The sequence below is a fragment of the Chironomus tepperi genome, unplaced genomic scaffold (assembly GCF_022539635.2).
Source record: "Chironomus tepperi strain 1889 unplaced genomic scaffold, CSIRO-AGI_Ctep_v1 contig_456, whole genome shotgun sequence".
NCBI lineage: Eukaryota > Metazoa > Arthropoda > Insecta > Diptera > Chironomidae > Chironomus > Chironomus tepperi.
The window spans coordinates 538,276-682,055 of NW_027226578.1; the positions used below are offsets into that span (position 1 = coordinate 538,276).

At 33.3% G+C, this 143,780-nt stretch overlaps 12 protein-coding genes and 7 non-coding genes across 24 annotated transcripts; 8 read left to right on the plus strand and 11 right to left on the minus strand.

Moving 5' to 3' along the window:
- Window positions 1-2,826: 2,826 nt before the first annotated feature.
- Window positions 2,827-39,293, minus strand: LOC139098995 (rootletin-like). 2 transcript variants are annotated; one of them, XM_070651388.1, is made up of 11 exons: window positions 39,126-39,293; window positions 17,804-18,390; window positions 17,582-17,747; window positions 16,372-16,581; window positions 15,632-16,309; window positions 14,903-15,054; window positions 7,668-9,899; window positions 6,589-6,889; window positions 5,016-6,520; window positions 4,560-4,637; window positions 2,827-4,144 (listed from the first exon to the last, which is right to left on the minus strand). In XM_070651388.1, the coding sequence occupies exons 2-11, from the start codon at window positions 18,256-18,258 to the stop codon at window positions 4,081-4,083; spliced, it is 5,841 nt and encodes a 1,946-aa protein (XP_070507489.1). In that variant the 5' UTR covers window positions 18,259-18,390; window positions 39,126-39,293; the 3' UTR covers window positions 2,827-4,080. The 2 variants fall into 2 exon arrangements, with proteins under 2 accessions (XP_070507489.1, XP_070507488.1); XM_070651387.1 differs by lacking the exon at window positions 39,126-39,293 and adding an exon at window positions 32,807-33,114.
- TRNAH-GUG (transfer RNA histidin (anticodon GUG)) lies at window positions 9,962-10,033 on the minus strand. Its single transcript has one exon. It is a non-coding gene; the product is annotated as a tRNA-His (tRNA).
- Window positions 10,643-10,761, plus strand: LOC139099006 (5S ribosomal RNA). Its single transcript, XR_011545262.1, has one exon. It is a non-coding gene; the product is annotated as a 5S ribosomal RNA (ribosomal RNA).
- Window positions 13,022-13,094, plus strand: TRNAR-UCG (transfer RNA arginine (anticodon UCG)). The gene has a single exon. It is a non-coding gene; the product is annotated as a tRNA-Arg (tRNA).
- On the plus strand, window positions 14,618-14,690 carry TRNAR-UCG (transfer RNA arginine (anticodon UCG)). Its single transcript has one exon. It is a non-coding gene; the product is annotated as a tRNA-Arg (tRNA).
- Window positions 17,084-17,202, plus strand: LOC139099008 (5S ribosomal RNA). The gene has a single exon (XR_011545264.1). It is a non-coding gene; the product is annotated as a 5S ribosomal RNA (ribosomal RNA).
- LOC139099007 (5S ribosomal RNA) lies at window positions 18,899-19,017 on the plus strand. Its single transcript, XR_011545263.1, has one exon. It is a non-coding gene; the product is annotated as a 5S ribosomal RNA (ribosomal RNA).
- Window positions 39,294-40,256: 963 nt separating the features above from the next.
- Window positions 40,257-43,376, minus strand: LOC139098993 (uncharacterized). Its single transcript, XM_070651385.1, has one exon. The coding sequence runs from the start codon at window positions 43,163-43,165 to the stop codon at window positions 41,405-41,407; it is 1,761 nt and encodes a 586-aa protein (XP_070507486.1). The 5' UTR covers window positions 43,166-43,376; the 3' UTR covers window positions 40,257-41,404.
- Window positions 43,377-43,942: 566 nt separating this feature from the next.
- LOC139098974 (tudor domain-containing protein 7-like) lies at window positions 43,943-49,986 on the minus strand. The gene is made up of 7 exons (XM_070651363.1): window positions 49,848-49,986; window positions 48,014-49,424; window positions 46,742-47,641; window positions 46,522-46,661; window positions 46,200-46,454; window positions 45,975-46,126; window positions 43,943-45,786 (listed from the first exon to the last, which is right to left on the minus strand). The coding sequence occupies exons 2-7, from the start codon at window positions 49,205-49,207 to the stop codon at window positions 45,578-45,580; spliced, it is 2,850 nt and encodes a 949-aa protein (XP_070507464.1). The 5' UTR covers window positions 49,208-49,424; window positions 49,848-49,986; the 3' UTR covers window positions 43,943-45,577.
- A 282-nt stretch (window positions 49,987-50,268) lies between these two features.
- On the plus strand, window positions 50,269-52,498 carry LOC139098956 (nucleolar GTP-binding protein 2-like). The gene is made up of 2 exons (XM_070651342.1): window positions 50,269-50,304; window positions 50,365-52,498. Exon 2 carries the CDS (start codon window positions 50,375-50,377, stop codon window positions 52,382-52,384), a length of 2,010 nt encoding a protein of 669 aa, XP_070507443.1. The 5' UTR covers window positions 50,269-50,304; window positions 50,365-50,374; the 3' UTR covers window positions 52,385-52,498.
- Window positions 52,487-55,403, minus strand: LOC139098957 (phosphatidylserine synthase-like). Its single transcript, XM_070651343.1, has 3 exons — window positions 54,892-55,403; window positions 53,491-54,538; window positions 52,487-53,385 (listed from the first exon to the last, which is right to left on the minus strand). Exons 1-3 carry the CDS (start codon window positions 55,089-55,091, stop codon window positions 53,338-53,340), a joined length of 1,296 nt encoding a protein of 431 aa, XP_070507444.1. The 5' UTR covers window positions 55,092-55,403; the 3' UTR covers window positions 52,487-53,337.
- A 358-nt stretch (window positions 55,404-55,761) lies between these two features.
- LOC139098981 (ras-related protein Rap-2a-like) lies at window positions 55,762-59,819 on the plus strand. The gene is made up of 5 exons (XM_070651369.1): window positions 55,762-55,911; window positions 56,379-56,652; window positions 56,745-56,836; window positions 56,925-57,180; window positions 57,253-59,819. Exons 2-5 carry the CDS (start codon window positions 56,610-56,612, stop codon window positions 57,408-57,410), a joined length of 549 nt encoding a protein of 182 aa, XP_070507470.1. The 5' UTR covers window positions 55,762-55,911; window positions 56,379-56,609; the 3' UTR covers window positions 57,411-59,819.
- A 910-nt stretch (window positions 59,820-60,729) lies between these two features.
- Window positions 60,730-76,194, plus strand: LOC139098982 (ras-related protein Rap-2a-like). 3 transcript variants are annotated; one of them, XM_070651370.1, is made up of 5 exons: window positions 60,730-60,948; window positions 72,586-72,933; window positions 73,033-73,124; window positions 74,399-74,654; window positions 74,723-76,194. In XM_070651370.1, exons 2-5 carry the CDS (start codon window positions 72,891-72,893, stop codon window positions 74,872-74,874), a joined length of 543 nt encoding a protein of 180 aa, XP_070507471.1. In that variant the 5' UTR covers window positions 60,730-60,948; window positions 72,586-72,890; the 3' UTR covers window positions 74,875-76,194. The 3 variants fall into 3 exon arrangements, with proteins under 3 accessions (XP_070507471.1, XP_070507473.1, XP_070507472.1); XM_070651372.1 differs by lacking the exon at window positions 60,730-60,948 and adding an exon at window positions 61,062-61,080; XM_070651371.1 differs by lacking the exon at window positions 60,730-60,948 and adding an exon at window positions 61,192-61,335.
- A 4,773-nt stretch (window positions 76,195-80,967) lies between these two features.
- LOC139098983 (replication factor C subunit 3-like) lies at window positions 80,968-82,333 on the minus strand. The gene is made up of 3 exons (XM_070651374.1): window positions 81,908-82,333; window positions 81,543-81,850; window positions 80,968-81,475 (listed from the first exon to the last, which is right to left on the minus strand). Exons 1-3 carry the CDS (start codon window positions 82,188-82,190, stop codon window positions 80,987-80,989), a joined length of 1,080 nt encoding a protein of 359 aa, XP_070507475.1. The 5' UTR covers window positions 82,191-82,333; the 3' UTR covers window positions 80,968-80,986.
- A 116-nt stretch (window positions 82,334-82,449) lies between these two features.
- LOC139098967 (uncharacterized) lies at window positions 82,450-85,022 on the minus strand. The gene is made up of 10 exons (XM_070651357.1): window positions 84,915-85,022; window positions 84,707-84,858; window positions 84,451-84,648; window positions 84,214-84,393; window positions 83,922-84,158; window positions 83,514-83,652; window positions 83,307-83,458; window positions 83,037-83,246; window positions 82,802-82,981; window positions 82,450-82,747 (listed from the first exon to the last, which is right to left on the minus strand). Exons 1-10 carry the CDS (start codon window positions 84,973-84,975, stop codon window positions 82,508-82,510), a joined length of 1,749 nt encoding a protein of 582 aa, XP_070507458.1. The 5' UTR covers window positions 84,976-85,022; the 3' UTR covers window positions 82,450-82,507.
- A 344-nt stretch (window positions 85,023-85,366) lies between these two features.
- LOC139098985 (putative phosphatidate phosphatase) lies at window positions 85,367-86,729 on the minus strand. The gene is made up of 5 exons (XM_070651376.1): window positions 86,518-86,729; window positions 86,303-86,460; window positions 86,039-86,248; window positions 85,800-85,979; window positions 85,367-85,743 (listed from the first exon to the last, which is right to left on the minus strand). Exons 1-5 carry the CDS (start codon window positions 86,573-86,575, stop codon window positions 85,528-85,530), a joined length of 822 nt encoding a protein of 273 aa, XP_070507477.1. The 5' UTR covers window positions 86,576-86,729; the 3' UTR covers window positions 85,367-85,527.
- Window positions 86,730-86,977: 248 nt separating this feature from the next.
- Window positions 86,978-88,691, minus strand: LOC139098984 (putative phosphatidate phosphatase). Its single transcript, XM_070651375.1, has 5 exons — window positions 88,572-88,691; window positions 88,361-88,512; window positions 87,984-88,196; window positions 87,478-87,666; window positions 86,978-87,410 (listed from the first exon to the last, which is right to left on the minus strand). Exons 1-5 carry the CDS (start codon window positions 88,618-88,620, stop codon window positions 87,171-87,173), a joined length of 843 nt encoding a protein of 280 aa, XP_070507476.1. The 5' UTR covers window positions 88,621-88,691; the 3' UTR covers window positions 86,978-87,170.
- A 2,168-nt stretch (window positions 88,692-90,859) lies between these two features.
- LOC139098991 (hexokinase type 2-like) lies at window positions 90,860-113,905 on the minus strand. Of its 3 annotated transcripts, none has more exons than XM_070651382.1 (8): window positions 113,511-113,905; window positions 95,632-95,794; window positions 95,382-95,566; window positions 95,143-95,316; window positions 93,807-93,906; window positions 93,459-93,651; window positions 92,987-93,326; window positions 90,860-92,921 (listed from the first exon to the last, which is right to left on the minus strand). In XM_070651382.1, exons 1-8 carry the CDS (start codon window positions 113,535-113,537, stop codon window positions 92,748-92,750), a joined length of 1,356 nt encoding a protein of 451 aa, XP_070507483.1. In that variant the 5' UTR covers window positions 113,538-113,905; the 3' UTR covers window positions 90,860-92,747. The 3 variants fall into 3 exon arrangements, with proteins under 3 accessions (XP_070507483.1, XP_070507481.1, XP_070507482.1); XM_070651380.1 differs by lacking the exon at window positions 113,511-113,905 and adding an exon at window positions 101,783-102,244; XM_070651381.1 differs by lacking the exon at window positions 113,511-113,905 and adding an exon at window positions 96,083-96,239.
- A 4,037-nt stretch (window positions 113,906-117,942) lies between these two features.
- On the minus strand, window positions 117,943-118,014 carry TRNAH-GUG (transfer RNA histidin (anticodon GUG)). Its single transcript has one exon. It is a non-coding gene; the product is annotated as a tRNA-His (tRNA).
- Window positions 118,015-143,780: the final 25,766 nt, after the last annotated feature.

A 143,780-nucleotide genomic window follows, 5' to 3' on the forward strand; every position in this document is an offset into this window, starting at 1 on the left:
TAAAAAAATTTATTTGTATATCCACGATAATTAATAAATTTTTTTTTCATACAAGCGAGGAAATATCCACGGTTTTTTATTGTCATATCGTGAGTATTACAAGTTTTTAATTATGACATAGTGCGTTGGATATGAATTGTTTTATGTATATATATATAGCCCCTATATAGCTATTATAGTTTACAGCAAACAATTAATTCCAATGAGAGCTTTTTATCGCGATGTACACTCGCAGAAAAAATAAACCAATTTGGTGCCTGCCTTCCTTCTCTTTTTCCCATACATACAATGTGAATATTTGATGTGTGGCCGGCTGTTGCAAACATATTATTTTATATAATGCGTATGAATATTGGGTACAGCCTAGTGACATTGTTGTTTAAAATGATGTGAAATTAATTTTTCGGAGTAATTTTGCATTTTATCAGATGTGTGTATGACATTGTTAGATTATTGAATATTGAATGCTTTTAAATTAGAGGTGTGGTGGATGAGAAGGTGATTTTATGGATAGAATATTTAACAAATGAATGAATTTTTGATGGGGATGCACAAAATGGTATTTAATGTTAGAGTTTTTTTTGGGTATTTTTGTCATATAGGGAATAGTAAGCTACGGGGAATGGAGCTTTTTGGAATTAACAGGGAATGGAGCTTTATGGAATCAATAGTCATTGATAGAGAGCATTATCTGGCTGATGTGTGTAAGGATAAGACTTCTTAGGTCGGAATAATTAAGCAACAGGTTCGAGATCTGCTCTCGGGGGTCGTTCACTCTACTCAAACTTAGTAATGCTCAGTAATGCTCAGGGATACTCAGGAATGATCAAAGGTATTGAAGAAGATTGATTTCGTCGATCTAGCATTAAATACAGTGTCGTTGAAATTGGCAATTCCTGGCTATATAGACCATATTCTGTGTAAAATTAGGATATCAGTCTCTGGTGGGATTCGAACACTGGAAGTTCTCGGAAATCAGATAATCTGATCTGTTGCCAAACCACTCGGCCATTGACAGTTGGCTTGTCATATTGGCAATACTCTATACAAAATTAGAAAATTGGTCTTTGATGGGATTCGAACCCACGTTTTCACAGCTCATATGCTTACAGATATCTAATCTGTTGCCAATTCACTAGACCACAGATACTTTACTCTCAAACTGACAATTTTTCCCTATATATGACTCAATACCCCAAATTACACTCTACTTCAACATCCAAGCAATCATGATAATACAGCATGTAATCTATGAACTTTTCAAAATTCAAATTCATCAAAGCTTATCATCCCGAATAAATCAACCAATTCACCCAAATCTATACTAATTATCAAAATGCATTCACAGGTCATCAACCTAATCAAATATCATACTAACCCATTACATGTCATAAATATAGACATGTCCTGATGTTGATTTATTTTTTTTTTTGACAATTTTAAAATCTGATAATCCTATTTACACAGTTTCGTAAATTATGCAGGATAACAACATCAAATATTGATAGACTATAGTGTGAGTATTAATATTGCATCAAAACATATCACGCTGATGCTAATAATCATAAAATATTTAGTAGCAATTTCAATTACAATCAAAATATCCTCAAGTATGAAATGGACAAAACATTAAAACATTGTAAAAACATTCGATGAATGTTGCACTGGAATTTTAACGAAAGTCAACGTTGTGGAAAACATTGAAACATTGAATCTTACCTGAAACATTAAAACGATTCTCATTTGTTTTCAAACTGTAATGTGAGAGAGCTAATTATTAGCATAGAATGATTCAATCTATCACGAAAATGCACGATAACTTTAAACTTTTTAATGAATATTTGTTTTTGTTGCTAAAACTTTTTTCATTTCAATTTTTTTTATTCCTTTATTTCTTGCACATTTTTCTTCAATAATTTTTTTTGCATATCCTCTACCACAATAAATTTTTATCATATTTTGTTCTGTGAGATTAAAAATTTTTTTTTTTCATTCATGTTCAATTTTAATATTTTTTTTTTTCATTTTCAAATAGATTAATTTTTTTTTATTCTGAATTTTACTTGCGGCAGTTTAAAGAATTTTTACTTACTGTTCATTTTTTTTATTGGATGCAATTTTTGAGTCAGGGGTTTGATTTTGATTCGAGTGAGGGAAACACTTGATGGTAGATTTTGTGGGGTTGATAATCCTCCGATTTTAATCCTCTCTGCTGAAGTAAGGTGATTTTGAGTTTTAATGGATTTTAGAGTATCTGACTATAATCTTGATCTTGAGTTTGGGACAGTGTTGCAATCTGCCAGTTTTTCTGCAGAAGACAATTTCTTTATAAAGATTTTATCTGCGGAAGAAAGTTGTCTTCTTGCAGATAAATAAAATTGTCTTTCAGAAGATTGCGTCTTCCGGTAGATTCAATCTTCCGCAGACAACTGTCTTTCAGTAGAAAAAAAATGTCTACAGGAAGACAGAATCTGCATGTAGATTTAATCTGCCGCAGAAAAATCTACCAAAAATTTTATTTTTTTTGCAAAATCCCTAATTTAACAATATATTACCTATTAATTATGTGCTATTTATGTTCGAAAACATCAATATTAATGTTTCAAAGCTTTTAATATCAACTTACATGGAATTTTCATGCAAAATTGTGCGAAAACAAATGTAAACAAAGAAAAACGGCATTTTGAAAATCAAAAGTTGTTTTTCTTGATTTAAATGTGTTTTAAATGATCTACAATATTATAAAAGCATTGAAACATTAATATTTATGTTTTCGAACATAAATATCACATAATTAATAGGTAATATATTGCTAAATTAGGGATTTTGCAAAAAAATGAAATTTTTGGTAGATTTTTCTGCGGCAGAATAAATCTACATGCAGATTCTGTCTTCCTGTAGACATTTTTTTTGGTCTACTGGAAGACAGTTGTCTGCGGAAGATTTAATCTACCGGAAGACGCAATCTTCCGAAAGACAATTTTATTTATCTGCAAGAAGACAACTTTCTTCCGCAGATAAAATCTTTTGAAAGACAAATTCTGTGGAAGAATCTGCTGTCTTTGTCTTCGGCAGACATCTTCCATTGCAACACTGGTTTGGGATTATCATTTGTGACCTGCAAGCTTCATTTATTGTGGATATTCATACCCTTCAATTGAGCCAGGGGCGCATTCAGAGGTGGGATACGGTTGAGATTCAATCTTCCTCCCTCAATTTTTGGAAAATTCTCCCAATTTTCTAGGATTTTTCTTGAAATAGCTCCAAAAATACCCGCTAAATATTTTCAATAAATCCTCCTTCCCTCACTCAAAATGTCTAGCTACGTCTCTACTATGGCACTGCACTGTTAAGTCACCGTGTTAGTCACAAGACTCGAAGTTGCCCTGAAGGCATCATAAAGGCAGTTTTTGATTCATTTTTACGGTGACAAGTGCGGTTTATTGTGCTGCTCGGGCTTTAGGATTCGTTTGGTGACCGGTTTCATGGACTTGCCCGATCCTAACAGACATATAAAGTGCTTTAAGAAACTTTAGTTAATCGATGAAAACTCCGATTCAAAACTAAAATAACTATAACTTGATGCTGGATTCAGAATAAATTCGGCATGATGCCAGAGTTACACCATCCTGGTTCCGGATTTTAGATTGATTACCCACTTTCGCATTCCGCATCATTCTGAATTCAAAGTCTCTTTTCCAATCCTCTGACATTATGTGAAGTTGTCGACTTGACAATGTCAGTTCAAATTCCCATTTGCAAACCCCTGACTGCCATACTAATCCCTCAAATCTACATATATTATTATTATTACTTGCAATTCCAATTCCAAAAACCTCAAAGAGAAATTTTTTCAATGTAACTAATTGAATTAAAAAGAATAAAACCCTAATGAGTGGATGGGAGCAAAGTAAGTAATCAAATAAATTAATATCATATCCTATAACTTTAAATAACTAATTTGGATGAGCCAAAAAACACAGCATTTCATCATTCCATCCTTGTTCATTCCTCAATCCAATGACTAGAAAAGTTTCCTTTTTTTTATCTCTTATGCTCTATATCATCGACTATTAATCTCTAACGATATGTTGGACTAGTATCATAACATGGTGGTAAACTCATTGAGGCAGCTGTATCGAGTCTGTTGAGTAATTAAAGCGTTGCAGGAAAGGAATAAGGAGAAGAAACAACAACAAAAAAAATTAATGAGATTGGTAAAGGAAGAATAATTTCAAATTGAGAAAGTTTTGTGCATGCTATGGGCAAATAAATGATGAATTAGCAGAAATTTTTGTGGATGTACAAATGCAGCAAGACAATTTGTAGATAAAAAATGACAAGTTGGTCATTAAAAGTTGGTGCTTTGAAGGTTTCAGGGCAGAGTTGCAAAGCAGGCATATGAAAGATACAAAAACCGTACAATTTCTTACAAAACCATACAAATTATTAAGAAATTGTAAGGCTTTTACCTGTGACGGATGCCTGTTTTAGTCTGTTCTGTTTCAGGGGCTTAGTCTTGGGCATGCACAGCTTTTAGAGTAGATCTTCATAATTACCTTCTAGTTTCATTTTCCAATAAAACTGGATCGATAGGTTCTTGTGCCACATTTCTTAACGAATCGGCCATGGTTTGTCTGGAAGTACAATATGTTAGTACAGTGGTTGGGTATGTAGGGTGTGCAGTGTGTAGGCAACCTATTACGTGCCATGGTACTCATGGTAGTAAGCCACAATCAAAATTACACATGGCATGCGGTTAATGGCATTTCCATCAATGTGCCGCAGCACACAGGTTGCCCACCACTGGGGTTTTCAATCTCAGAATTGTTTGTAATCCCGGAATTGAATACATTCTAATACCAGGATTGAAAACTGCAGTGAAGACCAACCTGTGTGCCGCGGCACATCAATGGAAAAACCATTCACTACATGACGCTCATGGCTTACTACCAAGCTGCCCTGACCCAAAAAGGTTGCCGCTCACTCAATTAGTCACTTAACAGCAATCTTACCTCAATTGTTCGGCTTCGCGTCCAGCCCGAGAGCCACGAAGCAACAAGAGTTGTCTCCTCTTAGCTTCTTGTGCCAATTGTTCACGTAACATTGAAATTTGATTCTCTAATCTCATAATTTGCTGTCGATGAGAATTTTCGCGAGCATCCAACAACCGTTCAGCTTGAATTTGTGCCTGACGATAACGTTCGGCATCATTTGATGCACATTTCGGTGGATTTTCAGCAAACTTTGCCTTTGCACGGGCCAATTCAGCCTCCTTTTCAGCAAGTTGTGTCTCAAGGCGACGAACCTTAATGCGTAAATCACGACATTCATTCTCAATTTGAACATGATCCAAGCCACATGAAAAACGACTTTCAGTTTCAAGACGATTTGAATCATATTCACCATGACCATCATATTTCTCTGAACGGTCAAATTGTACGTGACCGGAAAATTTGCTACTTGTTGCGCCACTTCCGATACCGCCACCGTAGCGCTTTTCTTGCTCTAATATCCGAACTTTCTCATTTAATGTATCAATTTTTCTCTTCATGTCTGCCTTCTCACGATCCTTATAGTCACTTGAATCACCTGCATTACCACCAACACCGCTGGTGCCAAAATTGTCAGGATTATCTTGATTCCACTTGGTAATACGCAATTGAGATTCAAGTGATGAGTTTTTGACTTCCATTTCAGCTAATTGCTCTTGCATGCGTTGCATATTATCTTGATTGGATTGCTGTGTACGACGTAGTTCATTAACAGAGTTCTGTGCCTGCTCTAAACGTTCAGCTAACACGCGACGTTCATTCTCACTATTTGTCAATGATTTTTGAATGTGCTTGATTTTATCTTGCTCAATAATCAAGTGCTGTCCTTGATCAGCACGTTCCTTATTCAATCCATTAATTTCAGCTTTGAGTTCCGTCTCGGCAATAGCTGCTGCTTGTAAACGATCCTTTAATTGATCAATTGTTGTCTTTAATGCGACACATCTATCCTCAAGCTGAGTTGACGATTTATTTGCCTGCTCCCATCGCTCTTGAACATTTCTCAATGCACACTCCTTCTCCTGTAGTGCCATTTGAAGACGCTGTATATCACCTTCTAATGCGACACGTTGAAGATCTAATTTCGATGCTCTGCCTTCAGCACGTGACAATTCATCCTGCAAATGTCTCTTTTCCGATTCAAGACGTGCGACACTTTGACGACATTTTTCGAGACGCTCTTCGCACTGTGCCTTCTCCTCATTCGTTGAGCCCAATGATAACTCTAATGCTGCATTTTTCTCACGTAACATATTCAATTCATCCGTTTTACTCTTCAGTGCTTCCTCGACTGATGTCAATGCATTTGTTTTTTGTGTTAATTTTGATTCAACATTCGCTTTCTCCTCCTGTACAGCACGTAAGGTTTGTTGCAATTTGCATATCTTATTCTCATTACGGCAATTTAATTCACCTGATTCGTGAATTTGCTTCTTTGCTGAACACAATTGAGCTTTAAAGTCATCCTGGATATTAAACAAAAATAAAGGCAAATTAATGGACTATAAAGGTAATTGTTGAGGCTTTTCCTTACCCTTTCACGCTCAATTTGTGCCACTTGATGCATTAATGTACGTACACCTTTTCGCACAAGCTCTGGATCCACATCAATAATCATATTATCACATGACAAACTTCTTGTATCATGAGAATCATTTGGACATGGACGATGTGGACTATATCGTCTCGATGGACTCATTAGACGATATGGCATCGTTACTGAACCATCAAGTTGAACGCCAGCAATGCGACGTAATGTATGTCCAATAGAACTCAATTTGATTTCGGTATCCTTTTTACAGGCCTCTGAGTGCATCAATTGTTCGTCTAATGCTCTAAATATGTGGAAAAAGGAAGGAGAAAATATATTTTTGGATGTTAAGAAAACTGTCACGAATGAATGGCTATGACGCATTTCAAGAAAATAAAGGGGTAATTTTATGGAAAATGTTTAGGTGTGGGTGGGTGGAATTCTTACTTCCGAGAAATGGTATTTTATTTGTGAATACCATTAAGGAATTTCTTCTAAAGGCTTTAACTTGAATTGGAAATTATTTTTCAATACAAAGTATAGAAATGGAAATGAAGGAACTGGTTTGGAGATGGAGTCATGCCTGGATGATGAAAGCGCATTTTTAGACTCTATGGCAGTGATGGACAACCTGTGAGACGCGGGACACTAGTGTGCTCTGAAGGATAATTACATAAAATATTGATGATGAAAGCCAAAAACAGGATAACCCAGTGCTGTCTAAACTGTGAGCCGCGACACTCTAATGGGAAAATGTCATGAACCATGTACCAATTGCGATTTTGGTCAAGATCTAACATCAAGTTGTGCCGCGGCACAAAGGTTCAACTATTGTCCAAGCTGAGCAGCTGGACAGACAGACAAACAAAACACAAACCCCATTCAATTAAGAAAAATGCTTTAAAAAATTGGACAATACTCAAAATACAGCATAACAGACAATAAAATTCCTCTTTTGAATAAAACATCTTGACATTATGGAGAAGCTTTAAGAACAAGCTAGGAAATGGCATTCTCAGATAATGACTTTTTAATGTACAAAAAAAAAAAACAGAAAGAAAGACAAAATAAATTTTACTAACCGAACTTTGCCTTCTGCTCCGCCAAGACGAGCTTTTAATTCTTGAATCTGCTGTGTCGCATCTGCTAGACAAACTTCCAAGTTATGCTTTTGATCCTCGAGACGTTTCTCACGTCCGCGACCTTCCTCAATGCGAGTCAATAATTCAGCCTCACGACAATGGAATCGGTTATCGTCTTGATTACATTTGGATCTGGCGCGACATAATTCTTGTCGTGTCGCATGCAAATTTGAATCCAAGTCACAGACTTGCTTTTTAAGCTGATGTAATTCCTGCAATATACGTTCCTTCTCTTCCATTTCATTATTCAAACGAGCTTGTAATTCCTTCTCAAGGTTATCCTTTTGTGACGCATTTGCCTGCAGCTTCTGAACATTATTTTGGGCGGTACCCAAATCTTGTGTCAATTTTGTAACATTATTTTCAGTTTCCTTGAGTAGAGTCGAGAGACGAACTTTATCATTCTCGAGTGTATTTCGTGTCTCTTCCAATGTCGTGATTTTCTGTAAAGCATCTTCTAATCCTCTCGATTGTTCGCGTTTCTGTCCCTCGACGCGCTTTATGTGATCCCTCAATTCTTTATTTGACGTGATATATTTATCCTTTTCAATGTTACTGTCTGCCAAATTACGTCGTGTGTCTGTTAATTCCTTACGTAACATTTCTCCACTGGTTTCAGTTTCACGTAACTTTCGTGTGGTATCGCCAAGCTGATTATTGAGTGTATCGGCTTTATCCTCTGTCAAACGAAGTTGAACTTTAAGCTCCTCAATCTCACGATAAGCATTTTCACGTTCCTCCTTGATTGATGCTATTTGTAAGTCACTTCGATTTGCTTCCTCCTCCGCACGAATTCGATTCTCATCCATTTTACTCTTTAGCTTTGTCATTTCTTCACGTAATCCGCCAATTATGTTTCGATCCTTTTCCGTTCGACTTGCCATCTCCCGTCTCAATCGCTCAACATTCTCAAGTTCTGCTTTCAAGTCACGTGTTGTTGCATCTAACTTCTCCATGACGGCTTGTTTATCGCGATGTGCTAACATTAATGCCTGTTGCTTATCATTTTCAGCACGAATGAGCACTTCCTCATGCTGCTGTATTGTTGCATCAAGATGCATTTGAAGGTTCTCTAATTGCTCCTTTAGCATTTGAATCTCAGCATCTTTTCCACCCTCGAGTGCCTGCAATGCTTGATTCATTCTCTTCTCAAGTGCTATACGTATCTGTTCCTTTTCCTCATTCAATTTCTTGACATTTTCATCATTTAATGCTTTTAAATTTGCAATACGTTGTAAATAGTCAGCTTCTTGTGTGGCAGCAGCATTTGTCATTTGAACTTTCATTTCCTGTGCACGACGTTGACAATTGTCAAGATCTTTATTCATTCGTGCGACTTGATTCCTTAATGACTCCTGACTAACGAGCAATTCTTGTAATTCACGTTCCAATGTTTCCTTCTTAATTTCTATCGCTTCCAAGGTCGTATTTGTATCGAACAAAACAGCTTCAAGTGATTCCTTTTCAGTACGGAGTGCGGCAAGCTGTTCTTGGAGGCGTTGAAGCTCTTTATCTTGAGCATCAATTACAACCTGTCGCTCATCATTTTCCTTAACAAGCTCCTCAAGATTACGATTTAATCTGTTGTTCATCTCATTAGACTGCTCGAGACGTTGACGTGTTCTGAGAATTTCCTCACCCATTGCCTCTTTCTTCCTCGTTAAGCATGTCAATTGATTTGTTAAATCTCCACGTTCACGTGTCAATGTGCCAAGATCTTGTTCAACTTTCTCCTTCTCAAGTTCAACCATTTTTAATTTCTCACTCAACGATAACTTCTCAGAGTCTAAATCCAATCGCATTTGTTCCGCATTAAGGAGCTCTTTCTTTAATGACGCAATATCATTATTTTGTTCAGCGGAAAGATTTTGAAGCTTTCCTTTTTCCTCCTCAAGTTGTAAAATTGATGTTCGCAATTCTTTAATTTCATGCTCAAGATTCTCACCGGAACTGCATTTCTTTTCAAGATTATTATTGAGTTCCGTTTTCTCATTGCTGAGTTTCTCAACTTCAAATTCCAAATCCATACGTTGTTTATCCATCATTGTTAATAAACCATCTGTTTCAATTCTCTGCTGTTCCAATAAGTCACGTGACAAATACAATTTATTCAATTCCTCCCGTAACGTGATAGTTTCTTCCCTCATTCTACTTGAACGTTCCTCCTCGGCCCTGAAAAAAGAAAATTTTGTAAAAAAATTAAAAAATTATCAAAAAAGGAACAAAAAAAAAGTTGCCGTGACCAGGATTCGAACCTGGGTTACTACGGCCACAACGTAGGGTCCTAACCACTAGACGATCACGGCTGTTATTGCATTGAGCTACTGAGCTCGTTGAATGTTGCTTGCAAAAACACCTTTATAAGGCAATCAACATTGAGAAATTTCTTTTAATTACATTAACCGGTTATATGCATGAAAGATTCAATTGAAATGGTGTATTAAGGCACTTAAGATGTTACATAAAGTGAAAGAGAAAATTGGTAAATTAAGATTTAATCCCACCATGCGGTTTAAATAAATGCAAATGTTTTTTTGATTGTTTTGCTCTAATGTTTTTGCAGCGCATTCATTGTTGCATTTTCTAAAACATCATGTAAAGTGACACATGTTAGATATGCTTGTGTGATAATCTTTAAATTGCATATTTTATGGATTTCATTAGATGCTGCATTGTATCCATTCCTAAATTGTTAGGAATTGGATAAAACTGGATAAAACTAGATAAAACGCAAAACGCAATTTTAGACACAAAACTAACGAAAAATTCGTCACTGCCTCCATCTCATAAATTAACGAAGATTCCCCATTGGTCATAATTTAATTGATGAAAATTAATTTATCTAAAATGCTCAGCCAATCGTAAACTTGATGCCTAATAGATCTTTAACTATAAAATTAGCTACAACTTCTTTCGTCAACGACCATATCACGTTGAAAACACCGGTTCTCGTCCGATCACCGAAGTTAAGCAACGTCGAGCGTAGTTAGTACTTAGATGGGTGACCGCTTGGGAACGCTACGTGCTGTTGACTTTTTTGCTCAATTTTTAATTCTTTTTTTGGAAATTTACACGAAAATTTAAATTTTAAAAAGCCGTTATTTTGGAATAAAAATTCAAATTTTAAATTTCCGTTATTTTTCAAATTTTGTATTAAGCATCTATAAGAGATGTCTAGGAGGTCACACATATTTCGGTAGACCCAATTTTTGAAAAAAATTAAATTTCAACATAATCAAAATTCTGGGAAAAATTGAAATTACAATAAATTCAGATTAAGTCTATGAGATTAAGATTACTCTTAGAATTAAATGCCGATTTCACCATAATAGTCAATATAATAGACTCACAAAGATTAAATTAAGTCAGTTGGGTTTAAGTGCCATTTCAAATCGTTTGCCTTTGTGTTAATAATTAAAACTATAATAATTAATTTATCCTTACTAAAAATGAATTTCGGCAATAATCATAGTTTTTATACAAGACGACAAGATAGTAGTAATCAAAAAGTGGAAGTAAATAGTCAAAAGTAATTGAATCCTTTTAATTAATAATTTAAAATTTTTGGGGTGAGATGACATTAGGGGAAGGGGAGTAGATAGAAATGGACTAAGTGAAGTAGGGGATGTTAAGTTTATTTGAATTTTTTAATTTAAACACTGGATTTTAAGACTCTCAAAAATCCTTGCAAATTGCAGAATTCCTTCCAAAAAAGGGGTTGGGTTGGAGGGTTGTTCCTCTAAATTCCCTCTAAATTCCCCAATTTCTGTCTTATTTCCTATCATAACCTGATAATTTGCTCAGAATTTTTGGATATTAGATCATCAGTTTTGATGTCCCAGCTGTTTATCAAGTAATATCAACCAAAACAACAAAATTATCATAATTTTTGATTGACTCAATTTTGAATATTATCACTAGCTTGATTGAGATGATTTAAGCTGTAAAAGATTTTATCGTCCATAAAAGTATTAAAGATGATAAACAAAAACATAACACAATTGTGGCTTATATAGTGAGCATACTAAGCTACTGCTTAGTTTGAGTCAAAAATTTGGAAGTGAAGCTGCTGATATTTTTTTAAGGCTGTAATATTTTATTAAACGTAGATAAAATCTAGGGTAAAATATGAACTGCTTTTTTAGAAAACTCAAAATTTCTTCACAAGACGAAATAAAAATCAGAAAAAAGTTAAATCAGAATTCAAAAATTCTATAAATTTATATCCTCATGTGCTTAAAAGAAGAAATGGATCGAAGGGTCCATCACTAAATTATCTAGTCGTCACCAAAAAATATTCAAAATTCAATAAATTTCATAGCCAGCGGTATTTTAACTTATTTAATCTATAAAGCTTTTTTCCATCAACCACCTCCCCACCCCTACACCCATCCCCTTCCGACTTCTGAAAATTCCTGACGCCCCTAACCTGATACCAAATTTGGTTTTTAATTTTATTTTTTTACCTTATGCCAATCTCACGCCGACCTAGGGCAACATCATTTGCCTTTTCTACGTCGTATGCATTCCGGGTCATCTACTCGTTTTTCGGCTTAATTTATGCTTTATATGCGGCTTAATTAATTTATTTAACTCAAACACTTTATTAATTCCAGAAAAATGGATAATCGCAACCAAATGTACAATAATGATAAGCAATGGAAACAAAGACAGCCTCAAGAATCAAAAAATTCAAACACATTCCAAAAATCCTCTTGGATAATGTACGAAAGACGAAATGGAACAAAGTATACAGAAGGAAACTATCCTATATATGAGAGATTTAATAGAACAAAATGACTTTTTTTTTTTCAAGATGCTGTGAATCAAGAAAGTACAACTATTTATTTAAATTAATGGACCTAAATAAAAATTTGTATCAAATGACTTGAAATCTACCAAATTGTAAACTTCTTATTAATTGTAATATGAAGCTTGTAGCTAGCATTAAGGGGCTTTGAATTTCAAAAGGACAACATCTGAAAACATTGATCATACTCAAAAAACAATGAGTTATCAACGTTACTGAATTGTGCGTGAGCATTAAAATGTCACTTGAATAGTGTCCAACCCAAGAAACAATTTTTCCAGACCTAGCTCAATCAAGTGCTTCACTTAAAATTTATCTTTTCATTCAAAATTCACATTTCAGTTCTTTTCAGAAAATCAGTCATTTCTACAGCACAAAAATTTTTTTAAAAAATTTTCAACTTTTTTTCGCAGTGTTCTTACCTTGACTTTTCTCCATTACGATATTAATGCTTTTTTGCAAAACTTTATCATCCCTAAAAAGAGATCCCGTGGCGAAATGGCTACCGCGTCGGACTTCGAATCCGAAGATTGGGGGTTCGAGTCCCTCCGGGATCGTCTTCTTTTTTGGATAAATTTTTACTATTTTTGCTTAATTTTATTTAATTTGTTAAGTCACTGAATTAAATATTTTGTTAATTTTTTTGGAGATTGCTAAAAGCAACAATGCTGTATCGCAGTAAACAGAATACTGACTTATGCTTTCAAATATTGTATTGTTCTATGTAGCACATATTCAACTGTATGATGTAAATCATAACTATGATTCAAATGCAGATTATGTATGGAAGTAGTGATTCAGATGTAGTTACACCATTGACAATATGAATCGGAAATCTAATTGATTAAGGCAGTGGTGGGCAACCTTTTATTTTTGTGGCACACTTTGGGGTAAGCCTTGGACATAATTGCAAACGACATAGGATTCATGATATTTTGCAAAAAATTGGACATGTCGCAACACACAGGTTGCCCATCACTGGATTAAGGACTTTTGTATTTCAAAATTGTTGTAAAATATATATCAAAATTGGCGGGGATGCCCGCATATTAGATTCAATTTTTATGTCAAATTTCGTCATTTACATTAACATAAAATGGCATCATGTTACCCAAATGAACGATAGTAAATTTCGAGCATTAGATCTGATAAGATCAAGAATACTGAGCCTGCATTAAGTTATAGTTTGGATCATACATCAAAATAATAATCATGCCTTCCAACGATGAACAATCTCCCTTTTACAACAGAAGGACCCAAGATGAGCTTAAAAATAAAACAACGTATCCTGGAAAAATATTTAATTCCATTGGTGAACGTAAGAATGGCTAGAAAATCAACTCACTTCCCTATCAACAGCATAAGAAGGAGAATCCAAAAAAGGAAGGCTAGAAGCACTGCTAAATTTAATTTAAACAATCCATGGTTGTGCTGTTAAAGTTTACTTATATTTAGTGAGTTGTAATTTATTTGAACTTAACGGATGTTCCTTAAATAAAATAAAGTATACGCCATAATAAGATAAACTCAAATTTAGTTTTAAACTTAACTTGCGGACTTACAGCTTCCTTTTGATCATTAAATACTGATTTTTGATTTTATTCAATTGGAACCAGACCCCAACTCCCACCATTAACATTGAGTGTTAGGCTTTTCAGTCACTGAATTCTAAAATATAACAATGATCACATAAGTGGTTTATGCTCTAAAAGCTTCAATAGTAACAATAAGTAACAATAAGTTGAGCATAAACATTATCCATTCTCTCATTACAATCATCCACTAAAACTTTAAAATAATTGTTCCTAAACTTATGCAAACCCCCATCTTACAAGCCTTAATTAACAAAACTTAACAGCCTACAAGCGAACGCTTGAAATATGAAACTTTAAAACCCACTAAAATTTAGATTAACTCCAATTGCCTTAAATTAAATTATAAAATACTAATTTTCACTGATTCATCTCATTCATGAAAGGATGTTGGATGCTATGAAGAAGGATATATGTGATATCGATCGAATTTGTTTGGAATATCTCTTAAATTGAGCATTTGGCCAGCACTGAATATGGTTTTTTTCGGCTCCTTGGCGTAATGGCTAACGCGTCGGACTTCGAATCCGAAGATTGGGGGTTCGAATCCCTCAGGAGTCGAATATCTTTTTTGCAAAATTACTTCATTTTTTTGCAACTTTTTTGTTGGATTTACTTAATTAAGGATGTAATTAGCATAATTTTTGTATCCTTATATCCAAAAATGTTTCATTTTCTAACATGTTTCAGATTCAAACTCATTCCGTTTATCTAGTCTAGTTTCTATTTCGTTCCGTTTTCAAATATTTGTAATACATTATGGAAGCACTTACCTCAAATTCAACTCAATGATTTCCTTGTCCTTCGACGTTCGCTTCAAATCAATAAGAAGAGACTTTTTCTCCTCTTCTAATGAATCGACAGCTTTTTGCAATTTTGCGTTGATGTGCTGCAACTTCTCATAGTCCATATTTAAACTATCGACCTAAAAAATAGAGGATGATTAGTATGTAGCCATGCAGGTGCTTGCCGGGAGAAGGGAGCGTGAAGAAGGTCGGGGTCAAATCCTCTCTCTAAGGAGGACACACCTCCACTAAATTGTTGCATACCCCTTCCCCTTCTTGTAAAGTCTTGACACCCTGAATAGCACAATTCTAGCAACCGGTTCCAAACCTGTGTGACTAGTCACCATGGCAGAGTCACGTCTGCCTGTTCTAGATTTAGGATAGATTACCCCGACTTATGCTATTCGGCTATACTCCTGGATCTAAAGTTATCCAGGCTATGTCAAGAATCCATACAAATAGGAATTGAACATCAGCATTCTAATTGAAGCTCTATGGATGACCCTTCAACGTTCTCAATGGAATCGATCCTTATGCATTCCTTATTCAATTTAATTACATACTTCATGTAACATGAGAAGCTCTCAATAGAAAATTAATCAACATATACCTAGCTTATTGTACTCAATTCCAATTAACGATACATACATCCATAAAGCTTCAACCTAGATATTCAGCACATACAAATAAAATTAATTAATTTCTCGCAAAACTCACAATGGAATTTAATTCAGCTTTGCCGCGTTCAACGCAATGTTTATCACTTCTCATATCATCTAACGTCTTTTGTAAGCTATCACGTTCCTTAACCAATTCCGATAACTGATAATTTGTGTTATCTAACTTCTCCGTGAGTTCATTCAACTTTCCTTCGAAATTCTCACGTGCGCATTCTGTTGAGTCCAGTTGCTTCTTTGTTTGCTGTAAGTTCTCACTATTTGCTTGTAGTTTAACCTGAAGGTCATGAATAGCAAGTTGATATTTGTGGAGTGCAGCTTGAACAGCTGAAATTGTTCCTTCAGCAAATGCTTGCGATGTCCTCATTCCGCCACGTTTTGGTGATCGCGATGCTGATATTCCACTCGGCTGTGACAAGTGCATATGCAAGGTATTCTCACCATCACCCGAATCAGCATCCTGTACGACAGCATGAGCAATTTCACGCAATGCGGAATTTAATCTCTCAATTTCCTCATTAAGTCGCTGATTCTGTGTACATTGATTCTCAGCTTGCATGCAACGGTCTTCGAGGATTTTCAAGTCATTCAACAATTGCTGTAAGCGTTGATCACGTTGAAGAATTTCATTGCGTGCGCCTTCATGTTGAATTTTCATTGTCGACAACTGTGACTTTAAATCCGCAATTTCACGTTCTAATTGAACATGTTGCGCTTCCTTTAAATATAAAATAGTCATGCATTTAATAAATAATTTATGGCATATTAATTTCAACTTACATCCATCTTATTAGCATTGCGCATGTTGACAGACACACCGCTACATGCTCCACTCACTTCACGCGTTGTTCCGGATATTTCGCATCGTAACTTTCCTAAATCAATTTTTGTGGTTTGTGCCATTTCCTTAAACATTCTCTTGACAGAAACGACATCTTTCCACATTTTCAGCAAGCGGTTGTGCTCACTATTGTAGTAGTCATTGAATGCCTGTTGTGATAAAAAAGTGAAAGGTTCTCAATTTTGTTCTAAATTACATACTTCACAAGAGACGGAAAATATTATGTCTATAAATAAATCACATCTGCATTTTTACAATTTGGTTCAATATCAGGAAGTGATGATTGGGAATGTCTTGCTTTTTTGTGCTTGACAATTGCGCACCCAACAATGAACTTGTTACGACAATTGTGGCAATCTATCCCTCTGATCCTGATACAAATTAAGTACACAAAGAAATTATTTATGCCTTAATATGGGGATGTACAATGTAAGTACAAATGTTCTTCAAGACAACCTTCGGCTGCGTGATTTTGCTCTCATTTACCAGAAATTAGTAAATCCATGAACTTGCGATAAGATAACCTTAAATTCTACTTTTGTAAACAACATTTATCTCTAAATTATTTTAGGTACAATACCTAAATATCTTAAGTAATTAAGTCCACAATAAGTAAATATTAAGTAGCTAGAACTAGCCGCAATTTCCGATGTCAACGACCATATCACGTTGAAAACACCGGTTCTCGTCCGATCACCGAAGTTAAGCAACGTCGAGCGTAGTTAGTACTTAGATGGGTGACCGCTTGGGAACGCTACGTGCTGTTGACATTTTTTTTACGACTTTTTTGTTCACATATGCTTGTTTATGTTTGCGGAACATATGAGAGGAAATATACACGAATAAATTTATTTTGTAGACGCGGTGTCGACTGAATGACATTGTTGGATGTATCATACTGTCTAATTTGTGTCTTAACATATACATGTATGATATTTATGAATTATGGTTTAAGTGATAGCCGTATACATTGGACTGTAAAATACCTCATTGACTGCCAGGCAGTGGAAGGCATACTTTTTGTTACACGGCACACCTTGGTAAGCCTCAACTTAAACATCACACGGCATACTTTTCAAGGCATTCCCAAACTAATGTCCCACAACACACAGATTGACCGCCACTGCCCTAAAAACTCCCAATGCTTACCTCTTCCTCCATCTTCCATTCATCCTCCTTTGACATCATCTCATCCCTCAAACTCTCCCAATCGTTTGTCAACTTCTGCAAATCATTCGTTAAGCTTTCATTCGTGCGATGTGACTCCTCTAGTTGATGCCTCAACTGTGAGTTCTGTGCAATCAATTGATCACAACTGGAAGTGACAATAAAATAATTAATCAAATCAAGCATAAATAAATGTGTACTTACAACTTGCGTTCCTCTTCGACGCGTTTACGTTCAAAACTGTCGTCTGACTCATCACTACAATAAATTGGACCAGGTTTGTTAATTGGCGGTGAATCAAGCACTGAACACATATTTGGTGGTAAACTCATTGGAGCTGCTGATGGTGATGATAAAAGTGCCGACTTTGTGCATAATTGAGGTGGCAATGGTGTGGATGTAGCTGCTAACTTTGAACTATCAATTTGTGGACATATAGCTGTGGTCTCGTTCATCTGATTTTCCAGTTCCGAACATCTTTGCTTATATTGCATAACTTTAGCCTGCAAGCGTCCAACCAGTGCTGACTGATTTGACTGTGCCTGCTTATAAGTGTCCAAACGACGACGATAATTGCTACTTTCATCTTGTAATCGTTGTCGTAGTTCCTGATTCTGTCTTAACAAAACATTCGATTCACTTGTAACTGGACTGTGCATTCTCACATTTGCACCGTTCGTATCTAATCGTGATTTTGAGAACGGACGTGAAAATGGCTTTTTCTTGTCGAGACTCGAATTTCCACTGTCACCGATACGGGATGTTAAGCTCGTTGGCTCTTTAGTCGGCAACTGAAAAAATTATTAAAAATCAGTTCTATGCAAGTCCAAAATACAATAAAAATAATCAGCGATGTTTCTGCAACCTTGAATGTGACTCTACGCATCACAACTCGTGGTCGAGTACTAAATGTTTCCCTCAAAAAGCCTTCCTTGTTTTCAATTTTTAAAAAAATAAAATAAATTGATTGTCTTGCTTGCTATTTGTTGTGGTCAAGTTACCAACGATTTTGTAGGGTTTTCACTTTTTTCTATTTCGAAGGAGTCAACTGGTGGTCGTCGAAAAGCACGCGTGAAAAAATACACAACAAACCCTTACATTGGATATTTTTGACACTTAATTCTGATTTCCCCTATTTTTATTTGTTCTACTTTCGTAAATGTACATGTACGTACAATATGAGATTTGTGGATATTATGAGAATGGTGTGCATTGAATTTTGCATAACATCCCTTCAGGCAGTAAAACATTTGATACTGTATTAATCATTTAAGTACCAAAACTGCAACAACAATTTTTGTCAACGACCATATCACGTTGAAAACACCGGTTCTCGTCCGATCACCGAAGTTAAGCAACGTCGAGCGTAGTTAGTACTTAGATGGGTGACCGCTTGGGAACGCTACGTGCTGTTGACTTTTTTGCTCAATTTTTAATTCTTTTTTTGGAAATTTCATTTTTATGCAGATTTTCAGATTGAAAAATTCAAAATTTAAATTTCCGTTAAAATTAAACTTCAATTTTTCTTGATTTAAACTTCGCAGTTCCATTTTCCATTTCATTTCAATTCTAGACAGTATTACTGTATGTAATACTTTCACACACATGACAATTTTCATGAAATTTACACATATGACAATTTTCATGAAATTTACACACATGACAATTTTCATGAAATTCACAACATAATACCTTAATTTGTACAATAATAAGCACCTCAATTTGTGCTTGAAATTTAAATCCCTTGTTCACACAGACCTTTAAATGCCGTTCATAACTATCATGCATCTATACATACATATCTACTTATACCCAAAATTAAATTGCAAGCAGTGATTATTGTGGTTTCTTTTATGCATTTTTAATGAGAATTCACGTCATGCATCGCTGCACTTTTCCCCGTGACGTCATGAAACATATTTAAGGGTGATTTTTTTATTGTATATGCTTCACATATGAGGAAATTACCACCGCGTGTGGTGTCTTTTAATTTATTTCGGTATTGTCCTTTTAAATTTAATATGTTATGGCTTATTGTGTTGGCTTAGAGATTGAGGTTGAATGAGATTTGAATGGAAATTTTTTAGATTATTTGAATTGTTATGGGTTCTAAGGTTGCTTTGTATTCAAGCATTATTGATTCTTTTTATTCGGTAATCTGCTAATAGTCATGAAGACCTGTGCCAGAAATTAGAAGAAATATTAGTCTCAGATTTCGATTTTTGTGAATTAAAGAATAGGAATGAGTGAGGATTAACATGGAAATTTCGCAATTATTAACCCGAACAGTACAGCGTGTTCCTTAAGAAACAGCTACGTCGTCACATCAACGGTAAGAAGTAAAGTTTCCTGATCGGCTGTTATCGACCCGTTTTTATGCAGAGCTTGAAATCGACTCAAAATTTATATGGAAAAGTCGAATGAACTCGAAAAGTGCAGCTAGTCGCCTTCACCCACTCGGATAGAATTTCCAACACTAAACCCAAACAGCATTTACAATAATCCAACAATTCAATCATCAATCTCATTTATTTTGACTTATTTCACTTTCATCTGTCATCATTATGATGATAAGGCGCCACAACAATCATTTTTATTCATGAAAGAGTTAAACATTATCAAATTTCATCTCCAATTCCCTGATTTATTTATATAAAATAGAATGAATTGTTTGACATTTTAAATTGAACTGTGAAGAATTTTTTATAGAAAATTTTCAAATGCTTACTGTGAGTTTTTGGTAATTTAGTTTGGGATTTTTCATAGAGATTTGATGTTACATCAATATTGAGTAGTTCGAAGAGCATAACCTTAAATAGTCAAAGAGACCGCTTTTAGGTACCGTTTTGTGAAAAAGTGCGACAATGAGCATAGTCATTTTTTTAGGCATACTCAAGAACTTGCTCCTTGTCCGATCAGAATATTCGAAGCAGAACAATTTATTGACACCTAAAGAGTGACATCCAGTTCCTTTATTGCTCCAAATAAGCTTTGGGAGCGGCAAATCTCAATTTTCACGAATCAATGCCATTAAGATGCCATTCTCTGAACTCAGTCTGTTTGTATCTTATTGACAGAAACTACCAGACTCAAAACACAAATTGTAATCAGCCAAAGGTCCACTTTCTCATGATTAAAATATAATTTTATTGCCTGCCTCTTTTAATTAATATTTTCAATCGACGACCGCTGTTAATTAAAGTTGCAAAACAAACATCTTCAAGGCATGTGGACAGTCTTGATACTTTTCCAATGAACCAAATTTTATTAAGTCTGTATTTTTATTTCCAAGCTTATTTTTTAACCCAAAACAACCTGCATATTAATTACAATGTTGCAGCTACTGTCAAGGAGCCAATTTTAATCTCATAAATTAAACTGAAGCAAGGGATCATTAGACAGGCAACTAAGTAAGAAGTGGAGCAAAAAAATCATCCATTCGGTGTATGCATTGGATTGTGAAGTTTTGCTCTTTAGACCGTGATTATTCTATGTGGTACGTGTCTCCATCCACAATATGCAGCAGTGGAAAATTGATAATGATTCATGAATTGTAGAGCAAATGCTTAATCCATTATCTCATAAGTATTATGTCTACGAAATATTTTTTATTTTATGAAATGTTGAGTATGAACTTTTGATGACATTTTAAGTCTTTATTATGTTTTAGACTTTGGATTATTCGGGGTTTAATGGGGGTAGACTTGATGATTTTTATTTTTCTATTAATCAATGATTATTAAGTTTTTTTGGATTGTACTTTGGAATCAGTTAAGCATCTAATCATGTGATGTATAGGAAATATAAGTTTCATTGGATTTGATTAACAAAGGAAAGTACCGAGCAGCCGTTAGATCAGCTTTGCATATTATCGTTAGTATTGCGACGTAGTGGTACTCTAGCAAACATTGTGTACTGTTCGAGGTATTCATGATTCTTGACAAACTTGATTCTTTGTTTTAAGTGTCATCAACTGTTGAGTTTTCTTTTTTAAACGGTAGCTTCCTAAAGATGGTTTAAGCTTAACTCAACTTTGTACCGACTTCACCTTATTACAGCCACATACAAAGTAGGGCGTAGTCGAAAGAGGCTCTTATTACTACATGCTGCGTTGGCCTAACATGCATCCATCTTTACATTCAAGCTAAGAGAACTAAACCATGGATCACAATTGATCTGTTAGCCAATGAACAACAACAACATCTCCGTCGTGTACTTTCCGAATGTTGTCTTTGAATTCTTGATTTTGCGATTAGGTTCTCAAGAATAAAGAAATCGTACCCGAACAATTCATGATTGATCTCGAATATCACAAATTGATTAATCAATCGAAATCCGACCCAGGATTGTTGAAGTTGGATTAAACTTGTGCTATTTCTGGATGCTCAAAACTGATAATAATGGCCATTTTCGCCACAGCCAAATTAATGCAAGATAAGCTCTTTCAGCTGGTTTAATCAAGTTCAACCTTTAAACCAGTTAATTCATCCACGTGCAGTTCTTCTGATTACTCATTTTGCACAATGTATGTGCTAATAAAATACCCAGACAAGACATAAAGTCACCCAGAATAATTAAGATTATTTATAATTTTTTAAAAATAAGAATCCTCAATACAAAGTATAAAGTATGAAGAAACGAACAGCATGCCGTAACTATAATAAGAAATCTGTTGTTTTCGATCATGTCCACTCGCTGTTTCCATTTGGTTTCTAAAATTTATTTGCAATAATTTTTATGCTGTCATAAATTTACTGATAACTGATAATAGATGAATGTTATTTTGCTTAGATGAATCTCTAAGATTCCAGATTCCAAAGTACAACATGTCATGATGAAAAAGCAGTTGGGAGGCTGTTCAAAAACAACATCTACGAGTTTGAGGACTTTGAGACTCGAGTTTGGATGATGAAAATATTTTGTAAAATTGTCAAGTTACTAAGACACACCCATTCACGTGCTTGTTTTTGTACTGCAAATTTCATCGGTCGATTCTGATTTTAATTGCTTTAAATGTGGAATATTGGACTTTTCAGTTCCTTTATGGACTTTGAGTCTTATTTTTCGAATGATGTTATTTTGATTAAAGTATTTTTGATATTAAATAAATATGAAATTCATGAAGCAGATGATGAAATAGGTTTAATGGGGATTTACTGTCGTTGTGCATTAAAAGTAAATGAATAGTTGAAAAACCTAAAGGAATTGATTTATTTTCTACTACATTTTCAAAACCAAAGGGTGAAATAAAGAGCATTTGAGGCTCCAGACCTCTTTCCCGCCTCAGTTAGAAATATTAGGAAGTCCAAAATAAGCCTTAAATGCTCCATGGCAGGGCCTTTTTCATTTATGTCGCTCGGAATGTAATATTGTTTAATTTAAGTAATTTTGTTATATTACATTTAATAATACAATTTTTGGAAGTATTTCATCATTTTTAAGAACATAGACAACAGTCATCCAGAATATCACAAGTCGGTTACTCGATCCGAAATCCAGAAGGACCAGATCAACGTGACTTAACCAATATGTCAAATTTAAATCGAATTCGAAACTAAGTCGGAATCATGTCGGCCAGAAGACGGATTTTCGATGGATTGATCGTTTTGTGCTATTCAGGCATTATACAAAATCATATTTTTGTCTTTTTGAAGGCAAATCTGATAATAAACGACTGAAGTTGGGGGACGTTGAGAAGACAAAAGAAATCGACACAAGGTCGGCTATAGTCAAGATTTAACTGAATCTGGCCCTCAAGCCTAAAGTCACTTCTAGCACTGAATTTGACGAGATTAGAAAAGCCAGCAGTGTTTGGGATGAAGTACAGTAAGTCAGTAGTTCTATCTTTCTAGATTCCAAAAGATCGCGGCAAAGGCTAAAGGAATGAGCACATGGACAGATAGAGACAGTAGTGCATTTGGTATTGCAAATTGGCAATCGATGGTCAGCTATAGAGTCAGTTTCAATCGGAATATGAAGACATTCATCTGTATGGCCAACAAAGTAGCTAAGACGATAATTTTGAATTATTTTGAAAAAATCCATAATTTTGAGAATTTTTAATCTTAAAGAAAGTCTTTCTAGCAAAATAAAATAGAAACTTCCACAGCAGTTCCTCATACACACAATTACTATCCGCAATTTCCATCAAAAACCCCAATCAATCTAGAAAAAAAAGTTCTCTCAATTATTAAAACTTCTTCCTCTTCTACAAGTTGAACTTTGCAACTAAAATCCAGTTACGACTAATTCAGTAATCCAGTTTGTGAAAAAAGACATATTCAATTCACATTCTGAATTTTTTTTTTAATCTAGCGACATGAAATTATTGTGTCAAGATGAGTGACTTTTATGATTAATTACGAATAGTAACCGTGTTTTATTATTTTGTCTGTTTTTTGTTGTGAAAATCTAGCTGCAGGGGTTGGAAAATTGTGGAAAATGGTGAAAATTTTGATGATTTTCCTGAGTCAAAAAATTCAAAAAGTCATCCAAAAATTTGAGAAAAAATTGCAAAATTTCACAATTTATAATTGGATTTCCTGGATATTTCGCCTAGTCCAGTGGTGGACAACCTGCGTGCCACGACACATATTGCCTACAATTTTTGGAAACGCAAAACAGGCTTTCACAATACAGAAAGACCACTTCGGTACCTAAAAGAGGTCTCTTTGCCTGTTCGGGGTGCAGCTTGAGTCAATGCTTACCACAAAGATGTGCCGCACCATACAGGTTGCTCACCCCTTCCCCCTAGTCAATCACACCAGGAATTCATTTCTAACAATAATATTTTTTTCCAGAATGTCTAAATATAAATACAATTGATACTTTACGGTTCACACGTTTCTGAGTATCCAATGTACATCGACAATAAATATAGCTAGCTAACGTCATTATAACGAAATAATTTCAAGATTATCAAACTATAGCAATTTATTCCATAAACAAAAATATTGTTTTTTTCAAGCTTGCCCGTCGGTTCAACCTCTCTCTTTAATATTTTCTTCAAAATCGATGCCAAACAATTATAAAAGTAGAAAACTTTTAGACACAATAGCCTTGATATAATTCTCTATTTGTATTCTTTAGGCTTTAAAATTCAGCCATTGAAATGAAAGAAGCATTTCTTATCACGCCACGATCTCCCAATATAGAAATAAAGCAGTCGGTTGAGGGAATGAAATTATAAAATAATAATCATAGGCAATGAGGCTTGCAGGTGTATTGTTTTCATGGAAATTGAGTATTTTTATCTGTAACTAAGTCAAAGTGTGACTTGGGAATTTGTTTTGTCTGAATAGTCAATTATGTTGGATAGAGATGTCAAAGTTTAGTTTCTAGAAAGGTTCACTTTGGCTGTCATTCATTTCATTCAAGATTGCAGACATGCCTTTTTGGACGAGCCATACTTCAACTTAGTCTCGAGAGACTAGACTTCAAATCGGTTAATCGACTCAAAATCCGACACCAGGACAGTGTGTCTTTGGTATGGCACCGGATATAAAGCAAATCAGACACCAAGTCATTGTCGGATTCGGTTTAAATCCAAGCAGGAAAGTCATAAACTTTGTGCCAGATTCTTCTCAGAGCCACCCCAACCTGGGACTATATTTTGGACCAATTAACCAACTTGCGCTATTCAACTTCTGATCAAAGCTTCTTGTTGAATCAGATTCAGTTCAATTTAGTATCGAAAACTCACTTTTTGCATTTGTTTTGCTACTAAGCATGATCAAGACAATGTTTTCAAATAAACAGGAATAAACAATTACAAGATATTGTTCCGCAATTAAAAATTCTATTGATATAAAATGTGTTTACTTGAAATTTGCTGTTTAAAGCTATAAAATCTATTAATAACTGTAGTAATCTCGTGAGCATTGTGGGAATCCTTGTAATATCGACTGAATTTTATAATAATGCTAGAAAGATCGATCGGTCTCTTGTGGGAATCGAACCCTTACTAATTTACTTCGCTGAATGTACAGATCATCTGATGATCCATATCCTAGGGAATCGAACCCAGTACTCACAAGATAGTGATATGGATTTCCGACTGTTAACCACTCGACCACAAAATATTCTTACTTTTGCACTGACGGATATGCCTATACATATATATGGTTTGATACCCAAGATTTAACTCTGCAACGAATCGTCAGGGCAACTTCGCATCGTTCCGTTAATACGCCAAAGACCAATGCCCTAACGAACACGTTAAACTGTTCGGATATTATTCATAATCAATTATTATATGTTATTCTAACAACTTCCTTCCTGTGACTATTCATAGTAAAAACTTTCCCAAGACACCCTCTTATGTATCTTTAATTATTACACAATAATCCATTTTGTAACTTTATTCTTCCTCAACTTTTTTCTTCTTTCCTTTATTCACAACTATCTTAGGCACAATCAAAAGTAGCACTAAAAGTAAGCCATAGTTTTTTATCATAAAGCTTACATGTACATTTGTGGTTTTTGCATTTCAAATATTAAATCAATAATCCATAAAATAAATTTCCATTTACCAAAATAAAGCAGCAAGAAAGTAATAGCAGCAGCAGCAGTAAGAAAATTGACAAAAGTTAAGGAATCCAAAATGCACGATCAAAAGGAAAAATTCTTTTTCAATTCCACAGCAGTAAATAAAGTTGAAATATGGAAATATTCAGCTTGTGCCTTAAAAAAGATTTGTAATCGGGTGTCATATCAGTGCCGATTTTCATCAACCGTAAGGAACGTCCTTGAAAAAAGTCCAACCCTGCTGACTATACAGTAAGGCATAGTTAATAGTAAAAACTATTATTATTTCTTGCACGCATGATACCAACTGTCACAACGGGTCACGAGGAGGAATTGGAAAGACAGAAAAAAAAGTTGTAAATATGTTCCCGAAAAATATGAGCGGGTGGAATAAGAAGAACATAAAAGTAAAGAAAAACATACAAACATGCCGCCAAAAATACTAAGGTATTAAATGAGTTTGAAAAGATTGAAAGTAAAAAGTTCTACCCTACTATCAATATCAAATTGAATTATGGTAAATAATTTTATAGTAAGTAACAGTTTATCATTTTCCTCAATGTTTTGCTTTTTATGCGGCAGTTTATGGTTTGGTAAATAACTCAACAGAAGGGAAATTGAATTAATTGATTAGGTCTTGTCATAAATTTTTGGGGAATTATAATTATATGTTTTAAAATAAGGAAGGTAATGAACGTCATTTTAAAGGAAATGAAGGAATGGGAGGATTTATGTGCAAAAAGTTTGAGATATTAGCCAAATTCATAGAATTTTATGAGAATGATCCTTATTCTTAACAAGGTAAGACACTCCAGAGTGATAAACTGTTGTTTTGGAATGTCTGACCTTGGATCCATACTAGCTTTAAGCTCTGAATCCAATTTCGAGTCATAAAACCAATAAGTAAAATTAATTCATTTTATAATTGAAAGGAGATAGTCAGCAACAAAGTCAACATCAGACAGCTATCTAAGAAAGGCCATGGATCAAAGTTAATCTACATGACTAACAAAGTAAGAAAGTAAGAATACCTAGCAGCAGATTTCTCACATAAATTTCATAATTTGCTTATCAAATCTCACAAATAAAGTAGCTTCAATTTGCACTTGAATCATCTTGTTACGTAAAGTATTATAATTTCAAAATTTCGACACATCCGTTAATAAAATTATATTTGAAACAAAATACTTCCGAAATGATGCAATTTTATGATAGCACAGATGAGATAATAATTTAAATATGTAATAAAATTCAGAAAGTGAGACACTTAGGAAGTTTTTGATTAGTTGCATGCACAACAATAATATTATTCAATTAGTTTTACTCTTAGAATAATTTAGTCACTTAAATGATGAGATAAGACATGATGACGACATGGCTTTTGGTCAAATTTTTAAGTCATAAGAATTAGAACATATGAATCAGATACATGATGTTTTATCGTGAGTAAGATCATGCACATCAACAGTCAATTATCCACTAAAATATTCTAAATATAGTCAAAATTTTATGAATGACTTGAATCAGCTCTACTCAACCTCATACACATCATCTGAATTATGTCATATTTTATCTTATGATTTATACACATTCTAGCTTGTTACTCCACAATCTGATTGCGAAAAACTCGCTATATAGTAAAATATCATATTCCACTTCCTTTATTCATTTTATTGAATAAGACTTTTTATATATTTATGATATTTATTTTCTTATTTATTATCGTATATTTTTCTGTAGGACAATTTGTATAACGAAATTATTATATTGTGCTTTGAAAGCTTTGCATAGTGAACTTTAAAGGAATACTAAGTTTACCTTCAATTCTAGCTCTAGTTGAAAGTGCGCAAAGTGTCTCTAGACTCCTTTCAATTGTAGATTAGAGTTGTCAGAGTCAATTTTTGAGGTAGCCTCACTGGAGTTTGGATTCCCAGAGTCATGTCAACTCTGTTGTAGGATCTACTCTACTTGCAGTCAAAGGTTTTCGAGACTGGATCGAGATCGTTATATCCTAAATTGTCTTAAACTCAAGACTTCTCCAAAAATTCATGTTTGACTTTAGCAGGCGATAAGTCGATCTTATGTCTAGTCATACACTTGACATTGACGTAACCTGCCATGAAATGACGTGTTTATAACTTGACATACGGTTGACTAGTCACAGCTTGTTTCATTAAGTATATTTACAGTATTTTGTTGAGAAAGACTAGAATCTGTCATTGCTAAGGACCTGATATACACGCTAAGAATCAAACCCAGGAATACATGTTCAAATAATTGACATGAATTGTAGTCACTAAATTCCCAAGCTTACAATCAACTACGCTGTCAACATACAAATTTATTGAAAAATTATTAAAAATCAATTCCAATATAAACACAAACTCATTCAATTTCCCCACAAAAAATGCTCCTATAAAGCTCATACAATACAACAAAACTTTGTTTGCTGAATTCGGCACATCTACAAAAATTGAATGAGAATTCAACTTAAGACGATGACAGGTTTATGAAATGCTTTCTTTCTTCTTAAATAAGAGAAAATATATTTATGAATTAAACTACGTCCTTTACTTTTCTCGTACGGCATTAGAAGACAGGCAAAAATGCACAGAGGCAGAGAAGAAAAATAAAGAAGTTTTTCAGCAAACAGAACAAAATTTATGCTGTCAGTTGAGAGAAATTTATTGCATTCATAATTTATTTTAATTTTTCTATCTATTGTTGAATATGCAGGAAGTTCCGTCTAGCAACTCCGACAAGGGAGACAACTCAAGAGAGAGTGGGGGAGGAGGGAATTGAATTTCAATAATCATAATTTTAATTTCACATAAAAATAGACACTATATAAATATGTATAATGCACATTGTGTGACGTCTATAGCATAATGGATTGAGACAATATTCATCATTGATATCGATAGATATTTTAAGAATTTAAGTGTGTACCGAAATGCAACTGAATAAAATCGTCGTCTCACAGACTTCATGTGACGAGATCTAGTCACAGAACATGAGAATATTTTGCAATGCAAATTGTCGAAAAACAAAAAAAATTCTTTTATTCTTTTAATTTAATTAAAAATGCTTAGTCATCTAATGGGATAGTTTTGATGTTCGAAAGCAGATTTTCACAATATTGATGACATAAGCTGTTTTATTGGAGCTTCATTGTCATGAGTATGAATTTAAATTGTGTTTGAAATACTGTAATAATGTTTACTTTTTGTTGGTAAATTAATATTAATGTATAATATTAATTGGGTTGAGCACATGAAGTATGGGAATTTTAATTGGAATTGGTCTGAAATTGATCTTCGAGGGCCGTATACATCTACCCCTACACTAAAGAGACACACCTTAAGGGGAAGGGTAGGTGTAAGTATTTACGATGTCTAGAGGTAAGTGCTAGAGGTGTATACAGAGAAATTGTACCCAAGGTTTAGTGGTTGATCAACTTCTACTCAAACTGAATCTAACCCTGTCCAGAGTCAACGAAATTCAGCTTCAGATCAGAGCCAAGTCAACCCAAAGTGGATTTTCAGTCATCTCTACCCCATATGCTTTCTGAGTCACTTCACCTTTAGATACACCATCATTCGACCCCTAATGTCCATCATCTAACTACATCACGATCTCACATCTAAAAGTTCATTTTCATACTCAAACAACCCAACATGTAGAACCACTTAAAATTCATATTTTGATACAATTTGAATAAAATCAATGGAAATATTTTGTAATTACTTAATGCTTTCATGGTCAGAGATAGAAAAGTTATTCAATTAAGTAAGCTACTGTTTGCAATTGAAATTCATTTGATTTTTTGGCATAATTGAGGACATCTGCTGCTTATTTGTTTGAAATTCAAATGATATTGTAGACAGAATATGAAAATTTCTCTTTATTTTAATTCGGAAAATGGAGGAAGCAATTGAAAATTCTTTTCATATAAAAGTTTTCTTTAAGCCTATTGAGAGAAGAAGTCAGAACAACTTTCTTTGAAATGAATTTACTTCAAATGTAGAAATTATGCATAATTGAATAGGCATCACAGCATGAGAATATTAGTAATCAAAAAAATGTTCTATTCAGTTTGAGTTTTTAAAATTTTCTGTATCGGAAAAGGAAGGAAAGTAAGTCTCCGTGAAATCTTATTATAAATACTGAAAATTAATTTTGGAAACCTTATTTATTCATGCTTTTCAATCAATTTTCTTATTGCAGCTAGTGAATCAATTTCTATTGACTGAATATCAAATGTCTGAAAAACAGAATTAATTCTTATTTGGAAGTCGAACTTTTTTGTTCGATGCTATTCTATTTAACAGAATGGCTTAAATTAAAGAATTTTAATAGAACAATGATTGATGGAATCAATTCTGTAACTTGTAAATGAAGGAACTTATAAGTCTCTATCGAGACGAATTTGAAGTCTTTATTGTTTGAAAATTGTAAACAAACAAAAGCTTGCTATTGAGGGGACTAACAACTATAACTTGAGGGTAATCAACTAATTGTAGTTTCATTTGTAATTTGAATTTGAAATAACCGATGACATATTCTCAACTAGAGTTTTCAGATTGATGTTGTCTCATGCCTTAGCCTAGGAAACATCTTCGAATAGACATGCCTAGACGAATAGACAAAAGCAATGATTAGACAAATCAGCAATGGGAAAATTGATAGACAATTAATACAGTCCATGTGAATTATAGGAATGATCTGTAAATATAAGAATTGTTGAATATTGAAACTCAATGTACAAACGATGCCACCGCTTGATTAATCCTACAAATCATCAATTGTTGATTTTTGTGCATTTTAATTACTTCCTATTATCAAAATTCCTTTTCAACAAATTCCATTGAATCATTCGCAACTAATTAAATTAATTCAACAATACATTACATCACTATTGTGTATAATTGCTCAATTAGTTCCTTATTCAACCATCTCAATCCATCAACGTCTATTTCAATAAACTATAAAGCGTTTATTGTAATTCTTTAACTTCTTTATTAAATAAAATGTAATCAAATGCAATTAAATTTGAGCGAATATGCTGAACAATATAGACCGAAATTATTGCACATATGCATATCGTGCAACACATTCTCATGTAATTTTATACAAGAACATGAAAACAAAAAAGAAAAATTATTGCTGACGAGACAAAAAGTCTCAACAACAAACATTTTAGTGTCTGTATTTCAGTGCAATTCACAATTTAAAGCTGGTGATTTTTAAAAAAAATCCGAAATGGAAGAAAACAAATTTTCTATTTAGTAAATATAGAGCATAAATCAATTCGTGCTCTAATATCGTAGATAGCACAACATTACCTGGATATATATATATTTATGGAAATACTAAAAAATATTGTATCAAAGAATCCCCGGTAACAAATTGTTATATTTCCCAATTCGATTGTTTTAAGCTTATTGAAGGGGAGGGTTGTTGCATAGGAAGAAGATATATAGGTAACGAATAAAAATACTATAAACTTTTAGTTCTTTTTTTTTCGGAAACAAATAGAGAATTTATGATACGGTTAGCATAGTTTTTGAGTCGTGGAATCGCAAACTATTTTTAGATGCTCCCATTTTTTTTGGCAAGTGCAATGAATTTTCTATGATATTCCATTTGACTGATTGACTGGATGGATTTTTGGTATTAACTTTTGAATAAGTTAATAACTCTATAAGCTAGGCTTTGGAAGCTAGAAATAGAATTTATTAAAACGTATATGTTTTCATACATGGAAGTGATATCAAAAATAGAAATGAGGTTATCTAGATTTGGAGAATTTTGATAAGCTTTCAGCATGAGTCAGACGTATATCTAGAATGAGTGACGATGACTGCCTCTCCATCGCTTCAAATGTCACAAATTTTGCATGAAAGTATTTCATTGTTTAAATAGTCACAGAAACTCAGACTGCATCCCTCAAAACGTATAGTAATAAGTGAATGGCCTTTATTAAAGTTCATTCTAATACCACAAGTCGGTTAATCAATCCAGAATCCGGCATCAGGTTTGCGTGACTACAACATGGATTAAAATCGAATCAGGCATCGAGTCAAAGTCACTCCGGCCTGGCGCTGTATTTTTGATCAACTTGTCTAAGCGGTACAATGATGCGAAGTCAGTCATCATGTTTTCGCAATGACAACTTCACGTTTTACCATTAATATTCGTTCATTAGGGTGACCTAGGGTACCCTAATGAAACACTTTGACAAATTTTCAATCAGTCAACAGAAATCAAATGACACAGTCTCGATTGAAACTGTCATCTATACAATCACTAGGTTCGAATCCTATCTAATCCAAATTGTAAAAGATTCTGGAAAAAATGGTACTTTATCAGTTTTTTGCTATATTTTAATTATAAAACTGCGTTCACAGCACTTCTAATTCTCATAACTCATTTTACTCGATTCCCATTCATTGATAATCCTAATTCACCGTATTCTCTTTTTTCCTGTTAAACGGCGAAAAAAAGTTGAATAAACTTTTTGCTCAAAATTGCAGCAAAAAAACAAACATTTCATTGCATTTATTTGTAGTAATTGGAACATCGCGATAGCTTCAGCTATATAAATGTTTTATGTTTGCAGACACAAAAGTCCCAATAGAAAAAAAAAAACAAGAATAGACAATTGTATATGAAACTTACTCGTGACATGCTTGATGGTCTTGTATTATAATATCGCACAAGGCACTTAACACAAAGTGGCGTTACTTTCTCACTTAATCTTAAATCGTCAAGGTCTTTAAAGTCTTCAAAACGCTCACAACAATCTTGTACTTCACAAACTTGATCCAATAATTCACTTGTACTTCCACTATCTCTTCTGTTACATCCGTTTATCCAATAGTCATCCAATCCGGACGATGACTGAAGAGGAACTGCTTGTGCTGCTGAATTATGTTTGTTTTTAAGCAACTTTTTCGTGGAATTTAAGTTGGCGGTTTCCATGGACTTGTTTATGTCTTCGCACGATCCTCGAATGTCTGACATGCGTTCACGGCGCTGTGAATCATTCTGATTACTATAATAATCAGTGAGCTGACGTTTTATGCTCTCCCAGTATGCCTTGTTTTGTAGTTCCTTCAATCGCTTCTGATATTCTTCTTGAAATTCCATCGGTATAGGCGGAATCGGTGGCGATGGAATTGGCGGTGGGGGTCTTGTTATGAATCCATAATCGTCGTCATCGTCACCTAATAATGCTCTTGAACTTGTCGTTGTCGTGAGGTTCGGTGAACTACGAAAGAGAGGGTTACGACGCGTTGCTGTTCGTAAATTGTACATTAGTGATCCTCCCCAATTTTGCTTTCTACGTTCCATTAATAAATGAATGAAGTAATTCTCGTCTTTAACTTTAAAGTTCTCGCACGCAAAGTTAATTTGACGTTCTTTTTAAAGGAAATTAGTTTTTATGGTTTGGTGGATTTTTTTGGCAATTTTTCAAAGTCTTTGATTCGGAAAGTCTCAAGGTTCAGTTATCGATTTAAAAATTAATGTCATTGGATAACTTTTGTTTTATAGGTTAAATTAGGTGACATTGTAGTTCAGCTATGTAATTTATATAATATCATGTATTTATGAATTTACTGATGATGTCATCTCAAATTTCCTTTGCATATATAAAATTGATAATATGAAATTTCAGCTATTAGTTGATGCTTTTTAGCATAATTAATCCTTCTGAGTTCACTTAAAATCAATTTGTATAAATTCTATGCCTTATCAAATCACTTTGCATCCATTAACATTATGTAGACTATAATCTATAATGGAACTTAATCTATATTCGAGCATATTCAAGATTCAATATTGAAAATTAGAGATTAGCATCTTCTAATTCCAATTTTAATGTTCACAAGCTTTAAAGCTTTTCTATCCTCAAATGCAAGCTATATAAGCTACACTACTCCCAAATGCACATCCTTTTAATCCACAAAAGTATCCAAAATTGACTTTCACTCTTATCAAAAATTCACAGCTCAAAACTCTCACTTTCACTGCCGTTAACGATTAAAAAGGAACTAAAATACCTTCGTACGATCAAAAATATATTTTTTCATAGACTGCAAAATAGTTCAATGAAAAAGTATTGAATAATGCTTAAAAATAAAACATTTTACCATAATTATTTTTTTTTTTTCATTCAAAACACCTTCAATAGACGATTATTTAATTCCATAGCAGCTAGAACTCCCCAGCAAGTAGAAGTATTTAAATGACAAGGCGAAAAAATCAGTGTATATGTAGCTATGATACTGTCAGCTGTGGTTCTCAAACTGTGAGCTGTGATGCAAACTTGTTAATTGATCAAAAATTTGGCTTCAAACCGACGTGATCCTGACTTTAATGTCATATTTGTTTTTAATCCGACACCATGTCAAGTCACACCGTTCTGGTGTCGAATTTTGGTTCGATTAATCGACTTGTCCTATTTTGAACGAGTTAGAGTATTTGAATACTAAAGCCTCGAAATTAGATTGCGATGTAATGGATGTAAATTCCAAGAATGGCAATTTTTACACCGTATACTCTTCGAACGCTCTATCCTCCTAACTAGAAACGTCCCAAGAATTAAGAAGGTGCAGAATACTGATTTTAATTTATTTGAAAAAATATTTCAAAGTCATGAAATTTGTTGAATGTCGATAACGAGGAACAAAATGCTTTGTGACTTTCTAGGGATGGGAATTTAACTAGAGTATTAAAATCTAAGATGCATTTTTAATCGGATTTAAATTTTCTGCTTTTAAAATTTTATAACTTTTCAATATTTCTTCAAATGCTTCAAAAGCAGATTATAAGTCATGCACATATGAAAAATCAAAATGATTAAACAAGAAACTTCCTCAATTTCAACCCTTGAATATCTTAAAATGTTAAAGTCAAAATATTTAATGTGAGGGAATTGATTGGAGTTTCCGATGGAATTTTCATGGAATAAACAGCAAGAACAAAATAAATGAAATAAATTTATAGCCCCCATTCAGCCATAGTCATTCATGATTCAATTCTGAAATAATATTTTATCCAAAATTGATTACCAGACATAAAATACCTAAAAAAAACTCACAATCATCATCATCATCAACAGCTGTCATCAACCCCTTCTCACCGCGTAGCAAATACAAAATAAATGATTATGCAAATTTTCCACCCTCTGCACTTTCACGATTGATATTATTTCAATTTATAGACGATTTATTATCAAAAAAAAAATTTCATTTTCGAGTCATAAGCTCAGAGCTTTAAACTGTCTTAATCCAGTTTCAGAATTGAATGTAAAATGTGTGAACGTGGATCGAGAAGAGTAGAGTTCCGTGTGATACAAAGTTTAAGTGATGAGTATGAAAGGCATACGATGTGAATTTAGCTTAGCAATCTAAGCGCATTTAGTTATAGAGTGAAGTTTTGTGATTTTATTAATGAGATTATTTGAAATTGCAGGTATGTAGCCCAAGACCAACAGTAAAATACAGCCAAAAACCGCAGGTATGTACATCTAAAACGAATAAAATACAGGCCTTCGGTGCTCGATAGAGCCCTCCTTAAATTGTGCTGAATGAGAATTTTGAGTGTAAACAGTCATAGAAACTAACGTTACGATACAGCTAGATCCAAATCGATTCGGCAGCTTGAAGTCGACTCGAATTGTGTATGGAGTTTAGTCGACTTTTCCATATAAAATACGAGTCGACTACGAGCTCTGGTTTAAACCGAATTCGGCACCAACTCAGAGTCACACCTGGTCTAAGATGTGCTATTTGAGTAGTTTTGTCTAAAAATTGCAAAAAAATTCCCATACAAATGATTTTATGGATTAGTGATCATACCCATAGTGACCCTCAATATAAAGCACTAACACTTGACAACAGTGCTAGAAAAAAATTAAATGAGAGCAATCTTGCACTGCCTTGAATACTTAGTATTGAAATAAAAAATCACATGAAGTCCCAGATACATTTTTATTCTATTTCAAACTATCTCATTGATACTTAAGACTCAATTTTTATTAAGAGAACGAACGTCGTGTACCGGAGCATGATTTTTTTAGGAGTTTCATGTCGAAAAACTGAACATCGAACCCGGGAAAGTTCATATGGTCATTATTTACTGGAAATTTTATTGACGGATGTGTGAGTTAATGCGTGATAAATAAACATTCTGAATCGTCTAGACCAGATTTTACATAATGAGGAATATACATAAGTGCTCCGCAAACAATCAACAAAAATATTTACTATTTACAAGATTTACTCAATGATGACTGAAAGAATAGTAAGCGTGACTTATCGGCCATATCGCATTCTTTGACATTTCTTAATTGTTTACATTTTTGTACTTAATCTTATCGAATTGTTGCACAAGTAAACAGGATTGCACGTGCATTTTGAGTGAATCTTAAAATTCGATAAGTTTAAATTAAAGGTATTTAAGGCTTAGTTCTGTTTTTTTGGTTGAAACTTTTATTCTTGCACATACAATGTCTTTTAATTCCTGTCGTAAACAAGGCTTAAGTCTGAACCAGTTTAAATCAAAAGTCAGTTTGGTGATTCACGATTGGTATCTAAGCTTAGACTTAGTTGCCGCTGAATCTGTCCTTATATGCCAAAATTATCCAGACAATGATGTTGCAAATTCCAAATAAGCTCAATATTACCATGTTTTTGGAAGTTACCCCTTCCACCCCTTCCAAATTGTGCGTCCTGGGCTACTCCCCTCGTGATCAACCATCCTAATCAAATCCAAAATCCAAAATATATCAGCACGTGACTATAGTGTGCACATAAATAGACACAAAACTTTTGCACGATGATTCAATGCGAAAAGATAACAAAACATTCAGCCAAAGAGTGCTTCCGGATCTTCAATAGACTTTAGAATCATTTCAACAACTATGTATTGAGGAAGTTCACTTAAACTGCAACGCATTAAATGTGAAGTTTGAACCACCTTGAGATAACAAGAGCATGCATGATGGATGGATGAACAGACTAACTTCTTGAACTATTGTTCGCATTATTACAATACTTTTGTAAGAGCTTAAAGTTCCATTCTTAACCACATGGTTAATGCATGATTTCGCAAAGGACATGTCTACATTGTTTCATGTCATGAATGTCAGACGACATAGACGGTTAGTTACAATTATTATATGGCTATAAATTATTATTATCAAAATTATTATTTCCATCTTAATAAATAAAATTATAATTTTTTTACTGTATATGGAAAAAATGCTGCCAAGATTGCCCGCACGTATGCATTCACTTATATATTTATATGGGAAAAGACCGTGATCGCGACTTTATTGCGTCTTGTTTACATAATATTGTCGGTTAGCTTGGGAAAAGAATTCGATTCACGTGATTCGATGCTGCATGGGTTAAGAGAGGATTCTCGTCGAGAACAAATTCGAAATCACGTAATTATCACGACTGAAGTTTGTACTTGAAGGTAATAAGGTTAGTGAGTTACTGATAACTCGGAAATGCTCTTTTTTTGGAAAGTTTTTGTATGCGATGTGACTTACTTTGTATAAGCAGAATGATTACGTGGATTTTCTATCAAAACCGGCTATAGATTGATAATTCAATGTCTGGAGATAAACGTAATTACTGACAAGTTTCAAGAATCGAAGATAAAGTTGATTATGACTGTAAACATTACCTAATTTTTTAAAGGTTAATATTAAGCCGTACTGCTGATAAAGAAACTAGAAAAAGGATTTTTCAAATCTGATTTGCAGTATTGTTTATAAACATTTCGTAAATCTACAAGCTAGTGAAATTTATAGTTTAATAAACTATATACTGATTAAAATCGATTTGTGTATATTAAATACCGTTATCTCGTGCATTTAATTAACTGTTAAATTAAGTATAGCTTTTGATGTTTAGGATTAAATAACTCATGTGCCCAGACACGTTGATTTTGCAAGTTCTAATGCATCTACTTCCGTTGTTAGAAAATAAAATTAAGAATGAATAATAATAATAATAATCTAGTATATACCATTGTTGTCCAAACGGTGTGTCGAGGCACACCTTGGTGTTAAGAAACGACCAGAATCACAAACGGCATATGGTTCGTGGCATTTTTGGCGGCTCATTAGTGTACCGCGGCACAAAGTTTGAACAGCACTGATATATACTGATCTATAGAAGTGCAAGCTTCAGTTTCTTCAATTTTGCTAGTATACCAAAGTCATCTTACTAGAATTAGATATGATCCTGCCAGTACTACCAATTTTATTTGTAATCAATTTGAAGCAACAAGTGCCAATCAAAAGAAATTGAAAGAGTAATTGTACTTTGAGCTCTTATTTAACTCATTCTGTACTATCTATATAATTTCACGGAACAATGCTTGAACTTGTTGATAACAAGAAATCAATTGAATTAAACTTTCCATAAAATGCATTCGTAATAGTTTTAGGAAATGATACTTTCAATACAACTAACTCTATAACTCTACGATTAAAAGCCTGTGCCTTTATCAAGTATTTACAAAGAGAAAGTCAAAATACAATGTGATTCACGGTTTATGAAAAGTAAATTTCATGGGGATTGTTGATAATCTTCACGGTTTATTTTCCTGTGTGTCATTTGAAAGTCGAAAAATAGAGTTACAGCCACTTAAAAATATAAAATTGCTTTTTGCAAAATTGAGGACCTTAAAACCTTTACTGAGGTGTCAGAGCTGATAAAATGTTTGTTTGATTTATTATGTAATTTCTTCTTGATCTAGAACTAGATTATTGATTGATTTGAAGAATCTGTGCTTTTTGTTCATGGACAAATTATTTCTGTTTGTATTTTGTTGCAGAAATAGTAAGCAAAGATTATGTTCATTTAATGATACGCGTTGGACATCACGTGCTTACTTTCAATGTGGTATACTCCATGTTCTTAGGAATTGCCAAATGGAAATAGCAAAAACCCTTGCCGCTCAGGAAGTTACATACCTGATAGATAATATTCCTACTTTGGTTTTCAACCCCTAATCTTCCTTAACTCATTGTTTGATATAATTTGATAAGCTGTCATCAAAAGTGTCAATTCATTCCTTGAAGAATTCCACCTGAACATTCCGTGATTTGAAAATTCACCTTGAAACTTTGAAGAAAATGATTCACAAAGCATTGAATATTACATCAGATTAAAAGCTTTGCCTCTAAGACTTGTTTACTATTTATAAACCGCAGAGCCTTTAGCAACAGTAACGAAAAAATAATTAATGATTAGTGCACGAATTTTGTACGAAATATTTTTTCCTTCTAACCTTGAACCAGTTCATTCTTCCGATGTGTCAACAAGAAATCTCCCTCTATACACACACGTATTTTCCTTCCCAGTCGATCAAAGTTCAGTTTTGAATCTTGAAGGCGGAGCGAAAATAACTCCACAAACATAAAATTAAAAGAATTGAGAATGATTAACTCCCTTGTTTATAAAAAAAAAGTTGTTAAATTTGCTGACAACGAGCAAAACAAGCCGAGTGATTAGAGTTCAATCACACATCAGACTCATGATACTTCGCTTTGCAATCTTCTTCTTTTATTCCTTACATTTTTTCATGAAAAAAGAATTCTTTATTTTCGGACTTGCTTCGTCCTGATAAGAAGAGAAATTTTTAAGCGGTTTTACGAAGTGTTGATAAGAATGACCCGAAAACATCGACGAACGAAGAAATTTAATTGCAATTATTAACGTCAGTGCAAAGTGAATTCAATTATTTTGCATACATATTTAACAACGATGATGAGACGTAAACATGAAATAATTGCAATAATGAAGCATCTTTATGTACACGCAAAAAAAGAATACACGAGTCGAGCCCACTTCGACTGGTTGCTAGCTTCTCATTTCTTAATTTAATATAATTTGTTATTGGAACGTGAACAAACAACTGATTATTGTTTAAAAAAGAAGCCTGACTGTCATAATTTAACTCACGAGTTGACTCTCAATTTAGATAACAAGAGTGAATGGTTAGAGGACGAAAGGAAAGTTATAAATAAAATATTATCGATGAAATTGTTTTGTTTTGCTGTATACCTCGATAAGACACCGAATTAATTTATATACTTTGCTGGTTCTATTAAATTCCTTGTTTTTTTATTGAATTTTATTCATTTATTTACAACTAATTTCTATGTAACATGTGTATAAAAGGTTATTGATCATAAAGAGATGTCTGTGTATGTTTTATTTACAACTCCTAACCGTCAATTTTCTCTCAATGTCAGTAGGCTATCGGAAAGAATCTGTCCACGCTTTCATATTTCTTCATTAAATGCAATAAGTATTAAGAAATTAAAATCTTTAACAAAAATTGATTCTTATTATTTAGCTGGTAATGATTATTAATATTTCGAGTTTTATATTTATAGCACAGAATTTTTTTAGTCTTAACCTTTCTACTTTTCATATTGATAGCCTTAGTAGTCTTTGTACATTATTTTTATTTTTGAACATATTTTTAGATCTGGATACTCCAAATATTAAAGGTCTTCTATACAAATCCTTGACAGAACCTCTAAAATCCATATCCGTATTAACTAACATGTCTAATCCTTGACATTAAATTGTAATTGCTTTTTACTCAATATATTTACATAAGAGTACCCAGATCTGTTTTATACAATATAAATTAATTAATAATGAAGCATCGTCGGTGTAAATTAGTCTGAATTTCTCTCTCCTTCTTTTTTGGTGACCTGCATGAATTTTTGACTTTATTGGACTTTGCAGTAAGCAGTAATCTTATTTTTCTTCTTACTGATCGTAAGAAGAAATAAGAGCAGTTGCTTATTTTATTGTATTGCACATATTGACCCTTTGTAATGTCACATATATTTCTGGTCTCGATTAAAAGTGATTTATTTGATTATTGGCGTAAATCATAATGAGACAGTATAAAGCATTTTTCCATGTATATTGACATAAAGGCAAAATCCAAAGTTCAATTCAATTCTCATTACTCATGTTTAATAGAATGAAAACTACAATTATATATTGTGAATGTGTTACTGCTCATCTTTTCATATTTCATTGATATAGAAAAGATCATCTTCGCAATTTAAATCACATAGATTTCCTTCTAGAATGGTCCAAAGGTTTTTCCATATTTGCATCATCAGTCTTCTTTAAATTCACAGCGTTTTTGACTGAGCAATTGCTTATCTCTATGTAATTGTTAAGTCAGTAATAATTTTATTGATATGCAGGTAGCAAATTTTGTTCAAAGTCCTGATGAATGTCGATTGCTTCGGTTACTATGTCGTTTAAGGAACTTTGAAACTTTTCGGAGAGGTAATTGGAAGTGATAGAATGCTATGTAAGGTAGAGGATCCCAATACAGGAACAATGCTTCTCGTTTGTCCAACACTGATCCAATCAGTTTTTCCAATGACTGTGCTGATGGATTCTTAATTGTATTTGCGACTGTGTCAGGAAGGAAGTGTCTAGATTGTGTCATTGAGCCTGAATTTTTGCGTTCAAAATGAGGACATGGTTTTTGCACGACACGTGACTGTAAGCCAGTATAGCATAAATATGATAATGTCACTCCTACTCGCGTTCCTAATGTTAGCAAATTTCCGCTAGCATCACTTTTTACAAATCTAAAGCTAACGTGTCCGTTGATTTTACGCATGAAACGAACCTTCTCGAAAAAGTCATTAAGCCATTTTTCGATCTCAGGATTTGTTTCAGGTACTAAATTGCGAGTTTCTGGATGAATCGCACAAGTAACATTTGCAATAACTTTTGAATCTTTAATCGTGCTGCATGTCACATAATGTTTACCGGGCACATCACGTAGGACAATCCATGGCTTATCTTCACTTATTTCTACTGATAAATTTAAATCACGCTTATTTTCAGGCAAAATATATTTTTGTCTCTCAATAATTCCATGTGCACCTGTTGCTATGAGAACATTACGGAAGTTGTTCATAAAACCTGAGTCATACAATTTAATCAGATCTTCCTTGCTGTTTAATACACGATAAGGTGGAACTGGAATATTACGGTTCTCGCATTTCTTCAAGACACTTCCAATATCATCGAGGACAGACACTTCTTGTGCACCAGGACAGAATATTCTCTGAACTCCTTCTAATTCCATATGAGGCTTAGCAAGTGCATCGTAATAAGCTGGTGATGTAGCACATACAGGAATGTAAAGTGATGGTTTTTCCATCTCAACGATTCTCATAACAGCATTAACGTAATCATTTGCATTTTCCTTTGCTGATGCTGGAATTGTGTAGAATTTATCGACAGCAACAGAGAATCTTGCGAGTGCAAAAAGTCCTTCAAAGTCGAATGCAATAACTCGGGCACCAGCAGAATGGAAATTTCTAGCTAAATGAAGTGCTTGAATTGTACTTCCACCAGAAATAAGAACTGTTCGCTTCTTTCTGCTTCTCTCATGTGCCGGTGTGTGTAAGAAGATGAGGACATTCTTCAGCAATGACAGTGGATATGAAACAAGTTTCCAGAAGAGCCACAAAAGTGCTGACAGCCAAAATGATGGAGTTGAATGGAAATTCCAGACATTCTTCATCATAACATTTATGAATTTTTGACATAACGAGATGATCAGCAATGGCCACCATAAAATAAGTCTCACAATAATGTGCAAACTGCTAACTTGACGATTCTCTTTCTCATCATCTGAATGTACATGAGTTCCGTTACTGATTGATTTAGAATCAACAATTTTATTTAATTCCTGATCTTCTGGAATAAGCATAAATGTACTTGAAAAATGTCTTCTTAAAGCTGATGGCTGTGGATGTGAGGAACTTAAGCCATTTGGTGGCGAACCCGATCTTGGTGGTGAATTCAATGGCGATTTGCTGACTGGAGAATTAGGTGCAGTTTTTGCATATATTTTTGGATTTGAATTAATGATTGTGTTCGTCATCTCAATTGAATGTACCGAGTCACTTCTTGTCCAAGGACCAAAGAAATTTGTTCTTTTTGCTGACGGCATTTTAATATAGTTTTTTAAGTTCAGTTCTATTTGATTAAATGCACTTGAAATAACTTTATTTAACTGTCTATAAATCTGCTGTATCAGTTTGTTTTTACTTCACTTTTGACATCGATTTTTTTTATTTCGATAATGTTTAATAAACTTTTCATCTATTTTTTTCACATTAAAATCACTTTCTTTTTATTCTTTTCCATGTGTTTAACGTTCAATCGATCACGATAGACTGAAATTAATGAACAGGCTAAACGCTCTTTAAAATTAAATGGAAAATGAGAGACGAGTGATTTTTTTTAAAAAGAAAATAAATTTACTCAAAATTTTACTGAGTAAAGTTTGTCACAAAAATGTACTTTAACCTTCGCGGCGATAAAAAGAACTTCAATGAATGGCAAGGGCTCGAGATCACTTTTTTTAATTTGGTGTTTATGTCGTTTAATGAGGATTCTTATGACGTTATTTCGAGTTTATTGACATATTAAACGATTATGTGTTCTAATTTAGTCAATATACTGATTAAAGAAAGTTGTGAGTTACCCAAGTACATGATCTAGCACTTTCTTATGTCAATTCTCTGCAGGTGAACCAACTCAATTGTTATGTTACATGCAGAGCGTGTGAAATTAAGATACTGAAATATCATTTTAATTAATAGTAAATAAAAGCAATTTTTTTTGTTTCTTTTCTTCTTTTTCGGTTTTTTTGCTTTACTTTTTTTCAATTTTTTCACATTTTTTTTATTTTAAAAATTTTTCGTTTTTTTTTGCTGATTTACTCGTATTGTTAACAACTTTGTTTATGATTATTGTAATAAATAATTTTATAACTTTTTTTGTATCATTTTATGTTTCATTTATCTTAAACTTCTAATAGTACATTTTTTTTCGCAAATATTTCGATTAATTAATTTAAATGTTATCACAATTATTATGTTTCGCGGGTATGTAAGGTGTGTAATGTAAAAATTTCTTTTAAAGATTCTAGTTAATCTTATTGATGCAATATATATATATTTTTTTACTTACGTTTTACATTAAAATTTCCAATTCTTCTTTAACTTCCAATATTAATTTCTTTTATTTTGTCGCTTATCAATTAGATAAAAAAATTATAATTAAAATAAAAAGTGTAAGAAATTTAATTTTCTCGTTATCACTTTGTTACACAATTATTTAAAAGGTACTTCGTCGTTCAATTAATAAAATATAACTCATTTGTTTGGCTATAAAAGAAGGACTAAAATTGAGGACAACAGATATAAACAGGAAGTAGTAACCGACAGGACGGTAATAAGGTATAAAAAAAATATATTAAAAAAATGTTAAAATAAAATTTTCGTCCGAATGAATAAATAATTTAAAACATCTGTTACACGAGTACAGACCTTCGAAACTCCCTCACACTTACACATTTAAAATAATAGTTGCTACCCGTTTCCAATAGTTTCACAAGAACTAAGAATTGGAAAAATTTAACAAAAGTCGAGAGACACAAACATTTTTTTTATAAGGCCAGTCACCTAGTGATGACTCACGAGACATTTAAATTTTTCAAGGTTGCTTGATAATAAAAATTTATGTGTCACTTTAAACACCCCATTTGTGTCTCTCAATTCAATAAATTTCCACTTCCCTTCAAGCCAATATAAAAAATAAAAGATTTTCTCGAATAATTTCATTTGTCTAAAAACTGGCACAGTCTTTTACGTCATAAATTTTGTCTAACATATATCCAAAGAATTTTCATCTTTGTACGATTCCCGTCACACAAATTAATTTTCTAGCAAGATTCATTAATAAATAATAGTATTCATATTGTTTAATAAATTATCTCTATGCTTAATACATTTTTAATCAATCAAAAATTGGAAGTTCTTGATCATATTGACTAACTTTTATGTGATGTCAATCTCATTTCAGATCTTTCCAGTTACAACTTTAATTTCTAGCACCAAATATTATTTATCATTTGAATCAGCAAATGATCAAGTAACTTCCAACCCTCGACGCTTTTTCTGGTAAATTTTTTATTTATAAAGTTAACCAAAATGTTAAAAAAAAAATAAATATAACATTAATTAATTAAAAATCTTTGTAAATAACATGAGCAAAATAATTGTATCCAAAAACACATGCACATAACGTGTATCTTAAATTGTAATGGATTAAAATTGATTTTTTTTTCTTGAATTGATATTTTTTGCTGATAATATTAATTATTTTTGAATGATCCACAAAATGTATATGAGCATAAATAAATGAATAAAAATTGAGATAAATATTTTCTTGCTATTCTTGCTATTAATGTCTTGAGTGACATATTACATATCAAAATGATCTGGAATTATGATTTTTAGATATATTGTTAAATTACATTGTGTAACAAATTATTTTTTGTTTACTATTTTTAAATTTAATTAGGCAGAGCACGTCCTTCTTTAATAAGTAAGTCATGAACTTTTTCATTCTTACCGAATAGGACAATTTCGTAGACTTCCTGCTTCTCATACGGATCACTTGAGTGAACATTCTTGATGACAGCTGGGAAGCTTTTATTTTCAGTCATTTTCTTGAAGTAAATAGCATCATCTGGTGTAAAATCTTTGTTTGCTGGTTTTACGCCTGTAGAGTTAAGAAAATAAACAGTCAGAATGTGAGAAATTAATCAATGCACGCGTTGTGAGATTGTTTGAATGATTTCAAAACAATTTAAATGTGAATTCCATTTTCTTAAACATTTTTGAGTGATTGAATGCACAATTCAATTTTAAAATTATTATATTAATTTTAATCCTGATCCACAAACTTACCATAGAGCCGAGCCTTCAATGCAAGCTTTGGTAAGGTTCTAAATTTGTTTGGCAACGTTCTCATCTTGTCTAAAGATAAAGTCTTAAAGTTTCCTGAATCAACAAAAAGGCAGTTGATGAAGTTCTTGTCAATTAAACTTTCCACAGATGCTCTACATTAATTAACAAAAAAGAACATGTAAACAAAAAAATGTACAACAAAATAACTTTCGAAAAAATACATACCTAACCCACTTCTTTGATTCATCATCAAAAACTGCATAGCATTCACCTTTCTGTATGTCTGTTAATGATGTAAACTTTCCGATGGTGTTACAGTGCGATTTCAAGTCACTCAAAAGATCATTAAGATTCTTCAAGTCATCTTGAAGTTGTATTATGAAGCTAAATGGACTTGATACAAGTGATACAAAAACATTTATGAATTCTCCATTGTTCTTCAATTGGCGTCGTTCCAACTTAATCAATGGTGCATTTGGGCTATACAAAAACAGATTAAATTATCATCATTATTACATGTTTTTATGAGAAATATGAACTAAGTTACCTAATGCTTTGTAAATCCGTTCCTAAAACTTTTGCGAATTGATCATTTATGTTAATAATTATACTCTCGCTGTTATGAGTGCTGTACATAAAGAGATTTACTTGTGGGAAATTGCCACTTGCAATGCTTACGACTTTTGCCTAATAAAAAAATATATTTTAAAATGCGAAAAGTTTCACTTTAATTAAGTAATAAACAAATTTTGCAATGTTTAACTTACGAATGCAGTCCGTCCAGACGGTAAAATTCCAAGTAATCTCTTTCTAACATCGTCAGTGAAAGTGACTTTAAATAAACCCATCCTAATGACTTGTGCTGGATATAAAGACAGAACATAAGAGACTTTATCGAGACGATAAATGTCTTGATTCTTAACGATTGTCTTGTAACCGTGATCAATCATAAACATCAACATTGAATCATTATCCATTAACTTTTCAACACGAGCACGGAACCAATTCTTTAATTTATCGTTGTAAACAAGATAAACTTTCTTCTTGTCCGACTTGTCAGCATAAGGTCCACGAAATTGTTTAATTTCATCTTTCGAAACATTGTTAATCAATTGCTGGATGTACGCATATGACTTTGAAAGTTGGCAATAAATGGCATCATCTCCAATATGAGTTATAACAATTTGGTTACTGTCTTTTTGATTCAATGTAGGCGGTTGCACCGATTTTAAAATTGAGTTCATTAAAGTCTCATTCAAGTTCACGTCATCGTCAGTAGATGTATCATACAGAATCATCTTAATTGGTTTCGTTTTATTAGCTTCATAATACTCTTGATTCATCATGATTTCAGCAACAAGAGACTTGTAAACGAATGGCTCAAAAAGAGATTGTTGAGTAATGTTTGGATTATTTTCAAATTCCTCTAATCCAAAAAGTGATAATTTGAATGCCTGTGCTGCTATTGTTAAAAACTCTGGTTTGCAAACGAAAATATCAATAAACGGAATCCATTCAATATCGCCATTATCAATGCAAATACAATTTGCTTCTTTATCTCCCATTTCAATAACTTTAATACGATGCCAGCAAGATTCAATTGATGTAAGATAAATGTGATTGGCTTTTATTTCTGTGGGACGCTCCTTGTTCGACAACATAAATATCTATAATTGTGCAGTAGACATACAGAAATAATAATTAAAATTCGTGCATTACGAAATTACGGAAGAAAATGTGTCATTGTATGCCAAACAATAAAATTTGGAAAGACGTGGTGATTCGTGACTGACGAAAACGCATTTAAAGACAGAAAATTTAATTTGAAATTTTAACGTTCAGAAATTATTTGAAAAATAACGAACAAATTTTTCAAATATTTTATGAAGGTTATTGTCAAAATTTCAATTTTGAGCCAAATTTTCTAATCAATTCCTGGCAAAATGCATTAAAAATTAGCACACGAATATAAATCGGTCATAAAATGACTTTCTGCATAGCGAATAACTAATTCACACATCTATTTTAATTCAACTCACCTCAATATCATTCAATAATTTATCCAAAGCATCGCTATATTCTGCACCAATTAAACGACCACAGATTTCGCTTGGACTAAAGGCACTTGTAACGAAGATATTCCACAATTTATTCTTCCACGGATAAAGTAATTCAGGAATGTTTTGAGTTGCATCGCATGGAGTCAATGGACGATCAATTGAACCATCGCCAATTGCGAAAAGTATTTCCTCATTAAATGGACTCATTTCGAAGTTGAATAATTGTCCGGCAAAGAATTTGACAATATGATTCCAATTTTCAGGCAATGACAGCTTGTAAGTCTCAATATAGAGATTTGAAATGTGCTTAAAGAAGACACCGCCAATCGAGTTACGAATCATAATCCATATCTTTTGAGCAATATCGAAATCATTTGATAAATCCAAAGGATTACGTGCCAATTCCTCTTCACGCTTCAATTCATTGACAGCAACTTTACAGCATGCTTCTTGAGCCTCATTCTTTGATGAAAAGAAGTCATTGTATGACATGTAAGTCTTTCCATTGATTGTAACTTGGCAAGTAATGCTGCCCTTTGTTAAAGGATTATTGAGAAACTTGAGTTCTGGTGCATCAATATTCTTCATTTGGCAGTATTTGACAAGCTTATCATAATTACTTCCTTGCGATATAAACCATGAATCTGGAATGTGGACACTATTGGCTGCTTTAATATCTTCCGGGCTTAATTCGCCTTTGCGTTTTAATCGCTCTGATAATGGCATCGTTAGTTTAGGCAACGGCTTAACAGCAGCATGTCCATTTCCAATTTGTGCATTGTAATTTTTCTGGAAAACATTGTTATTGTTGTTGTTATTGTTATTCGTGCTGTTGTTTGAAAGTCGATTACGTGGAACGATTGGTGCTTTAAAAGTACGTACTATCATTGGCTGATTATCATTATTATTGCCATTCTTTTGTTGCGGCTTTGGACGACTCAGACGTGCAGCATATCGAACATCATAACGTTCCTCAACACCATTTGCAGGCTTTAGATAATGGAAAGTCTTGTTAAACTTCATGATCGACTGAAGTTTAAGTTCAGGAATTTTACGTCCTTCCAATTCTTCATAATCTCGCTGTAATTGTGTAACTGTAACAGGTCCTTTACGTGATATGATAAGGGATTTGAGGGTTTCGGTGAGAGCTTCATCTGACGGTACACGATCCATGTTTTTCACGATTCGCGTTGACCAATGGAGCTTCTGATTATTGCTTTTAGAATTCGTGTTTGGAGAAATTTCGTAGACTATTGCGATTGAAAAGTTTTTAAGTTGATTTGTTGTTGTTGTGTAAAGGATAGATGAGTTGTAGCTTGAAAATTGACTGTTTATTGTATTTGTTGAGAATTTTAGCAGCTCATTTTATTGATTAATGAAAAACAGGAACCTAAAAAGCACCACCAAAAAAGAGAAAAAAAAAATATAATTAAAGATATTAATTCATGAATGCACGAAGTTGCAAAATTATTGTGCAAACAAACAACGACCATGAAAAGAACGCAAAGCAACCTGTGACTTGAATAAATAATAATGGTTTAAAAAGACTAAATGATCGTAAAATAGAAGAAAATGGAATGAGAGAAAGTAGGCGACGAGTAAAAGGAATTTTTTTTTTTTGACTTTATTTTTTTCAAGAATTTAATCAATCTGTCTAGCGATTATCGTCTTTTTTCAATTATTGTGACTACCTTTCTTATTATACTAATGGCTTTCTTATCACTAACTCGTATCATCACTTTGGAATTTTAATTAGAGCAAATGAAAATTTTTCAGTGATGGAATTTTCATGATTTTTCCATTTATCACTTACTTTTTTGATAAATTCCACTTTCTATGGATAGAATACTGTTCCTTTAACACAATTATACATTTGATATTTATATAACACCAACGGTTCACAAGAAATAAAAATTAATTAACTCAGCAGTGAAAAAAATTGTCCAACGAAGTAAATTTTTGAACTGAAATGAAACGAAATCAAAATTTCAGTGAATGGTTGATCGTGCAAGAGTTGCTATTCTGTAACCACTCCTAATATGATTTCTGTCTCCTATTACTAATTATTGGAAACGACTAAACTTGTCAATTCCATTCCAATTCTCATAAAAAATCATTAATTTTTCCTAAATAACTTCAATTTTAACGTATATTTAAGATTTAAAATTCCAAACACCACTGCGTTTTCCAACCCTGAAAAATCTAAATTCCATGAGAAAATTACAAAATTTTTGAATAATTCGTGTAACTAGCTGAGCATTAAAACCCATGTGAATATTTCAAAACATCAAATTAATCAAGAATTAAGCATTAATTAAAGCTATTTTTAGTTAGTTCAAGATGCCGAAGACTAGTTCACGTCCAGGTCCTCCGAGGAAGGAAGGAAAAATGAATAAAAGTGGCCATTCGTTGAATCCAGACAGAAGTTCTGGGGATCTTAAGGGTGTTCAGCGGCCAAGATCCAAAGGAACCATCAAGAGATTGCAGATGTACAGAAACTTCAAAGCCAAGCGAGATAGACGAGGAAAAATCATTAAAGCAGCACCATTTCAAGAATGGGTATCATCAGGAACAGTATCAAGAGTTGAACCATCACCAAAATGGTTTAGTAACTCAAGAGTAATTTCACAATCAGCCTTACAAAAGTTCCAGGATGAAATGGGAAAAGTTATGAAGGATCCATATCAAGTTGTCATGAAGCCTACAAATCTCCCAATTACTTTATTAAATGAACATGCAAAATATCAAAGAGTTCATTTGTTAGATACACAGTCATTTGAGACCACATTCGGAAGTAAAAGTCTACGTAAGCGACCAAGTTTAAAGGCTAAGGATTTAGAGGATTTATCAAAGGCAGCAGAGGAAGCAGTAGATAAATACAGTGATGACAAGGATCATGATTTAATAAGAGATGACGGAGGAATTAGACAAATGCCCCGCGATTGGGTCTTTGCTGCTGGACAGAGTAAAAGAATCTGGAATGAATTGCACAAAGTTGTAGATTCAGCTGATGTCTTACTGCAAGTACTTGATGCAAGAGATCCAATGGGCACACGAAGTAAATACATTGAAGAATTCTTAAGGAAAGAAAAGAAACACAAACATTTGTTCTTCATCCTTAATAAGGTTGATTTAGTTCCAATTTGGGTAACACAAAGATGGGTCGCAATATTGTCACAAGAATATCCAACAATTGCTTTCCATGCCTCAATGACACATCCATTTGGTAAAGGTGCTTTAATTAATTTACTCCGTCAAATTGGTAAACTTCATACTGACAAGAAACAGATCAGCGTTGGATTCATTGGATATCCAAATGTCGGAAAGAGTTCAGTTATTAATGCATTAAGAAGTAAGAAAGTTTGTAATGTCGCTCCAATTGCTGGTGAAACAAAAGTCTGGCAATACATCACTTTAATGAAGAAGATCTTCCTTATTGATTGTCCCGGCGTGGTCTATCCATCTGCTGAAACAGATTCCGAGAAAGTGCTTAAAGGAGTTGTCAGAGTTGAGTTAGTAACAAATCCAGAAGATTATGTTGAAGAAGTTATTAAGCGTGTAAGAAAGGAATACATAATTAAGACTTATGGAGTAAAGGAATTTGATAATCACATTGACTTTTTGGAACAACTGGCTAAAAAATCAGGAAAACTCGTTAAAGGAGGTGAACCAGATGTCAATGCAATCGCTAAGATGGTCTTAAATGACTGGCAACGTGGTAAACTTCCATTCTATGTCGCACCAGAAGGCTTTGAAATTCCAAAATCAAGAACAGAAGCAAAGAAGGAAGAAGGCAAAGAGAATGAAGTTAAAGTCGCTGAAGATGATGAGACAAAGAGCGTAGCCACAGCAGTTTCTCAGTCAGTTATCAAAGGACGTGAATTGAGACAGTTACAAGATTATCGAAAGATTAGAGTTAATTTAGAATTCGATCCAGAAGACATAAAAGAACTTGACATAGATGAAATTAAAGAATATGAAGAAGCGAAGAAGCAACAAGGAGAAAGAAAGAAGAGGAAGTACGATGATGAGGAAGAAGAATCGTCAGGAATTAGTGATTTCTATTCAGAAGATGAATTTGACGAAGAACAGAATAAAGTTGTACATAGAATGGCTGGAACTAAAATCAAAACAACACCGAAAGGCAAGAAACAAAAGACCACAACTGGATTCTTCAAAGTTGAGGACGTTGCTGAGACACCCAAGAAGGAGAAAGTCGTCAAGAAAGTTACAGCGAAACAAAGGCGAGCAATTGAGAGGAAAGAGAAGCCCAAGAAAGTCGGCAGTAATTTCTATGATGTCGTTAATGTTAAGAACAAAACAAAGAGCAGGAAGTTTGCTGGAAAATGAACGAGAAATTATAAGAATTATGAATTATATTTTTAAATCGTTTATTGTTTCGCTTTTTAAGAATTAAAAATTTTACTTTGCTAAAGAGAGAAAATGGCATCCTTTATCAAAGAACTTTGGCTTTTTATTCAGTTTAATGACCTTTTTTATAAAATGTCACCCATTTGTATCCTTTTTATTTATTTCAGTTCAGCGAGTACGAGAAAGGTTGGAATAGTTTGAATGAAGCGTATTTGAAGAGAATTTGTAGTAACAAACAATAAACAGCCTTAATTCTATACGACTAAATTTTATGTGCATTTTTCAGGATGAGTTAAAAATGTCTCAGAACTGTACAAATGTTAACTTTGTAAAACCGTACAAATGTTTTAAATTTGAAAATTCCGTTAACTTTCAAATTTCAAAACCATTCAATTGTTTTTCGTCAAAACGGTATAAATGTTTTGTTAATCGATCCTTACAACTGTTATTCAAAACCGTACAATTCCATCAAAAATTGATCATTCCTGAATGATTTAAAATGTCAAGCAATTCAATATCAAAAAATTTCTTTTAAACAATTCACATTATCAATTTTTGCACTTATCAAAATTATTAACTTCAGATCCTGATTTCCAAAAGTCAGATTTTCAATAATTTTTTTATGTCACACTTAATATCATAAAAATTAACAGTAGAATTTTTTTGGTGACATTACAATTACTCCAATCAAAACCAATTAGATGTAATGGTGATGATAATTTAGTTATCACATAAAATTTCGTCGTATTTATTTTGTGTTGTTGCAAGCAATTGGAAATTCATGTTTCTCCGTGGTTAATAGGAAACTACAAGCATAACTATGTTTTTCGAAGAAGAAATTTGTCTTTACGTGGTTGATTTTTTTATATACGACAAAAAAATTTAATTAAAAATTACTTAAAATTTGGTATTTAATTCTACAATTTGTTGATTCAGCTAGATTTCTGTTTACGTGGTGTTGACTCTGATTCATCAGATTTCTAAAATAAAGACATAATAAATTATTAATGATTAATTCATTATGAATGATATACATAAATACGTTAGAACTGGTTATAACGTATTTATATTCACACGGGAATTACCTGGAAATGCTTATGGTAAAACATACAGCCCAAAACTAATATAATTGATAATACAGCTTGAATGAGGAGCCACCAAATGACCTTTGTTGCTTGTGTCTGACTAAACAATTCTTTTCCGTTTTTAATGCACAATATAGCTTCAGCAAACATGACTGCACAGTATACCCAACATTGTGTGCCCATACGTTTACATGTCGTATCAGTTGAATAAATATAGTATTGCCTCACAGACGGTGCCGTGAAAAGTCCAATTAAAATCAGTCTTACAATCACAATTGGATGTGATGGTGGCATCTCAAAGATGTGCTTTAAAAAGAACGTATTAAGTTCTGTGACTTGCCAAAATATGACTAATTGGCAAACTGATAAGAATCTCATGTATGTGCATTTTGGATCCATCCAACGAACAGCTGTCCAGCTTTCTGGTGTAAATTGTAATGCAGCACGCTTCAATTTACCGGATGTTGATGAAATGTCACGTAAACCGACCCATTTGTATTCACGCATTTCCAATATCTTGCAGAGTTTAATTCCACACCAAATTCCAAATCCATTACATAGAAGAATGTCAAGAATGATTGCATCCCACCAGCATTCAACAAAGTTTGGTAACAAATGGGCAAATTGAATTTCTGTAATTTCCCACATAACTGATATACACCATAAGATGCCCGTATGACGAATTAAAATGCCTTTAAACATCCATCCAAGATAATGAGCAAGTGCAAAGCAATCTATATGCTCATAAATCTTCTGAACAGTCACAATTGAACAATTAACTCCATATTCCTTGTCCATGTTGATTTTGAAATCTTCTAATTCAGGATCGAACCAATAGAATATCCCCATAATAGCCTTATAATTTTGGAACATCAGAAATACCAGGAACATCAAATACAGCACCGACAGACCAAATATCATTCTCCATATCGCTGGATGTGGACGAGTAAACGGTCCATTTGGAAACGCCAAAACTGATATGACACAGAAGAATATAATGACACAAACTATTCCTGCCCATATGTTATCTTCCGTGTTCAAGTCGTTCCTAAAAAAAATGACGAATAAACAAATATGAAACAAACCTAATTGATAATGAAAAATGTCGTATGATCATAATGATTAACATGAGATTCTGTCTAGCGTTGACATGAATGTGAGAAAATGAATAAGAAGAAGACATAGATAGGAGAGAGAAAAATTGAAATCACGCACAATGTGACACAAATAATTGAGGAAAGAATTATGCAATGGCTGTGAAAAAATAAAGTTCGAGTGTAGAATGGAATGAATGTGCAAAAAAATCTATAAATATGATGAAATGGATATGAAATCGATATAAACATGTGCCTATAAAGTTGAACATTGATCGATATTTACAGGAACATAAAAATAATTTACCTAGTGAATGCAAAGTACATTGCAGCTATTACGGTGCAAAGTAGCAATGTAATTGTGTGAGGTTTGTAGAAAAAATTCAATGTCATATCCTCTACAGCTCGTTCGTTCATCTTTTGGAAACTTTCCGTGAATTCTTTGACTTTTGAAGGCGGCATAATTGGATCTTCGGATTTTGATCTAATTGTTCGAGGCTCCCCCATCTTTGATATGTTCCTTTTATACTTAGTACGGGTTTTTCGTATTACTTGCTAATAGCACTTAATTTAATTATTAAACAACTAAGTTTAAATTACAATTTTTTTAATAATATCAAAATCCCGGATTAATTCATAGTTTTTATGAATAATCACGCGTAATTTATAGAGACTTGAGCCGGATGTCTATCACTTATCAACAAATCAAACTTCTCTTCTGTTTTCTCACTGAATTAATAAGAAAATCGTCAATTTTAGAAGAAACTTTTTTTGATAACACAATATTAAGTGTGCAGACTGAGCTCTGGTGGCTAATTCGAGAACTAACAAGTTTCACTATTTTCTGATAATCTTGTCTACTTGTCAATCGCGCATTTATTGTAATCTACTTGTTTTGAAACTTCAAAACACTAAATGAGTAGATAAATTAACAAAAATTTATAAATTTTCAAAAAACTGTCAATTTTGAAAAATTTAACGAACTTTTGAAATTTAAAAACCCCTTCACTATTCTTCAAAAAACGTAGTGTCCCTGCAGAATTTTTTTACATTTTCTGACAATTTTAAAATTCAGAAACTTTTATTAATTTAACTATGAAAACAACACATAACAAGCCAGTCAACAGGACAAAGTGAACAAACAGATAAAGAAGTCTACAAATAAGTGAGAAAAGTAGGTCTACAAGCGAGTTCTACATATATCTTGTAAAGTTTTTTATTTGCAATAATTTATCGTCAAATATTTTTTAGGAAAAATGGCATTAATTAACAATTTCTGTGATGAGTGATAAGTTTCTAGCCATCTAGACCTTAAGAATAAATCGAAGTAAGTGAAATTGTCAAGTCATATTTCCCGGAAATGTCGATGAATCATCATAAAGAAATTTTACATAAAAAACTTTGATTTCTCGCGAAAAAAATGTTATCATAAAAGAAATAGATTAAATATAATTATATATTCGCAAAGATAGGCAGTGTTTGGAGTGCATTGTGATGGAATAAATTACATCTTTGTCAAGATTAGAAGGCGAAAATTGAGTAGAAAAGTGATTATTTTATAAAATTTCCCTTTTTTGTTGTTCAAACACACATCCAGCACTCACATACGAAACATCAATTTTTCTTCTCCATATCGCTCTTCTTTCTCAATATATATAACTAACTATAGCTTTAAAATAAGTTGTTGATAATTCGCAAAGTGTGGTGAAGGCAAAAAAGCCACTAATTATTTCAATTATGATTCGCTTCATCTCGTTTTATATATTAATTATTTATTTTATTCTTTATTTCCAGCAACATCATCCATTTCAACTTTGCGACTTATTTTGTTTCCCTTTAAACATACAGCATTAATTATTTTAAAAGCTTCTCGAGAGAAAGGACTAAAATTTGCTCAAAAATAAAAAAACTCAAGATACATAATTGCAATTTACTGATACATAAAGAAGCACCATACAGCATAAACTAGTAGCAGTAGAAAAAAAAAAAGAAAAACCATTTCCACACAAAGAAAATTACAAAAAAATGCGCGAATTTAAAGTTGTTGTGCTTGGTTCTGGTGGAGTGGGTGAGTATTGAATGAATGAAGAAAGAAATTGAAAAGTTTTGCTTTCTTTATTGCTACAATAACATATAATGACTGCTTCTGTTCGTCTACAGGAAAATCGGCCTTAACTGTACAGTTCGTCTCAGGATGTTTTATTGAGAAATATGATCCAACAGTAGAAGATTTTTATAGGAAAGAAATTGAAGTGAGTAGATAACAAATTCTAATCTTATCTCGTACACTTGCTTACTGCTGGAATTTTTTCCTCATTTTTTTTTTTGTCTTGTTCACAGGTCGATAGTTCACCATGCGTGTTGGAGATTTTGGATACAGCTGGTACTGAGCAATTTGCCTCCATGCGCGATCTCTATATTAAAAATGGACATGGTTTTATTGTTATGTATTCACTCACAAATCATCAGACGTTTCAAGACATAACGACAATGAGGAATGTAATACATCGAGTAAAGGGAGGACAACCGACTCCCATCTTACTAGTCGCCAATAAACTCGATCTAGAATACCAAAGAGAAGTGTCAACAGAAGAAGGTGAGCCTTTGTTATCTAGTTATTTAGTTATGTATGTCATATGACTAAGTTGTTCTAATGATATTCCATTAGGTCACGCACTCGCCGAAATGTGGGGCTGTCCATTTATCGAAGCTTCCGCCAAAAGTCGAATCAATGTGAATGAAGTCTTTGCTACAGTTGTCCGTGAAATGAATATGTCCAACGAAAAACGAAAGAAAAAAAGTTATTGTTGTTGCACGATATTATAGGGCACACGTGTTTTGTAATTCAAATGAAATTAGTTAATTAAGGCCGATTTAAAAACAGAAACTGATGATGTGAAAGCAATGATCAAATTTTTAAGGATCATTGTTATGTAGACTTTATATCTTTACATGTTTTTTACGTAAGTGTATTTCCCTTTTTACTGCTAATCAAAACTCTATCCATCCTTCCTTTTTCGTTTCCAATGCAACTCAATCCACACAATCTCTTTCACTTCTCCTACAGTACGCATTGAGTGAGATTCACAGATATATATATTTTTTTTGACATAACAACATCCACCCATTTCCTTTTTATAATCCATTATCATCACAATAGTTCCAAAACTTTGATTATTGGGCTGATTTTAAATCACACATAGACATGCTTAATAGTTTACCATTCTAAATTTATCATTCACGACCATGATCATAAAGAATCGTATCAAATTTCATTGTTTTGTTCAACCTGATCAATAGACAGGCGATAATCGCTGACAGATTGTAGACATCAGAAGTTGTGATTATTTTTTTGAAATTTGAAATCAGGATTGGTTATGAATCTGGTTTAAATTAGTAGGTTTAAAATTAAATCCAGTCGGATTAAAAATAAATCCGACGACGGTTAAATTCAAAGTGTCAAAAGTCAGCCAATATAATCATCTACAGAGCTCGAAGTCGAGCTCTGATCCTTCATGTTCAACCTTCCTTTACGCATGCAATATTGTGGCATTTTTCCATGTTTTTTAAGAATAGATCGTAAAGAATAGTGAAGCAACAGATGACTTCACATCAATTTGCTATGGACCCAAAAGAATGTAAAATCCATTTTTAATCATATCTTGAAATCCCATCATCATCTTTAGACTGTAATTTATATCCTTTAGGACTATCATAATCTTCTAAAAAAAAAAAATGAGAAAATATTTTTTAAAATGAAAGGCTCATAAGACATTTCTTTCTAACTTCCTTTAACTTCTTTTTTTCGTTTCCTAATTTTATTAAATTAATCACGTATGATTTCCTGCTTTTTAATAACTTAGAAGAAAATTAAATTAAATTAAATGAATGATAAAAAACTGAATTTTCTACTGAAAATTTGATAAGAAAGAAATGAAAAATTTAGCTTTATAAATTTACCAAAAAAAAGAAAAAATGAAGTGTATAAGAAGAAAGAGCTCATCGGATTACAAGAATGTGGGAAAAAAATATTAAGTAGATAAGTAATATATAAATTTTTTTTGATGTAGAATCAAATTTATCAATATGTGTAGTGTTTTAACACCTTTATTTTAATAACAAAGGAAGGCGTCTCGGCTGGTGATTGTAGACATACTAATTAAGGTCGAGTCAGCTAAGGTGGATGACTGATGGAAGTGGATGAATCAAGATTTGATAAAAATTCGAAATTTCTAGAAATCCATGAATTTTTGTTCAAATTTGAGAGATTTAAAAGGTTGAAGCCATCAAAGTCGGCAGCTAAATGCTCGCTTATCAAGTCCGCCGACTAAATTGTCAGTGGCTTCGATCTCTAGGATTTGTCAAAATCGACACAAATTTTATATGGAGTCAATTCAGCTTGACTCGACTTCCACACAAAATAGGAGTAGACTTCGAGTTCTGAGATTTAAACTTTAATCTAACATACTCAAAGATTCATCCACAAGTATCCCCGATCGACATATTTCGAAATGTTGCCAATACGTCGACGAGGCGGCAGTATACTTCGACTTCCAAGCTCTAGAATATAAACCCGAATCCTAGGGTTGAAGCTTGAATCTGATAAACTCAGACATCCACAACTATCCCTGGCAGTATGCTTGGAGCCAGAGCTCGAAGTCGATTGGGATTTTGTATGGATGAGTCGACTCGACGTCATACAATATTTAAGCTGACTTCGAACTCTGCTTTGAGCAACTAAATTAGCGTAAACAACCTAATTTGCTACAACTTGGTACTGAACAAAGCTCGAAGTCGATTCTAATTTTATGTTGGTTTTGACTCTCAGCATACTGCCAATTCGTCGCCGTAGTAGCAAAATTTCCATACTTATCTGCCGATAGGAATATCAAGTCATTCACAACAATTTAGATAATATAATTTACAATAAATATTCAAAGAGGTGCTAATCTTTGCCTGCAAAAATTAATCAATATCGCCGCCTTGAAAGCCTTCCTCTGAAAGCAATGTCTTTTTTTTCTTATAATTTAAAGACGATAAAAGTGAAAAAAATTGATATTTTTATTCCTTCTTTCTCATTATATTAATTATAACATTGACTAAAAAAAAGGATGTAAATTTTTTTATTTGATATATCAAGCGTAACCATATTAAAGAAGAAGAAACAATGAGATATATATGTTTATTATTTTAAAAATCTTTATTTCTAATAAAAACGATAGATTCTACAAAAGATTCATTCTGTGCTTGTTATTTTTATCAGCTTTTCTCATTTCGGAAGAATGCTCTTTAGAATATATGTAGATGACTTAATTTTTTTCTTCTAGGAATGTGTTAGACTGTGTGATGGAATTAGTCGAAAGACAATTGAGAATTATCATGAATTTATGTGATGTTTTGGGATGTTCTTGTCGTGGAATATTGTCAGGTTTGGGGATTATCCATAAATGATGTTCATTTCAGAGTTTACATAGATCATCAACTGTTGCTGATTGTAGAAAATTGAGAATTTGAGGGTCCTAGAGCTCGGTCTCTAAAATATTTGCCCCAAGCAGTGGTGGGCAACCTTTGTGCCACGGTACACTTTGGAAATATCATGAAACGTAAGCAGTGTTCGGTTTCGGTCGAGGCTTACCGCCAAAGTAGGTCATGAAAAATTAAAGGTTGTCCATCACTAGTCTAAACGATTCAAAGTGGCCCCAAAAGCCACTCCTGATTGCTTCTTTACCTACTGGAATCATACTTTGACTTGAGTCTAGGTCATTATTATAGGCGTTTCATCTAACTCTATTGCTGGTCACATCACAAAGCACCCTTAATTGTTGTTTCAAAAATCATCTAGTATTCCGGTTATTTGTGGACATTTAAAACAGTATTTCCCAACAACAGGTAATTTCAAAATTTTATTTGACATCACATGGTTTTTACACCTGCCTAGTTATCACTTAAGTCAATCAAATTAAATCCTTTAGATTATTATCCATTAGGGATATACCCAAAAAAAAAAATTATTTTGGGAATTCTCAGACTGCAAAATAGAATCAAAAATTCCAATTCATGCATCTACAACAACTTGACAGAGCAATTCCTTTCGCCATGCAAGTTAATAAAATTAACGGAAAAAATCAGTTTAAAATCAGCAGCGGGCCGTCAGACTCGACACAAAAAGATGAATTTTATTTTTCTTTAATTTTTTTCCTCAATTCGTCTATTTGAGATTGAATGTAACGTAGTGCAGTGCTGAATTACATAGTGTGGTGTAAGATATCAATGAATCATATGAAGTAAGCAGCAAAAAGGACTGTGATAAGGCAATAAAATAGCCAAAATCTAAAACACGGAAAAAAATATGAAAAAAAATTGAGTAAGTTTCAGTCAAAAAGAAACAGCCTACATATGAAGGCAGGCAGCAATATTTTATTATTGTAACAAGAAATATATTTCCTTAGTTGACTCAAAAGCAATGACACTAGACTCGATTGTGCATTAAGTAAATGTGTGTATATAAATACAATTTTTTATTATTATTTTCTTGTTATTTTTTTTGTTTCGACGATGATGATAAGAAAGACATTTAACTATAAAGATATTGCCTTTATTTTATTACACGGGAATATGATCTAATAGAGTCAAGTTGTAACAAGTTTAAAAATAATAATTTATGTGCAAAAAGAAGGCGTCAAATGAAATTGCAAAAAAAAAGAAACAGGAGATTTGTCATTTTAAAGCAGATAGTGAACCTGAAAGTTATGTATGTGATACAGAATGAAAAAAAAGAGTTTTAATAATCATAATAAATTAACTTACATGTGAGATTTTATGTAAAGTGAATCATTGTGTAAAATATATTCCAAGAAGATGTTCACTTAAGTGCTGTTATATATTATACATACATCCATTTAATACATAATGAAATCAAAGTTCACAATAATATCGGAATGGATATAATAAAGTGAGAGAGACCCTCTCAAAAATTAATATATATGTAGACCCAGTATATAATTACGGAATCGAATGAAGAAGAACTTCTTGCTCGTATGAATTCAATTCATATGTATGAAAAAAAAAAGTTTAATTTTTTTTATTCATTCATTCATTCACCAATAATGTTCATACAATAAGGCAGGCAATGAGAGACAACAAAAGTGGTATCGAATATTTCATTTGTGTGATTTGAACGCATTTTTGTTTAATGTTTTAATTAAAGAAAATGTTTATAGTTCAATTGCTGATTCAAAACGAGATATGCCAGCTATTTCAAGTTTACTGTCTCGTCTCCAAATGTCTCGAATGTCGTCATAAATTGTTCGAATTAAACATGCTAACTTGATTCATATTGGGATCTTTGGTTTGAATAAATTCAATTTTAATCAAAGGAATCTTTGACATGCAAAGTCTACTATAGAACAAAGAAATTCTCCAAACTATGGACCCATTTCAAAATATAATTATGTCCATGACTGTTGCCAAAAAAAAAATCATCAATTCATCAAATTTAATGTTTAACATAATTTTATATACAGCCATAAAAATGTTTCTCATTTCATAGCAAGTTCAAAAATAATCATAGACTAGTGCTGGTGCGTGTGTATCGATTTGACATGAAACAGAAGCAAGTTTCTCGTTCATTGATAGACTCCTCTAAAAATACATTTAATTAAAGTTTACAGTTTGTTCTGCTACCAGTAACTATCGGTCATATGATTTTTGACAATGTAAAACCATCTGTCGACTTGACTATCATGTGCTGTCTTCATCATATCTGATTTGTCTGTCTCATAAAAGACATGTCTATTATCAATTGATGCTTAATTTATGACATATTTGTATCATAACTGGAAATCAATTCGAATGTTGGTCCATTCATAATTCAATCAATTTTAATTTTATCGGATTTCTATTTAATCAAATCTCAATTATTATATAAAGTATATCCATGTCTTGTGCAAATATTACTGGCTTGCAGAGTTGTTGGGCAAGGTATTGAACTGATCGATGCAAAATTTGCGATTAGAGTAATGTAGGCAACAAACTACATAAGTCTGGATCAGTGTTATTCAAACTTTGCAGCAAATGACCGTGTGCTGCACACGGCATGCTGTTCATGTCACTGATGGGCCGTGAAACGCAGTTTGGGCAGTACTGATGTAGATACTAAGAAATATTCAAGATCCAGTACTAAAATATCCAAATTTGTTTAGACTAGACAATGCAGGAGCTTTTGAATGAGCAAACGTCTGATACCAGCTCTGATGCAATCTATGAATGCATTAGTGCCTCATAAATCTCATCCAACAACTCTGAGTCAAGTCATAAAATAAGAAAATTCAATCAAATTAAGTAAAGACTTCTCACCATTTATGCCTAATCGGAGTAGTCAAAGTGTAAATAATAAAAGTCTATTGTTGATTCTGAAAAGTGCTAAAAAATTATGTGTATATACAATGTGCTTAACATTCCTCACACCATCATAGCTATACACAAAAAAAAAATCATATTGAGACATTCTATATGTTGCTTTTGCTGAATGACTCAACAGATAATACGAATCAATTTCTCGTATAAATTTCCATTCTGTGTAGTGTTATCGTAATTCTGCGACATCAAATTATATCGTCTTTGTGGTATATGCTGACTAGAAATTTATTCACTTCCAACAAACATTCTGACTAACTTATTATGAGCATTTAATAATGTATGAAAATTTCTACAACTTCTTGTTGCTACCTATTTCTCTTTTTTTGCATAAGAGCGGAATTCAACATGTTTTGTATGAAACCGCACATGGCACGAGCCGAATCAAGCAGCCAAGTCTATTTCTTTATTTATTATTTTTGCTGTTTGGGCTTCACATTAATCCACCACACAATCATTCATTGAAATTTTTATTTTTCTTCTTCTTTTATACTTTTTTTTTATTTCATATATACACATTTATTTATTGTATTCATGGAAGTTCGTCCGTAAAGCCGTAATGCCGATTCCACTTCAAAATATACACAATATTCTTTTTATTTATATATTTATGTGTAGATTGCATAAAGGGTTCGTCGTAAGTGATGGGTGTCAAAAATAAGTTACTTCTTGAACTGTCTTAACTCTTTAATCATTGCTGCATATTGCTTCAAAGCTAGTAGCTCTGAAAAATTTTCGAGTACGTCACAATAAACTACGACCTTTGAACGGACCATCTAAAGCAGTGGTGGACAACATTTTATTTTTCATGTTATTTCTTACCTGATCGGCACATATTGAAATGGGCCACGGCGACATGACGGCAGTATACTTAGAACCAAGTAGTACTTGGCCACTTGGCGAAAACAACCTGATTAGTGATGAGCCTCGACCGAAACCCTACATGGCGTACGGTTCGTAGGGGATTTTCAAAATATTTGGTATCACACAGGTTACCCACCACAGATCTAAAGTGACAAACTAGTGTGAGAACGGGAGAAGCAGCTGAGACGTAGTAATGATCAGATTGTGTTCCCAAAAATAGTGCATTTAGTCAGAATATTCATTATGTAATTCATCACATGAAATGTAGATAAACCTAGGTCATGCACTGTGTTCTGAGCGACACAATGCGATGAATCGCATAAATGGGTCGTAATCATCCGTCGCGGTGTCGTCAGGGCAGCTTCGCGTCTAACCGTTAACACAGCGACATAACGGTGCCCTACCAAACACATGCTCTTCCGATACCTAGCTTCTAGCTTGGAATACTTGGAAAAGATACAATCTTCAGACCCACATCATTCATCGATCAACCCATCAACAATATCAGTAAATGTTAAGCCTTTGAATTTTCCTTCTTTTCAAATGTAAATTACTCATCCATTTATTTCTGTACACATTACTTTATCGTATCGTATCGCTGCTGCCTTCTTACTTCTTTTCTTTACACACATAATAAATGTTGCGATCTTTTTTATCGATCATGACGTCATTTTTCTTCTCTTTTCTCCACTTTACAATACTTGCTCACTTACTTACTTACTGACTTGCTTGTTGGCCTGCTGAGCTTCTTACAACTTTACGTTAGATGAAATAATAATGATGGGTTTTTTTTTCTTGTCTGCCTTGAAATCGCATTGATCTCGCTTGAGGCGCGCACATGATGCAAAATTTGTTGTTTATTGTGCGAAAAATTTGAGTGTGAACTGTAATTTTTAAGTCTTTACGAAATAATTACAGCACTTGCCCTAGTAGTTTTCTATTTTTGTGAAATATCTTTCAGTCTACTAAATATCTTCTATGCTGCTTTTTTTTCTTCCGCTGCGTATAATTTTTTCTCTCTCATAAATATTCCTCTTTATTGTTGTTGTGCTGTTTGTAGACATCTATTGCAGTCAATGTTACGCATCATTTGTCATATATATTCATAGATACAGAGATATATTGCAATAGCTTTTAGAGGTTTTCAAGTATCGTTGAGTTTTTGTTGTTGATGTACGATACTCGAATGTGATTGAATGTTCTATACCGTTCTATGTAGTATGATCCAGAGCTGGAAGTCGAAATTAGTTGCATATGAGTCGTATTGACTTTTCCATACAAAATATGAGTCGACTTCGAGGTCAAGTCTTTACCTAAACAGTTCAAATCGATTAATCGATCAGACATCCGACCCAAGGCTGAAATGACTCTGACTTAGTTCCCGATACAGTCTGAATTCAGAACCCAGGCCAACATGACTCTTGATACCAGATACGATCCCAAATTTGACCTCAAGTCGGCATGACACTGACTTGCCGCCAGATACGATCAATAATCTGATTCCAGCTCGGCATGGATCTAACTTGGTGCCAGTTTTTCAATAAAAATCTGAATTCAGGTAAGCATGACTTCTATGTGATGCCAGATACGATCAAAAGTCTGACTACAGTTCAGCTTGGCTCTGACTTAGTGCCAGATTCGATCCAAAATCTGACCTCAGGTCGACATGAATCCTACGTATTGCCAGATATAATCAAAAATCTGATTTCCAGCATGATTGAGCCTGCCATGACAACGTCTTGGCACCGGATTTTGGTTTGATCATCCGACTTGCGCTATGCCTGTTTGAATGCCATACCTGGATCATCAAATTAACTACCATATTCATGTGAACTCCTAGAACAATCCTAAAGCTGCACTTTTATAGCAACTTGAAAAAAATGTTAAAGCGAATATTCAGAATTAGATTAAAAACATTTAATCCTACATGGGGATTGAAAAATATTGTCTATTGAATTATAGTAATGATATTAAGCGGATAGCACGTCGTCGATAAATTTTATTACATTGCATATGGATGTTAATTGAGTTTTGAGGATGGAATTAGAATAATTTTGTACATTGACTGAATTTATATTACAAAGTTGGCAATGAAATTTGCGTCAGGACATGTCCAGCACTGCCGCCAATAGAAAGCTGTCAGGAAAAATCATCAAAAATTCAGCAGTTTCAATACCACCACAGAAGTACACGACTTTAATCTTAATGCATTATCCCAACCTTAGTGTGGGATTAAGTGCAATACATAGACTTTATATACCTTACACAATGCTTAATTCTGACAAAAAAAAGTCTTGTTATCATGTTATTATATCATAATTTACACGTTGTCTGGGATTATTTAACTTCTTCTACTACATTTGTGTTTATAAAAAAGTCGTGTCCAACATACAGTTCTTGACGAAAAAAGAGTCTTTTTCTCAAAAAACATTGCATGTAGTGGATGAAGTTAATTTGCTTTCAAAACATGCATGCACATGCCTTTCAATCATATTGTGAAATTCTATAGACTGCCAATTCCTGCCACTGAAGTTTCCAATCGTTTATACTCAAGTTTAGTCCAATCTGTGTGTAGTACGAATTCTACCACAAAGTGGCTACATAAACCTATTAATTTTATCGCTTTTGTGGGCTCCACGGCTTTTTCAAGCTTATCGTAATAGTCATGTGTAACATACGACTACTACATTTCATTTCATTTCAGTTCTTTTTTTTGTTGAGATAGCACAGAGTGCTTTAAATGATTTATTTTTACAAAACCGCATGTAGAGCATGCATATATAGGTGAAATTGTCGATTCCTTTATCCCTATTGTAGTTGACATGAATTTTACATGATAATCATGCTCGTGCTCTGTTGTCATAGTTGTGAATAGCTTGATAAAATATTTAAAGGAGCTTTAAATTGATTCAATTGCTTATTCTTATGCTGTGGAATGTCCTGAGGACATGAAATCGATAAGCTCGTCTTCATTTCTAAGGGGATTTTGGGGTTAATTAGCATTTTTTGTCGGTAGAATATTTGGAATCTATAGCTATATATAGAATATGATGGCGAATGTTGGACATACATGGTTACTTCTATGTAGTGATTGAGAGATCGGTCTCTGGTGGGAATCGAACCCACGTACTCACAAAAGAGTGAGTGATGCATATTTCCGGTTTGTTGACTAACCATTCAGCAGCTTCAGCCCTAATCTCGCATTGGCATACTTGCTTATGTATAACTCGATATCCTAGATCATATATGGCTCGATACCCTAGTCTATATATGACTAGATGCCCTAGCCAATGTATGACTCGAAACCCTATTCAACATATGACTCGATACCCAGTTTCCCCCTTCCTCAGACACCACAATGCTTAGGAACTAGACTTTGGACGAAGCGTAGTAAGAAGCTGCTTCAACCAATAATTTCAAGATAGTCTTCACATGCGTCACTATCCCCTTTATTATTCAAAGAATTCCATGTCTGCAAATATTCATCGATTACCTGTGAATAAACATGCAATAGCTTCAATTTGACTCATTATTCCAAGAATTATTTTCAATGGCAAATAGATTTGCATGACAAGTCGTCAAATTGGAACCTCTACAGACATAGACACAGTCAGAGTAATGAGAATACGTTTGATGAGTCTGTTTCAAGGATATCAGCGATTTTGACTCGCTTGATTGAACTTGTGCGCCTCCACAAACATATTGAAAATATTTATGACATAGTCAGTGACACAACATCATCGTAATCATACCAAAATAGAAATAAGAAGAAGGAAACAAACACACAAAAAAGTTGTGTGTATGAAAATGTGAAAGAGTTTATGCAGTCAGTCGTCGAAATCATTTAAAATAGCGGACGTTTTTTCAGCGCCAGTGTCATAGAAGCTCTTTATTTCACACATATCACCGACCGCACTTCTTGTGTGAATAAAAATAAATAATATATAAGTTGAATGAAATGGAATGAATGAATATGTGAGCAACAACAAATAAAAATTGCTGTTTTGTTATTTAACGGTGTTGTCAATTATGAATACACAAAAAAAATATGTGTACATGCATAAGACTGTGAAACGTCACATGCAAAAAATTGTATTTATTTAAATTTGCTCTACCTTTCTTCTATTTTTTTGCGTACTTTTAAAATAGATAGGCGATAGTCACTTGTTGTCTGTCAGTCTATGTATCTGTTCTTATCCATATCCGTACATTAAATTGTTGGTCACTAAATGTTCTTGCTTATGTCGCTGATCATATTAATCAATTGTGACACATGATTTCCATTTGATTGGACTTGAAGCTAGGTCTTTTGGCTTTTTCTTATCAATTGCCAACATCAGAGCTTTATGTCGATTCACATTTTATATTGAGTCATTAAGATTCGAGTCGAATTCGAGCAATAGCCAAAACTGTGTAAAATGAATGTTTACAGTGTTTTACACAATTTCTTGGTTATAGGGTATGACCAAGAACTGCAGGTTTGCATTCCCTGCATTTTAAGTTGTCGTTCAAGGCTACAAGCTTATATCTTGTGATCCATTCTATTATAAAATATAGTGTGTGATGTTTAGTCGCTCAGAAGGTAGTGGGTTGTCAACTGATAGAGAGTCCTGAGCCAAGCTAATTCTCGGACTGTCAATAACTTACAAGTCACTAACTAACTATTGAAAATGTGTCCTAGGTCAGTGTTATGTTAAACTGTGAGGTACGGTACGTAAATTTGTTTTAAGAAGCTTACCACTAAGGTGTGCTGGGGTTCTAGTACAGTAAAGATTGGACAGCACTAAGCTACAAGATAGTTACCACAATATTTTTCTGATTCAAAGTCATTGAAAGCTATGAAAATGCGCATTCAAGCCACAAACTCACTTACTTCTCCACCAACTTCTATTTTGTGTGTGCTTCTTTTTCACTGTGTCAAAAACATAGAGAAATGAATTTTTTTTCTGTCAACAGAAATTACGCTGGTTGAAAGGCATTGCTTATTTCTCTGCGTTTTCGCTTATCAGTCACTTTTTAGTGCGATGAGTTTTGCTCGCAGAATATATACACTATTTAACTTGTTTATTGTAGGTATATAGCGGCAATTTTTCATTTATGTTGTGACACAAAGAAAAGTGGGTTTTTAAACGCGAATCGCTCTAATTTTTTGTGCCTTCTCATGCTACTTCACGCTTTCCGCGTATCGAGAATTTTTTTGCTTCTTTCCTTATGAGGCTTAAATTCAAGTTTCTACTAAAAATTAATATCAAACTTCGCCATGCGTATATTCATCTCTTTATATAGAGTTGCTTGATTTTTGATCTCGGAAATGCCAAGCTTACCATGATCATTTAAATAAATTAATGAATTGCCTTAGAAATGTCGGAGTTGATAACTAAATTTTCTATTCATCCATAATTCATCCATTGTTGATGATTTTTAAAGAGTTAATCAGGAAATTCATCAACAGGTCAAGTGGAAGTCATTAACCAGTATTCATTACTAATGATTCGAGACTTCAAAGACATTGCAATGTCGTTATAATGTCCATGTGATGCACGATTTTCTACACGTTTTTAAAAATAGCTTTGCATGCATTAAGTGACTTTCTCAGTTCATTAATTTTATTATGTGCTGTATCTTTATTGTAAATATCGAGTATTCAATGACTTGTATCGTATTTGAAGCATCAATATTCTCGATGACTTTAACTAATCAAATTTATAGACATTCAATTAGGGAAAATATTTATGGAGCATGATGCAAAACTGCGTACTTTGATTGATATTGATTGGTAATTGGGAACTTAGATACGCTGTTCTATCATCGAACATTAAGTTGCATTCAAATTCAATTAGTAGTGATAAGCAAACAGTCGAATGGAATTGAATAAAATGATTGCAATTCCAAAAGTAAATTCTATTGGGATAGTTACATGTGTATGCATTGCTATCAGCAAATTCAACGAATTTCAGCGATAGCACTCAATAACTAACTAGACTGAATGGCAATTGAGTGCTATATGCCTTCTGAAATACTAATGAATGAGTATATGTAGGCTGAGTTTTGAGTATTTATATTTTGTGCCAAACTGTATGTTGTACAGCAAGAATAATTTGAATGTTGTGAGATTGTGCATCTAGATAAGGATTAGATATGGGTTTCTGTGTTCAGATAAGGTTTAAGACACAGTTTTGATGGCATATCCATCAAAGCTTGAGGAAATGAATTCAAATCTAAGTACCCTATGCGTCACAGTGTGGCGTGGCAGTCGATATGGTGCCGACAAGGTAACTCCGCTTCGTAGAGTTGATACGGCAACGTATGGCAATCCTAGCGATCACATTGTGCTACTTAGGCAACATCGCATCTATAGTCTCGCGACGTGACGTTGCCACAAAGAGTACTCTGTGCTGCTCGGTTATCATCTAGTTCTAATATCTGTCTCAATACTGAAAACGATTAGAAACTCACATTAATGTGCTGTTTTTCGTCATATTTTCCAACATGCTGTCCCCTCAGAACTCAATAATATCAAAATAAACAGTTTATGTTTTGAAAACATCCATTCTACCACATTTTATGATTAATGACTAATAAGCAATCATTTCCATTCATACGACTAATTAATTTTGTTGTAAAAATCGTTAAGCTTTGATGACCTATTAATTAGGCGTAGCTGATAAGAATCGTTATTTTATTAGAACTGACTATTAAACTTCAAAACAATCGATTAGTATGAATAATTATTATTTTATAGTAAGCACAGCTATATAGTAACAAGTTGAATTGTGTCTGGCGATTATCAGTAAGGTCTAGTAATTTTATTTTCTGTTGTATAACAATTATCGTTTGTTCTGAACGATTATTGCACTTATTTCACGGATTAAATTTGCTTATTAGACAATTATCGTTTGTATTTCACGGTTTTTGTTACTTCCAGCAATAATCATCTATATTTAACGCCATTCGTAAAAAATTTAACAATAATCCTTTTGGATTCGTATGATTATTGTAATGCATATCGAACATGTCTGTGAGAATTATCATTAAATTTGGAATGGTTATAGAAATTTGGGTACCTGTTGAATGACTATTGACTATTGTGTATTAAATGAGTTTTGATGCTGCTTTAAAGTTGAGAAAGTTCGGTTTTGTTTATTTTTTGAACAAAATTTGAGGTTAGTCAAAGCTTGCTTTGAAATTTTCAAATTCAATGGTTGATTTTGCATCAATTTGGATTGTTTCTAAGAAGAGCTAGTTGCAAGCTATTGGAAAGTCATTAGCAAACTTAATTTAACAGTAGCAACTTAAAGATTATTCAAAAAGTAGTCAAATTCACATAAAATTTGTAAATACTCAAACATAACCTAAAGACAACATTGAAAACATTGCAGATAAGCTCAATTTAAGTTAGCGGACAACTCCACAAGTCAGTCAATAAACAGATAAACATTGTAGTGATATCAAAAAGTCGTTGAGACTGTACAGTATTCACATTTCAAGTTGATAAATAAACAAGACTTAACCGTTTATCAGTAGTCAACTTAAAAGCACTTCCTTAAGCCACCATCATCAAATATGCTTAGACCTTGACTTAAATTTTACAATATGTGAAATCACGTTGTAATAATAATTTATTTTGGAACCACTATTTTCCATTGCGATTTCCCATATAACTTTTTTTTATCGTAATGTAAATATTTTGAGTTTCAAGATCGAGTTCTAGAAAAAAAAATATAGGCAGGCAATGCTTTACACACAAAAAAAAATGTATAAAATATTTTATTTAAAGTAAATATTTGATAAATCGCGACAGTGACATGAACACAAAAAGATAGCCTCGATTGGAAACATTATTCTCACATAAAAAGAGGGTGCGTATATAAATGACGTCAATCTTGTAGGCTAGGCAGTTGATATGATGGTTAGACCAGTGTTGTTCAAAATGTGTCGTCGCCGCAGACTATACTTGGGTTTCCAAAATAACTGAGCATTAAGTAATTAATAAAACACTCCTCTGACTCAGTTGCTGGCTCTGTCACCTAGTTTGTTCAAATTATCTGTCCGCACGTTAAGCTGACAATCTTTCATCATTTTTCTGCGCTATGTTGCTTTGTACATGTAGGGTTCGGCTTGTAACTCTTACCATACCTAGCTATCCTTATTGTGGGGTTGCCATCCTTCAGACAGGACAGTTTGAAGAGGCTTTTAATATATTCTATGTAACCATAATGATCCAAAATATGTCAAAGGAATATCAACGTAACACATGGAGAAACATTTTGGTTAGATGAGATCCTACATATCCCGACACAGAGCTCAGTCGCTAGTGGTATTAGCCGTAACCGTTGCTCGAAGTCGACTCGTATTTATATCGAGCAATCGTCTTGATTCCATATACCACTCTATTCAACTTCGAGTTTTGGTCGTAATAGGGAATACCACGAATTTTCCTGCCAGCTTCGGAGTCAGGCTTCAGGTTCCCCAATTCCAATTTGATAAGAATTGGGGTCTGGTCTGACAAAGTTGACATCATTTGCAATAGACCCTTCAAAAAAAAATATTTTTTATCGTAACTGCACACATATGTTCACATGTTAATGCCTTCTTTGCTCATCCATGAGTCTAGAGCTGTAGTTGCAATCGCTCTAATATAAACAATAATTACTCATTGTGTTTTTTCCTTTCAAAAAATTTAATATTTTTTTCCATTTCTTTATATTCCATTCATCTACAGAGTACTCAACAATTGATACCAACTGACGTTTTAATTTATTATTCAATTAAGACCGAAAGATTCGTAAAAAAAGTTACAGTAGAATATCATCATCATCAAATAAAAAAAAAAGTGAAAAGCATACATAGTCAATTCTCAATTCAGTGATAAAATAACAAACGGAACTAACGAAAATTAATTGAGGAACAAAGTAAATAGTGGAAATTTGGGAGTCATCTGTATAACTTTATATATTTTAATTGCTCAACGAATAGCTGCAACAGCTTTTTTATTTTTTGCATACCCGCCAGACTCTGTGCTGAAAGATGCGCGAATTTAAAGTTGTTGTACTTGGTTCTGGTGGTGTGGGTGAGTTGTGGATTTATCAATTGATCAAATATTATACCAATGTCATATTTCCTTTATTTGATTTGCTTTCTCTTTCCTTTTTTTATACGTGCTTTACAGGAAAATCGGCCTTAACTGTACAGTTTGTCTCAGGATGTTTTATTGAGAAATATGATCCAACAGTAGAAGATTTTTATAGGAAAGAAATTGAAGTGAGTAGCTGAACGATTTTTTAAATATTGATATCGGGTAATTTGATACTCTCGGTGTGTGTTTGCTGCTTGCTAGCATTTTAAATGGACTATAGGAATTGATAACTCTGTTTATACATGCATAGACAGTATGACTCATGGAAATTTTTTATTGTCGAATGCAAATTTGAATGTTTTGCTTTTTTTGGGGGAGTCGTTCATAAAATATGGAACCTTTGATGACTTCTTGATCGGAATCAAACTACTTCTGAGGTTCTGGGACTCGAACCCACGTCCTATAGATCACATGGTCAGAGTGGGACTCGAATATACACTTTCTCGATTACATGTCAAGTGTTCATCCCAACTGAGCAATCTGGGGTTATTAGTGTTCGAGGCACAAAGCATACTGACCCTTCTTCTCTGTCTAAAGCTCATTGCACAGCTCTTGTTGTATTTGGTCCCAGCATAAAGTCATATTGAGTTAACCCGACGAAGAATTGAACTCATTATTGGAGGATGTCATCTGATCTCCAAATACAGCTCTTCTAACAACAAGCTACAAATCTCAAGTCTTACTAAGGACCTTGAACAAAGACATGATAACTTACTTCCTTCCTTGGCGATGACGCTTGAAAGTCCATAGCTGCACTTAGTGTTTATCGGAAGCTGGATCTGTCTTGATAGATAACTTCTGCCAGCCACTAATTCCCTAATTAAAAGGATGTGATTCCCAAACCCTCAATTCATAATGACGTCATTAACGGATGAACCCCTCATCCGAAACGCCGAAATAATAACACAAGAAACACATGTTGTAGCATTTGAATAATAAACTGTATCACATCAGATAAGCATGACTAACATGAGAACTATAGAATGTATATATATTTACGTCCGCAGAAAGTTTTACTACTTCATTAAAATAAACCACAAAAAGTCGTATTGTGTTTGCGATTCTTTCACTTTTGAGACAAATAACCTTCATTATGATTTGATTGATTGATAAAAGTCGTGTGTTACGTACGGTTTTGTGTATGATTAATTATGACACTGACCACTTTTAATCAACAAGATTCACATTTTATTTTGTGTACGCCCTTCACTCGCACATGCTCTGCGGTTTTCCTTATTTATTTAAAATAATTTGTATGAATCATCTATTTTTACTGTAATTTATCAGTTCCTAAACAGTCATGCCAGCAAGTGTAGATTTCACTTGATTTTTGTTAAATCTTCCGCAATTTCAATTACGTCAATATTATAATCTTATTAATTAATTAATACTTTCACAGGTCGATAATTCACCATGCGTGTTGGAGATTTTGGATACAGCTGGTACTGAGCAATTTGCCTCCATGCGCGATCTCTATATTAAAAATGGACATGGTTTTATTGTTATGTATTCACTCACAAATCATCAGACGTTTCAAGACATAACGACAATGAGGAATGTAATACATCGAGTAAAGGGAGGACAATCAACTCCCATCTTACTAGTCGCCAATAAACTCGATCTAGAATGCCAAAGAGAAGTGTCAACAGAAGAAGGTGTGATGGCATAGCAGCCTAAATTTTCTTTATAGACATAACCTTAAAAATTTGCTTTTATCTTTTAGGTCACGCACTAGCCGAAATGTGGGGTTGTCCATTTATCGAAGCTTCCGCCAAAAGTCGAATCAATGTGAATGAAGTCTTTGCGATAATTGTTCGTGAAATGAATATGATGAGTGAAAAACGACAGAAGAAATCGTTTTGTTGTTGTTTATAGGGAAACGCGTCACATTAAGTTCTTTGTCAACACTTCACGATAATCTTTCTCTTTAATTTCTCTCGTTTACGAGGCATCGCGCTTGAGTGGCACAATGAATGTTAAGTGATAGTCTTACTTGGAAGTTTCACATGGTTATATTAGCGTAAAATTATGTATTTTTGCAGCTATTTTTATGAGCTTGATGAGATGTTTTGATGGGATGGTCTATGGGAGATGGTTCTGAAGAAGCTTGAACAGGTTCTTCAATCTAAGCATTCAAATTTTGACAGAATCGATTCCATGGATCCCACAATAAAATGTCATTTAAAATATGAATAAGAATGCAGCTTGTAATAATTAGGCAATTAAACTCCAAAACAGAAGTCAATGCCCGCTGGACAAATCGAAAATAACCTACATATCAGTGTTATTGTAGTTGATAACAAGTTCATGTAGGAAATATAAAGTGCCGAAAAACATTTATTGGAAACGTTAAAAAGTCATTTAATGAAAATTTGTGTCACTCATGGGCAGTTCCTCGAAGCGATAGATATGGAAAATGAGGAATGTCTTGATGTAAGAATATTCCATAATTTTTTATCTGTCTGTATCATACACAAGCATAATACATTTCAAGACGGAGCTGTTATTTGGATTGGATGTTGAGGAAGAATCATCAAAGTGTCAAGCATGCTTTTATCAATATATCCTCAACAAAATCGAAATAATAGTTCCGTCGACAAACAAAAAGTTACACCTTAATGAGACGCCATCAAGATTTACTTACAATTTAAGTATAAATGAAATTTATACATTAATTTTAGCTTATATTCTACAATTTAAAGGTATGAAAAAAATCACAAGAGAGAGAAAGAAAATATTGGAAAATCTGTGGATTGTGAACACAAAAGATATAAGATATTCCATCATAATTTCTTGATTATGTCTTCGAAACATGGCCATAATTATTATTTGATTATTTTATTACGTTTTTAGCATGTTAGCCTTCCTTCATTCATTTCTGCTTTCTATCGCATTTAAAGTGCTAGCAAAGTTTTATTGCTTAATAATTTTTTATTTTGTTTGTCCAATTCATGTCTTTTTTTCTAGGTTTAAAGCAGAGATCGAAGCCGCTGATAATTTAGTCGGCGGCGGCTAAAATGTTCGCTTATTTTAGCGAAAAATTTAGCCGGCTAAAAAATTCGCTTATTTTAGCGAATATTTTAGCTCGGCTAAATCTTCGGCTAAATTTAGCGAACATTTTTAGCCGGCTAAATTTTCGGCTAAATTTAGCGAACATTTTTAGCCGGCTAAATTTTTCGCTAAATTTAGCGAGCATTTTTAGCCGGCTAAATTTTTCGCTAAATTTAGCGAATTTTTTAGCCGGCTAAATGTTCGCTAAATGTTTATGAATTGAAAAAATGTATTTTTTTCCAACAATTTGGTTATTTGTTTTGATACTTTGTCGGAAATGATTTTTATCTTTCTGGATCTTGTTTTATTGATTCCGAAGTGACTTTATCATTACTGGACCTTGTTTTTAATTCGTGGATGCATTTTAACCTTACTGGATCTTGTTTTTTAGTATGTGGATGTACTTTGACCTTACTGGATCTTGTTTTTTTACTTCGTGCATGTACTATGACCTTACTGGATCTTGTTTTTTACTTCGTGGATGTACTTTGACCTTACTGGATCTTGTTTTTTACTTCGTGGATGAACTTTGACCTTCCTGGATCTTGTTATTTATTTCGTAAATGTACTTTGACCTTACTAAATCTTGGTTTTAGTTAATATTAGTGACTTGGACTCTGCTGGATCTTGTTTTTAGTTCCTCAAAGTCACTTCAACGAACCAAAAACAAGATCCAGTAAGGTCAAAGTACATCCACGAAGTACAAAACAAGATCTAGTAATGTCAAAGTACATCCACGAAGTAAAAAAAACAAGATCCAGTAAGGTCAAAGTACATCCATGAAGTACAAAACAAGATCCAGTAAGGCCAAAGTACATCCACGAAGTAAAAACAAGATCCAGTAAGGTCAAAGTACATCCACGAAGTAAAAAACAAGATCCAGTAAGGTCATAGTACATGCACGAAGTAAAAAAACAAGATCCAGTAAGGTCAAAGTACATCCACATACTAAAAAACAAGATCCAGTAAGGTTAAAACGCATCCACGAATTAAAAACAAGGTCCAGTAATGATAAAGTCACTTCGGAATCAATAAAACAAGATCCAGAAAGATAAAAATCATTTCCGACAAAGTATCAAAACAAATAACCAAATTGTTGGAAAAAAATACATTTTTTCAATTCATAAACATTTAGCGAACATTTAGTCGGCTAAAAAAATTCGCTAAATTTAGCGAAAAATTTAGCCGGCTAAAAATGCTCGCTAAATTTAGCGAAAAATTTAGCCGGCTAAAAATGTTCGCTAAATTTAGCCGAAAATTTAGCCGGCTAAAAATGTTCGCTAAATTTAGCCGAAGATTTAGCCGAGCTAAAATATTCGCTAAAATAAGCGAATTTTTTAGCCGGCTAAATTTTTCGCTAAAATAAGCGAACATTTAGCCGCCGATCGTAGTGACTTCGATCTCTGGTTTAAAGTTTGGGGGAAAATAGATGAAATCATAACGGTTAAAAATAATTCAAACTTCAGAACCATACAAATGTCAAAATTTGTGAACATTTGAATGGTTTTGAAATTCAAAATATTTCATACCATTAAAAATTGCAATTTTTGGCTCAATTTAAGTCACTAATCAAGTGGAACCAAATTACAATCCACATGAATAATCAAAAGCTACTACCGAGAAGAATTTTTTTGATTAATTTCTGTTGAAATTAATTTAAAAAGATGAGAAATGTTAGAAAGTGAAAATTGACACAAAAAGAAAAAAAATTCCCGCAATTGTTTGTGCTTCGCATGATTTTAAAATTACAGAAACAATAATAATAAGGTTTTAATGTAGGTCATGATCAAAAAATATTTAAAGTACGCGATAGCATACAATTTCTTCTTGTGTAATCATTACCACCTATATGGGTCATGAAAATTCAAAAATAAAACCTCCAGATTGTATTTTCACACGATTTTAGGCAATTTACGTCAAAATACACGTATATGTGATAATGTAGTCATTTTAATTTCATAATCGTGTGCATGAAACGGTTTCTTGCTCATCCCTTTTTCTGGTGAGTTGTCATATGAAGCGTGTCAAGTTTCACACATTACGATTTGAGAAATTGTTAATGCTATCGCTGTGGGTCGTTCATTAATGATGTTAGTTAAACTGTCATAAAATTTCAAAAAGCCGTTAAAAATTCAAATTTCAAAACACTTTTGTATTTTGAATTTTTGAAAACCGTTAAAAATTTGAATTTCAAAAAACCGCTAGAAATTTTAATTTCAAAAAACCGTAAAAAATTTGAATATCACAGAACCGTTAAAAATTTAAATTCCAAAAAATCGTTAAATTCCAAAATCTCCAAATCATTAATTTAATACACATCATTAATGAATAACACCAAATAGTAATTTACGTCATTATTCTCTAATTAATAGAAATCTTTCCTCACATTTCCATATACAAGTTAGGAGCTTCCGATATGCGAAATATCAATTAAATTAAAATTATGATTATTACTCTTAAATATGTTTAAAAATTTGATTTGCTTTCCATAATCATCATAACATCAAATTTCACTTTCAATCAAATCATCTACCTGCATTTCCCCCCAACAATAAATAAAAAGTGTAAGCAAGAAAAAAATGTGACTATAATTTAATTTCAAAAAAATGAAAAAAAGATGATAAATTTTTAAGAAAAAAATATCGAACAATAACCATTAATTAATAATTTATTATGCTGTAAGTGAAATATGTGCAGAATTAAGAGAATGAATGAAATTTTTTTGTATAAAAATATATGATGATGAAAATGAAAAAGTCAGTCAATTTGATGAAAAAAAATAGGTAGTTTTCAATGTAATATCAAAACATTATGAATTTTTAATTAGATACACTGCAAGCAAGCTGGTTCGGTTTATGCTATTTGGAAGTAAAGAAGGTATTGTGGAGTATTTTGTTGGAAAATTCGAATTAATTGCTGAAGAGTCGTCGTTTGGATTGAAATTTGATGGATTTTAATTGCTGTGGATGTTCTAAGCAGCTTGGAAAAGCACCGAGGTGCTCTAAGCACTCGTCGGATTAGTTTAATTCTTGGATTAAAATTTAAATCCGACTCGGTTTAACATAAATCCTACGATTAATTTTCCAAGGATTAACATAATCAATTCCATAAATTTCACAGCTATTTATGGTCACTATGATCAATAAAAAAGTAATCAATCTTTAACCGTGGGAAATTAATTAACAAAAATCGTGAAATCGATGAGAATCAAAATTAATTTGAATAAATTAGCAATTTTGTGGGATGTATTTCAAGGTCGTCGTCTCCAAGGTCATGTTTGTTTTGAAGTTGTCTTTAGACATAAACATTTTGTAATTTGATCTCAGCCAATTACAATTTTTGCGGTGATTAGACAAAACAATTGAAGCATTTATAGTCTCATAATTATGAGATTTTAGAAATACAGCTTTACATTCTTATTACAGCAACTAAGCTTTCGGGCTTAGACGAAAAAAAGGTTCCATTTACTAAAATCACTCAAAACTTTAAAAAACGACTTCTGTTAAATAATCTGAGTATCAAAACACAAAAAGGCAACATAAATACAGCCTCTAGTTCTATTTCAGTTCGTTAATTAACAAATTAAGCTATTAATTTTAATTTTTTTCGAATTTTTGTGAATATTTTTGTTGTTGTAAACTTCGAAAAATTTGTATGGAAAAATTCAAAATTTTCTTAACGTTTTTACAAAAAAACGTTAATTTAACTACTTTAAACAGGTTTTAGGCTAACTTTTGATACTTCACAACGTAGAGCACTAAAAAATGAACTAGTACGATTAATTTTTGTTCCTTAGAACTCATTATTCATAAAATTTGAAGCATTTTTGTCAAAAAATTCGGATTAAGTAACAAATTTTCAGTGTCAGAAATCGAGTTTGTTTTTGAAATTTTGGATTAATTATAATGTTTTATTAAACATATTATACATCAAAATGTTCGTTTTTTAGAACTTTACAAGATAGACTATTTAAATATTACCCTAAATATCCAGGAAACGAGAAAAAAGCCAATTACATCACATTTCTGACACTGAATTTTCGAACGACTAAACCCTTTCATAACAAGCATCCAAATTAATCCAAATTCTTACACAATTCATGTCTAATGTTTACAATTATTAAGATTTTATGACTTTAAGAGCTCTTGAAGTCATGAAGCAATTAGCAACCGCACTCTGAACATTTTCTGTGGTTCTTGCTTTAATTAAGCAACTTGAATTGAACAATAATTAGATGGTTGCGGTTCTTGAAGCTGTAATCTGGCAATTGCTAAGCAAATCTGTGTCTGAAAGAAATTAAGTTTAATCAGTTTCTATAACTCAATGCCCTTAAGTAGCTTCTGTCGACCTTGCTTGACATTCTGGATTCAACGTTTTAGTCGACAAACTGAAAACACTCTCGAGACCGTTTCCAGTCTAATTAACAGAGCATCTGCAATAAAAATCTTGCAAAATTCAATCCAAATGACACAAAATTAATTGCACTTACCTAGATTTTTATATGAAAGAAGTTTAGAGATATGAAAACTGAGAGATCAATTAAGAAGCCAAGATAGGAAGACAGATGATGTAGCTTATATGTTTTTGATAAATATATAGAATGAGACGATGAGAAATTTTAATTATATTGATGAGAATTTTTGATACGAGATACTTGTGCTGTGCTTTATGGGAATTGCTGTCTTATACACTGCTTCATACTTCTGAACATTGACATTACTTGATTTGACTGAATCTTGAAGAATTTTCAATCCCAAATGGAAGGTCGATAACAAGTGTGGCAGCCATAAGACGTCCATTCCCACAATATGCAGCTCAAGACTGAAAAAAGGAAGGAAAGTGTAAATTATACTCAAAGAAATTAAAAATCCAAATAAAAACACATGAATGTGCAAAACTGGAAAGAAAAAAAGATAATTAAATTAACAAAAACTTTTTATTCATCCATATCCATCATCATTTCAGTTGCTTGAATTAAATATTTCTTATAGATGCTCATGAAATGTGCAACAAATGCTTCCAGATGATAAATTTGTTTGCTTCCCATTTGCATTCGGAATTCATAAAGGCTAGCAAACTCATAAATTTGCGACTTTACTTCCACCTCGCATTTTTTTGACAGGACTTGAACGAGAACTTTGAAAATTATGTCTGGTGGAATGCCTTGGGACAACAGCTCATAAAGACGATCACGAACTTTTTCAAGACGTGCTGGCGATTGTTCCATTAAAATTTGATTTGCTGTTTCGTTAAGGAATTTCTGCCAGTCTATTTCTGGTACTTCTTGATTATTTGTGAATGGATATTTTTGGACTTTGCATGCTTCCAACATTAAGATTGCTCGACGTAAGTTTCTTTCAGATTTTAATGCAATATTTCGGGCGAGCTCAGCAGGCAATTTCAGGTTTTCTTTTTGACAGATTAGCTATAAAAATCCATAAAATTTATGAATAAATTATATAAATTCAATAGTTTCATAATTCAATGCTTACATTAAGAATTCCAATAATTTCCTCATGTGTGGGAGAAGCAACTCGAATTCCAAGGCAACGACTCTTTATAGCTGGAATGACACGCGATGTCGAATTAACACATAAAATCAATCGACATGTAGCAACATATTTCTCCATTGTTCTTCTCAGAGCATGTTGTGCATCTTTTGTTAGATCATCGACCTCTGTTAGTACGATAACTTTGAAGTCTCTTTGTCCATTTGTATCGATGATGTTTGTTTGAGCTATTTGTTTAATTATATCTGTTATGACTACTCGATCATAGATCCCCGCATCAGATGGATTCACTGAAAGATCATGTATTATTAAGAATGTCTTGATTCTAATGAAATTGTTCTACTTACACTCAATATGATAATTACTAGACACAGTCGTGATTTCAATTTTTCGATTTGATGGAGTAGTGAAATTCATTGTCTCATTTCTTAATCTCTCAGCACTTGTTCCATAAAGTTCTCGAAGTACACATTGGATTCTTGTCTTCTTACCGGCTCCAGAACATCCAAAAAACATTAAATGTGGAAAATCTTGCTGTTCACATAATCGTTTCAGATCAATCGCTTGTTGCTTATGAAAATCTAGCTTTGATAGTTCTCTTGGACGATACTTATCAACCCATAAAGCCATAATTAATGATTTTGTTTACTTCACTGGATCTTTTGTTGTTTTCCCGCCAATATTTTTTACAGATATTTTAATTTTCTATTTAATTGCAAGAAATTGATGAAACTCTCACTTAATTCTGAATTCACTTTATGATATCAACTGTTTTGTGTATATATAAATCATTAAATATTGTTAAAACTATGAGAAAACTTAATTTTATTTCACAACTGGATTTCAGCATAAAAGTATGCGAAATGTATACTTAAAAAATATTCAAATATTAAATAACCGTTAATTTTTGAAGCTTTATTTTTAAGTACGATTCGATTTAGAACGAATTATACATGAGATTTGGTTTCTAACACTTCTTTCTTAAACATGTTGGACATGTGAAAACAAACAAAGTAAGCAATGAAGCATCCAAGCACCATACCTGCAAACACATCAGAAAAATGATGTTTAAAGTCAGATAGTCGTGTTGAGGAAATGTAAATTGCCGTTGTGATCAATGAAAGCTGAAGGAAATTCTTGAGCATCTGGGTAGACTGTCTGCATTTCATTCGAGATTCTAAATAAAACTGAATATTTAAAGTTTTAGAATATGAAGCATGAAGCGTTGAATAAGAGCTTACCACTAAGAAAAATGCAGTCATGAATGAGAAACTTGTGTGACCAGAAACAAAAGATACTCGTATGTATCTTAAGTCACCAGGTGTTGCATTTGCATTAGAGCAAGTGTAGTCCTGAATGTATTTGTCAAAATTCTTTGTATTTGAACAATTTGTTCCGTCCGAAAGCATTGGTTTGCAAATCTACAAATAAAGGAAGATGAATTACCGAAAGCTATTAAATGTGCATAAGCATTACATCCATAAAATTCGGTCTCAATCTCCCCACGACTGCCTTTATACCTTCTTCTAAAAATCGAATTACAGCTTGGGCAAAAAGGTACATAGTGATGTAATGGTACAAATTTTGGATGTAAGGTTTTACTGTCCAATTCCATAACTTAACGGGTCTTGAATTGACATTGTATGTTGATTCCGATTTATTAAACAACGTTTCCACGACAATTATCTGTAATTAATCAAATCATCAACTGTGAAATCTTCAAAGTTATTTAATTTTCATACTCACCAATAGAATTCCTCCGAGAATCCCACACATATCCATTGCATTACTTGGCACTGTATCTTTCTTTTGAGGATACATAATGCTGTGATCATTACAGAAAAATCCTCGTTGTACTGGTTGTACATAATTCTGTAAAAACAATGCGAAACAGACGGCTAAAATTAAAAGATCATTTACTGTTGGATATAGATAATAAAGTTAATTACTTACGTGTCAAAATAGCAATCACATCAAATGAAATTTTAAACAAAATTCTTCGCGAACAAATCATTTTTTTTTTGTGCTTTCTAAATATTTGATGTTCACAGCTTGCTATGCTGTTTGCTACTGATAAAATGTTGACTTTTACCTGTGAGAGAAAATGTAAATGATGATTGGAGAGGAAACAAGTATTGTCAGATATCGCGAAAAGATTAAAATCTTGCAAAACTCACAATACAGACCCGATTTGCAAAGAATTTTTATTTTTTTTACGTAACGTAGAATATTAACGTACGTAAAAATGAAGGGGCTTGTCACCATTTCTAGGTTAAACCACCTACTCTTGGACGTTGTTTTAGAACTAAACAAGATGTTTATTTGAATAAAATTTAAGACTGTCTGAATTTATTCTTAAACTTGTGTATTCGATTCAATAACATCGTTTTTCTTAAACATATTTGAGGCATAAAAGGATACCAAATAAGCAATAGAAAATCCAGCAATAAATCCAACATAAACATCAGAATGGAAGTGCTTGTTATCAGGAATACGGGATGATGCGACATAGGCAGCTCCAGTAATAAGAATGAGTTGAAGAAGTCGCTTTAACATTATTGTTGATCTTCTGCATTTCATACGAGATTCAATGTAGAACTGTAAATGAAAATACGAATTAGTTTTAATCGGACACTAATCACTGAGTTCTTACCACACAGAAGAGTGCAGTCATAAATGAAAAGCTAGTATGACCCGATGGAAAGGACATATGTACATCTCTCAGTTGCTTTGCTGTTGCATTTGCGTTTGAGCATGTGTAGTCTTCAATGTATCGATTAAGGTTTTGAGGGTCACTGCAAGTGCTTCCATCCATGAGAACTGGCTTGCAAAGCTATAGAAATCATAAAAATAACTATCACATTTTGAGAGTTTTTGATGACTATCTTACATCCATAAAATGAGGTCTTAGTCTTCCTACTGTAAGCTTAATTGCTTCTAAAACACAACGGTCAATTGCCTCTGCAAACACAAATACGGTGATGTAATGGTAGAGATTTTGGACATATGGTGATATTGTCCAGCTAAGGAATTTCACAGGCTTTGAATTTGCATCTGTTTTGTGATATATTGTTTCCACAAAAATGATCTGAAAGGAAGGTTCCGAACAAAATATTAAGGAACGAGGCAAATCTTCTGAAACTTACTATCAAGATCACTCCAATAACACCGCAAACATCCATCAGAGTTCCAGGTACAGTATCCGTTTTGTAAGAATTCATAATTTGGTGATCATTGCAGAAAAATCCTCGTTTTGTTGGCTCAACAAAGTACTTCAAAATCACTGCTACACATGCAGCTATAATGATATTATGTCAATAGTATCAATTCAAGACACTCAAAAGTTAAACTTACGGACGAAAATTACAAACAAATCAACCAAAACTTTCATAATAACTCTATCTGAAAATGACATTTTAACTGCTCGATGTTTTGATTCTGACTACTCAGACAGAAATGCTCACAAAAAGCTAAACTAACATTGAAAAAGATTCTACATATTTGAATATGAATCAAGGTTATGATCCTCGAATTCGATCATTGTTGTTCCTTAAACATTTTGAATCAATCATAGTAATCGAAACAGGAGTTAATATTGAGAATACTAAGGTTTGCTAGTGTCCAAGCCTTAAAATTCTTGCTTTTTAAAGAATTTGAGCTGCTCAAAAAAGATTAATATGTGAATGCGGAGATTTCTCCTTTAGAAGGTCATTTTTATTTACAAATTTATAAATTAAGCTTTTGTTAGATCATTGAATACATAATCGACATCACCATGTGAGATACCTGTTAAGAATATAAACTAGTTCTTGATTATAACTGATTCAGTTGTTGCACATTTATTTCTAATTTCTTTAAGTTTGCACACGGAAGTAGTCTGATATATTTGACAAATTGTAATAGTTCCACCTACTGTCAAGATGAAGAACTATTGCTCAAGAACAGCCATAAATTCCAGAATCATTAATTACTCAGCCTTCCTTGAAAAATCGGACACATGATAGCAGATGACGTAGGCAAGTAAACATCCAGTGATCACACCTGTTGCGACGTCTGAATAAGAATGCTTAAAGTCTGTAATACGTGTTAATGAGATGTAGATGGCTGCAGTTATTAAGATTAATTGAACACATAGCTTCCAGACTTTTGAGCCTTTATGCTTCACACGATATTCCAGGTAGAACTGCGAAATTAATCAATAAATATTTATCTTGCAGACATAAAGCTATTTATTCTCACCACACAGAACAATGCAGTGACAAATGAGAAGTTAGCGTGACCAGATGGAAATGACATTCTTATCTCCCTTAACGAGCTAATTGTGGCTTCTTCATTCGAACATGTATAGTCCAAAATATATTTATTAAAATTCTGTGGATCAGCACATGTCGTTCCGTCTGAGAGAACAGGTTTGCAGTGCTATAGTAATAAAAGTGTTGAATGAATTAATACAGTGACTTATTGGCTGTCATCCTTACATCCATAAAATGTGGCCTTAACTTTCCGACAGTAAGCTTCATGCCATCCGAAATGCATCGATTTATTGTTTCTGAAAGCAGCAGTAAGGCATTAAATTTATATAAATTCTGAACATAAGGAGGTATCTTCCAGGTAAGTAATTTCAAGGTTTTTGAGTTATTGCCATAAGAAGCATCACATTTAAGCAAAATTATCTCGGTGATCACAATCTGTGAACAGAAAAGCCTTAATAAATTTTTTCGTCCATATTTTTGCCAACTCACCAAAAGCGCGGCAGCTAATGTGCCATAAATTTCCATTTCTGTTCCTGGAACCGATTCATTCTTCTTATAAGGATACATGATGCTGTGATCATTACAGTAAAATCCTGAATGAAAAGGCTGTATTGGCCATGTCTCAAAGACTGCTACGATAATTGCAGCTGTATTGGAAAAATTTGATTAATTTATGGATGTTAAGCATATCCAATTGCACTTACGAATAGCAATTATGATTGCATCAGTCAGAACCTTTAACATAATTTTGTCCACAAACATGATTTTGCCACTTGATCTCCACACCTGAATGTCCTGCTTCTTACTGATCCCAAAATCATTTTTGTGCTTAACACGAATCCATTAAAGCAACCTGAATCAAAACCAGTTTGATCGCATTAAGAGAAATATGATAAAAAAATTCATTTTAATGATCCTCAATAGCATCACCGTGGGACAGCTGCAGAAACTTTAGCATAAATTATCCAATAAAAATCCATAATAATGTTGTGATGGTCGAGATTCTTTTCAATTTAAACAGGAATGAGTAACTGACCTACAGTAACAATTTTTGGATCTTGCGAAATTTGCATACAAATTGCTTAAGATATTGATGACATTTTGGATATGGATATGAAACTAAAATTAGCATCAAGCACCAAAGTTCTTTAACCGTCAATAGCATCAATTTATAAAAATTTAAACTATTTATTGTCTGTTAATCTTCAAATGCATGCACAGATGCATCCACAAAAACAGCTTAAAACATTACTAACATCTTCGATTCGACTTTAAACTTTACATAGGTAATTAACAAACAAGGTATATAAAATTATCACTAAAATGCACGTTGAGCACGTAATCACAAAAAAGTAGCTTAAACATCAGGTCCACCGTCAAAATATCTATCCCTCTTAAAAAGCTTTGATATGTGGAAGCACACGACATAAGAAATTACACTTCCGAGTATAAGACCAGCTAATACGTCTGTGTAATGATGCTTATAGTCTGATATTCTTGATAATCCAGTATAAATAGCGCCGCATATGATACAAAATTGGATGAAGTGCTTCAATAATTTAGATCCACTGTATTTCATACGTGATTCCAAATAAAACTTAAAATTGGGGGATATAAGCATGATTAAATGGAATACAATCAAATAAATATTTTTTGGACATTACCACACAATAAACTGCCACAACAAATGCGAAGCTTGTGTGACCTGATGGAAATGATAGTCTGCCATTTTTTAATGAAGTTAGGGAAGCACCACTGGAACAACTAAAATTCTGAATGTATCTATTATGGTTCTCTGGGTCGTCACATGTTGTTATGGCACCTGGAAAACTTCCAATTCTTGGTCGGCATAACTGTTGATAGAAAAATTCTTTTGAGTATCCTTTCAATCAGACTTAATATTGCAATTTTCACTTGAAATCATGATTAATTGTGATCCAATAATCTTCAGATAAGGAACAACTTAATAGTCTATAATTGGAACATAAATTTGATAGCAAATAATAATAGACCTTATCTTTATTATACGCAATCAAGCTACGTCACGACTCAACACATAATATGACTCATTTAATAAATTCCTGCATGGATATTCCCAAGAAGTGAAGAAACTTGATTTCATGTGAAATGCAGCATTAGTCATTAAAATTCTTTCTAAAGTATATCTTACGTCTATATAATGCGGTCTCAATCTTCCAACTGCAAACTTGGTTCCATCAGTTATAAATTGATTAATTGACATCGAAAACAACAACAATCCAATGAAATGATAAAGATTTTGAATGTAAGGTGATATCTTCCATTTATAGACCATAATGCCGCGTGAATCATTTGTGTAGAATGAATCGTTTGAAGCTTTCAGTACTGTCTCTACGATAATTATCTAAATAATTGAAAAGAAGAGATTTTTTTATTCGTGAGTCATGTAATACTTGATTGTGGACGGTCAGGTTTATGTTTGATAAGCTGTTATCTATATTGGAGGTCCACGATTTAAATAATTGTGCTGTTTTTGGGTACATTTTACTTAAAATCTTATTTCCTTACCAATGAAACACCAAAGATTCCTCCAACTAAAGCTATCGTCAGTGTGCTTATCGTATCATCTCTAAAAGGATACCTAATACTCTCATCATCACAGAATAATCCTCTCTGGAACGGATCGACGTACAAATTCATCATTAAAGCCGTAAGTGCCGCTAAATTAATTATTTCCTCATTAGATTTAATACTTCTTAATTAAGATCAAGTTACTTACGAGCTGCCAGCAGCAGGAAATCTATTCCTATCTTTAAAATCCTGTTCATTTTAATTAAAACAAATTAAATAATAAATATTTCGATCTTCACTGTTCGGTGTTTCGTTTTCAACTGACATGTAATTCGCGTTTATCATGTATAAAAAAAATACTATAGTATGCTGATATAGTAGACGCTACATTGCTGATTAGATAATGACGACACATGAAACAGATGTGTACTTAATTCGGAAATTTAAAACATAAAAATACCTTTGGAATGTTGAATTTTTCTGTTATCTAAATGAATCATGAATTAATTATTTACCTTTTGTAACGTGCTGCTCATTCTTGAAAATGAGCTTTTGGGGTCTATAACAAATGATGTCTGCATTTTGTTAACTGATTAAATGAAGACTTAATTTAAATTAATTTATTTTTCTGTAAAATTTGATTGCTAGATCTTTGTCACTAATGCAATGTCCGAGAGAAAATAACTCAGTTTAATATAATTTGAATATATAAAATACGTTATTATTGAACTCAAATTAAAACCATATAACAGCAAAGTTTCTCAATTTGAAAACACTACAACAGCTGAATAGAAAATTGTAAGGTTTTCAAACATTTTTACATTTTTGACAAGCTTTTATTCAAAAAACTCTGCAATTTTCATTATTTCTGGCGGTTTGAAAAATTCTGAAAAAAATTGATTTCCTGTCTGAAAGCTTCAAAAAGTCATAAAAAGTCCAAAATTCCTTTTAAAATAATTTTTATTGAAACATTTTTTCTTTGATTCACTTTTCTTTTTTTTAACATGCAATAATGAATTCTTCATGTCCTTTTATTTATCTTGAATCTAATTATTTTTTTTTTTTTTTTCATTAATTTTACGCATTTTTTAATTTAATAAATATAAAATATAATTTATATTATCAATATTTATTCCTGAGATACAAATTGCCACAATTTTGCAGCAACATGCAGGCTCAGAAATTATTTCAGTTATGTGAAGAAAAACTTTAAATTTCTTCAAAAATTAATTAATTAATTTTCTAAACTCATAAAAGTCAATTATCATAGATTTATGTATAGGTATTTTTATTAAAAATTATATTCATATTTTTATTTTTCATACTCAAAGCAATTTCCTTAAAAAATAAAGAAAAAGAAAAGGAGACAACACTTTTTGAGGGCATTCCATTCATCTCCAATTAAGATATTCGCGAAAGTCCATATGAATCATCAATTAAATGTAATTTCACACATTTATTGGAGATGAAAGGATGTTTTGGTATTATTTCATACGTGAGATAATCCTATTGTGTTTGCATTGTGTCTGGTTCAGAGTTGGATTATGGAATGTGAATTGATTGAGACAAATTTGAATTTTTAACGTATTTTTGAGATTTAAAATTTAACGAACTTTTAAGATTTGAATTGTAATGAACTTTAGAAATTTAACGTATTCTTGACATTTGAATTTCAAAAAGTTAATTTCGTTAAACCTCGTCAATTTCCTTTCCTACAAACCTCAATATACAGTTGATAGCAATCATTAGCAATAGCTTCATAGGTGGGTACAGTAAAATAGACATCCAGTTCGCAAGAATTGCAATTAAAAATGAGCTGAAACTTTCAATCTTCCTAACTATATTGTCGTCCAATAAACCAACTCCTCAGACCAAACGACGTGACTGTGTGTGGGATGAATTATGCATTAATTTATTGTGTTTTCATCAATTTTTTTATATAGTAAAAAATCTTTATCTGTGAATAATAAAAGTTTATATCTATTTTTATTTAAATTTTCTTCATGACTACCTCAACGTGTGGATTATTTCTATGGCTTTCTTATTATCTTCATTATATTTGTTGCTGCTATGCACAAAAACAATATCAATCAACAGAAGAGAAATGACTATAAAACTAGACATGAGCTGCGAATTCCAAAATAATAATAATATACATCATATGCAGGATTATGTATGTACAGACAGAAATTTAGCATCAAATTATGACTAACTACATATAAGGAAGTCTACAGTAATAATAATAATTATATTCGTTTTATATGGTAAATATCATAAATCAGCTTGATTGATGCCTCAAAATTGACATCCATCCCTAATTCCGCGATATGTCAAGTAAAGTTTTAGTTCTGTTGCAGGATGGATATCAATATTGAGGACATAATCAATAAGAATGCTGAAAGGTTTATGATGTTAATGGAACTAGAGGATGGACTGCATTCAAACTGTAACAACAAATTTTGCTAGGAACTTTAAGTATTGAATGAGAATTTGAGATTGATTAGAAATTAGTCAACTTTATTCTACTTCCAAAAACATCAAAAAGTCTCTCATTGTTTCTTTTGTGAATACCTTAAAACTTAATAAATAGTACAAATTTATTATATGAAAATTGTGGATGTCCATTGGATAAACTTCCATAATCCATACCTTAAATTACAAGCTTTCAATTACCAGCCATTCCCAAATGGACATCCACAACTTCCAGTGGATCATTAAACTAAAATTAATCTTTCCAATTCAAAGCTAGCACAAAATAAGATGGAAAAAAAGTCAACAAAATCATTAAAATTATTATAATTGATCCAGTCTACGAGAGCAACAACATTTTTTTGTATCCCTTTCGGATCTTGCCTGTATACATCCTTTTTTAAATCATTTTTACATAAAACGATTGTGGTTTTACAATAAATTACAAATTAAAGAAATTTTAGCAACTTTATCTCTCTCAATTCAGTTTTAAGTAACTTAACTATCACTTCTTCTCACTTTTATGCTGTGTATTTTTGATTCGTTTCATTTGATTCTGGTGAATTGGAGCTTAAGTCGACTAGGGTTTTGTCAAGTTGACTCAAGTCGACTTCGAGATGCTCTTTTGGAGCTGGATTCAATGATATTCATTCAAATCCATCAACAATCACTTCCAATTCACATTTATATCCCAAAATTGACAAAAATGTAAATTATACAAAGCACCCAAAAAGTTCAAATTTTTCCATTTCAGTTCCAATTCTCATAAATACTCTTTTCGTTGAGTCTGCAGGCATTTACTGCAGATATATTAACTCAGTGTTCCTTGATAAGAGACTGAGATAACAAGCATATAGGGGAGGTTAAATAAATAATAATTCGTTGGATTTTTCAACAAAAACTTTCTATTGAGCTTTATATATAGGAACAGTAAAATTAAAATATATATAATAATAACATAATATTGTACATAAAAAAGGTTTTTAAAGTCTGACGGCAAAATGGCATCAATTCAATTAAAACTGTATTTTGTTTTGCAGGCATTAAGAATGTCCATAAATGTGAAAAAAAAGTTCTCAGTTAATTGAAAAGGTCCATTAAGCAGTTCACAAACTAAAAATCATGAATTAAAAGGTAACGAGAACTAAAACACGACCAGAATGGCAACATTTTTGAAACAAAAACAGCACACAATCAATATGAGAACAACAGATTAAAAATAGAAGTATTTCACTTTCCTAGCAACTAAACCTTAATTAACGTCTTAGAATTGAAATTATACATATACAAAATAATAAAAAAAGAATCTGATTTGTTTTCCTTTCTAATCCTGCCATATACGATGAATTTTTCTTTTTTTCTAGTTGGCAATGAGCCGATATTGATATTGCTTGTTTGCCAGGAAATGAGAGATTATCTAATTATAATTATTATTTATATTATTGATATTCTTATTGTTGTCTAATTGAAGGTATGTTCTATGTACGAAAAAAGCACAGAGAAATAAATAATTTTTTTTTTCATTTTAGGCAAATTTAGCGAATGGCTTTCCGAGCAGCACATGATCTATTGCTCGGCCTATCAATTATTACAGCTCCCTTGATTTCCTTCCAAAAAAAATAAAGCCTTTTTCGCTTATAACTTTAAACTAGATACAGAACACAGCGGAATTATGTCAAGGAACTGTGTCAATGACGGACGATATTCATGTACAAACCGTGTATTCTGGCTTTACAAAACTAAAACACTTCTTAACAATTAAAAAAACTATTTTTTTTTGTGTGACTTCTCTCTCCGGTTGATAAAATATTGAGAATGTCCCGCGTTCAGTTCCTGTTTACATCCCATTGCATCATTTTTTTTTGTTTGTTTGTTTTGCACGATTAACATTGAATTGAAATTGATTTAAACTTATTTATTGTGCATCTCGTGATGCTACGGCGGCAACAAGTGCAGCTCCGCGACCTGAACCGTCCTCTGACAGCATAATATCGAATGAAATGTGATCGTGTACGAGTGTACGGATTTTTTCCATCATTAAGTCGTGGAATCTAGGGTGGAAGCGATATACTGAACCATCAACACCAACCTGAACAGAATTAAAGGACAAATTAGTCAAAAAATATTTAATAATTGAGTTCCAGTCAATCTTACTGTTACACTTGGCTCGTCCATTTTGTTAATTAGTGTAGCAATACCAGCAGAAGATAAATGAGCAGCTCGACTTGAAATGCACTCACAGATAAACCTAACATTTGCACAATCTTCGTCTGTGGCGTGGAAGATTCCAATTTCCTCAAGTACATCATAACAATTGAAATATGATCCTGGTCTATCACCCTCGATTTCAGAAACGTATTTTGTGAAGAATTGATATCGCTTAAAGAGCAAATCTGATCCTTGACCTCCGAATAACAGTCCAGCTTTTGTAAATTTCACAAGTGCAAGTCTCACTAATTCACCCATGTACATTCCTGATATCATCTTCTCTACACTAAAATGGGAAATTCATTTCGTTACTTATAACGTTTTTCTAGGATTTAAATTTTAACGGTTTTCTCAAATTCAAATTTGAGTTTAAATTCAAAATTCAAAAATCCGTTAAACACTTATTGAGGATACTCACGTTTGTTTGCCCTTATTTATGCTAAACTCGTCCATTTCACGATCATATTCTGTTCGGATGAAATCAAGTGCACCATTATCACCAAAAGCACCCCACTCTGTATTAATCAAGACATGTGTTTTGCCATTATCTGGACCATCGTACATTTCTGCATTCTCAACGCGTTCTACATAACAAGCATTACTTCCAGTACCTAAAGAAATTGTAATTATAGCATTAGAATCTGTTGAAAACATTGTAAATTCTTTACAAAATGTCTCAGTCAATTAATTTTCAAGTCATGCTAATTTTATCAATTTTCTACTATATTTAATAATATCAAGGAGGATATAAAAGATATTTCATTACCGACAATAACTCCAATTCTACAATCATGATTCTTCCAACCACAAGACATCAGTGTTCCTGTTGTGTCATTCAATACTGCACAAATTTGAATTTGTACATCCTTTTTTTATGTTGATAATTCATTTATCGTTGAGTTTCATTCAATTAATATTACGATAATTAATAAAAATTTTGTCAAGATGCAAGAGTTCAGTTGTTGTGACGTAATTTTATGTGTAAAGTGATGAAGTGTAAATTATAATTGAATTGTGTATGTGAAAAGAGAAGGAAATAGAGAAATAAAAATCATAAATAAAAGTAAATTAACTTATATTAAGGTGTATAATTGCGCATTGCCCACAAAGTTCAAGTTGAATGAAATCAAAAATTTAACGGCTAAATTATTTTTGAAAATTAACGGCCGAAAAAAAATTTGAATTTGTGGAAAATGCGCTTAAAATTTTTCAATGCTGTTAGTGATTTTCAAACAAAAATAAAATGTTAATGTTTTTCTGTAATGTTATGTGTTATGTAAAACATTCAAGCGGTCAAAAACATTGAGCATGCAACATTGTGATGTTATTTTCTAAACAAAACATTGATCCATAATGAAAATAATTGAATTTCGTGAAAGAATTTGCTGATTTTAATAATTTAAAGTTCACTGACTATTCTTAGAATAATATTTGTGCATTCCAATTAGTAGAAAAAATTACAAAATACAAAGAATATGACGACATAAGACAGTAAGTTAGTAGAAAATGAATTGACTGAATTTTTATCTAATAGCAAGTTCCTTTTATGATTTTTAGCTTACCAATAATAACACCAATTTTGCAATTAAGATTTTTGTGCGCACAGGACATGAGAGTTCCCGTTGAATCATTTAGCACTGCCATTACCGCTATTTCTATGTCCTGATTTTTGTACGTCACACACATGATTTGATGTTATGATAATAGCAAAAAGCGCAAAAATGGTACAAAAATTGACAGTTTAAATGGGAAGAGATGTTAGTGAAAGCCAATAGTTACAGAATCAAACTCAAATTGGAGTCGCAAAATTTAACGTATTTTTAGGATTTAAAATTTATCACAGACAATTTCAAATTCAAAAAATACGCTAAAAACGTCCAATTTGAGAAAAATGAAATTTAGAGTAATTTTGATCCCCAAATGCCGAAAATGAACACAAAATGGTTAAAATAATAAGAACAACCCCACAAAAAATAAGCTTTAAAGTACGCAGATACAAACAAAACCTCTACAATCAAAAAAGTTATTAGCAAATTATGGAACAAAAAATGAATTAAGAATCCCAAAAAAAATAATAAGAAAGTCCACAAATCAATACTCACTCCTCGTCTTTTGAGCGCTTCCTCCAATAACTCAACAACATCATGATCAACAACACCTTCGCAGTTAAAACCTTTAGTCCATCTTATTAAAAATCCCTTTGTTAAGCCTAATTGTTTCAGTGGGAAAGAAAAGGTGAAACCTAATGGCAGTCGCTCATTTTGAAGTTTGTGTTCCTAAAAATAATGTCATTGAATTGATTTACTTCCTCTCGACATTGAATTAAATTAGCAATAATTACCTTGATGAAATTGGCCAAACACTCAGCAATGTGATCAAAGAGTTGTGTACCTGAACCAAGCATAATACTTTGTGGGATTGCATAAATCTTTGACTGCATTTCAAAATCACCGTCGCCCTTGAGGTGAATGAGAAGGACGCGGAAGTTAGTTCCTCCTAAATCTAAAGCAAGGAATTTACCGCGCTCTATAGGAATAGAAGTAAATAAGTTGGTAAACATGTTTACAGTCATGAATGTTTATTGGATATACCTTTTCCATTTGGCAGATCTTGCACGTATGTGACAAAACATTTGATGTCAGCTTTAGCGTGTGTTTCCTTCTTGAGACCGAGCTGGATCTCTTTCAGGAATCTGGCCATGATCTCATTTATCTTCTTGTCATCCAGAATCAATTCCTGACATGCTTCGCGGATCTAAAAATAATTAAAGGAATGTCATAAATAAGGTCGATGACTCAAAATTTGTTATTTTGCTCTCAAAATGTACAAGATGCTATTCACAATCTCATATTAGACAGATTCTTTGAAGAGTAACATTTGTGCCTTAAAATCATCAATCTGTGCGATGATTCACGTTTGCCAAAAAGCTTATTTTTGAGACACAATTTAATTACTTTACTTTAGTTTTTCTTTTTGGGTATTTTTAGAATTGATTCTAAATCGATCAATCACTTGACTAATAACTAAATGCATTAATGTCACCTGTGCAGTCGATGAAAGATCACTAGTTAGTTGCGACATCTAAACAATTTGCTTTCTTCTTAATTATTTATTTTTTTATGAAAATTACGAACACTTTTATTTTGCTGCCGATCAGTCCGATTTTTCTGTTAAAACTGAATATTATATATTCTTTTCTCTGCGTTAATTCCAATATGTTTTTCACGAAAAAAAAATCAAAATTTTCTTTTTAGGGTAAATGACTTAATTCTCGTGCTATTTTCGTACAATTAAGAAAATGTTTGTTTTATGACGTAAAACTGTATTTTAACAACATATATTATTATTCTTATAGTAAAGCTTAATAACCTAATCAGATTCTACACTATTATGATCACTTAAAAGCTAGTTTAGATAGTTAAAATAATTAAAAACTTATGACAGAAATTTCCACAAAGATTTTTCCGCCAAATCACAAGAACAAAAGAAAGTAAACATTGCGGATTTTTGTGGTTTTTGTTATGAAATCATGCCTGTTTATAATTTAATTCAATGTATTCTTAATATTAGAGTAAGATAAATTGATCTTTATCATCAGATTCTCTATATTTAAGGAGAAATCTTTAATTTTGTTATTTTACGGCTGAGCATCAATCAATAATCAGTTCAGCCTTGAAAATTCAAATAATTTTTGACCGTTTAAAATTCAAATTTTAACCGTTACAAAAAATTCCGGTCAAAAATCAAATTTTCCGTCCTAAAAACTCTTGTTGATATTATTCTTATGCATACTAAGCCAGATGATGATAATTAATTTGTGTAGCCACAAGTCACATGCTTGAGAGAAGATGAAAAACATCAGTAGTTGTTTGTGATGAATTTTAAAAATTTTGCGTGTTAATAATGTCTCGTGTTTTTCATCTTGACGTCACATTTCATTGATTGTATGCGATAGAAAGGAAAGATTAATCTACATTTAGCCATAAAAATTAAGTGGAATTATTCGTTCGCACGTAATATTTTTTTGTGATTTTCTCGCTGTGAGAAATTAGCGCTGAGCTAAAGACGTTCATTAGACATGATGAAATTGATCTTGAGATATGTCAAGTGATATTATGGCTGATAAGGCTGTCATTTGTAATACAAATCATTTCTACTGGTGAAAATCAGTCTTGGGAATTGTATTCAAGGCTAATTTTGGGATTGTCGGCATTGCGATTCGCACTGAGCATCTTGTACTCAAAAATTGCAGCACAATGCTCCAGTTACCTCACTCGGTCATAAATGACTCACCCCTTATCTTAATCAAACATATCACAGACAAACGATAAAAACAGAATTTGCGTCAAATCACACTCTTATGCCGTATATGCTTATCATATGGCTTGTGTCGGCTTGCGAACAATTTACACGTTTTGTAACTTTTTTATCCATTAGCACAATTTGCATTAAACATTTAATTATATCATTAAATTTATTCAATATTATTGGAAATCCTCAACAACTTTTTAAAAAATTTATTGATGTCTAATACCGGTGTCACTGACATCTTACATGATAAAACTATTTGTACTTGATATTAGCAGTATTGATACTTTTTCTATGGTGCCGTAAAATATTTTGTATTATAAACAAGTTTGTCGCTAGACTAAGCAGGTATGAAGAATGCTTGGGGGGTCGCTCATAAGTGATGTTAATTAAAGAATTAATGTCATGTAAATTGCTTTTGTCAATTAACGATTTTCAAAAATTCAAAATTTTTAACGGTTTTCAAAAATTTAAATTTTTTACCAGGTTTTAGGGCTGATTTCTTCAAAAAAAACTGCATAGTCCACGATCCAGTCATAGACTCAAACATATCAAACTGAACATAACTGGACATAACAAGCATACAATTCCCGTCACAAAATATTGAGGTTTTTATTCATTGATCAAAGGTTAATGAAAAATACCAAAATAAAGAAAATATTGCTTGTTACTACGATTAAATAAAAATGCAATATGATCGAAAACATTTAAGTTTATGCATGTAAGTAAGCCGATCGGACTTTGTACGACAACAAGTTCTTTTTTTTTCCTAGAAAAATCGTCAACACAAAAAAATTATTTGTTTCTTGATTATCAGCAAAAGAATTTGAGGAACAAGCCACATGCGCAGATTTTTTTTTGTTATACACATGACTATGACAGTTCTATTATTGTGGGGGCATGTCCGTTTACAACTGTTGCCACATGATAAGGCATAGTAAATAATGATTATATTTAATCCAGATTCTCTTTGTAACTAGTTTTTCTCTCTCTTTAATTTAAGACATACAAGTGATGTGCTACATGTGAGGCACAAATGAAGGCCAAACTAATTTTTGCTACGAGATAAAATGGAAACTAGTGAAGCTTTACAATGACTGTGTAGAGAGATTATTATTTTTTTTTAATGAATGACGTGATGAATTTCGCAAGTATAGCTGTAAAGTAAATGCACAGACATGAAATTTAATTTTTTTTTAATGCGCAAGCCTCAAAGAAATTTCGAAGAAAAGGAATCATTTATGAATGAAATTGTTTTCCCTATAAAATTGCACGGCATCGTCTGTAAGGCTGTCTGTATTTTATTTACTGTTTATATTTTATTTAGACATATGGTCCACAAGTTTAAAGTGATAAGACATCAACAGACACTTGTTCTACTTATTATCATTTCTTAAATATTTTGTTTTGTCTCAAATACAAAAACACGAGGTGTGTCCGGCCAAATGACTTCTTTTCATCATTGACGTATGATTTTTGACCCATTTTCTTTCTATCCTCAATCACATGCGCTACGTCAATATCAAATGATCATCCACGCGAAATTCTCAGGAAAAAAGATACACAAACTTGTTTTTCTCTTAATGGTCTTAAGTCTATTTATATTTGTGCGATAAATTTACATTAGATAAAGTCTGCTGCTAGTCATTGAGCAGTTAATGCGCATTTTTGCAACTTACTATGAAATTTACAATTTAACGGCTATTTGAAATTCAAAATTTTAACTGCTTTTTATTTTTTGAAATTTTAGTTTCAAAATTTTAATTAATCATCTTTAAGAGTTTTAAGCAACAGTTTTAAGCTTCAAGACCTATCGGTAAGCTAGTAATTCGATCAGATAAGTGATGGGTAACTGGAAATATCATGAATATAACTGATTATATGCAGAGAACTGCCAAAAAACACAAACTCTTCAATCACTACTTGGATCAAAATGAATCAATAAGCACCATTTACTTCAAAATTAAGCTACAAATGAGAAAGAGCCATTACGGTACAGACATAGTCTTACTATGTATTACTATTAGCATTATAAAACACAAATTTTTAGTTGTTTCCTCAGTTGGTTTTTACGTATTACGCAAAAACAACAAATTTCATTATAACAGCTATAGACATAGCCATTGCATTTGACTAGATTTGGTCGACTTGAGCTCAATATACCGACCAAAACAGAGCTTTTACTTTGGAAGTAATCGAGAACTAAGTATTTTAATGCAAAAAAAAAAGAAAAAAAAAAAATCGTGACTTTTCCTTCTCATTGGAGGTCATTCATACAAGGGCATTTGACGTAGAAGCAAAAAATAAATTTTTAAAGCACACAGAATGAACAAAAATAATTATTTTTAATATTTTTCATCAGCCGGACGAGATTCTTCTTGAATTTTTAATCTCTTTTATTCTTGTCATTGCCAGTCGTGCCTCTTTTTTCACTACGTCGAATCAAACTTCACTTTGATTGGCTTATTTTCTTAGGCACGACTGTCATATTTACACATACATACAGTTATAAACTTTTGAGTCGCACATTATATATTTGCATGCTGAATCTTCATATGAATAAGTTCATTTCTCTATGTCCAGTGATGGGCAATCTGTGTGCTATGGCATACCTTGTTGGTACACCTAGATTGAAACCGCAAAAGGCATGCAGTTCATGACATTTCCAATAATTTCAGCATCAAATTAGTGTGCCGCAGCACACAGGTTGTCTACCGCTGCCTTATCTACACATAAACACATTGAGGAATGACACAAAAATTAAATTTGCATAAATGTTCATCTATAAGCGTCTTGCCAAATAACAAATCATGTATAGCTTGTGGTCTTGAAGCTGAACAGAAAAGGAGGCAATTGAACTCGTCACACGCAAAATAAAAATTCTCAGCAAATATCGTACACGTGTCATAGATATGCCCTCTGCAGTAAATTTGCCAAAAACACAATCTGAATGCGACCGACGACAAGCATGTATATGTAGTTGTGCGTTTCCCGTTTTAGGAAGGAAATTTCCACGCGATTCTCCACAATTTTTCATGTGAAAAGCAGGCATAAGAAGAAGATAATTTTCTCTTCATTGTGGATGTCCAAAAAAAACTGTGTATTTGTGTACGTGCTACTAACACATACGGCAGTCTACAACATTGCCCTAAAATGAAAATGGAAAAAAGGCATCGATCGATTCATACTTGCATGACATTCAAAAGGAACAAACACAGAATTTTTTTCACTTCTTCTTCTTGGACGACTTTTCTGTTTCTGACGTAATATTCAGGTATATATCGGTGATTAAACTTTCAATTTCAAGCTGTAATTGGAAGCTCGATTGTACCAATTAATATGAAATGTCGGCAAACTGGTTTTACATCAGTCAGTCCGTAATTCATTTGTATCACACATGTCTTTTGGCTTGTATATATTTGCAATCAGCACCATTGGAACTCTTTTTTTTAATCGGAATATAAACATTAAAATCTGCGAAATTTGAGGCATTTGTTTTTGTGTCGTGACGAACTTGAGCGTAAAGATCAACTTGCAATAGAAATTTTATGTTGGAATTAGGAAATAATGGAATGGATTTTGAGTCAGAAGGAATTGGATTGAAGGTTATGTAGAGGATTTAGGTCAAATCTACCCTAACAGGCATAGAGACCGCTTTTAGGTACCGTAGTGGTCTTTCTGTACCATAATAGCATTCTGATTGCAAGTTTGGGCTATGGGGAACCATTGACAGGTCTGTATGGAAGGTTATATAGAGCCTTTAGGTTACATCTATGCTTCACACTTGAAAGCTCTTAGGAACAGGAACAATAACATTGATTTTGGAACATGAGTTCGAATCCTAATTCAAAAGCTAATATGAATTTTTGGGATTTGAACCTTCGACATCCAATTAAATACAGCCCAAGAATTCATTTCCTTCACCTGAGAGTTCACCATGACTGCAGACCTGCACTTTAGAACAAACTCTAGTTAGATGTCAATGACACTAGTCTTATCAGACTTCTACCTAAGCTTGGCTATTCATGATAGACATTTCAAACCATTCACAAGTATTACACTGTTAAGATCCCGATAAACACATTAAAGGGCAGCTAGGGCACCGCTGCGTCACAGTCTTAACCCCAAAGTTACCTTGACGGCTTCATGTAGTCAACTTTCTACCCATTTTTAAAGAGAAAATTGCATTTCACCACATTGTACTGCCAAGAGACTTGTTCTAATTGCTCCCCATATCTCCAGCAATAACATTAAAAAGTCACTTTGTAATAATTATTCGACTATAAAAAAACAACACAGTCAAATGAAAATTTATAAATAGAGTCATAGAAACTAGAGTCATAGAATATTAATGAGATTATGGTTCACATATCCAGTATCAGTAATCCAGTTTTTTGAGAATTTTCTGGAATTAATATTTGCGCGTATACTTACTTGATCTGTGTTACTCCGCTCGCCTATTATCAGATCCTTAACATTCTTTATCAAATCCATCAGGAGATAACTTAAGGTGAGAATTTTGACTAACTTTTATGACAACAACAACACAAAATTGTATATTCGGTGGGAAGTTGCGCAAAACTTGCGACTTTTAATGACTCTATACTCAAAAGATATTCTTATTTATCAGCACGTGCAAGGGAGAGACTTTTTTTTCACTTTCTATTGCACTGTTATTACGTCACTTGATTCCTTTTGGCTTTTTTGAGACACCAACGCACCAAAAAAAATTTATTTATACTTTCTAAATTCACTTTTATAGCAATGACCGTCCTTGTCAACGTTTAGCAGTAACAGTCAAAAAAAAAATCGATTTCCTATCATGAAATGTTGAATATTTCCAAATAACTTAAAATGACTGCCTTCACACAATTTATTAAGTACGTGGTAGATTATGTAAAAAGGTCTTTTTTTTATGCGTTTGATTTAAAATTGAAAAATAAAAATAACTAACTTTTAAGTTTTGGTTAAAATAAATTTTTAAATTTTTTTTTCTGTATGTTTTTGAGACTATAAGGAACCGTCTTACAAAACGATTAAAACTTTACTAAATCCAAAAATAAAAATTCTATAGTTGAAATACATTCGATATAGGATAGTGTGTGTGAGAAATTGTGTAAATATAAGATAATATTATGACTGTATGCGTGTGGCAGTGCTCTCTTGGGGTCATACTGTAGTTCCATCACGTGCGTCATACTTATGTCTAATTTTCAAAATTCATCATTTTTTGACAATTTTCAAGATTTTTGAGATTTTTAAAATTCCATAAATAATGACTTGATGACGTCACTGACGTATATACTCCAATACTACCAAGCCGCTCTCTCGCGGAAAAATCGAAGCAGAGAAGAAAATCGAGGGGAATTTCATTCAAGGGCAAATTAAGGACAAAATAAGACAGCGAAAGTTTGTAATACAAATAATATTTTCATTCATAATTTGTGCCTGATTTTTAGTTACTATTTAAGTCTGACTATGTCTAATTCGTAACTCCAATTAGACATTTCATTAAACTTTCATTTCATGTCATCATATCAATTCTCCTTTAGTCGAAGAGAATCATCATCATTCGGTCGTGAGTATACATACTCACACACACACAGCTTTATGTGAGGCTCTGTGTAAATTTCACTTCATTCAGCAGTCTAGACCGACACACCTCTAAAAATCTTATAGTATGACGTCATTGTTACGATGTACAGTATAAAAACTGATTTTGTTGTTATATGTTTGTGTGTATTGAGTGTGGCAAGTCTTGGCCTTCTTTTATTATGCTTTATGATTGCTTTCCTTCCGAAACATTTGGATACATAAATTATTATTGTGTGTAATTGGGATTGTTTGGAAGTTACGTCGAATGAGGAAGTTTTTGGTTATTTGGAACAACTTTTATGGACATCCAGGGGAAGACACTATGTACTTTCATGTAAATTCAATGGGTACAAGCCTTCACTTGAATTCCGTCGTTTGAACTCCACAGAAAAGTGTAGTCCGGAACAGCACTTGGACTCCGACTCCAATATACATAGATTTTCAATATTTCGAGTCCAGACCTGAGCAAGTCAACGTAGTACTGAAGCACCATCAGTGGGGTGTTCAGGAGGAGCGGGGTGGATGGGTTTGTATGTCATGATAATATCAAGATACGGAGGTGCCCCGACGACACCGTGACGACTGTTTATGTTCCATTTTTACGACGAAAAATGAAATCTACCAGATCACTACATTCTGTAGATTTCCCGAACAGATCAGTATGTTTGCTATGGCACTGTTATGGCACCGTATCAGCAGTAAGACGCCAAATTGCCCTAGTGGTACTATGGGTTTCAATCTCAAAAGATACAAGACGTCACTAACAATCAACTCCCAATAAGATACATCTACACAGCAAACAATATCTGGTATTGCATTCGATCATAATCACCGCTATCTCGTGCCTCGAACACCTGAGAAGTTGAAGTCTATTTTTTTCTCATATTTAATTTATAATTGTAAGAAAATATTAAGCATATTGTTATCGGATAGAAACAACAACAACAACAACAGTCAGTAAAAGTGACAGTCGTGTGGCATTACATTCGCGGAAAAAGTATGAGGAAAATTGCTTATTAATAAGTTTTTTTTATTTTCCTTTGTGTTTTTGTTCTGCTCTGCTTTACGTCCTGCAACGTAGAACATTGCTATCAAAGTTCAGCATTTTTGGAATCTATGACAAGAATTCAGCTAATTATTGTAGGAAATTAGATGTTAATTGCAATTCAAAACATTGTTGCTACTGCGGCATTTACTATATTTCTCAGAAATCCAATAAAACCAGCTATTTATGGATTTTAAAAAGTTACATCAGTTCCATTGAGTACGGGGTTACTTAACGCAATTATTCATAATTTGTTCCATGTCTGTCAATGAAAGTTTGCAATCACGTTTCTAGTTTGTAAATCTATAGATATACAAAGTAAGGGGTTGAATGACTTCTATTTAGTCATAGTAAGGTTTAATGAGGAAGAATAGGGTACGAAAATATACTTTTTAAAAATAATAAGTCTAAAATCTTCTCGAATAAATTATGATGTGTCGGATAGATTGTAAATAGGATCGTTACTTACGTTGTATGTGCGTCAAATGATTGACGTTTTATTATATTTTGAGTCGTATTGTAATTAATCATCTTCTTATTGAGATAATTTGTGAATTTATTTGGGATTGTTTGGGGATGTACTGGAAATAACCGAATAAGAACTGAATGTCGACTTGGATTTTAGGTCGATTTTGTTCAGATTCCTCTTTAATTCATGTTAAAGTAGTCGGTCACTAATTAAGTTCATTCTTAGGGAAGAGGAGGACGATGAGGGATGGGTTATGATCCTATGTGGAGCTTAGACTACAACAAAAACCTTTCCATTTGGCTCTGTTGCTGGCATTGCTACCTAGTTTGTACAAATTCTCTGTTGGCACTTTAAGCTGACATTCTTACATTATTGGGGTGAATCAAGTAGCTTTTGACTGACTGTCCCTGCTTGGAATCCGCAAAAATGGTGAATTACAATGTGCCACTGGTATCATTATCATATTCCAGTGATAGGCAACCTATCCACTATGAACTCTATAACGTTTGTAGTTTCCGTCAAGCCTTACCACAAAGGTGTGACTCGAAAAATAAAAGGTTGTCCACCACTACCATATTATTTAGATCTATCAAGCTCTAACAAGTTAAAGACCACCCCTAAAAAATCACTTCCTATACTACAATCTAAAGCATGAGCCAATATTCACAACTTTTTAATCATCTTCAAATATACAAAACAAAAAAATTCTCAAACAAGAAAATTCTTCGCGATTCTTTAAATATCTCATCACATACACAAAAGCAATATAAACTCGTGAGACAAACTGACGAAGTATAAATAAATTATAATATAACCATTCATTGTCAGTATAAAAAAGCGAAAAGACATGTGACTTAAAACTATAAAGTATTTTGCATAATATTCTCAGCTGTATTATAATTTATTCAATATTTTATTAAAGACTGCAATACAGTTTCTATATCAAGTATTGATTTGTACGAATGTTTTTTTGTTTTTGCAGCCGTCACATATATCTTTGGCCTTAACGACTTATTTTTAGATAATCTTAGAATTTTAAATGTTCAGGTTGGAGTACAGGCTTTCGGTATCGCTTGACAAAGAAGTAGAATTTTGAATTAAGAACCGCTTAACATTTTAAAGTAGATGTCCTTGAATTGTTGTCTCTTGTTTTGTGGTTTGGATTGCAGAGTTGGAATCTTAGTGACTTGATGCTTCCGACAAGCATAAAGTATAGACAGAGAGACATTCGGCACTGTGATAGCTGGTTTTAGTTCGTGTGGTAGTATCCTTAGGATGACCAAACAACTCTTGGAAAGAAGCTGTCAATGGAGACAGTATTGCGCTTGGTATTTGAAATTTGCAGACGGAAGTCTGCGATAGAACCAACTTTAGGCGCTATCTGAGAGAGGTTACTAGTAGTGAGGTACCTAGTAGGCTACTGAGTGTAGCGTTACTGATAATACTCTTGCAGTCGACTTACAAGCTGTCTGCTCGAGATTGACCTCAAAAGACTTCATCCCACACAGACAAACTCGACTATATATGACTCGATGCCCAAAATCCCACTCTGCTCCAACCAAAACTGCGTAATAAATATTTTTACTAATTTTTGCCATTTCTGATGAACGTAATGTGTGAATGACCCCTAATACCAACAAAACACTAATTTCTTGTTAGTGTTCCACCAAGCATATTGTTTCTATCAATGTAGCACGTGCATTTGCTCACACATTGCGTTAAAAACTTAAATCAAACCATACCGTTATATAATTATAAAATGACATCACTAAAACTTGTAAATTTTTATGGATGACTTAAAATTTTGTTACTATCTGTAAGTTGATACCTTCAAAAATTATTGAAAAACTAGCTATTAAGCATTTTACGTGAATTTATTAGAAATTATTATTACATTGACTTGCAATGTCAACCTTTTTAGTTTGTTTCTTTCTCCATACAGTATAGAACTAAGTCTTCCGAGAATCAACATATGACAATGAAATCAGATAGTGCTGTTTGAAAATCAAATATGCTGACAAACTGTATATAAAACTAATAAAAAAGCATTATCCAAGTCAAAATGTTAATGACCAGAGGCAACAATAAATGAATTTATTTTGATTTCTTTTTTGACACAAAATCATATAAATCGAATTAATTTTGATAGACGATGAGGGGTGAGTGATGGGGTCAATTGTCATCATCATCACAATATCATCTTAAATTGATTCCATTGCGGCATACAAGTCAATTAAATTAATATTTGATGTCTCAATTTTCGGGTTTGGCTTAATTGAATGAGCACGCATGAATATACTGGATGATTCCAATTGTAATGTGAGTGGAACTTCCATTGTCATAATTCCAAATTTGGCACGCTTTTCATAAATAAATGGCATAAAGACTGATGTGATATGATTCTTAAAATGGATTTACTAAAGTTTTGTATTACAATATAATTAGAACTGCGATAAGTTTTGCTTTTTGCACGGCTGCATGAAGTCATTCCTAGTGCACAAAAATAATAACAATTTACAAAGTTCAGTTTTTTTTAATTGCGAAGTTAAAATACTAAGTTCCAAGAAATCATCACGAAATTACTGTTTGGGAAGTAAATAATCAGAAGACTAAACAGCCTCCATACTTATCAACAGCTGATTGACGCCTTAGTATTCATTATCAAGGGCACAACTATATATTATTTTTCATAATCAAAATTAAAACACTGCGAGCATTCAATTGATGTAATTGACAACTAATTAGACTCTGTATGTTCTCTGCGTTTACAAACAACAAAACTAAACGTCATATCCAGCTATTGACGATACCATTCTAGTTAGTAAACAAATGAGTATATAAACAAGTCGTCGTAAACGGATGATTAAAGTGCATTTTATAGATTATGATCGATTATCAATAAAATATTAATTAATATTGATCCAAAATGTGTATACAGGATGGGGGAGTGTGTTGTTGATATTTATAGTTTAATATTGATAGTACTTCTGTATGGACATAGAAATGGAAATGGGTAGATTACATTTGTCTGTAAATTATGGATTTTCCCACAGAACTGGATGTAGCTCAAGTGAAGTAACAACTTTTTTAATTTAGCAAAATTTTTTTGCTGCAATGGATATTAAAATGTATTAAATGTGCAATGGATGTTAATACTTTGGGATTTTCCCGCAAAGTGTGATGTACTCTATCAGTTGATGTGGTTCAAGTGAGGCAAGTTTCATGTGTGGATTCCCAATATTGGAATAGAAACCGCAATATCTTGAGCTGCTTCAATGTTCATGTCTCTTGATTATAGACTCTAGACTCATCGAGCGGCATATAATAAATGATATTTTGATGCGCTATCCGAACAGTACATGATTGAATAGTGCAGTCGGTCAATGGAATCGTTAGACGCATTTTGGTGTTTTTATGGCGAAACTGCAATCGGGTAGAGTTGCCCTACCGAATGCGAAGTACTGTTAGTGTAAAGTTCGACTCAAATTGAACCTTACAGACTCGAATAAAAATTCTTCCCCGCACAATATAGCCCGAATGGGACTCGAACCCAAGCCTTTCAATTTCCAGTTGCATGTCCCTACCACTGAGTTACCAGGGGTTATTAAGGATCATTACACAAAGCACACTTAAACCTTCTTTCTTTATAAAGTGCTAATTACACAGCTTTTATCTTTATCGACAACAGTATGGCGAGACATCGCAAGCCCACACTTGCTTTTCAATTAATTATGACAAAATACCTCAAAATGTGATAATTGATCCTGTACAAAATAACAAAATAACTTTTTTGTAAATATTTTCAGCACTTTTGTCAACAAATTATTTAGCCAATCGGTGAACTTCATAAACAAGCAAGTGCTTGATGACTCAAAAATTTTTTTGGAACTTGAGAATTTCTAAATAAACAAACCCCATCAACAAGATCAGCTTTGTGTATTTACAAATAGTGTGTGGAAAGTTTTGAATACTTTATAGCCAAAACATGACTTTGTGAGCATTTTAAAGACAAAACGTCCAGACTGTTGATTATTTGTGCAAAAATTTTGCTGTACGATTATGACTACAAGTGTATATTTCTTTTATTGCAATCAATAAACTAGCGATAGATCGTCAATTAAATTGTACATAAAGTTTTAGTGCCATTGTAAATGTATATTGCTGTCTATTGATTGAGCTTTAATGGGATGTATCCGTGCTGTTATCGCCATACATGCTAAAAGGTATTGAATTTGAGATTAATGGAATTGAACTTCTAGAAATCCATGGGTGGCTAGGTGCTGCAACTTGATTTCTGGGGGGAATGACATGGTGCTGTATTAGCAAAGACAAGGCAGTGACTACAAAGCACCATTGTCAATCGGCACATATTGACATGTTGCCGTAATGGTACTGAGGTTGGCTGTTACTTAGTATTGCCGTTTCATTGCCGATAAGGAAGCATTTATGGATGTACCAACATGCAAGATCAGATTTGCATAGTTATTGTATCCAACACCAGCTAATACAAGGAATGGGAGATGTGGGGCTGCAATAATACCTGCTGATTGGGTAAAACGTGTGCATGAAGCTCCTATACTGATCAGGTATGGATGACAAGAGAGAACGTGGGCGAACTAAGAACTCTTGGAAGGATTCTGTCGATAGAGAATATGTTGAACTTAACATAGGACATGGGATATATGAAAGCCAGCTTCAGGCGACATCTATGAGAAGTCAAGCATCAGAATTGATCTGTTCACCCAGCAAAATAAGTCAGTAAAGGTATGGAAACTAAAACAAAATCTAATTGAAATCTTTCCACACCAGTTACTTCAATCTATATTTGTAAACATGATGAAAATTACTCGATCTCAGCAGGACTTGTTATTTTATTTTGATAACCTACATGCCATTTACATAGTCATGCATAGAAAATAAATCACACTAAAAATTTCCATCAACTTGACAATTTCTCGTCACATAAATTTGTGTGGCTGCACTGACGGCATATTTACACACATCAATCTCGTCATTGTGCGTTTATCATATGAAGGCTACATCTCTGACTTTATATTAATGCCGTAAGTGGGCACAATCATCTTTTGTTTTATCATATTAAGCTCTTGTTTCGGGAATTTACTGAATAATAGGGAGTAATTGTCTGTAAACTAAATTAGTGTATGACGGGGACACAAATTTTTGGTCATTGTTCTCAATTTTAGACAATCGGATATGACAAATATTTGTGAAATAGAATTGAATTGAGACAAAATTTCCCTAGCAACAGTCGCGGATTAATATTTTTTGAAAAATCATTTTCTTTTTGACTGTATGCTCTATATTTGAGTCATCAAACTGTATTGGAATGAAGGCATTCTGGCGAATATTTTTTCACACACATGACAAGTCAATGCCAGATCTTTTTCATACATCATATGCAATTTTCATAGACATTGTGCAATCGACTAGCAATTTAAGCCCTTTTTTGTGTAACTTTATTGCATCATGGAATGTACACAATAGAATCATGCCTACACGTGATTAAGCAACAATAGTAAAAAGTGTAAATATTTTTAGAAACAGATGAGATCGGCCAATAAAATTCATTGAAATTCCATCCATCGCATAAACATGGTCATGTTGTTATGTATCGACCTTTTCTATCTAAAAATAACCGAGAAAAACAAACTCTTTTTCTTTCTACATTGGACTTTTTTATCGGGATTTTCACAAATAAACACGTGTGGGACAGAGGTATAGTCAGGAGGCTGACAGTATCTCATCGATGGTGGCATATCACATTTGACATGGTGGCATACCGCATATGACATGGTGGCATACCGCATATGACATGGTGGCATACCACATATGACATGGTGGCATACCACATATGACATGGTGGCATACCACATATGACATGGTGGCATACCACATATGACATGGTGGCATACCACGTATGACATGGTGGTTACCATTGGCAAATCCCTCGTAATGCCCCCTGACTACACCCTCCTTCGCTAGTCTGTAAGCATCTATAATAAAATGTCTTAATCTACAGTCAATATTCAATCATCAATCCTGCCTGCGTGAATGAATCTTCCTTTAAGAAGGTCAAAAACTTTTCATCATATCATTTAAGCTAATCATCAATTGCTCCAGTTTTGTTACATAAAACCTTATAATTTACATTCATTCAATGATTGTCAATGATGAGCTTGTAGTAAACATTGAGTGGCACGAGAAAAAGAAATGAGAGTACTTTATTAGCACCTCGGGAACATGTGCATCAATATTGACATACAAAGACTTTTTAGCACTTTAGATTTTCGACAATGGATTGTTTTGAGTTGTAAACACATTTGGTGGGCTGAAAGATTTAGGTTGGATAGTTGGTGCTTGTGAGAATTAGAATATTCTGGTTTTGATGCTGATTTTGTGGATATTTGGAGATACTTATTTGAACATTTTGACTAATAATGCACAAAAATGGACAATTAGGAACGAATTGACAGATCTAATAGATCCGGCTTTAGACATACTCTCCGATTGGCACGTGGGTGGACTTATGAGGCATAGGGTGGGACCAATGGGGACCCATGTCCATCACAGCCAAGAAACTAAGTAAATAAGTCCCCAAAAATGGACTTTTCATATAGATCAAGTCAATTTCCATTGAATATCCACCCAAACACAGCTGAATCTAGTAAATTGACATAATGTGGGGTTATCGGAAGTAAAAAATCAACAAAAAAATTCCGTCACACACTGCAATTATTCAATTAATTTTCTACCTCATACTTCATAAATCACATTCAATTCTCAGCATTACTAGAGGCAATTTATATACGCATATCTAACTGCACATTTCTCTAAAAATTAATTTAAAATTCAATTCAGCATGCCATGTCATTGAACATTGAACAAATTTATCTTTATAAATTAAGATCTGATCAGTAATGTCATAAAGTAAGTGCAAGTTTTGAAGTAAATAACAAATTTTCAATTCATTTCTACAAATACATAGCATTATTATTTTTTTCATTGTCAGTGAATGTGGCTGGCGTTAGTGATAGTAAATTTTGCAATTTAATTTGTACTTTTCTTTCTATTTTTATTCTATACGTAATAAACTATTAGTTGAAAGGGAATTGAAATAGATTTTGACATTGTAAGTAATGTGAATATAGAAAAAATAAAGCGCCATTGTGACGAATGACAAGAACTGTTTTGAGAATGAGAAGGAATGCAAATTTTAAGTTGCAAGGGATGATGATTTTGATTTAAATGCGGAAGCACAATTGGATCTTTTGAAAGTTTTTGAATTGTTTTTTAAGGAGTCATGTAGTCTTGTCAGGCCCTCAAAAACGGTGAATGCGCATTAAAGTGAACAGACTTAGATGGGCTGGGCATGTTATCAGAACACCTGTGGATGATCCATTGTTAAAGGTATACTTTTTAGATGGCAAGATATCGCACGATAGGTCAAAGAACACATGGAAAGAAGCTGTCGATAGTGTCACAATTGGAATTGGTAATTGGCAAGCGGTAGCCAGCGATAAAGCCAGCTTCAGGAGCCAACTGAGGGAGGCCATGGATCACACTTGATCTGTACGGCCAACGAAGTAAGCAAGTAAGTAGTCTTGTCAAGTCTAGGCTGATAGCTCAAAGAGAGAAATTGAGATTCAAACCCTCTGCCGATCTTAAAATCCTATTCTTAAAATGAATCTTATAAACATATATTCACACAAATCTTATGTCAATGTCATGGTCTAACTACTAAACATAATAAATAGACTATAAAATATTAACACATTTGAATTTTTTTTGTGTCTACATCTAGTTTAAAATTATATCAGCAAACATTTCATTTTGTAAATTTATTGTCAAGCTGTATCAATGTTGTGTTACTATCTGTTTTTGAATTTTAGAGATGGATCTTGATAGTTTGAAAAATTTTCAATTTTAAAGAAGCCGAAATTCCTTTGTTGGAAGAAGGGATTAGAACTGTTAAGGTGTTCAGATAAGACCAGCAACAGAGTCAGATGGAAGGTGTTTTTAGAAACCTAGGCTCCACATCGGAGCATGGATTAGTAAGTAAGTTAAGGTGTTCAGATCCTATCCGACCAGCAACAGAGTCAGATGAGATAGTATACAAATATACGTTTATGTATATATACGTATATGTATACGTATACAGATTTTTCTCCGTTACATATCAAAAGCCGGAGTAACATTGGTTAAACTGTTACAATGTTGTATTCCATATAAAATATTATTAGTAAGTAAAATTTTTGTAACGGTCTTCAAATTTACAACTTTCCTTTAATTTTTAGCATAATTCATAACTTAAGAACTTTTAAATGCTACTAGATGAGAAAACAATGTAAAAACCATTTTAATTTGAGCAGTTAAGATCATTTTTAATAAAATAAATAACGTATATTTTTTGATTTGTCAGTATACGTATATATACGTATATTTGAGTCGTGGCACAAAAAAGTTGCCCACAACTGCTTTAGACCCTTTACGAAAAATTTGGCGGTATACAGTTTGGACAATACTGCTCTAGATGAAGTGTCACACCCCTTTCTCCTTATTTTGACCAGATTCTTCATTTTGCTTGAGTTTCATGAGACAGAAGCCTAAATTTCTTCCAAATGTTTTCTTTCTATAAAATAGTTTTCAAGCCCCTTTGTCATATACTCATCTGTTCCCAAGGGCGTATACCAAGACCGTAATCAGAGAGTAACTTGGGGGTCAGCACTTACTCTTTTTGGTTCTTCAATTCGTTAATTTTTTCGTCAAAAAATTCCAAAATCCATATAGTGTCCTTGGTTCAGATTATCATTTATTTCGAGCATCATAGCAAAATGCTTCACAACAGCAATTTGATTTTAGTTCTAACTATTTTGCCTATGAATTGCTTTGTCATTCAATCCTCCATTAATTGTTGATAACCCATGATAACCCTTACAAACACACCCATTCTGTCTACAAAAATGATCGTCACCTTGACATTTTTCAATCGAGAGTCTTTATCAGCTAGAAAAGTTTGACGTCGCTTTACTTACCCCCTCTGAAACTTGTGCTGTGGACATTTTTTCGCTCTTTATTTTACTGCACTTTAATTAGCTTTTTTTCTCTTATTTTTTTAGAAGAACTTTTTCCTTCTTTAAAGGCACAAAAAGAGATTTTCACTTTATCGTTGCAACTTTTCACAATTATTATGTAAAGGAACTGCTTGCTATGATGCAAGAAACTTTCTTTTTTTCGTCAGAAATTGGAAAACTTTGTGTGCTGCGGTGGAAGTAAAAAGAAGTTCTTTAGATAATCACTTTTTCATGAATATTCCACGACTTATTATAGCTTCTTAACGATCATAAAATGAAGATGATTCTGAATTTTTTTTTTAAATTTCAGCTTGAAAGCGTACGGAACACACGAGAGATTTTGTCAGACTGAAGATGAAAGAAAATAAAAATTCATAGTCGGGGCAGCTTCTTCTCTAATATGTAGAATATATCACAAATACAGTTAAATCAAATCAGCGACAATTTAAATCTTTTTTATATTTGTCTTCAGGTTTTGCGGACAGACGTTAAATTCAGAGACTATGGAATTGTAATATAAATCACACAGCATGCAACTTAATCCAAACTTGACTGAATAGAGACTGATAGATAAAAGTGATGCGTCAAATAGTTTTAATGCAAAATCCGTCAAGCCTGCTTTCAAGCTTATGACTCCCATAAAATAATAATTATCAACACGATATTGTGTATAAATCAAAATTTACAAGCCTGATAAGCAACAATTAAATAAATTATAAAAATTTATCAAACAAGTGAATCAATCTGATGACGTGAGTACGAAAAATCTAGCATGATACTATTGAGAGAAGTAGTGCCATTTGGGAGCTATTTTTCAAAAAAAATTTGTAGTATTGTGTCGCAAAATCATGAGCATGAGATCAACTTTTAAATGTGACAGGAAGAGAAATTTGTCAAACATCTGTAGAGTGATGCGTGTGAAATTTTTGGGTGTTGATTAGAGGATACTGAAGCATCTGACGGTCTCCTAAAGGTGATGAACGCGCTATCTATAGAGCTCTTGTTGTACCTACATAGTTAAATATCGCCTTGCATCAGACACGTCTTCTTGAAGTGGATCACGTCAATCTAAGCGACACAATTGGCTGAAATCTAACAAGCCTCTGGTTATCATAGGGTGCGTTGGCCTACCAAGTCGCCAACCTTAACTAGATACTAAAACCAAAATGAAGAATCGGCCCTCGTTCTAATATATCTTTTGAAATCAGTTCTTACTGACTTACTTCGCTGATTGAACATATCAATTGTAATCCATGCCTCTCTTAGACGACTTCTAATGCCTGCTCTATTGCTATCTTCCGTCTGTCAATTACCAATACCAAATGCAATGCTATCTCTATAGACAGCTTTTCTTGATTAGTTTTATAATAGTTTAGCTGCCAATTGAATGCTCTGCCAATTGGATGCTATGTGGCCGTCATTTGATTGCCATGAAAAACTTATGACAATAAGGTTGAACTCTGTACTTAAAATGAAGTATTCGTATCAATTTTGACATAATTTCCTTTACCTTGTTCATCCTTTCCTTCAAAATTCCATCCTTAATCCTCAAATCTCCACCAGAATCTTCTAGATTGAGATGCTAATCTTTATAATAAAAGCAGGATGTATTCAACTTCAAATTACCCGTAACGATTCATTATCTAGTATTTCAAGCTAATTTTTGTTCGTGGCGAATGTTCTAGTGTTATCAAAAAGATGAACACAAAGTTGCGATAACCAATCTCAATTCCTCTACACTTTTTAATTCTGTCACTCGGAGTGACAAAAAGCAAATATTTAGGATTATCTTTATTGCATAAATATTTTTTAATTGCATCGCAAATTAATTAGTAATGATTTTTAATCACCTTTTACTTTCTTATCATGCCGTGTGTTGTATTTTATGGCTTGACTTGGAGTGTTGACATCAACCGAGGCATAAAGTCATTATCGCTAAAATGATGATTTTTTTGAGAGCGGTGATAGCTTTTGACTTTATTTCTTTGTTTTGTTGTTGTGTCTTTTAATTCAAAAACCAGTAATTTATAGCCAATTTTACTTCTTTAATAAGGCACTTCAAGCTTGTGACGGGAAAGAAAGTGAAATTATTTAATTTAATCAAAAAATTGATTGTTTGGGCGATTTTTGAGGTTGACAAAGAGTTCATCGTGCTCACTTATGTTGATAATGTGCTGAATATAAAATGTGATAAGCTACGGGTAAATTTAAATTTCACGTGAATTCCAAAGGCATCTTGGGTTGTTTGTTTATATTTAATGCAAAAAATGATTCAAATTTAATGAGTAATATTTGTGTACTTTTTGAAGATTGTCGACGACTTGAACAGGTTTTGTGTATAGAATTTCAACAGATTGACAATGGTTGGATGAAGATTATGCTGGAAATAAGCAGATTTACTTGAGTTTGAATGATGATTTTTGGGAAATTCCAGAATAAAAGACTATTCAAAGTCTAACTTTTGGCAGATGGCAACTTGAAGGAGCTACCGGTAGAAAGAAGAAGACAGCCTTCGCCGGAAGCCGACTTTTTTATCTACTTCCCAACTCCATTGCCGACTAATGTTACAATCCGTTTAAGTATGTCACTGTATAATATCTCAATTTTTATGGAAGCGACTTCACAAATGATGCAATCATTTTGCTACATAAATGATGCAATCATCCCAATATGAGTCTTTTGAATTGAAATTTAATTTAATTTTGGGACATTTTTATAGTTTTGCATGCATGAATCATATTCGGCAATGTTCTGTAGTTGACTTGAATGCAGCAAATAAATAAGGACTGATTTCATGATGACAATCCTTCAAAAAACGAAATGGAATATGAAACACTAGCAAAATTCCTGTTAATTGTGAATAAAACCAAGAAATTGACATTTCCTCCAAAGTGCCACAGTTGATTTCTCATTAATCTGTAATTGGGTATTAATGACACTATTAAATATTCACATTCTCAACCAATTGCTTGATAAACATCAATTATTCTTATTACTTGATCAACTTACCTGATTATTATCCACTTCAAACCTGTAATTTCCAGCAAATTATTAAGAAATTCGGCTGAGTAGCCTCCAACGAATCTTATCGTAGAGTGTATTTACCTTATTCCGCTTATCAATTGAAAGTATTTTTAAAATACATCGTTATGAAAGACAATGAAAGAAGAAAGAAATAATCAGTTGGAATTTGCTGAAAGGGGTTATTAGATGATCATGTGCTGTGCGGTTATGAAGGATCAGGTTTGAGGTTATGTAAGATTGTATGACATTTTTGAAAATGAGCACCAAGGAGTTTAGGATAGAATGAAGAAGTCAATTTGAGGTCAAGTGACTTCATGGGCGTATCCCTAAAACTTTTGGTAGCACTTCTGCATGACTCCTTATAGAACTCAAGTCTCCTTCGTGCTAAGGCTTTCCTGAGATGAAAACTTGGAATGACAAGCTAATACAGAATGTCAAACTTCTTGTGGCATTGCATACATTGGTAGTAAGCCACGATCGAAACTGCACACTACTTGCTTTCAATACTAGATTTAATACTTGCTTAGCAACCATGTGATTCAACACTAGTGTGTCGAGTACGCAGTCTGAACAACACTGAACTAGATTGAGCTGCATATGTTGATAAATGTCATTTGTCCAAAATCCTTACTACCCAGTTCTGTCTAGTAAATCAACTCGAATTTCATCAAAGGAACTAAGGAACTCTCCACCGCAAATCACATTGTCCAAGTAAATCCAATCATTTTCCGTTTATTTCTAGAAGTTCTCATTGTTTCTGAATTTTTTGACCTCAAGTTCAGTGAAAAATAACAAAAAAAAATCTTTATTCCAAAAGTGTCTGTACAAAAATAATTCGGGGGGCTTGTTATTAATATTTACTAACGTAAGAGTACGGAGAGAGAATAAAACAAAAACAGAACCGGTTATTTCTGTCGTTTGATAGGCAAAAATATTCTTTTTTTGCACTTATTTATAAACATATATGAAGCAACTACGCAAAACGTCCACAGAAATCGCAGATTCTTTTTCTGTCGCTGTATAATTTCGGCTTTTTTTGTTATTTTGTCTTACTCGAATACAAATGAGCTTTACATGTTTATCTCTTTTTAGAGTGTGCGGTATACGATATTTATGCTATGACACATGTGTATATATTAATGTGATAAATATAATTAAGCTATTATATAATTGATTCACATTCATACATTTCTGTTTAGTTATGACTTTCACGAATATTTTAAAGGTCAGATGTAGTGGCTTGATGAATGTCATGTAATTGTTGTATAAGTCATCATAAATTTATTTCATGTTACACACTCAAAATTAATGAAAATTATCAAAAAAGGAACAAAAAATTCAAAAAGGAACAAAAAAGAGCAAAAAAAGTTGCCGTGACCAGGATTCGAACCTGGGTTACTACGGCCACAACGTAGGGTCCTAACCACTAGACGATCACGGCTGTTGAGGCATGGAGCACTGCATTGACAAAAAGCAATACTTAAAGCATTGAATGCTTTAATATCCAATGTTCAATGTTTTCATCTTGCTGAATATTTGAATGTTTTCAACGAGCAAAACATTTCGTCAAATCTTCAATGCTGCATTAAATTCAGAAACATTCAACATCAACATTGAAAAACATTCAAGGGGATATTTCAAGTTGACTGATTTTTGAATGACTTGCAAGGATTTTTTATGGTGAATTGGAAAGGAATGCGAATATTTCACCACATCCGCATGATGTCGTGCAACAGCCAATTCTATTCATAACGGAACAAAAGACTCACAGCATAAAAACAGAATGAGAAGAAAAATTAAAATAGCCACAAAAGTGTCCGTACAACGTTAGCATGTTAGTTAAGTGTTAAAATACCATGTTATTTAAGGCACACACAGTAGTAGCTAACTGATTATGGCTTTTAAAACTTCTCTATTTCTTTTCTCTTCGTCAACATCACGCTATTAGGCTTATCAGTAGTCACAAATCGGCATGTTTTTAGTGTTGTGAATAAATTAAAATAATTCAAGTTTTATGTTATGTTCTTAGCTGTCTATCTTTCACCTATAAACATTATTATTAATTGTAACTATTTTTATGTGTGCAGTTTTTATTAATAAGAAATCTGTTGTGGTTTAGGTTATTTGATTTGTCGTTGAGTCTGTTTTTGAGATTGTTAAACATTTGGAGATTGGTTCTTGACATTGAGACAGCGTTTGGTATGGGTGGCTGACTAATGCAACCAGAGATAGAGCCGATCAGACGCCAACTTGAGAGAACAGTTGGGTACGGCCAGTGAAGAATTAAGTAATGGTTGACATGGTTGACATGGATGAGCCATCAACATGGTGACTAAGCCAGCAACAGAGTCAAAGCTGCACATGGGAACATGCTTGAGTAAGTGGAGAGTAGCACTAACAAGTCACTTTAGTGACATTCAAGAGACAGTGAACGTCTTGACTTATAAGCTGTATTTTAGAATGCTGTTTGTTACTTTATATTCTTAGAATTGATACCTTGATACTGTCTCGTCTTTTCTGATGTCTTTATGTTTCAAACTTAAGGATTTTCTTCTTTTTATCATCCGGGAATCCTAACCACTTAGAACTTTATTCTCTCATAGCTTCATCTCTGGTTCCCAAATGACAGAATGTAACGAATTGCATCTTTCCGTATAAAAATGGTTATGAACTGTCCGACACGGTAGCATCAAAGCATAAATTTTAAGTTTTACTTTTAATACATACATCAGCAGTGCCCTAGCGAGCACGGTGTGTTGTTCGGTGTTTATTAGTATTTCGGTACTTACTTCCTGTCATCAATGGTAAGTAATACCTCAAGAAATTCTCAACATCCAACCCCTCCATTATCCACATCCAGATCAGTATCAACTTACCAACTTATCCACTCTCTTAACGAAGTAAGAAGGAAAATAGCAAGCAATACGAGCAAATAAAAAAAAATTAAACAATTTTCATGGTGCACTAACGATAATTTGTCTTGCATGAGACATTTACAATGCACATGTTATAATGTAAGCTGAAAAGTAAGCAAGCAAGAAAAAAACTTGACACATAAAAATCCAATTCATTTAATTCCAAACATGAAATGTTTACCACCTCAAAAGGAATAACAGAATATGTGAAAAGAAGGAGAGGAAAACGTGAAAGGAAGAACTTTTTTTTTGTTGTTGCTATATGCTTGTTGTTGCTTAACACAATATGAAAGGGAAATAAACATGTAAAATGTTGTTGAAACTTTTACTGATGCTCTCAACTTTCTGCAATAAATATTTATAAAAAAAAAAACGGGAAGCACAAGCTCTGTTATTCAGCTCTACCCGAAAAAAACGGCAATTTTTTTTGCGTGCACCGACATTACGGCGACTTGTGATGATGTTTTGTTATGCGGCAACAATGGGTGTAAAGTGCAATTTAATAAATTTGCATAATTCCACTACAATCGTCTCTCGACTCTTATGATGGCTGAATATATATTTTTATTTTTGCAACTGCCGCCTTTTATCGATGTAAACAATATTTTTTTTTGCTGTTATTCCATAGCTTGTATATTGGATTGCGATCATAGGCGAAAGAAGAGAGGAATGTAAAGTGGTGGACGATTTATGACTATTAACAATGGTTATTTTTTTTTTGCATGTACTATTATACTAATTGCTGATTGTTGATTTAATTTACATTTACATTTGAAAATATGGGGTGAAATTCTTTTTTGCGGGTATTCTTTGGGTTTTTAAATGTTTTTAGCTGAATTTCTGAGGGTTGTATTGTGGATGTGGATGTCAGTTTGATTTGTATTTGATGGAATATGCTGGATATAGGTATAAATTAGAATTGAAATTCAATGGGAAATTATTGAGGTTCTATATGGAGTTGAGTCGGCTCTAGTTGATGATTAGTTCTTATTGGTCCACTGTGAATCGTACATCGTTATTGTGAATCATAGAACATTATTGTGAATCATAGGACGTTACTGTAAATCATAGAGCGAGTTGATTCAAATTGACTCCTTTCCATACAAAGTCCAAGATTGCTTCGAGCTCTGGTGAGCACAGAAGAGATCCGGTGAGCCACCAAATGACCACCATGGAAAGCATGCCTCTTATGGACTTACTTTCTTAACTTTTAGTATAGACGTCCAATCAGGGACGAATCAAAGAATTTTTAGGAGGGTGGTGGGGTCGGAAAGTAGTTTATTGCAAACATGCATATATTTAGGGGTGTAAGTCTCCAAAACCCCTAAAAAATTGAATAATTAAAGGGGAGGTAGAATTTGACCCAAACCTCGAGTTAATGATCCCAGTTTAAAATCCCGAAGTAAGACTTGGTCTTATAGAACTGTAATTTACACAGACTATACAGAACATAAAGAATCACCACACCAAATAACCAATACAATCACTGTCCACATTCTTATAAAATGCGTCAATAACCAACAAAACCCATTAACATCCACAAACTACTTTCCGTTCCATCCCACTCATGAATTTTTCTTGTTTCTGTATTTAATCGCATCAATTTGACTGTCGGTTACTTTACATTAACTATTTATTAATTTGCGTGTGACATTAAAACCCCTTTTTGTGTAGCAGCAACACTGCTCGAAGAAAAAAGTGTTTTAATCTAATTTTTCGCCAATTATGGTGGGGTGACAATTCCAACTCGTTCTATTTTATGTGGATGTTTATACAATAACCCTTCCTTTTTATTCATAAAACGATATGCTACTTCATCTTTAAATACTTTTTTGTTCATCCAACACGAGCAGAAAGTGACAAAGAAAATGAGACAAGAAAGAATTTTTTCCGTATTTACCCTTTTGGTATTATCTTAACCGGCATGTCAGCATCACATTACATTATTTCTCTTGATGAGATTCTCGGTTTTAATTTCGGTTTTTTTGGATGCTGTTTACTTTTTGATGTAATTTATATTATTTCTTTATAGTTTGAGGAGGTTTTAAATGGATGAATTTTGGATACCTTGGGAACTAGGAGTGCATCCAAAGGGTAGAAATTTGGAGTTATCAATCTTCGTCATTTTGGATCTGCATCTTCAATTTTCTAGGGTTTTTCGTGGAACAATTCCAAATCTCTTCTAAATGCTGGATACGTTCTTGCTGGTAAGGTTGCTCATAACATAGAAATAAGGAGCTCTGTGTCGGGTAAAGGGTTCCAAAAAGGGAATACATGATTTCAATGGATATAAAATTCCATATGAAAATTTCCTGGGAATATTCCCGAATACGAGAATGGGAATTCAGGAAACTCTAGTCATATCGAGTTTTGTATGGAATCCTGTTGAATAGAGCTAGTGATAAAGTCTGATTCAAGCGCCATTCAAAAGAAACCGTGAACTGCAACTGATTTGTAAGGTCAGCAAAGTAAGTTTGCAAAAGAAATTAAGACAGGCTTGGCTAGTGTATTTTAGCAAGGAGGAGGGGAGAGTAGGGGGTTCAGATGACAACTCCCCTCATTCCTAATCGCTACCTCAGCCACTATTAATCCTTGAGTACTCTCTGATAATCTAATTTAAATTATTTTAAGCAGCATCCAGAGGTCGTCCACCTTGAAGTGAATTTTTAAACATTAAAGTAAAGAAGAAACCTCTCTTTAAAATACTTTTTTGGGTTTCTTTGATCATCAAAGGACGGGGGAGGGATTCTTATTTGAGGAAATTCCCCACCTACACCGAAGACTGCGATGAAATCAAATATCCGTAGGAAAAATGGATTCTTATTCTGAATTTTTCAAGACTTCTTATTATATCCATGATAAATTTAGGATTCGTACATCCCAAAAAATTTTAAGACACATGAAGAGTATCTTAAAGACTTAAATTTAAATTAACTGTAATTATAATTTATATGCTCGGTAAATACAAAAATTGTGTGTATTTCAAGTCTTAATTAAATTGAAGTTGGATTAGTATCGGCCGCCTATTCTATTCTGCATATCATCTAGGGGTGCACGATGTGTTTGTTTTATTTACTACCATTCTTGATGCTCCTTCTTAAGATATAAATAGAAGTGAAAAGATAAATTAGATTAAAAGGAATAATAAAAATGAGAAGAAGTGAGCATCACTTAATTGCCATGTCGCTAAAAGAGAAAAAAAGGCAAAAAAAGGAAGAAAATAATTACCAAGTTCGTCCCTTCTAAGTTATGTATGGAAATATAAGACGAAAGAGATCGCGATTTTCCTTTTCTTTATTCATCCACATTTAGTATGAAGAAATTAAAATTATTCGAATGATTAAGGAACAAGTAAGAAATGCAATTGTTGGGGAACATAGAGCGCATTTGAGATAGTTGCTGATACTTGGATTCCACTAGACTTTAGAGTTGATGTAAATATAGATGAGCATCTTAGTGTGAATTTGTTAGGGGCCCGTTTACTGATTACGTTCAGAGGAGAGGGAGATAGACGTATATATTCCATTCGAGGGGGTTGGGATTTATTCACTTATTACGTTCAGGATGATGGGATAGAAGCTCAATTATTACGTCCAGTGATATATAAGGTAGACTCTCACTTATTACGTTCAGGGGGAAGAAAGATAGACATTCAAGTACTACGTTCAGGGGCACAGACTTTCATGGGGAGGGGGCGATCACTTATTACGTACAGAAGGAGGGAAGGGATGGGAGGGGATAGACGCTCATTTACCACTACGCTCAAGAAAGAGTGGGTTAGACGCTTTCTAATTACGTTCTGAGTGATAGATAGACATTCACTTACTACCTTCAGAGAGGAGGGGATAGACGTACACTTCTTACCTTCAAGGAAGGAGGAGGGGTGGCATTCAATGTTCAATGGTCTTTAAGGTTTGAATCCTCTATAAATTGACCATTTCAAAGCTAAATCCTTACCCGATCGGCACAAATTGAAATGTTGCCACCACGGCGACGACTCGGTCGTATACTTAAAGCCAAGTGGCTGCCACTTGGCGAAAACAACGGAAATTGCCAAGTGGCAGCCACTTGGCTTTAAGTATACGACCGAGTCGTCGCCGTGGTGGTAACATTTCAATATTTGCCGATCCATAGAGTAACATCAGATATCCAAAATTAAAGCACTAATCAACAGACAAACTTCAAAATTCCACCAGACCTCTACAGTATATCCTGAAATATTCGCTAAAAACTTTTCCTCTTCATTAAATAGATAAGAGAAGAAAAAAATAAGGAAAAAGAGCGAACCGAAAAGGAAAAGAAGGTTAATTAACATAGAAAATTATCGTCATCATCATCATCATCATCTGTTAGGAATAAAAAACGAATTAAAGGTATGCGATTGCCTCTTATTGATTCCTCACTCCAATCTTTCAACGTTAAGTAAGAAGAGGAATTTAATTACCCAAAAGCATTGTTGATAAAATGACGAAAAATCATAAGGAATATTAATTGAAAAATTGAAGGCAAAAACATGCAAAGTCATGGAAACTTTTGAACTTTTTGGTTCCTTTAAAAACATATTTTTTTGATTAATTATGCCTCTACATTACAGCTTTAATTAGACTCTAGATCTTAATTATTGAAAAAATGTTTATAACAACTTTATTTATAGCCTCTTGTTTCCAATTTCAGTACACTTAAAACTTTATTTACTGTATACAAAAAAGTTTTGTAAATATTTTCATTTATTTCCATGGATATAGTTCAGTTACGTGTTGGTTTTGATACGTGCAACTATTTTATAGGTAGTAAATATTTACACCAATTGGGAAAAAAGTTTAAATATCAAAAATTAAATTGCTGAAAGTTTTATGCATGATAAATAATCTACAAAATAACATGGATTAATCGTTTATGCTGATTATGTGACATTTGAAGTTAATTAGAAAATTTAGAAAATTAGGTTTTTAATATTAGAGAAATGTTATGGGTTTAGTAACCTTGGGTAAGGAATGAAAATTCTAATAAGAGTCGATTAGTAAGTTGATAGCTTCAAAGTAGCTTTAGGGGTCTATTAGGAAATCTAAGAGGTCGTGGATTACAATTGATGATTATGGTTATAGTGAAAAGTTTGACTTATTGACCAAATTTTATTACTGGAAGGAGTTTAAAAAGGGCAACCAAATTTTAAGGATCTAAGGAAATGCCATGACACTGGTTTAAACTGTATCAAAATTTCCGGCAAGGAGGCCTCTCAAAAAGCAAACTTAATAAGTGAGCAACTCAATTATAATCCTACTCGGATACATACCCAATGTCGATTATTTGTTGGATGCTCATACCTTACTGACCAGTCGGAGATTGAATTCCTATACAGCCTATGTTGGGTAATCAATTCAAGTTGCGGTAGTGATCAATTGTGATCTATGTTCTCCTCAGATGGCGCCTAAAGTTGGTTCTTTTGCGAGTTATTGCCTGTCAATTTCTAATACCAAGTGCAATCGACAGCTTTTTGGTCGTTGTGATGCTGGATTTAAATTGAATTCGGCCCCAACAGTATCTTTTCAGTCTTAATCATGAACTTTACTAACCAATTAATGATAGTCTATAGAAAGCTCCCTGATTCCACCTCTAGACACTTGGATATTAGTCTCAGATTACCCATTTATCAGCATCAATCAATTAAGACTACAAATATTTAAGTTCTTTTGATTTTATCACACATATTAAATTACTTTATGCAAATCAATTGACAACCTTAATCTCCCTTCCTTTTTATTAATTCAATAAAGCTATCAAGCCTTTCTCATTTTCTTATCTAATTTTCCAGTAAACCGACCCATAAGGAGATTACTAGTTCCATTTTTCCTTTTTCCTTTCAATATCCTTCCATCAAATAATGCCATTAACATCATCAGCATGACCTAATTAATTCCTATTGAAATTATTCATTAAAATATCATAAAAGGAAATAGGAAGAAAGGTCCAAGAATGGAAGAATAGCTCTTTAAGTCATCATCATCGTTATTACTATTGTTAAAAGGAATTATCGAGAGGCAATAAAAGGAAGGAAAGGCGATAAAGTGAGAAAAAAGAAAGCAGATTTAATTAATTTCTGTGTTTTCCTTCATCCTTTTTTTCGACAGCTTTAGTGTGGCTGTTTTTTTTTTCTTTGTTTCTGGATGACAAAAAAATTGTTGTTTCTTTTTGTTCCTTTGTCATATGAAAGTGTGTATTCTGGTCTAAATGATATGATGAATTACATGGCTTCTATTAGTGACTAACATTTGGATGTATTGTTGATTACGTGAATTGAATCAATATTTTTTGTCATCGACTTTAAGGGTCTTTAAATAGGATGCGGTAGATTTGATCAGAAATGGCATTCTGGTACCGACTACTGGTCGAAACGCCTGGCTTTGACATCTGTTACGGGTGTCTACAGCTGATGTTGATCCTTGTGTTCGGTGTCCTTCGGCAACCGGTGTCCAACGACGATCAATTTGCCTGACGGCTGGAACTTAATGAAGGACAATTTGATAATAAATCTGGCTGGCAGCGATTTAGGAACACTGTGGACAGAAGATGGCATTGGAAAGCCGTTTTTCAATGCTGGACTAGAATACATCTTGTTTTGTAAGCAATCGACTGATTATCGCTGTTCAAAGACAACTAATTATGGATGAACGTCGATGTTATTAGTCATTAATGGAAGCAATTTGAATAATTCAGTTACAAGATCATTATCATGTCAATGATCCAGATTTTTGATTTTTTGGGAACATATATCTGCTGAGTATTCAATGACTTTATTCAATGACAAACAGGGTTTTCAGAAGTCTCGATTTCAAAACATTGGAGACCAAGACAAGATCGAGACATGGACCAAAACTGAGACTTTAGGTATACTTCAAAGTCTTGGCCTCAACAAATCTCAAGATCGAGGCTGAAAACATGATTCTGGTCCTCTCATGAGCCATTATATAACTCATTCTATACCAATTTTAGAATTGACTTCCAATAATATTTCATTCCTATATTGATGAATTCATCCAAAAATATTCAGCAATAGACTGCAATTCTTTTATCAAATCTACCTAATAATAGCTTCATATATCAATATTCACACAACTTCTTCAATTCCTTATTTCAACTTCTCCATGCAATTCAATAGAAATGAAAGATTTCCTTGTTTGTTATTTTTCACGTCCATAGATGAGATTTTTTCCATCCACAACAACTGATATCATTACAGAGACGACAGATACTGTCTAGATTGGAGTGTGAGTGAATAGCTTATTGATACCATATCGTCATAGAATACAAACATATCAAAAAAAATCAATACTGTCGACTAAAAGTAAATTTATAGCTATAAAAACATTCACGAAACGATCACGATTGAAATGAGAAATGTCGCTGTGATATTGAAATAATTTTTTTAAGCATCCAAATAGCAATGGCTTGTTATTCTAGCTTCAATCTCTCTCTTTTTCTCTATTTCTGCTGTGTCTTTTCACATCAACCATTCAAAGTCATTTTTCATGTCGAATCGTGTCACTTTTGTGAACTTTCTCCATTGCCATTATTATAGTAAGTTTCTATTCTATATACACATTTATAGATATATATATGATGCTCACATATAGTATCGGTATCTCAAACATATTTGATTCTTCTATTTTTTCTTTCTCTTTTGATGTGTGCTACTCATTCATACTTATTGTGGAATTAGGGGTTATGATATGGAACAGTTAACTTAAGTCAAGAATTCGAGCTCTCGTGTGGTAAGGCTACATGTGTCATTTTCATGGCAATGAATCGTATTCAGAGATATGTTCAATGGGGGAGGGGTTGATTGGGCTGAGTTTGGGTTGGTGGATGATCAAAATCCCCCATTCCCTTTTACCGATACCCACCGACACCCACCGACATCCACCGACATCCACCGACATCCACCGTCATTCACCCTCACCTACCGACACCCACTCACACAGTGTTCATTGAGTATTCAGATCCACATCCTACGGAACAACTGATCTGAGTTATATTGACCAGGTTATATCCTTCAAATAATGATCTGCATGACTACATGACGATCTACATTGCCGATATCATGTCAAAGAGTGTGACCAAGAGAACGAGTAGTCGATTAACTAGACCAACCCCAAGCAACACCCAATCCATTCCTCTTAGATCCACAATATCCCAAAACCTCTGCAAAAACAGTAAACAGAATTTGGAGGATCCCTAAATTCCAACAATTTCATTCCATCTTGACAATTATGTGACTTTTTCCTCTCTCTTTCCAACTAAACTCGATCAAACTCTACCATGCCATGTCTGCCACATGCATACCCTCATCGAGAATAAGCAAAAGAAATATGTTTTCACATAAAAGTTCGCAAAAAAAAAAAAAAAAGTGGAAGAAATCTATGCAGTAATAGTTATATTGCATCACCGTCACATTTGCCTTCATGCTTCTCGTATTTTGATTAATGACATTTCTCCATTGAATTCGATGGAATTCATTTTGACTATTTTCAGGTTCAGTCAACATGTTCATTCAACTATCAATTGTATATCCTCTGTTTTTATTTTTTCCAGAGAATCAGATTGTTATGGAACGGAAAAGGAATCATGACACGAAGGAATAAAGTAAAAAATGTACAGGAAAATTCGAAGGGAGGAATTAAATAATGAGAGCAATAAAACATTCTAAAGGAAGTTGATCAGGTGTCATGAAAATTTCATGCTAAAATGACAATGAAATGGGAAGAATGAAAAAAAAAGTTTTCAGTCACTTAATGCTCTTTGCTATTATCTGTTTCGTTCAATATATAGGGTCAGTGGTGGACAACCTTTGGTTGAGGGACATGGGGGAAACAACAGCTGAGCCCAAGTCTCTGCCATGTCGAATGGTGTGAACAAGAGAATGAGATAGTAGACCAACCCCAAGGCACACTAGGTAAGGATACCCGATGCCGAGACCGAGACCGAGATAGCGACTTCACGGGTAGTCTCGAGAATTTTTCGACACCGAGACTCCGAGAAACCTTAATACTAGGCTGCACACGTAAATGCTTAGAAATGCCATACACCGTCTACTGTCGTCATCCGGTCATCCGGTCAAGCCTTACCACCAAGACGTTCCATGAGCAACAAAAGGTTGCCCACCACTGATATAGGCGATTGGGGATAAAAATGGATATAGATTTATTCAGCATGTAGCTTTCATTGTAAATATATTTTTCTTATTTTTGGCGAGGGTTCGCTTTAAAGGAGGAGGAAAAAAAGTTTGGATCGACTTTAATCTTGATAATGCAACAATTTTGTTGCTGTTCAATAAGCATTAAAGTCTTCGAATTGTAGTAAATTGTCAAATTAGACAATTAACGAGTAATTTATTCTGATTATAGATTTTAAGGAGAGGATGAATCTCATTCCTACCTGTTGCTATGTATGAATAGACTTATGTTCTGTATAAATAGTCATGGCAATAACTTTATTTTTCCTTGGAAATCTCAATTTACTCGGTAGCTGAATATAAGATTTAATATCTGACAGATCTTATTCTTAGAAAATATGAATGGAATATTATATTAAGAAAACTTTTGAGTGATGTGATACATATGAGGAAAATCACTTAGCAGATGTACAAGTTTGATGACATTAAGCATCAATATGTTTATTTCCTGGTAGTAAAATCGATAAAATCCGACATATTAAAGCTGATTTATTCATTAAAGGAATTCAATATGTTCACTTTTATGTCATGATCTTAAGAAAGAAGACGAGGAGGATTGGGTATGTAGGTATTCTATTTACTATGAATGGCTAGTAACCTTTAGGCTCTTATCGAAGGCTATGAAATGCCAACCCAGTGATCATGGGTTCGAAACTCGCCTAGAATCCTTCCTCTTGCCGTTTTGAATCATTTGCAGTGTAAACGCGACTCACAGCCTTCCTTTGTAGGATACAGTTAATAAAGCTTATACATACCATATACACACTCTCAGCTATGGATCTCAGAGGTCTGAACAGCTTAAGTTCATTACTTTAAAAGTATTCATAACAATTGAACAGTTCCTTCCTTAAATTACCAACAGTTCAATACACAAAGCAGTATCCACAGCCAAAAATATTAAGCCATTGAAACCAAAAGAATATTATTCAAAAATGTATTATTTTGGGTAGCTTCCAATAACTCATAATCACATTAGTGTGAAATTGAGTGCATACGGAAATCGTTACTTTGACCTAATATTATTTACACATGCAGCATAAGTTTGATTTAGTGTTGTTCAAGGATTGGTGACTATTTGTGTTTTTTGAGGAGATTTTTTGGGGACAGAGCTTGAGGTTGGATGGGATTTTGTATGGAAAACGGTGGACTCAATATAGCATTCTGATCAACTTTGAGCTTACAAAAGCAATAACATATCCAAGGAAGCCAAAAATTCTTGGAAGAATGCTGTTGAAAGAGACACAAAGCTTTGGTATTGACAATTTGGACAGCCATGATAGAGTCATTTTAGACGTCAACTGGATAAATAGCCAGTGTAGAGCTTTTGGGGCTCAAGCTCTTGCCGTAAGCATTCAATGATATCAGGTGGCATATAAAATGCTCAGATACCTAGACAGTCCTGACAACATGAAGGAATTCAGAAAATGATGACAATTATCAGTCACAACCCCTAAAATTATTCCATAATGTCTATCCACCTTGGTGTCATTTCAGTCGATTAGTGAATAAGAAAGAAGACAAAATAGATGAAATAGATTTACATCTACATTTTTCTATGTCTTTTTAGTTCTTAATTGATTGGGGTTGAAACCTTTTTTTCTACGCTTTCAATTTTTCATCATTCTCATCCGTTCCTTTTGTGTAGGTGTAACAAGTGAATATGATGATAATTCGATTAAAAATGATGGTAAATCCCTTCAATTCAATATTTTTCGTACGAAAATAATAGCAAGAAAATATTAATAGTAATACTAATACATTACACATGGAAGCATTAAACCTACATCAATAAATATTTTTCTCCTTTTTTTCACACAAAAAATTTACACACGAAAAGCTTTCAATGGAAGTGTGGAAGAGATAATTGAATTAAATCGAGAAATTATTACATTCTTTTTTTTTGCTTCCTTTTTTTTACGTTCCATAGCTGAATTATGGATAATGAGATTTATCATCAGTTTTTTACTTCTATATTCTTTTGTGAGTTGGGCAGTATGGATGTAAACCCGAGGCATTTTAATCTAATAATCAATATTTTTGGTAGTAGATATTATTACATGATGTGTGGATATATAATATATTTAAGACAACCCTCATAGCTCATTGGGGGAAGGAGATGATGACTAATGGGATTTTAAAGAAGTTATAGAGTTGATGAGGGGTTTGGGACGCATTTTATGATTTTGACTCTCAAAATTTCACAATAGCCGAGATCGAAATCTGAAACCCAAAATCTGAAATTCGAAGCTCAAAGTCTGAAGACCGAAACTCGAAGTCTGAAGCCGAAGTCCGAAGTCCGAAGTCGAAGTCCGAAGTCCGAAGAGTTCGAAACCCAAAGCTCGAAGTCCGAAGTCCGAAGTTCGAAGTTCGAAGTCCGAAGTCCGAGGTCCGAAGTCCGAAGTCCGAAGTTCGAAGTCGAAGTCCGAAGTCCGAAGTCCGAAGTCCGAAGTTCGAAGTTCGAAGTCCGAAGTCTGAAGTCCGAAGTCCGAAGTTCGAAGTTCGAAGTCGAAGTCTGAAGTCCGAAGTTCATAGCTCCAAACCCGATGTCCGAAGCTCAAAGCTCGAAGCCCGAAGTCCGAAACTCAAAGCTCGAAGTCCGAAGCTCAATGCTCAAAGCCTGAAGCCCGAAACCCGAAGCTCAAAGCTCGAAGCCTGGATTTCCCCTTTTTCAAAATTAAATTAGAAAGTACTCAATGCTTCCGGTCATTTTCAAACCCCACAAATATTCAAATTTTATGCTATGCATTAAAATCCATATAATCGGACAATCCACTTCCATCCCCATCACATCTCAACAAAAAACTTTCTTTAAAAAAGGAACCTTCTGCTGTTGCTGGTGAATGAAAAACTTTTTAACATCAAAAGAAAAACGAAAGTAAATAAGTCCATCTTTTATATTGATGTTGAGACAGAGAGCCCCAGCATAAAATCATATAGAGTATGAGGAAGGGAAATAACAATAATATCAATAGAAGCATCATCATCATCATCATCAAAAAGGGATCCCTGAGATCCATCAATTTGGAAACGAATAAAATTTATTATCTATTTTAGGTTTTTTTTTTTGTTGAAGAAACAGAGAAGGAAGTTAAAAGGAACTGGAAGGGGGGAAGAATGAAAATGAAAATCAATGAATAAATTTTACGTGGCGACCGAAAAAAGGGGCAGTCAATGAATATTTATTGCCAGCTATTGTAATTTTATCGTTGCATGAACATTTTTTTTGTGTGTGTGCTCTTCTTGTTTGTAACTGAATGTTTTATGTACCTAGATGTGTATAGAGGATAACTCTCTCTCTCTCTCTCACTCTTCCTATGAATAGATATTTTACTGCCCGTAGACTGCAAAAATTATTTTTTTTTGACCATTCCGGACAAATAATAATAATAATAATAATAAAAATAATAATAATAGCGGTATCAGTAGATAGGATATATTCATGCATGAAAAAATAAAAACAATAACGTAGCGATTTGAACTATGAGCAACTGCTGGTTGATACTGATTGTTGAATGTGCTCGTGCACCGTATCCAGATGCTTCTGCTATGAAAATAATGAGATCAGAAATTTCTATGTTTTTTGGTTATCATGTTGGATGTATGAAGGTGGGAGAGTAATGGTCACTTTGGGTTGGGGGATGGAAGGTCAGATAGAGTTCATTCTAGCATGTTGCGGTTAATAAGATTAAAGATTAGATTTCGTCAGAATCTGTGATTCTTACATAAAAAGTCACAATTCTGAATAACGGATCCTAATTGAGACTCGAACTCACATCCTTCATTTTCCGGTCGCATGCTTCTACCACTAAGCCATCGAGGGTTATTCGACTATATGACAAATTACCATATATGTGCCTATAGAATTTACAAACTTTCTTCGCTGACCAAAAAGATCAATTATGAAGCAACACTTGCCACCAACAGCGCAACAGATCTAAAATTCTAATACTCACCAAACTCACATCCTTTCATTCTTTTATGATAAATTATTCCCGCACGCTTTTTGGCAACATTTATAAATTTTAGATATTTTAAACGAATTTTTTGAAAAACATGAAGCTTATAACATCACTTTGGAGGCATTAAAAAATTATCCCGTTGGTCGAGATAAATATTTTTGGGGTATTTGGGGTACCAAAAAATTAACCCGTTGGTCGGGGGTACTAAAAATGCGCTTAAGTCCCTCTATCAGCAGCACGAGAACTTTAACATTTTTGTTCTAGTTTGGATGGAAGTTAATGAAATTAAATTGCGACATTCAATTCCTCCTCTTCCTTTCGATGATTTCATAAATAAATATTTGTTGATAAAAAAGAGTGTATCCACCAACGACCAGTGTGATAATTGAAAATGAGAATGGCAAATGGCAATTTTTATGTCTGCATAAAGGGGAAATAAATCAAATTGAGGGACAAAAAAAAGAACGAGAAAATGAAAATTTTCATAAATAATTTCCTGGTGCTTCCTGTGGGATATTTTTTTCATATATCATTGCATTCATACATGAATATGACAATGATGGGTATTTTATTAATGCACAATTCTTTTTTTTTTATCCATTGCGATGACAAAAATATTTTATTTTAATTTAATGTTTGCGGGTTGCTATTGTTGGAAGGGTAATAATTGTGTCTGTGTGTGGAAGAATTCGCCCTTATTCAGGTGTGGAATGACTCGTGACGGTCAAAAAGGAAGGAACTTTTGCATATTTTCGAAAGTTATGGGATTATGAAATTTTGGTGTATTTTCAAAATCAAGAAGTCACTTTGATCTGCTGAATGACTGGCAGGCAAGCTTTCTGGCTGGATGCCTGACTGGATGGCTAGTTGACTGACTGGTTAGCTGGATGACTGGGTGAAGCATCTGATCTTGAGCAACCAGACATCCTAGAGTGATCAGATATGAAGGATTAGCTCTGACTGTGGTTTTGGTTGAGGCTTACCCCCCAATTTGTGCCGTGACTAATGATTGCCCATCACTGGGATAGCTATTTGTGTATCAAATACCAATTGCTTGTCCAAAATGCGCTTAAGACTCTTGATCTTTATAACTAGGAATCCAACTTATTATTTGAATAAAATTAACCAAAAATTTTTGGTTGAATACTGTTTGACACATCCATCTAGCTGACTGTGGCTCATTGTTATCCAAAAATTGTATTCATATCCACCCTCATATCCAGTGTTGTGCAACCTTTTTTGTATGATACCACATACACATTGTGGTAAGCCACGAGCGAAGCAACAAATGACATGTGGTTCATACCACACACAAGTGTCCCACAGTACACAGGTTTCCCATCCCTGCTCATGTCTGCAGAAAAATTCCTCACAACAAAGTTAAACTTTTTATCTCAAAACATTCATGAAAACATAATTAATTTTGCCATTGAAACAGCACGATTGCAATCTTGTTGACAGCTTAAATCTGGAACAGATAATTTAAAACATTATACCACTCAAAAACTTGTTAACAAGCAGCAATAATCATAACAGTAAAATTTCTCATCAACTTTCTTGCCTAATTTCCCATTCCAATTTTATCCCCTTTTCTTCCCAGTTTTTCGAGGCTATTGTTTCGTCAATAAAACGACAAGGCAATTTACAGTCAAGTAAACAACTAAAATCAACAACCATTATTACATGCATTGAAGCTATTATTGTCTCAGTTTAATGGTTTTCATGATAGCTTTTTATCGCCCACAACTTTTATGTTTTCTTCTTCATGTGCAGTGTTGGACGACCTGTTTTGTGCTACGATACACAAGCCCTGCCATATCACACTAGCAATGTCGTGTGTTACAAGTCATGTCGCGTCACATCAAATTAACCATGTCACGTCAAACTAGTCGTGTCACGTCACACTATCACAAGTTGCATTACACTAGTGTCGTGGTACACTAGCCGTGTCGCGTGACAATAACCATGCCACATCACACTAGCCATGTCATGTCACACAGGTTGCCTACTCCTGTTCTAGTGAATTGAATTTATTATTTGAAATTGTAAATCTTTTTCATTTTCTTGTGCAAAAAAAAGGGTTATTTTAATAACGTCGTTAAAGTTTTTTGTCTTTTCTTCTTATTCAATTCATTGCCGTCTATTGTGTCTTTGGTGCCATTACTGATACGAATAACTAGCTGCTCAAATTTATTACTTTATTTTTATATTTTCGATGTAATTTTTTTTGCGAGAGGCAAGCATTTTTGAGACTACAATTTGTCGGATATTTTATATTATTGCGTGCTTTTTGGTTGTATCGATTTATTGATGACTAAAGAGGAAGAACAATTTTGTGGTTTTTTTTTGGATGTAGTAAATAAGCTAATTATAGGATAAGATTAATGGTTAGCAATGTTACATAAATTTATAGGAAATTGAGTATTTTTTTTGTATTGAGTTCTCATATTTTCACTAGATTTTTTTGATAAATTGAAGCTCGTGTTATCGATTAAAGTGGTAGAGTTGGGTTTGGACTCTATTTTAGTCTGATACCTCAAAATGACCTTAACAAGCCATGAAGAAATGTCAGTACTTTTGCTATGATATGCTTTCATGGAAAAGGGATCACCTGAGAATATGAAAATGGTATGTCAAAGGAAGTAAAGAGGAGGGCGAGGAGATGGTGGTCAAACCCAGTCCTGTTCTGTCTTGCCTTCACTAGACAAAGAATGGATACCCTAATGACCAATTGTGTTGCTCGTGTGAATTTCAAGCCTTTGAATCGGAATTTTATCGTTTTATTGTCTCTACGAGTAGCAGAGTCAGATGACTGCATGATGGAGAGACCGTGTCTGTTTGATACATCCTCCTTTGAAAATCATAACATAACTTTGAATGGTTCAGGCTGCGTTTAGTTGACATATCATAGCAAGTTCAACAAATGACAAATTTAGTATATAGCCAAAGTCGACTAATCACAGCCTGTTCCACTCAGGAACGAAACCAGCTTAGTTTCTGCTCAACAACCTCATTCAATTCATAAATGCGCCTCAATTTTCTCTAAAATCCTCCAAAATATTGCACAAAGTATCTCCCATAAAAATTTATTGCAATGAATTCCTCTCGGTTCTATCTGTTCATAACTTCTTTTGATTTGAATGAAGCAGTATGAAATGCTTTGTGCAATGAATAAAAAAAAGTTTTATATTTCATCCCATAAATATAAACTTTATTGCAAAGCGAGTTATTTTGATAAACATTTAATAGGACTTTGCTTTTTTTTACTTCTGATGATTAAATTCAAATGGAATTTATGATGAAAGGCTGAAGAATTTTATGGAAATTTTTTTTTATCTTTTTGATTTTTTGGAGGGGTTTTATGGTTGCTGCTTTTCCTCAAAAATCAACCAATTCACACCAAAAAGCAGCAATGAGAGTTTTGGCAATTTCTAAGAAAATTGTGAAATTTCATCTTTTTTGAGGTCCTGAAGCTCACAGATTCAATTATTATGCAGAAATAAATTGACTTTTGTAGACTGTAGAGTCCATATGCCATATGCTGTTAGGTTGCACTAAGGTCAGCATGAAGTAGATTAACATTTTGTTGACACTTGCAATATAGAAAGCAGCTGGTACCATTGGTTTGTATATTGACATTTATAGCTGACTTCACAGCCTATCCAACAGAACCTCTAGTTAGGTTTGTAGCCAGAAATTTATTAAGGGATTTTTGACTCGAAACCGCCAAAAAATTAAGAATTTTTGTCCAAAAAGTGAGGAGCAGGAAGTATTGGGGTCAAAATACATCCCAGCATCTTACTTACTTACTTCTCTGGCCGAGCAAATCAATTTTGATTCATGACCTCCCTCAGATGGCACTTATAGTTGAATCAATCTCTGGCTTCTGTGTCCCAATTTCAATACAAAGTACAACAATGTCTCTATCTAAAGCTTCCTTCTAAGAGCTCTTTGGTCGTCAACAATCTTATCATTACATCTAGTGATATAAATAGTTGACTTACGTAGTTTCCATTAGTCCATTTTATAACTACTTAAAGCATAAAACAGCTACTACATAAATATCAAACTTCCTAGGAAATTCGCATGCATTATTTGCATTGAAGCATTTCAATGCTGATTGTCGTCACAACAAATTTAATTTTAACTTTTTATTCCACCCACGAATGTATAAATGTCAACATAGTCACTGTGAAGAACTGAATAATATTTATTTTATTGCATGCAACATTAAAAATGGAATTAATTGCAATTCGTCATAACAAATTAACATGTAAAGTGCATGTGCATACAAAGTAAGCTATAAAGGAGTCATTTGAATATTATGTAGCACTATAGTAACGTCTTATCAAATGGATGTAAACATGTTGTGATAGAAATAAGTAAGTAGAGCATAAACAGCTGCTTACAGTGTTACGGAATATCCAAATGATCTCAAAATGTAAATTAAAATTCAGATTGATGCTGTTAATTATTTTAAATTAAATGTAATTAGCTCATTTCAATTTTCCATGATGAAACATTGAAAATTAATTAACATTTCATATTAAAGAGCAGCGATGGATGTGCAAAATTTATGAGAGTTTTCCTTGGAAGTTACAATGTATGTATGAGCTTCTAGTTCTCAATAACTTCAAGGGTCGGATACTCAAATGTATTGTGTCAGAATTATAAGAACTGTATTCAGTAGGATGGCGTATTTAAGGGTTAAGTCCCCCACTGTTCCCTAAATTTGGCAAAAATCCAAAAACCCTTCAAACCCTCGTTCCTCTTAAATCCCAAAAACCCTCCTAGGTCCCCAAAACATACAGAAATGTTTATGTCTACCCCTCTGTTTAGTAATGTCCAACCTAGTCCAACCTTTCCTACCATAACCATAAATTCCCAAGAATTCAATCAACCTCCAGTCTACAGTCAATTTAATTAACATGTAGCAGTTAACAGTTCTGTCCTAGAACACAAAATTTTCATTTTTGCTGACGATTTGACAGCTTTTTTTATGATTTTTAATTAAATCAAATTTCAATTAAGTTTAACGATTGAAGTAAATTTCCAATAATCTCATTACTTTTTCTGTTGATGATGCAAAAAATAAGAAAAGAACTACAAAGAAATTTTGTTTTCTTGGCTTTAAGTGGAATGGATTTTGTGGAGTTTATTGCTTGGGGTATAGGATTGTGGCTTTAATGAGCTACTGGATGTAGTGAATGAATACGTTAGAATTAGATTTCAACTGGGCATTAACTTGCCAGTTATTAGGTATTTCTGTTCACTCAGGGTGGAACTGATCTGGAACACAGTAGGCACTCTGCTGTTGAAGATTGGGGAAACCGAAATCTGACTCGAAGCTGACCAAATGTCAAGTACACGCCTTTTCTAAGTATCCTCTGTTACCACTAGCTGCACCGTTGACGACCGAGTTATGTGCCGGGATATAAACATGAAAGAATAGATCAAAAGCCTACCAATATTCTCTCTGAAGGTTGGCAGTCTTACAATCAGAATAGGTGCGGTCCGAAAATGGTCACTTTATGCATTACCAGAAAGGGGGAGCGTTGACAAAGGCGGGAATGGCCAGAAGAGTAAGTAGAAAACAGGGAGCGTTACTTGGTATCATGTCCCCCTCTATACTTTCCTAAGAAAAATAGCCAATAAATACAAAATTCACTTTCATTGTTCCTTTATACTCAAATAATGCACATTTGGATATTTTCATTAAAACAATTCTTTGTCATTCAATCTTTCTAAGGGACATAAAGAGCAACAATTTATAGCTGTCTATAATATTCCATATCCACCATATCTAATCTATTCATAAAAGGATCATAATTTTAATTAAATATTGATACCAAATGAATATCCATTCTTGCCATTGTGTATTGAAAAATGTCATGGAACTCGCCCCATACCTTCCAAAAAAGAACCTCAATTAATCCCTGAGTAATTTTATTGTTCGGAAAACTCAATTAAATGAGAAAAACTATAAATGAAAATCGAAACAATATTAATTCTCATAAATCCACTAAACAAACCTTTTTTTGTGTCTCATAACTAAAGACAATGTCACGTATTATGAAAATCCTATCCATGATCTTCTTCTCAACCGACCGAAGGAAGCAACAAAAAAAACCGAAAACAAAGCACAAAATTTTCTTCTTATTTTCTTTGAGTTTTCTTTATTTTCCTAATTTGTATCACTGCCGTTTTATGATCTATCTAACTAGCTATCTCTTTTGTGTGTCTATCCTTACTTACAATGGAAAACTATTTCTTTCCTTTTTTGTGAATGGAGAAAGAGTGATAAAGGCTAAAAGACATTCATATAACAAATTTAATGTCGTCACGCATCATTCCTGAAGCTAGAAAATTCTTGGTAGTAGAAATAACATATCTATTAATCAGGGAGATTGAGGCTGGAGTGGATGTTTTGAGGTTTTAGGGTTTTTTGATGGGGTAGAAGAAGGTTTGGTGGAGCTAGAGCTCGGAATTGTCCGAGATTCCATACGAGGTCGAATCAAGTCCACTTCAAGCTATGGATGGAACTTAATTGCATCTGAAACGGCAGTAATCATATTTAACTAATCTGAACAGCATATTGGAGCGACAACAGCCGGTTGTCAGTTAGGGCAAGCATTTTCGAGTCATACCGTCAACACTGAGTAGAGCGCAGAGTTAATAGGACTCCAAAGTGGAGGAACCTCCAATTCGTGGACTTGTGGAATCCAGACCTGAAGAAGTTCAATAGAATTTCGATTTGAATGGAGTAGTGGCTCAAGTAGGGTCGCCATTTTTGGATTTTTTGAGTCTTACCAATTCTGCCATAGTGACGGCATTGTGCTGCTTACATTGACTTTGTCCTGTCAAAATCTGTTTAATCTAGAAGTCAGCTATTGGAGTAAAGAGACTATTTGGTTTTTATGCTTAAGATCCCATTCCCTACTAAAATTCCAGCATGAACAGCTTCTTGTTTGGTCGGATATCTTATCACCAGTTTCCGATCGAACCAATAAATCAGACAACCTTACTTGAAAATTGTCATATCAAGCCGATAGTAAGCTACAAACATTATCATATGTCTTCAGACATCATCAAGCATTATCACAGTTAAGTAAAGAGCCTAAAATATCTTATTATGGACATTACTTCCAAATAACCACAAACAATCAGAACAACACAAAAAGAAATCATTGCAACCCCAGAAAAAAGAAGTACTTGACACTATAAAAATGTGAATAAATAAATCATGTAAATAACTATTGCTGCTGTCTAACAAAACTACCCCATCACAATAACAAAGCATAGCCATGGTAGATGAAAAATAAACTACAAGTGGAGATAAAAAGTCGGAAATCGGAAATGAAGTGTTGGGAATGGTGGAAGACGAAGGAAGTGAAAGTCAGTCAGACAGCAGCGTTGGTATGGAGATGGAAAGCAAACAAAAGCATTAGTGCGAAATAAACACTTGAAGCTATAAAATCAAGAATATATCAAATCATGATGATATGAAAGGATAGACATTTTTGGAATGAATTGGATTATTACGATATCGAACAGATTAAATATCCTCTTCAAATATTGGAAGTGGACTTTAATGGCAAAATATTAAATTGGACAATTGGATGGGGTCAAAATTGACATAAATGAATCAAATTTTGGATGCTTGCCTTAATGCTTAAGGATGCTGCAATTTGAATTCATTATAGCACAAGACATGCATTCTAGTCTGTCTAGTCATAATCCAAGATTTAACCACAGACAGTATGATGAACTTGATCTCATCTAGATACCAAATATCTACTAAAGAATCCTTCATTAAAGCTTAATATGATAATTTATTTCTCGACTTCATCACATGATTATCATGTTATTATCAGACAACATAAACCATCATGACAATCTCATTCGTATAATTTGTGGGAGGCATTCATTTGTTAGGTCTCAAATTATGAGTGTGGATGATGAGGGAGCATAGATTGAACTAACTCATACTTAATATGGTATTCTCAAGTTTTCAAGTATGGTGTTTAAGTCTGACTTTGAAGATGACTAAAGAGCACATGAGTGACTTAACAATTCATGGACAGAAACTGTCGATAGAGATATTATCCCGGACAGCACACGTGTTCGTCAGGTCACCGTTACGTCACCGTATTGATGGTAAGACGTGATGTCGCTTAGCAGCACCATGACGGTGGATTCAGACACTTTCGGCAAGTATCTCAACATTTTGTCGCTCGGGTATTGGACTTAGAATTGGAAATTCAGAGGTAGTCAGCTAAGATGACATCAGAAGAATAGCTGAAAACACTTGATTATTCAAGGGTTTAAGACACTCGGAACCGAACTCACAACTCATCAATCCTCCTTCCTTGATACTTCAAAACTACATACCATACATCATTCCTAGACATCCCAATACTTTAATCGATTTAATAATATTCCATCATTTTCTCATCATCCAAAAAAAACCGTCCAAACCACAAAATGACCATCGCACATTGTCATCCACTTGATGTATATTTTACCACACATTTACCCCATAAATACATCCATTATAATAAACAGTAAATGGGAATTTTGAGATTACTTTGCAATTCTGAAATCCTTACACACAACAAATCTACTTAGAGTCATCATTGAGTATGAAGAATGAATGAATGAGAGGAGTAAAAAAGGGATGAGGTAGCAGATAGAAAGGAAAAATGATAAACACCAGACATTATCATTTCTTCGTATTTTCAAGAAAAATAAAATAACACATAAAGCATTTAGGAATATACGTGGGGGTCGTTGACTTGTTAGGTAACGTTCTTAGGAGATAGGGGAGGAGGGGGAGAGGAAAGGAGGGTATTTGAGTAATGGAATGGGGAAGAGTCGAGAGTCGGGAGTCGAGCCATCAAAGCTATTGATGGAGGAGGGGACTATTTAGGCAATGGAAAGGGGAGTGGGGAGAAGAACTATTCAAACAATGAAAGAGGGAAGGAGAGTGGGGTCATTCAAGCAATGGAGGGGGAGTGGGGATATTCAAGCAATGGATGGGGAAGAGGAGTGGAGTTATTCAAGTAATAGAAGGCGGTGAGGAATGGAGTCATTTAAGTAATGGACGGGGAGGAGGGAGTTGGGTCAGTCAAGGAATGGAATGGGAAGTGGGGTTATTCAATCAATGAAAGGGTCTTGGGGTGACTTGGGTCATATTAGCCATGAAAAGTAGGGAGGTTGAGTGAAGTTATTCATGTAATGGAAGGAGGAGGAGGAAGTGGGGTAATTCAAGTAATTAAGAGGGTTATTCAAGTACTGAATTGGGTAGGGGGAATTGGGTCATTTAACCCAAGGAAGCTTTGCTCCTGAGTAGGAAGGAAGGTTCGCTTCAAAAAGTCAATTTTTCTCGCTCCATAATGTATAAACAGCCCCTAACCTAAGGAAAAAGAAGAAGAAGGAGATATATTCGTGCTGTGGATATGAGGCACATATCAAATCGAATGGAAAGGAAGCAAAAAAAATCAATAATGCCTAAGGGAGCGATAAAGTTAAAGAAGAAGGAAAAAAATGTATCGAAATTGTGAAGTGTATATATCGAGAAAATTAAGTTGTTTCTCGAATCCTTTTTTACACTACTTCCAACACCCAACATGAAGCGATTTTCATGAAAGTAGAAAATAGCGCGTGGAATCGGTAATGCGATATACTTTCGAGTGAACGAAAAATTCTTTGACAGCTTTTGTATACATTATGGTATTTTGTGTGTCTCAGGTATGCTGAAAATAGCGGTACACCGTCATTAAATCCTTGTCAAATTCCTTCATTCCTAAAAATATAAATTTTGGGTATTGAAATTTTTTCTGGTTTTAGATTTTGGTAGTTTGTTGTGGGAGAATTGATGGAACTCAGTTAAATGTTGGATGTTGGGATTTTTGATGATGTCATGGAAGGTTATTAATGAATTTGGGAACTTCCTACGTCTATGAATTTATATTAGTGATGTAGTGACGTAGATATGATTTTTAAATTTTTTGATCAACTGCTGACACTCAGGCAACTATTCAATAAAAAGGCTGTCGGGGTTACCCAGGTGGAATGTGCTTCTTGTAGCTGCTAAGGAGACAAAGCGCCTGCTTTCAAGAACATAGTAAGCTGAGAGAAACGTTGAGGATTATGTTCAACTAGTTTATTTAAGTAGACCAAGATCTTAAGAACATGTTCTATGCTTGTTAGGATGAGTAACTCCAATTTTGAGTATGACTATGAATCTTAACTTCCAGCTCTCAAGTATTGCATCTTGAAAACTACTCAAGATAGATAAATAATAAGCAGTACTTAGCACAGTGAAGTAACCATAATTATAATAATAAATTCAACAGAATTTACTCAACAAAAAGTGCTCTAAGATGATAAAATAAGGATATTACGAGATTATAAAGCATCATACATTGTCGTGCACATGGCAACATACATAAAGTTATAGCATGAGAGTTCTTAAGAACCCTTTTATCCCGATAATTATGTTAGTGAATTAAGCAAAATCTAGAGGCATGAAATTAATACTTACTCTTGTTGCTGTTCATGATGATGATGATGATAATTTGTGCCATGAGAGATGTTACAAAAACTTTAATCCTTATTCATGTGCTTACTAGGAATTAAACAATTTTTAAATAGATATAAAATTAAAGATTAAAGTCTATTTCTGTCGTCAGCAATACTTGATGCTGAAACCAAGTCTGAGAATAAAATTGAATTGCGGTTAATGTGGATATACCAAAAAATATCCATGAACTACTTCTAAAAATCAATAGAGTATGGAAAAGATATTAAGTGTAATCATCTCAAGGTTCGTTAGTTCTCAAGAATCTCCATTCATTAGTTATGGACAATCATCATTAATTGTTGGATTTATTGAGAGATTACATGTTGGTAGAGATTGTTGAATATCCATAAGATAGATAGTTTGTGAGGATGATATGAATTTGGCAAGTCATGAAATCGATAGTTGAAGTTGACGTGAGGTGTTGCCTGGAAATTTTGAGAATGGAACTTCCGTCTAGATTAGGGGTTATGGATCTATACTTAGAGACGTAGTCAGGGGGTGGGATGGGTTTGTGGGTCA

What these genes read in the sequence shown, in the direction of transcription:
- LOC139098995 (XM_070651387.1), bottom strand. Translation starts at nt 33,109, where the DNA reads ATGGAAACCGCCAACTTAAATTCCACGAAAAAGTTGCTTAAAAACAAA. An exon ending in GTCGAAGAGGAACGCAAGTT is followed by an intron (nt 17,748 to 17,803) that starts GTAAGTACACAT and finishes TGTCACTTCCAG; the next exon opens with TTGTGATCAATTGATTGCAC. An exon ending in GCAATGCTAATAAGATGGAT is followed by an intron (nt 16,310 to 16,371) that starts GTAAGTTGAAAT and finishes TTATATTTAAAG; the next exon opens with GAAGCGCAACATGTTCAATT.
- LOC139098993 (XM_070651385.1), bottom strand. Translation starts at nt 43,165, where the DNA reads ATGCCGTCAGCAAAAAGAACAAATTTCTTTGGTCCTTGGACAAGAAGT.
- LOC139098974 (XM_070651363.1), bottom strand. Translation starts at nt 49,207, where the DNA reads ATGGATCGTGTACCGTCAGATGAAGCTCTCACCGAAACCCTCAAATCC. An exon ending in CGTCTGGACGGACTGCATTC is followed by an intron (nt 46,662 to 46,741) that starts GTAAGTTAAACA and finishes TTTTTTTATTAG; the next exon opens with GCAAAAGTCGTAAGCATTGC. An exon ending in ATTGAAGGCTCGGCTCTATG is followed by an intron (nt 45,787 to 45,974) that starts GTAAGTTTGTGG and finishes TTAACTCTACAG; the next exon opens with GCGTAAAACCAGCAAACAAA.
- LOC139098956 (XM_070651342.1), top strand. Translation starts at nt 50,375, where the DNA reads ATGCCGAAGACTAGTTCACGTCCAGGTCCTCCGAGGAAGGAAGGAAAA.
- LOC139098957 (XM_070651343.1), bottom strand. Translation starts at nt 55,091, where the DNA reads ATGGGGGAGCCTCGAACAATTAGATCAAAATCCGAAGATCCAATTATG. An exon ending in ATGTACTTTGCATTCACTAG is followed by an intron (nt 54,539 to 54,891) that starts GTAAATTATTTT and finishes CATTTTTTTTAG; the next exon opens with GAACGACTTGAACACGGAAG. An exon ending in TTTACCATAAGCATTTCCAG is followed by an intron (nt 53,386 to 53,490) that starts GTAATTCCCGTG and finishes TCTTTATTTTAG; the next exon opens with AAATCTGATGAATCAGAGTC.
- LOC139098981 (XM_070651369.1), top strand. Translation starts at nt 56,610, where the DNA reads ATGCGCGAATTTAAAGTTGTTGTGCTTGGTTCTGGTGGAGTGG. An exon ending in GCTTGGTTCTGGTGGAGTGG is followed by an intron (nt 56,653 to 56,744) that starts GTGAGTATTGAA and finishes GTTCGTCTACAG; the next exon opens with GAAAATCGGCCTTAACTGTA. An exon ending in TTTATAGGAAAGAAATTGAA is followed by an intron (nt 56,837 to 56,924) that starts GTGAGTAGATAA and finishes TCTTGTTCACAG; the next exon opens with GTCGATAGTTCACCATGCGT.
- LOC139098982 (XM_070651370.1), top strand. Translation starts at nt 72,891, where the DNA reads ATGCGCGAATTTAAAGTTGTTGTACTTGGTTCTGGTGGTGTGG. An exon ending in ACTTGGTTCTGGTGGTGTGG is followed by an intron (nt 72,934 to 73,032) that starts GTGAGTTGTGGA and finishes CGTGCTTTACAG; the next exon opens with GAAAATCGGCCTTAACTGTA. An exon ending in AGAAGTGTCAACAGAAGAAG is followed by an intron (nt 74,655 to 74,722) that starts GTGTGATGGCAT and finishes TTTATCTTTTAG; the next exon opens with GTCACGCACTAGCCGAAATG.
- LOC139098983 (XM_070651374.1), bottom strand. Translation starts at nt 82,190, where the DNA reads ATGGCTTTATGGGTTGATAAGTATCGTCCAAGAGAACTATCAAAGCTA. An exon ending in TAGTAATTATCATATTGAGT is followed by an intron (nt 81,851 to 81,907) that starts GTAAGTAGAACA and finishes ATGATCTTTCAG; the next exon opens with TGAATCCATCTGATGCGGGG. An exon ending in AAATTATTGGAATTCTTAAT is followed by an intron (nt 81,476 to 81,542) that starts GTAAGCATTGAA and finishes GGATTTTTATAG; the next exon opens with CTAATCTGTCAAAAAGAAAA.
- LOC139098967 (XM_070651357.1), bottom strand. Translation starts at nt 84,975, where the DNA reads ATGTCATTTTCAGATAGAGTTATTATGAAAGTTTTGGTTGATTTGTTT. An exon ending in TTTGTTTGTAATTTTCGTCC is followed by an intron (nt 84,859 to 84,914) that starts GTAAGTTTAACT and finishes ATATCATTATAG; the next exon opens with CTGCATGTGTAGCAGTGATT. An exon ending in TTATTGAATCGAATACACAA is followed by an intron (nt 83,653 to 83,921) that starts GTTTAAGAATAA and finishes TTTCTCTCACAG; the next exon opens with GTAAAAGTCAACATTTTATC.
- LOC139098985 (XM_070651376.1), bottom strand. Translation starts at nt 86,575, where the DNA reads ATGTTTGTGGACAAAATTATGTTAAAGGTTCTGACTGATGCAATCATA. An exon ending in CATTAGCTGCCGCGCTTTTG is followed by an intron (nt 86,249 to 86,302) that starts GTGAGTTGGCAA and finishes TTCTGTTCACAG; the next exon opens with ATTGTGATCACCGAGATAAT. An exon ending in TAAGGCCACATTTTATGGAT is followed by an intron (nt 85,980 to 86,038) that starts GTAAGGATGACA and finishes TTATTACTATAG; the next exon opens with CACTGCAAACCTGTTCTCTC.
- LOC139098984 (XM_070651375.1), bottom strand. Translation starts at nt 88,620, where the DNA reads ATGAACAGGATTTTAAAGATAGGAATAGATTTCCTGCTGCTGGCAGCT. An exon ending in TTTCCTGCTGCTGGCAGCTC is followed by an intron (nt 88,513 to 88,571) that starts GTAAGTAACTTG and finishes TAATTAATTTAG; the next exon opens with CGGCACTTACGGCTTTAATG. An exon ending in TTGTGGCAGTTTATTGTGTG is followed by an intron (nt 87,411 to 87,477) that starts GTAATGTCCAAA and finishes CCCAATTTTAAG; the next exon opens with TTTTATTTGGAATCACGTAT.
- LOC139098991 (XM_070651380.1), bottom strand. Translation starts at nt 101,842, where the DNA reads ATGGATTTGATAAAGAATGTTAAGGATCTGATAATAGGCGAGCGGAGT. An exon ending in AGATCTGCCAAATGGAAAAG is followed by an intron (nt 95,567 to 95,631) that starts GTATATCCAATA and finishes CTATTCCTATAG; the next exon opens with AGCGCGGTAAATTCCTTGCT. An exon ending in GTTTGGCCAATTTCATCAAG is followed by an intron (nt 95,317 to 95,381) that starts GTAATTATTGCT and finishes CATTATTTTTAG; the next exon opens with GAACACAAACTTCAAAATGA.